The sequence below is a fragment of the Neodiprion fabricii genome, chromosome 6 (genome assembly GCF_021155785.1).
Source record: "Neodiprion fabricii isolate iyNeoFabr1 chromosome 6, iyNeoFabr1.1, whole genome shotgun sequence".
NCBI lineage: Eukaryota > Metazoa > Arthropoda > Insecta > Hymenoptera > Diprionidae > Neodiprion > Neodiprion fabricii.
In genome coordinates, this window is record NC_060244.1 from 18611655 (window position 1) to 18733550 (window position 121896).

Consider the following 121896-nt stretch of genomic DNA (forward strand, 5'->3'; position numbering starts at 1 on the left):
TGCGCGAAGAACGAATTGAAATAATTTATTGTAAAGATGACAAGTTTGAAAAAGATTAGATGAAATATAATTGCAATCGCCATCGAATATTATAAAATTGTTAAAATCACCGAGCAGAAATCCTCGTCCCTCTTCTCCTGAATCACCGCGATTACCCGCAACCACCCCTAACCACCCCCAACGACCACCGCCAACCACCTCGAGTTATACCTCGAATGCTAATAAATATTTTCAGCCTGAGAACAAATCAAAAATACCGTGTAAGGTTTAATATAATTTTCTTATCGACATATTCTAAAAAAAAGATTACGAGAAGATTATAAAGTTATAGAAATTTTATTAGCGCACCGACAGCAACTGAATTTAGGATTGCGCGAAAAACGAATTGAAATAATTTATTGTAAACATGAACGAGGAAGCACGGAGCGCTTATCCTGGAAGTCGAGAAATTTCATCAGCGCTCTAACAGCTACTGAATTCAGGCTTGCGCGAAAAACGAATTGAAATAATTTATTGTAAACATGAACGCGGAACCACGGAGCGCTTATCCTGGAAGTCGAGAAATTTTATTAGCGCACCGACAGCTACTGAATTTGGGATTGCGCGAAAAACGAATTGAAATGATTCATTGTAAAGATGATCCAGGAACCACGGAGCGCTTATCGTGGAAGTCGAGTTTCACCGCGTAGCGAACCCGAAGCGCGAGATCCGGGAGGTTGAGAACCCGGTACTCGAAATACGTAGCGGACCCGAAGCGCAGGATCCGGAAGGTTGAGAACCCGTACTCGAAATTTGCGGAGCGCGACTCTCAACCGTCCGCTCTACTGCGCGGTTGTTACCAGACTGAGCAGCTCGGCTAGCCGATTTTAGATTGGTGACGTCACTTTCCGAACATCCGAAAATTCAAACTTTGGTTTTGAACTGTAATCCTTGGTATGATGATGCATGATGTATGATGTATGATGTGTGATGTATGATGTACGGTGTATGATGTATGATGTATGATGATATGATATGATGTATAATGATGTTGGTTTTCACATTTCATACAAGAAATACACACTTTATCTTACCTGCCGATTCCAGACACAAGCGGCCAGGCCCTTCGATGGTCAGCCGTTGACTGAAGATATATCCTTCGGTTAACGGGTCAGCTGATAACGCTGCCGTTCTGCGACAGTTGGATGATGAAAAATTTTGCTCGTATCTTTCAAATGTGTGTTAAAATACACTCGAAGTGTTAAGAAGCTTCGTTCCATCTCTCCCTATCACCGTTTTAGGTCTTTAAATCACTACGCAGCGTTAAATACTGTCTCATATACGAAGTATCCATTTCGTCTCGTTCAAAATTAGCGCATCCGTGATGTATTACAGTTACTCCGAATTTTTTTCCATCTTAATACTTTTCGAAAAACAATTCTGCTCCTCCACTCAACGCAGATACTTCACTTGCGACCAGCTAAAACAGCGTTTCGATTCTATGCCCATGAAAATTCAAGATCGAGAGAGCAAATGAAAAGTTGTTGGAATAATTACGAATATCAAAGTTATGGAATACATTGAGCGCGAGTCGAATAGAATCCCATTTCAAATGAATAATTCTTCTGTTCTCCTACTATAGACGTATTATTGTAGGTAATCCAGTTTGTCTCCTGGAAAAGCATAAAATTGACAGTATGCATCACGTATTAATCGTCAATGAATCATACTATTAATGTCTTACATGGACCGCATATACATGTGTATCTACGAGGAAAGTGCGGACCTTATGCGCGTGCCTCAAGTTGTTTGAATTTTATTGGTCGACAGTTACCGCCTGATTGAGTAGATGACGCAATACTCATCGCGACTGTCAGAAAATAAGATGTCCCTACGTTGTGTTGTTTCGAAAAACAGTTCGTCGATTCGGAGCTGATCCGAAGTAAAATAAATCAGACACACGTCAATCGAGTTAATCAAATCATTACCAACAAAACACCATACCAAAATTTCACTATACTTTACTTCGCGCTTCCTTTGTGAACTCGGAAGAGGTTATGTTCGCTGCTCGCGAATTGATGCCGCAAAAGTATAAGTGATAGTGACGCGAACCAAATAATTAACAGTGAAGACTCAATTTATCGAGATACATCGGCTCACGGCATCGATTTCATGAAGTTGGAAAGGTGTAAGGCCATTTCTGTAACAAGCGAATTCAGTAAAAAGAAGCAACAAATCGTACTTTTCCCTTAGAACTCGATCTGAATTCCATTAGATGAGTGTAGAACTGTTTTTCGTAACAACACAACGTAGGGACATCTTTTTTTCTGACAGTCTCGACTGGTAGTGCGTCGGCTGCTCAATCAGGCGATAATCGTTGGCTAATAAAATTCAAACGACTTGACGCACGCGCATAAGGTGCGCGCTTTCCTCGTGGACACACAGTATACTCGTTACAACTTATCTCTCTCACTCTGCATTTGATTAATTGATTGTGAGAGGGAACGTATCGGCCACGTAGGTGGAGTGAAAGAAAGAGACAGGCCGTACAAGTATATCTTCTCTCTCTCTCACTCACTCCGCCACTCTTTCTGTACACGCGACTGCGCGAGACTACCTCCAGTGGTGTAAGCATGGAGCCTAGAGTTACTAGGCTCCATGGGTGTAAGGGTGCTATTCCATGAGCAGTAAAAAGCAGCAGCAGCAGCACTTTTCCCCTATCACCTCCAGCACAAGTTTCTGCTGCTCGCAGTTCAGTTTCTCGAGCGACAAGCCACAAAATCACAAGAATGCACGACTTATTTCATGAGCAGCGCTGCCGCTGCGTAAAATTACCAGACTGATGCTAGTTAAACCACTGCTACTTTTTACTGCTCATGAAATAGCACCCTAAATTTCAAGGCCAGATCGTGCTTGCGACAGAATGCTAGGGTATTTACCCTCAAAAAATTATTCTTGTTCGAGCCAGATATTTCGTTCTACAGTGCTGATCAACCTGGTAAGAGATATCGGCTACTCACTTCTGTTGACAAACCACAAAATGTTTATCAAAATAGGTTAACAGGTTATGTCTTGAACTTGTTGGCTTCAGCTTTCGGACTGAGGTCCGTGCTCCAGCTCTACTTGATTACGAAAAGACTTCAAAATTCACTCGTGGTAAGAAGCAGTAAAATATTTTTCTCCGCTATGCACCGAAAATCAGATGAGTCGCATATTACCTAAATGACAATATTACAATGATATTGCAAATACTTATCATGACTGTACATACAAATCTAGGTTAATTGTCGCGGATATAAATGGATGTTTAAATTTAAGGCATGCTCTGCTTCTAATTTTCTTCTAACTTTGCTTCCTTGGTCACGTAATTTACGTTCGTTTTGTAAAACTGACGTTCGAAGCTTACATTATAGAGATACTAAAAGTTCCATCATCATTTTGAGATTTAAGGTTAATTGTAAGTCTTACAATTTTACTTGCATTAATTCTTCAGTTGGCCATCTTACAATCGATCCAATGCCTAGTCTGAAGGATGAGTCTGATGGGGATGGGGAGGAAATGTCTCACGACAGCAATGATAGCAACCAAAGTTCAGCGTCTTGTGACAGCAGTGCCGAACACACAGATAGCGATGATTCCTCGGAGATGGATGAAGATGAATGCGAGAGGCGCAGGACAGAATGCATGGAAAATTTGGTCGATCTTGAAAGGCAGTTCACTCTGCTCAAAGAGCAGTAAGCCCATCTATCTTTCATCATTGATTTTAATGCTTCTGAATTATACTCAAGTTTCCAAAACATCAAATGCAAAATAAAAAATGTCCCAAAATTACGAAATCCCTGATATCAATTTTCAACCTTAAATCCAAATGAAGTAGTTCATTTCACCATAATGTTGTCATATTTCTAAAGTAAACATTCTTATGCTCCTCATGTTTCTTCTCAGATCTATTCAATAATCTATCATACGTACACTTTAATCGTCAAGATTTAGTCTTCGTTATCTCAGCTCTCACCTTTGTAAAAAGAACTAAACTCTGATGTAAAATTTCATTCATCCAACTTTTTAATGTTTTCTTTAACTTGATTACGTGTTCCTGCGAGTAACTGAGTTGATTTGTTTGCAGATTATACAGGGAGCGAATCACTCAGGTGGACACTAAGCTTGGCGAGGTAAAAATTGGAAAATCTGAAGAATATTTAGTACCCTTAGAACGGCTGAAAGAAAATATGAAAACTAAAACCGAAGTCGCTGGCATTTTGAAACAGTATCGGTTGCAAAATATTCAAAATAAATACCTAGCCGAAGAACAAGCAGCGTTGCAAAATTTCCAAAGTGAGAAAGAACTAATTTGGGATTACTTTCACAATGAACTCCAAGAAAAAATACGAAGGCTTGAAGAGGATAGAAATAACGTAGACATCCACGCCGATTTGTGGCTTAACTCTAGCGGCAGAAGACGCAGGGGTCACACTGATCGCAGACGTGCCGTATCTGTCGCCGGTCCCTACATAGTTTATATGCTTAACGATGCAGACATTTTAGAGGACTGGGCTGTAATTAAAAAAAGTTTGGGCAGTCGTAAGGCAGAAATATTGTAGAACCGTCAGTAAGGTTGCTCAAAAACGCCAAATACGATAACAGTAAATAAAGTTATTCGCCTTATACTGTCAAATCTGCAGATTTGAAGTACTGAATATTGCATGAGAAATCTTGTCTTAGAAGTACGCGTGTGAGTAAATCAGCAATACATGCTTCGGAGGTTACAAAGTTATGATTAAATTTACAAAATATTGCTTTTAAACAACTTGTGAAACACAAGTTCTATATTCACACACACAACAGTGTCCTTCGAAAAAACATTTTTTATGGATTTTGATACCAAATTAAAATGCAATGTTCACAATCATGAAACAAATTGGTATTCAATCAACCCTTTAATACTGACAGATTTGAGGATCAACTCGTAATGCAGTGAAACAATAACCACCACGGTGAGAAGTCAGTTACAGATATTTCAAATATTTTATGTCTAATGTTGAAAATGAATCTGTACAGCTCAGTTTTTTCTCAATCCGTAATTAATTATAGATTAGAATAGTATACATCTTAAGACTCGTGGTATAAATATTTTCCAATAACAAAATAAAGAGATGTTTACCGGACGCATTTATTGTAACTCTGACTTGATTTGTTGAACCTCTTCATTTCCATCGGCAGAAAAACCTCAATATGTATCCGGAGTAAGGGAGCAGAGGATTTTCAAGAATTTTCATAATCTGCCTTATTATGCAAAGTTATGGATTTGAATCCAGTCAATTGCCCAAGATTCGTGCTACTACTCAGTAATCAACACATACGTATCTAAAGAGATAACGTGTTTCGTCGCTATTCGAAAGTAAGCAAAATACAAAACAATCTGCCACATATGGATTGTTTGAAATTTCATCAATGCACCGCAGCAATCGATAATTCCCGATTCATCAGGATTATCAAATACATGTAGGAACTTGGAATGAATTATGAAAACAACGATCACAAAACCAGTTTATATGCTGACGTAAATCGCAAGTTAATCTTTAATTTACATTGCGTCGTGCTACATGTAATGGTAATACGTACAACATACTCTATAATATCCGTTTAGACGAGCTTGTTACATCGTCCTAGACTTATTACTCTAGTCACACAAATAGTACTTCCACTTATTTTTTTTTTTTTTCTTTTTAATCTCAATGTTCACCTGATCTATTTTCTTTCTTTATTTTCAATGTGTGGCTCGTCAATGTTGTGGTTTAGATGATAGTTCATGATTACAGAATGATTAAATTTTTTAAAAAATCAGACATTGACGCTAATTTGTTCAATGAGAAACATGATTTATTGCTCAAATTATTGTTAAACATAAGGAACGATAGGTTGTATTAAGATCATAACGTGATCTATTTGTTATTATATATGATCATCCTAAACACACATACTTCGCTACAATATAGTTTGGAATAGAAATTTTACATTCAACAAGCAATGCTATGAGTTTCCGACACGTTAGTTATTTATAAACTTTATATTCTAACGATAATAATGAACCGAATGTATACAGTAGGAGAACATACAGCAACCATATATGCTTATAATAGTAGACAGATTTTTAATCGAATAAAAACAATTTTTCGTCATATTATTCATATATATATATATATTTTTTTTTATTTTTATAATTTTTATTTATATATATATATATATATATATATAAAAATTCCATAATATGGATATAATGTTATTAGACTCCCATGCGTAATCATAGCTGAAACGCCAGTAAAGATTGATTAATATGTACAAGGCAGACGACGCAAAGAAATCAAAGTGTATGTATGTAATTGAAAAAAAGCTTTTCTCTTTGGAAATTGGAAATTTGTGAACTTTTGTAAAACTAATCTAAAGCATTCGTTTGAAAAAATCTAACTTATATCTGCACATCTAAGTCAAGTGTAATTTTGAAATTTTTCAATATCTATTCAACTGAATAACAGATTGAAGAGATTTTTTCTTTGCGCTAATTTCAGTAGAGCAACCTTGTACATACTGCATATAATGTTTAAAGTGTGAGTGCGTGAATATGTATGTGTGTCTATATAGATATTTCAATCTATACAATACTGTAACAAAACGAGTAACACTTGGCTCCTTTGAATATTCGTGTTTCTTTTTGTTTATTTTCGTTGTTTGTTCGTTAAATTCAATTTCAAAAATCGCATTCGTCACAAGCCTTAAAAATATTCAGTCTTTAAGGAAATGATTATATAATATTATATATAGGTATTTCAAAGATCCTCTTAAAATCTGCACTATAACTCAGTGCTGTTTTTGTCCGTATAATAATAACAATAATAATTTTTATTATTATTATTCTTATTGTTGTTATTATTATTTAAAGTAAGTACACGTAACGTACCTCTGACTAACGCTCGAGTAATTAAACAACATTAAAATTATATGAATAACCAATTTATAATGTATAAATTAAGTCAGTTTATGATGTCTATAGATTTATTATACTTATGAGTAAATTACGTAACACATTTACACCGCAGCAATTGTTTTGTAACCGTTTCGATATTCTCTGAAATGTCTTATTATCATTGCGACCCTGTGCTCAGAATTCGGCATCCCAACATTAAATTCTCATCTCATATCTGATTTATATTGAGGAATTCGGATTAACGAACAAAAAACAATACAAAAACACTCGAAACCCTCCAATTTTATCCATAAAACTTGGATCTCTTTAATACTCGTAATGCAATTTAGTAACGTGGACCAATTTTTAGATTTTCACTAGTATTTATTTCGAATGGAAGGGAAATCAAAAATTTAGCTGTACGTTTCAGTAACAAAATTGAACATACGTATCTATATAATTAACAAGAGAACGAACAAAACTTACGAATTTATCATTTATTATAATATTCTGCTACATCGTCCGAACTTTATCAATCATTCGACGTACCAGAAGCTAAACAAACTTTGGGGTATTACAACGAGTATTTTGCACCGAATTTTTTCGCCGCCTTGTATTATTCTATACGTAAAGTTTTCAGACAGTTACCCAATTGAATGTAGCCGCAGAAGGTGATCGTGCGTAACTTTTTTACGATGATTAAACGATGTATAGGTATAATCATACATCATTTCACCAGTATACTTTCAGAGCTGACGGTACATAACACTAACAATAATAGTGACGATAATAGTAATATTCGTTGTCTATTTCAAGGTGGATTTCTTTTTCTCATGAAGAACGGGGGCGGAATTCGGTTTGCCCGACACGGAGTCGCTCCGACATAGAAGAACGTTTTTGTAGGCGCTTCTGTATTCGGAACTCATAACAACGTATATTATCGGGTTGATACACGTTGTCAGATATATGAGAATGTACCCAGCGATGTTGAGGCCCCGCCAATCGACCATGTCCTTGAAAGTCTTGGTAATGGTGATGGGCAAGTAGCATATAAGGAAGGACACGAATATCACCATTATCATCTTAAGCAGCTTCTTGTCCTTCGTGGTGAGCTTTCCCGTCTCAAACTGCCGCGTCCTCACGCTTCGAAATCGGGACTCTCGTCTTATAACGTTCGACTTCTTGCCGGAGCGTTTCTCCGACGGCGAATCCGACCGCGAACTGACAAAGTCCTCGGATATCTCGTCGTATCGCGACATCTGCGAGGTTAGGAGACTCTCCGATGAGTTTTGAATCCCCTGGAATCTCCTCGGCACCTGCAGGCTGTTCACCTCGAATCGCCGCGAGCGCTGATCGTCGCCCACGCTCTCGGCGTTGATGATATTCTGGTTGTCACCGTGCGCCTCGACGTAAACCTCCTCGAACCTGATCTGCGGCCTGGTATCGAAGAGTCTCGGCTTCGGGTTCTTCCCCGTGGGTGTTTCAGGCTCCCCGTTTCTCCCCTGAACGTTGCTGTCCATGAACGGAATCTCGTCGTCCCGTTCCTCGAGACTGGACTTGGACTCCTTGTCTCGGTCGGTAAGGTTGTTGTTGCTCACGCTAAAAACCCCGGTGGTGTTCTTTTTCGTATCGGTAAGGGGGTTTCCCGGAGTCCCGCCGTTCTCTCGATCTCTGTTCTTCGCATCTTCGGCCAAGCCGAAGCTCACCGATTGGCTCTTGCCCGAATCGTTTTTGTACTCGCTTCGCATTCCGGACAAATTCACCGAGGAGTTTCGAAGATTGACAACGAACTTCGCTCCGTTCTCCTTCCTCGATCCTTGCTCGGAGCTGGCCGAGGATCTTCGGTGCCTTCCATCCAGCCTCGGCGAGCACTGAGCGACGTATTCGAACTTCGAGGATTGACGGAAGTTCTGGTAGCTCGAGCTGAGTCTCGGGGATGCGGCGCCGATGAAGCTGAGCTTGTCCTGCCTGGTCGGTGAGCTTCCGTTCTCCGTCGTCATCGTCGCCACGCAGCTCGAGCCGATCGCGGAGTCCTCGAGGTTCTGGCCCTTGGTGTACTTCACCTCGAGGTTCGACTTCGCCTGGTCTTTTCCAAGCTTGTTGCGTCTGCTTCTGAGCGCCGTCTTCCTTACGATGTAAAATATCCTCGCGTAACAGACTATGATCGCCAGACAAGGGGTGAGGAAGGCCAGGATGAAGAGGAACTCCTTAGGGCTCCGCCCGTGGACATCGGGCAGAATGGAACAGGAGCCGATCGCCGGGTCCAGGCCGAAACGACCCCATTGACCGAACCACGTCGCCACCAAAGCTCCGAAACCGCAAATCCATATGGCGACGAGCATCAGGACCAGGTACTTCGGCTTGTAGAGTCTGGAATCAGAACGGGGAAAAACAGTGAGTCATATGTCAGGCGGGGGACCCGCACTCTGATCGGTCTTATCTTGCAAGCGTTGGCGGCCGGAGATTGATTGACTTAGCTTAACATATCGATCCAGGTAAGAAATTACCCAGCGGGTTCAATAAGGTGTATCAATTCCGCTTGTACCAAGATCGAGCGGTTTGTCGAGATTCGTTTTATGTTAGTCAGATATTTCTAGCCGCACCGCAGTGTGATTAACTCGATCAAAGGATGATTGGAAGTATGAGTAAATGAAAATGAACAAAAATAAGATCGAGGTATTCTTTCATATTCCACAAGCTGAAAAATCATTAGTACTACAAGAAAGGGGAATTCAGAAGTTACTAGTCGTTTTTTGGATTTTGGACGTTTATGACACTCATACTCGAGACACTCGACTAATCGTAAATTATACACTTGTGTTTATTCTCTTATAATCTCAAGGAGATTCACACCCCCTGGAACGATATTTGATCGCGTAACTCAAACAAGATTTGAGATGAATCTTCAGTCTAATAACACTGGAAAACTTTTAGTGTTATTGCCTTAGGCTACGTCAGATGAGAGTCTGAACCATCTTAAACTGAAATAAAAACGGATGCCTAATCTCGTTACCAGTGAAAGTACGAATGTATGCACGTACATATAAATACTACAATCTCTTCAAATGGTACGAGATTACCGTAAACACACACGTATAAAGTTCGTTACACCTATTTTTAATCGTTATTCGATGTTATCCAAGTGTGTGGAACCGGACACGTTGCAGAAACAGATGTTCTCGATTGAGAGATGAAAAATAGAATGACCACAAAGTATTTTTCATTGGAGTTAACGCGAGCTATCGAAATCTATTAAAAAAAAAATATGAATAAATCAGTACGGTTTCGAATGTAGCTGTAATAGCTAATAATAACCCTATAGAAGTTTACAAATACTTGAATATCCATCATCCTCTGAAAAGAAAATACTTGTTGTAGCACTACTTCTTTTATTCAGCTGGGAATAATTTTCAGAAGAATCGAAACTGAACAAAGTGCAGACACCGAACCGATAATATGGAGTCAACAATATACAGTTTTTACTTCAGGTATTTATTTACTCGAGCAAACTCATATTTTAGCAATTACCCACTAACTGTATCATGTTTTTTTTTTTTTTTTCTATCGATCAAAATGTTCCTTTAAGCTTAATTTAAAGTTACCCCACAGTTTTCATGCCAACATCAACAACGAGAGGGCAAAAACGTACGAAACATTTTCCAATTATCTCGTAAGCATACCTGGGTACTAAATTCATGAGTCAAGCAGAATGTTCGATATAACGGCGGTGTAAGTAACGATAATAGGGTATAAAAGGATACTCGACAAAGTTCTCCTTTCGTTGTTAGACCAAGTTATCAGTTTGATTAAAGTAACCGATGAGAAAACGGACCGTTTAGTATGGGAACTGATTTAAGGGGGATTTTGAGCTAATTTACATATTACTCGAAGCAGTCCTAGGCTACAACAACAACCAGTTGGAAAAGTTTTACAGAATGAAGTATGCGATGCGTACATACTTGGCTTCTTTTTAATTTGTTTATTTTTTTTTTTTGTATCTCTTTCACTGGGTATGACCGAACAAACGACAGAATATTTTGATGGGTTAAGATTTTCACTGCTGCTGAGACACATTACACGTAAAAATATACTGGTTATTGAAAAAATTTCCTCGACAAACCTCTCAAGTCCTTCGAGAACGACGTTACATCTTGAAATTGCTAAACTTGGACTGTCAAGTTTCTTATAAGATTTTCAGCATAATCACTTCATTTTTCATGCATAAAATCACTCTCGGTTGTGTTACAGAGTTACATATTGGCAAAATTGACGATATGGGATCGTGAAATTCGAAGCACGTTTTCGCGAAATTTAAATATAATCTTGCAATTCATTCTGGTACACGATCATCATTCAAGCTAACTCTGATAAATGTGTGAAATATTAGCATTTTTCAAAGTAAGTCGAAATATCGGTGGCATGAAAAAATAAGGTACAAGCATTTTGAAACTTATTTTCATTCGTTGATCAGTATAAAATCTATCGACGATATGCTCGGAGAATGATAAACGGGTACGCATTCTTCAGACAAATTAGCTAATATTATTCCATCGGAAATACGCGCTCGGACATGAAATCTTAGTTGACCAGAAATTTATTTAAAATCTCGAAAATGACAATGTGTCGGTTTTACAGGATAAATTTTTTTAAATTAGCTTACTACGATTATATAATGTTTCACAAGGCTTTTGAAAACTCTCGATAACAATTTTGTGAAGATATTCTTCCTGGAGATCGCCTAGTAAAAGCTAGATATTTTTTTAAGAATGTAGAATGAAGTTTCGATCCAAATAATTGAAAGAATGTGTTTTAAAAAAATGCTTAATAATTGATTTATCAATCTCATCGCAGAATATAACGATAACGCGAGTAAATCTGTACTCGCTGATAATTTTCGGGAATGCTGATCGTTGTTTTCATGAATTGTTTACACTCATCGTTGATGATTAACCCTGACTAAAAATGCATATTCATTACCTGAATACATCATTGATCAATTTTGATTTTCACGAACCAAAAGATGCAGTCGACTGAATTCAATTTGACAGGAAAAACAAGTCCGATAATAAAAACAGTAAGCGCTGAGATAGTAGGGTTTGTTTTCATAAGGGCTCAAGAATAGTTTTCGGGAAAGCTGAGGAAGGTAGAGCATGTGAGAATTTGTCGAGACATAATAGAGGCTGAGAATATAGAGAGAGATTCTACCGACTTGCTTACCTCGGATAGAGCCGGGGATGTCCAATCATGACGTATCGATTGATGGTGATGGCCAAGACGGTGAAGATACTAACGGCCACCAAGCTGTACCTCAGCAGCGGAAACAAACGGCAAAGAAGCTGTCCATGGAGCCAAGCGCTGTGCCAAAAGGTCGACGTTGCCAGCGGCAAATTAAAGCAACAGAACATCAAGTCCGAGACGGACAAGTTCATTATGAAGACTGCCGTCGCGTTGCGAAGCTGCAACAAAAGGGAAGAAGAAGATGAACGTGTCGTTAATGTTATATCAGAAAATAATTGGAAACGGGACGGAGGTAAAAGGCAAAAGGGGTTAGAAAAATATACCCTTGTCCGTAAAACGGTGTTCAATCAAGCAAGACATCAGGAGGGTAATAAAAAAAAAGACATCATCGAAGGGAAGTGAAAAAAATTAAGATATGTAACAGCCGAAATAAGACATATAACAGAGTTTATTTATTTTTGTTTATAGGTACTTTACTATTTTTCATTTCTCACCGTAACCGAATAATAACGTTCTGAACACGAAGTGAAAATTAATTTTTCAGTTGTAACAAGAACATCTTACAGCAAAGAATACTATTCTTTTTAATCATTGTTACTTGTACTATATTTTCTTGTGATTATTCCGGCAATCCGATGTTGATTATACAAAATTAAATTATTTTTAAGGCCTTATTCAACTATAAAAATATTTTAAACTGATCAAACATATTCAATGTAGCAATGACCAAAAAATGTAGTATTGACACAACTGTAATCACTACGTATAGTCAGTTGTGGCATATTTTCTTATGATTTCAATAATATGTAAACCGTTATTGTAACATCACCCCTTTTACCAGAATTATCTACTACCAATGAAATTTTGATCAGTGTATACATATATATAAAATCTGCAGTAAATAGTTTAATTAAAAACATACAATAAAATGTTTACAAATTGTTTTAACATAGAAATACCACTAGAGAAAAAGAGAGAAAGAGAGAGAGAGAGAGAGAGAGAGACAGACGTGTACTTCCTCTTTCTATATTATAAAATTTTTCACCCCCAGAACCATACGTATAATAATTCCCGCTTACTTCCGCCTATTTAAGCGGCTCATATATCAAAAGCAAGCTGAATGGAATTTCGCGCATAGTTCAACCGCAATAATATTCCAGCTGCGAGGTCAGAATTGAGTAGGGTCCGACCTTAAGGGTCGAAACTTCTCACCGTCTGCACTTAGCAACTTCTCTTTCTCTCTTTCTCTCTCTCTCTCTCTTTTTATCCACGCGGGTCTTCGTTGCAATTAATTATTTGCAAGATCCGCGATAGTATGTCTGCCCCGTTCACACCGCGTGTCTATAGACAGCGTTCTTATATGCGCGTGCAGTAAAAGTCGAGCAAATAGCCTGAGACAAATTGGATCGTCGAAGGGTCTAATTTCATTTCGTATACTCGGATTACAAGTGTACTTCGATAGATCCCCAAGCCTGAAACCCTCTTCTATACAAATTCCGAACAGTGTCGATGGTTTTGTACAGCTCTGTGAAATCATGCAGTGCTATTATAGACTTAGCGGCCCTGTATATTTTATGTACACCATGTTAGACTTTTCTATCGTACAGGCTTTAATGAGTTGAGTTGAAATATTGATTCGGCTGAATTTCATTGAAAACGTCTTTCCTTAAGGTAGAACAATTATTTCTGACAAAACGTTACTTATAATCAACCGAGTATTTGAAAAAAGAAGTAATTTTATGCGATTCGCAAAAAAAAAAAAACGTGCTACAATTGATAAAAATTGCACGGGGGCGGTGAATTTTTGATATTTAAATAAAATAACGAAATGAATAAAGATCTAATATTTGTAGCTGCTAATGATGGGTTTCAAAAATTCTATTTTATAAATATCATTTTAATTAGAATCATCTCGACGGTCAAATTTCCGGTGGCATCTTTCAGACGTGTATTATTTTATTACTGATGTGAATTCTGCATGGTCTAAAAAATACGGTAATATTTAAACAAATTTTTTTTAACTATGCTGCAGAAGGTCAAGTTGCATAAAAGTTTAAAACGAGTTGATTTCACGGGAAGAAATTGAAAGTTAAATTGAATTATACATTAAATTACTACGAGCATATAACATGTTGTCAGTCGATCTGAAAAAAAAAATGAAACGAAAATACAAAAAGAAGAGGAAAAAGAAAATTAATAAACATGTCCTCTGCGACGAAGGAGGCAAAGTAATTAACCGACGAGGTAATTCTCTATCGTGATATTTTCACGCGAGCTTATTATTCCGATATTAATTGCTCCATAACTCTTACGCTGCCCGGTTAATGACGGCCATTTTGTCTTTCGTTAATCTTAACCACCTGCAGCCGAGTTGCCAATCTATCGGACACGTCAGCGACAGAGATGCGAAGCAGCGAAAGCTCGGAGTCCCCATGGCACCGAATTTCCTCCGGTTCTGTTTATTTTTATTTTATATTTTTCTAGTCCTCTTTATACAGGACATTCTCATATACGTATATATATATATAGTATATTATACATCACAAAGCAATTATACGCATCTACGTATATCTATACGTAGTAAAAGACGAGTCGTGGGGTGGAAAGCTTACAGAGTTCCTAGAAAACGTTGGAGTGGCAGGCGGGGGTGCGAAAGGAAGAGGGTTCGGGATCCCCGCCGCAAAACGTTTCGCCTTTGTTATCACGCGACAACTTCACCGCCACAGGAAGCTTTTCCAACCAGGGTATAGTATATACGTTTACGTTTCCTACCCCCGGTAGTTTTGGATCGAGGACAATGTACGAAATATGTGTGTGTGTGTGCGTATATATATATATACACACATAACGCAGGTATACACATATACACCGCAAGGAGTTCTTTATACTAGAGGTAAATTATTATTTTCTATTTCTCGAGCTAGACGGTAAAATTATTATCGTTTAGCGGAAAGTTTTTTTTTACCCCTTCCCCTAAAATAAATCCGGAGCTTCGCAGAGGACGACACCCACCGACTCGTTTTTATAGGGTGAAAGTTTCGACCTGACTGCAATTTTCATATGTTATTCCGTGCCTGTATAAAAATCCTCAAAATTGTAGTAATCCGAGTCTTTCAAGAGGGTGATGTAGTCAGTCTTTACCGACCGAGTAAAATGTTATTGATCACTTTGACCTAGTATCAAAGCCTATGCAGCATTGATGTAAAAGTGCACATACAATTCTGAACAAAACTGCACGGAAACTTTCTTGTTTTATGCAAGAATGGCACGGGGAGATATATTTATGCAAGAATTAAAACAGCACTCTTTTTTTCTTTTTCACATCAGTGATGTGTAGGCTTTGATAATAGTAAGACTAAGTGACATGCTACTCAGTCGGTAAAAACATAACAGAAGATCCTCTTAATATTCGCTACTTCGTGTTCTTGGAAAAAAATATTACGCGATGTGTTTTATGTTTAAGTCTGTAAGAATAGTCTGATTTATCTAAATATTAAATCTGTTCTTAGGTTGATCATCAGGAAAAGTTAAAGCTGAGAGGCCCAAGAATTGGAGGATTTTTTACCTTGTTATAAACTATGGTCAGATCGACATTTTTAGCGTAAAAAGCTGATCGAAAGCTTGTAGATCGGCCCATGCGCAATTTTCGTCATGAAGGTTAAAAAATACTCGTTTTCCTCTTCGTCTTATAATAATGATCTTTCTCCAAATTTTCCCACTTCTCATCGCTCATAAGCAGCCCGCCGCGATATTACAGTCGTCCGTACAAATTTCCAATTTTCACGCTTCGTTTACGACTCCTGTGCTTATCACCGCACGATTGTTCCTTCCGGCTGATGAATTCGTGTGTGTTGGAACGATTGTGCAAGGATGAGGAAGAATGTAATTGATTTTCCCGTAAGGGGAAAAACCATCGCGGTTCGTCTTGGAAATGGAATTGTAGAAATCGTTGTGTATATATATATATTGTGTAAGCTTTGGTATGAAATTATAATTTGCCGATGAAATGAAAATTCGTTGGTGCGTAATGAATGTTCGGGCAAACGATATTTATCTGTATGCAAAAATATTAATTGCAATATAAGTAACATGATTTCTAATCCGAGTAGAAATATTAAAATTCAAACGTTTTGTACTCTATAATATTAGCTTTCAACGTTCAAGCCCCAACTTTCCGTAACAAAGATATAAAGTGAGGAGTTTCGTTTTTTAAAAAGATACATAAGTAAATTCAGCAATATAAACATTCAATTATGGATCACCAAAATGAATCGCTGAAAGCTTGTTATTCGCTATTTGAACCGACAAAAACCATTGAATGGAATAGGTAGAAAATTTGAAGGAAAGCCTTCTGTTGTATTTGAATCGATGTTAAAATTTTTTTAAAACATAAATTAAACGAGTTACACTAGAAAGCTTAAACCAGCTTCTTTCCAACTTAACTGATTCTTTTCGTTGATCGTAAGGAATTCTGTTTCAGATATATTGTTGTACAATATGAAGTGCCAGTTTACATATATTAAATTGTACAATGTCGAAAAGTCAGCTGTAAAAAAAAAAGAAAAAAAAAACAAACCTATGATGCGACAAAAAAAAAAGATTTGAATAATTATCAGGTTCGAATCGAAGCCTACAAACGTGTGCGTTCCGAGAATTAAATTAACCAATTATCACACTGCACGCACGTGTTTTTTTGTCGCCGTTAACGAGGAGCAGTTATAATACAGATGCTAGGTCGAATGAGACGTCGTCATATATAAGCGGGCGGGAATAGCGTCTGTTTAACGCTGCGTTATAAAAAATTTGACGTAGATTCAAGGGAAAATGTGTCGGGAGTGAACGCTAGAATTACTGGAGTTATAAAAATAGCGGTAAAGTGTTACATCCTGAGCTGTTCCCGGCTTTTTATCGCATCGCCAAGCTCCGTGTATAAGTCATATTATACCTGCGCGGAAAATCTATCAAATGAGAGAGATCGAGGGGAAAAGCAAAGGAAACTCTGTTGCTCCGACAGGGTTTGAAAACTTGAAATTAATTCAAGGACAGGGATCATTAGACGATGTTTCGTTCGAGCGGTAGACGGAATGTCAAAGCGTTGTGATAAATGAATTCTAACTCGACGTGGATAAAAAAAAAAATAATAAGAAATATCAGCGAGGCCTATTATTATATCAGAAAATGCCCTATTGTCCCATATTAAAACCAAAATTGCTCGTGGTTTTACGATACATATAAGTAAGCGTTGATAAAACGGGGGGAATTTCATTTGGCAGAGAATAAACGTAAAAGTGAAAATGAAAAAAGAACCCGACGAGATTTTGGCTTCATTCGAAAGCTACAGCGTGAGAAAAATTTTGACGGTTAATTGGAAACTTATAGAATGTAGGTATAGTTAAAACTTTATTTTTTCCTGCACAAGCTTTTATATAACATCTAAAATTCAAGACAATTTTCTTTTAACTGTTTGAATCAAGGATTATTGTGCTGAGTCAACTTTTATAACAAGTATTCTATGGTTCTTTAAGTCGCTAATTACGAATCTGAATTTTCAAAATCTGATTTCAAATTCCTAATCAGCGACCCTAAAAACCCCTGGACAGAGTTTTTTGTCCGGATTCGATAGAATTTCAAATTTTCGTCCGCCATATTGAATGCGCAATCTTGAATTTTTGAAATCCGATTTCAGATTCGTAATTGGCGACCCCAAAAACTTATAATTTATGTAAAACATGTATATGTGCAGCGGGATAACTTTCTTGGAAATGAATTATTCCTTCAATGTTCACGATTATTTCAAACTATTTGTTTCTAACAATAATGATTTACATTGTATCGCAATAAAACCATCGATTATTGAAAACCTATTAGTATACTATCAGAAATGGCAAAAGAGCGCAAATGAATATGTTGAAAAGTTCTCAAAATATACAAAAAATGGATATTTCAGTTGACACATTAAGACATAAAAAATACTGTAAGTGTGTGTAACTATATCTGCCAATAATAAAAATAATCGTAAATTCAGTTCCTTCAATTTGACATAACAAATTTATACATATGTTTAACACGGTGTAAGTTGGCAATTCCGTGAAGTATAGATTCAGATTATCCTCTCGTGATGAATTACATTTTATAGTGCGGTTAGTTAGAATTCTATTTTTAATGCACATTCGCAGGAAGCATTTTCCATTTGGCAAATAATTGTATCGTTTCTATCAAGGAAGTATTTCTTGTAATTGGTTTTTCCTCTTCCTTTGTTTACGTGGAAAAGTAATACGAGAAACAGTATCCGAAGGTTTCCAATTAGATCGTCGGATTCGTTACCTCGGCTTTAAAGAAAACAGAGGAAAAATAAAAGAAACTTGGAGAGACAGATATAGCCGCTTGATAAATGCCTCTTTTGAACACTGACGATGTTATCGATTTCGTTTCATCCGCGATCGGGATTTCTTTATTAATTAGGCCCTTACGTAGAGAATTTCGAATCTAGGGGTGTGGAAACAAACGGGAGACTCGAAGCTGGTAAATATCCTCTGAACAGACCAAAGTAACGAGCTATTTGATCCGGCCGGATACCGATGGTACATGTACTTCCGGTTAAAACGGGCCTAATTATTTTACGCCTCTCAGTTCTACGTATAGTATAAACATTGCCTACTACAGTCGAGCAGGGCAAATTGTGCCGGCGACTATACGCGAGGATGAGCTGTATTTCAGGCAATTAATTTCCAAGGCAAACATTCATGGCTTGTTACCGAATTTCCTCAGCACGGTTTTACAAAGTTTCACACCCCGGTGAAAACTTTCAATTACTAAAATATGCACAATTAAGGGTGGTCCTTACTTGAGATATCGAAAAATTCTTATGAACCCATCCAACAAATAGATGCTGATTGATTTGAAATGAAACACCTTTAAAGTTTCAAATTTCTATCTCAACTCTGATTGTGAGTGAACGTTGGCATTCGAAATACACAAGTTTATTTTTTTTTTACTACATTATTTTATAATATTTCAATACTATATTTTATCGCGAGACTAATTATGACCGAAAATATTGATGTGCCAAAAATTATTAAAAAACGATGTTGCTATTCGGTGAAAAATGTTAAGCGTCGTCTATGATGGGCCATTATCTATTGTGCACTGATTCGAAATTAATTATTTGCAAGAAAAGCTGGTTAACATTTGACGCGATACACTTCAGAGATAAGCTATTTTTGATATTAAACTATTTTTCAAAGTAGTTAATCCCAAAAGTCTGCCAATAGTTTCTCAGTTGTATACGTATAACTTATATACATGGTGAAATTATTTTTTTGCTCTAATCCACGATACATTATTCGAATCAACTTTCTTTTTTTTTTTTTTTTTACCTTTCACGAAAAGATACACAATTTCCGTGAGCGCACCACATTTTATGTTGTCTAGCGAACTTCTTTGTCGCTCTGAATTACTTTCCAGCCCTTAAAGAAGTTTGCTGAATTTTGCAGACGATCATTTCAAAGTATGAATATGAATCATAAAATTTTTTGAAAAGAGAAACATGAAACGAACTTTGAAATGAATTCTAAAACTCTTTGAAACATCACCGCGTTTTTTTTTTTTTTTAATTTATTTATTTATTTTTTTTTTCTCGCAGAGTCTGAATTCACTGCAGAGTTTCGCAATTAGGCACTTTGCAGATTGGCATTGCGTATATTGTGTGTATAATGGAATGCGGTATAGAACAACCAACAATTACCTACAGTGGTGAGTTTTTGGTCGGTGCGGTTGCGGCGGCGAATAATGTTGTACATACCGTCGTCGCCCACGCAACGAACTGCCAACTAGGAGACGCCCTTATAATCTGCCTAATTCTCTTGTTAAAAGTGATTAATGGTTTGAATTTGCAGAGCCCGCGTCTAAAGCCAACGAAAACCCCTTTCGATTTATCTGACGAAATTACATCCCCCCGCCCCAAATTTAAATTCTGCTTCGTTTAATTTTAACCGAAAAGAATCCGCGCTGTCTCACGAGTTGTAGATACATTTATCTCTACGGTCGAATTTTGGTTAACTTTAATACTTTCAGCTCCTAATTAATCATGATTTCAAGGCTTCACACGCGGGAGAATTTTTCAGCTTTATCGAAGATGGCGGTTAAAATCGGCGAAACAGACGCTTCTTTGATTCGAAAAACTTCGTCCGGCTTCATTCGTCTGAACTGGCAAACGATTTCTTTAGCCGCATTTGGTCATATCTAGAAATTTTTATTTAATATACTCGATGTTTATTCATAACCTAAGGGATTTGCTCGTGCATAGTAAATAAACCCTATGTTCTACTTTATTTTATTCCATTGTGTTCTACGTTTCTCTAATCTGCAGGTAATCAATGAGGTAAATCTCCAAAAGTTTCCAAGGCCACGAAAAGGGTGAAAAATTCCTATGAACCAAATTTTTCGATACCCAAGAATTCGAAAGAATAAGAAATGCAATAAATTTGTATTTTTTACTCCGCCCGTGAAAAGTGACGAATCGCGGCTGATATTGCCCATTAATATTTTTGTTTTTTATTTCTCACTTATACCAAGAGGTTTAATCACTGTTGTAATCTGGTATACATACGTCATGTAATCTCACGTAATTTTTTTAATCTCTTGTAATATTTGCCGTCTCTGAAATCTTTGTAATTTCTGCATAAATTCTTCTACTCTCTTCGTAATCTTTGTAATCTTTTCGCAACCCGTGTAATCTTCGTGTAGTCTTTTGCTAATCTCTGTAATCTTTGCTATATCTGTAATTTCTGTAATTCTTGTAATCTCATTGCAGTCCTTGCGGTCTCTTTGCGACCCGTATAATCTTCGTGTAATCCTTGCAGCCTTTTGCTAATCATTGTAATCTTTTTTTGTCTCTGAAATATCCGTACTTTTTCTAAACTCTTTCTAATCCGTGTAATCGCCTTGTAGTAATTTCAGTCTTGGTAATCTTTGTAATATTTGTAATCGCGTGTAATCGTATACACTGTGCGCCAAATTTACACAGTAATCGACGAAATTTCTCAAAATTTAAACATTTATCGTGCTTCTTTTTCAGCGAAAACAAAAATTTGGCTGACCAAAGAGAATTCTGACGAATCACAACCTAACCGTCAGCGTTAGACAACGTCGGTACTTTCCTTCAACCTTGTCACAGATACCTGACACACAACACCCATGCGGTAAGTTATTTCACACGAGGATTCATGACTGGAAATGCGTAATATCAAGGCATAAGATCGACGTGACATCCGAAGCATCATTGGCATAATGCATAATGCATGTTACAGAGGCGTATAACATGAGGTAAATCTGTAATCTCATACGTGGGAGATCGATTTCCGGCGTGTATTGGAAGAACCCTCCTCAAGCGTGACAGAAAAACGCGGGCTTCCCTTTTCACCTGTTTCTGGCAGCGTGTTGAGGAGGGTGTTGAAAAATGTATGTATAATGTTTGGATAAAAATTTTGGCTCGTCGTCGATCGCCGTGATATATGTATGGATCTACACGCGTGTAACACGCGTGTAACACGCACACAGATCTAGTACGGGCGGATTTTCGGTGGCGGGATAGCGACGGTTCGCTAACCTTTAACAAACTCTGTGCGTTTGCATAGGATATACCCCTCTTCGTCCACAAATCATCGATTAGGCTCTCTAACAATCAATAGCATAACGCCACGCCTGGATTTACTTCGCGGCAAGGCTCATCCATTAATACATTACAATGTTTACGTTACCGTACCGCAAAGCTGCTGTGTAAATTCTTACCGCAAACTCATTAAACTTAAAATTTTATTCATCCCGTTTAGTAAGTGAGAGAATTAATATTCCCGACCACTCTTACGATTTTCTCATCGCCCAAGTATCTTTGTCAACCTTGACTAGTTTCATTCTCGAACCAATTTTTTTTCAATCGCTCAATTCACGAGGAAAGAAAACATTGATCGGCGAAAATATTTACACTATTCAAAATTCGTTCCAGACGATTTTTATGAAAAACAAAGTTAATCGTCAATAAAATGAGTCATCAGTCGTTGGGATAATAGGACGATTGAAATATTTGTGAAATCATTCGTAAAACAATTAGTTTCAGAAGCCGCAGAGATTCGCTTATATGTTATCGATTTTTCAGAAAATCTAATTAACGACGATAGGTTTTCGACTCGCAATTGAATGTTCAAATTTTCTTGCGAACAGTCGGGATAAAAAAAAATTGAAAAAAAAATATACACATAAAAGCAGCCGCAGGCATTCACGAGCGTTCGAGAAAATCGCCCTGCGGTCGGTGAAAGAGTTTGTTCAAGTTTAGGTTCAAACGCCGTCTGGCATCGTGCAGCGTACAATTTCACCCGATTATCTGTCAAAACTTTTTCATTCCTTGACCGTGCGGTTTAGCCCTTCATTTTTCTTGCTTGACTTATTTCAACAGACCCCGAGGGGAAAATAGGGAGCGAATGCAGTCTGCTGAAAGTACAAACTAAGGGAAAGTGGATTTGACAGAAGCGCGCGAGTGCGTCGTCTAAAATATTTTTCCAAAGGTGCAAAGACCGCGTCTCCGGAAACTTTTCTCATACGTCCTGCAGTTTCATTCAAACTACTAACACGGCTTGTAGACTGATTTTATAAAATGAACAACCGACGTGGATTTACTGCTCGATTTAAAATTCGTCAGCTGCAACGAGAAAAACTTTATTTGTTATGGTAACTAGAAAATTGAGTAAGTAAAACGGGTAACATTTATACATAATAAAGGTTCAATCCTAGTTGGAATCGGAAGAAAATAATTGATACCATCTATATCTATTTCGTGTGATTTTAGTTGTCGACCCTACATTTTCTGGCTACCGTAAAATTAAATCCGATTGTTTAAGTTGACTACTTTTTTTCTGTTCACTAAGGCCTTAATTTCAATTTATTCTCACGCAAACATCAAATTATCGCAATAGTTGGAAAAAATATTATGGTAATAGTAGTAACACATGATAGATTTGTCCTTCTGTACCACAAGTTCGAAGAATATCATTTTATACAGCGCGAGCATGTTTTATGCGTTTTTCCATTCGTGTTTTCCGTGCACAAAGTACCCGTTTCTATGACGGTAAAGTAAGTATCTTGAAGGGGATATCGCTTCATATTTTTGCCGGTTTTCTTGTTCATTCATTTTTGAGTTTATGCAGGTTTTACGGCAGCTGATTGGCGAAGAATCGATACCTTTCATCCATCGAGTTACGAGATTGTCGTGCATTGAGTGTTTGTCGAATCGTTATACTCGTAAGCTGCGAAAATCTCTTTTACGCATTTTTCTGTGCGGGTTTTCCGTACACAAAGTACTCGTTTCTATGACGGTCGAGTGAGTCTGCGAATGCGCATGCGCGGAGTACGGAAAAGACAGTTTCTAAGCCATAGGAGTTGAAAGCTGTATTTTCTGTACTGCGCGCATGCGCCGTCGCGAACAAATTTGACATTACGCGACCTTAACCTCAATTTCGTGCTTAGTTAAAAAACGCGTAAAATACCCTTGTTATATAAAGAATCGCGCGCAACAAGGAGGCGACGGTCTTTTCGCCTCGCGTATTTGCGATATTCGTCTTGGTCTCAGCTACGACTGACATTGCAAACTTACGCTCGGCCCGAAAAAACCGAGTTTGCCCCCTCGTTACGCAATATACTATTATTATTCAAAATTCAGCTCCACATTTTCGTGTGTGATTTTCTTAGATATGTACGGGAAATTATTTGCCCTGTTATAGTGGTAGCCTACGTATGGTGTACAAAAACGCTCTACAGGAAGAAAGCTGTCGAGCTTGCACGGGGCAGTGAAATATGATGTACGAGTAATACCGATCTCTGCAGTTCCCTGCATGAGGAATCGAATAAATCGCGTTTATTATGAGGTGTTACTCGGCTCAAAGGAGGATAATAAAAATCCGAAAAAAGAGAAAGGAAGGAAATGAAAACGTTTACGTGCGCGTGTATAACTCACGCCCCAATCAGCGCGCTCCGTATAACTTGAAGAGACTGTTTACGCATCTGTTACCGCCGTTCCCCTTTCCTTCCCCCCCTCTTCCTTCGAGCTGTTTTTATTTATTTTCCTTTACTGCTTCGAAAGTGGCGTTTCTGGCAATCTATACCCACCCTGCCATCAATAATTACAACCGCGTTGATACCCCGCCCGTTTATAGTCCCCGACGTTAAACATGAATGATGGCCGCAATAAAACTGAATTGTAATGCAACAAAAGATGAAGGAAAAGGAGGAGGAAAAACACCGATTTGAAAAGAACGAAAATACAGTGAATAAAATAAAATTAAACGGACGTAGGTAAGATACGAGTCGAACTACCGTAAACGCCGCACCGGTCGCATAAAGACGCAAAACCCGGCGAACCTTTTCCTGTCTGTCGAAATCAATGATTTTTTTAAAAATCATTTTTATTAATACGATACAAGTTGATTTTCATTTTCTACCGAGCTCTGTTTAGTTTCCTACAAAACTATGTCCCTGAATTTCCCGTGCGACGCATCGTTAGCTTAGTTATTAAAAACAGACGGAGCAAAAACCATTTTTCCCATGTTATTCTCATGGAAAATAGAAAAGTGCGATGCGTAACCTCTTGATGCTAATATTAAGAGCTCAAATTTGGGGTCAGAAGATTTTCATTGGGACGCCCTCCAGATCTGTTCTAATTCATTAAAAAAATCTGTGTAAATTCTTAAGCTTCTACGTCAACTGGAACAAGTGTCTCTAACAATAAGCTCCGAAAGTTTTCAATGCAAAATACATGTAGTTTTTATAACTAGTTATTTTATTTATTTATTTATTTATTTAACTGGTTTACATGTATAAGATCGGCCTTTGTATGACTTTGGTATAAATTAAGGGACCGCTTTGAAACTTGGCAGAGTTGCTACTTATAATGATTGGAACAAACCGTGAACATTTCAAAATTTTATAATTATTGTTCCCTCGTACAGAAGTCTACTAAAAGTGATACTGTTAAGCTTATATAAAAAAAGAAATATACTATAAAATTACGATAAAATTGTGAAATTTTCAGGATTTGTTCCTACCATTGTAAGCAACAACTCTGCCAAGTTATAAATCGATCCCTTAATTTATACCAAAGTCATACCCAACGACACAACTGGTTATAAAAATTATACGTATCTTACAGTTAAAACTTTCAGAGCTTAGAGGTACGCTTAAAACTTTACACAGATATTTTTTTAATGATTTGAAAAAGATCTGGAGGGCGGGGACGATGAAAATTTTTCCGACCTCCAAATAAGGAACACCCTGAATTGTATATATAATACATACAGTATACACGTGAACGAAGTTTCAGAGATAAAAATATGTGTAAAAACAAAAAGGATCTCATGGATGCGTTACATTCCTCGAAAAGCTTTTCGACCGCGGCTGCAAGCTCAGGTTTTATTTTATACGTGTATGTGTTGGCATTAACTATCACGTTATTCACGCTAGATTTAACAGAGCCGTGAAAATTTCAACCCTCTTTCTCTCACGCATCCGTAGACACGCGGCCTTACAGAAGGTAAAGGTGCTTTCACACCGGAGCTGTCTGCGGCTCGGGGTTGTTGAAACAAAATACGTTTCTCACTTCGACGTTGTTCGATGTCGCGGCAGAATCTCAGCGAAAAAAAATTCACGTTCAATATTAAAATATGCGAGCTTTCGCGTTTTTAGAGTAAATTATTGCGCCGGGTCAAGGGTTTGTGAAAAATCGAATTGGCTCGTAGTTCCGAAGAAAATTTAGAGGAAATGAAAACGTCCGACAACGTTACGTTCGAAATGAATCATGGTCCTGTTACATTGCCTTTTAAATGCCGTATATATATTATATATGTATAATATATATATATATTATTGCCCCACAGTTTCCACATTTTATCACATTGTCTTTACCTCGGAGAAATTTGCGGAGCGAATAATTGGGCCAGATTTCGTTTGACCCCTATAATTTCTGCGAAGATCCTTTCTTTTCTCTTCGTCCATTTCAATTAAGCAAACGGTCCCGAGTGTATATAAACGACGTCGTAGTATCTACGCAAAACGTATTAAAAGCGCTTCGAGACCCGGGAGTAAATAAGAACTTAATTCGAATAAAAATGTTTAAAACGCTTAACTGCTTTTTTTCTCTTCTCAATTGATGTTATCGAAGAGATTGAAAAAATCTCTTCCAAAGATACGGACGGTAATGAAAAATCCTGGAGTCGAATCGATTCGGGTATGTAATGTCTTATACACAATGAAGAACTTTACAACTTTGTGCGTGTGTGTTTTTTTTTTTTTATCACTGTTAAATAATTCTCTTTTCTCTACTAAGCTATTTCAGGTAAAAAATAACTTGAGATATTTTAAATATTATCTCAGAGTTTCCAATATAAGTTGTCTTGAAAAATACCGAACTCTACTTTAATCCGAAATTTTCACCTCTGTATTTTATGTTCTTATACGGTTCTATGAATTCACAATCCATAAACAGAGAATCGTTCAGACGTATAGAAATTCAAAGAAATATTTCCATCAGTGACGGTCAGTCCTCATAAATTTTCACATCTAATCGTACAAACGATCACGGACATGATTTCGGCTATTTATATTCTTCAGAGAGACGGGAAACAAGCAGCGTACGGATTAACAAGGGTGGCGAAGGAAAATTTGTCGAGAAGATTAAAACCGATCGGTTCTCACTCCGAGAATTGTACGCTGTATATATATGATGTATAATATATATATAATGTATATAACATTTTATATATATATATATATATAAAACGGGAGTAAGTTGTATTTGTACAAGGTCCAGCGGACTGGTTCGATGACCTAAATCAGGGGGCTGAAAGGTGGCGAGACTTGAGCGAGATGATAGGTACAAGGAAGACCAGATATTTATGAGCCTCCACATTTTCCGTGCAGTATCAGTATCTATGTATGAGCAACAGAGAAATGCGACAAGAGACGATGTGGCGCAGGGGTAAATAACAGCGAGAAATAAGTATAATATACACAATAACGCGAGCCTAAGTCCTTAAGCTGATTCTATACGCTCAATTCCCGAACTCGAAGTGTATTATTGAAGTTTGACCACGAAGCGCCAAGTCGGCGTCGGGATTAGGCCTTCCATATTTCGCTGCTTCCGATATTTCACACCGACAATACAACACACATAAATTTCACTATTTGATACACCATGCATCCGGGGAATTCCATGCGAACCCAACCAACGTCTGATACTCACCATTTTTGATTTTGTTTAAAAAATTTTCTGCAATTGTCCCAACTCTGAAACAGTACCCTGAATTTTTGCAGACTTTTTATTCGACTGGTTGATTATTTATAAACATTGAGAGTGATTTTGAAAAGGACATTCTTAAAAATTCTCAACTAATTCTCGAAAGCTGTATTTTCTTTTTAAAACATTTCAAGATCGGACCCACCATGGAAAGATTTATTTAAATTTTGTTTTTTTAGCACTTCTAATTTTTTTGTTCAACTAAAACAGTGTTCGAACGATCTGGAAATTGCCGAAAAAATTCGGAAAACTTTTACTTTTCACTTAGAACATTGCTAGACCGGTTTCATTATGAGATCGACAAAAAAAGTTGAATGTGCTAAAAAAAATAGACTAAAATCGTACCGTGATGGAACAGGTGTAGAAATGTTCTAAGTAAAAAATAGAAATTTTGAGGAGGTTTTGGTAATTTTCATTCTTCGTTTAAATAATGTGCTAATTGATGGAAAGAAATTGAATGTACCGAAGAAAGCTAGACACAAAAATCGGCCCAGTCTTACAATGTTTGGAACAGAAATTATAGTTTTTGAGAAGTTTAGAAAAGGTTCTATTCAAAATTACTCATAATATTAATAAATAATTAGCAAATTGAATAATAAATCTAAAAAAAATTCAGGGTACTGCTTCAGAGTCGGAAAAATTGCAGGAAAAATGTGAACCAAATCAAAAATTGTAAGGGTCAAACGTTGGTTGGATTCGCATGGAATTCCCCATCTATAAGGTATGGTGTACGTTGGCGGATAATGGGCGAGGAATTTAAGTGATTAGGATTTATGGGAAGAGCGGAGAATTTTTGTCGGTAAATTTATTGTTTCGATGAGATTTGTCGCACGTCGAAATACTGAAAAATTCGATCATATCGGGGTCAACTAGAAGCAACTATCGGCTGCAGAGTCGTAAAGATTTATTTTACAGTCTGTCAAAGCTTTGGCTTTTTGACTTTACCGGATTTTATTGCACTTCAGTATCGCGTAAAAGAACAATTTTTAAATCGAAATGAATTTACGGGGAAAGAAATTCAACGGAATGGCTTGAAACTATTTTGAGAACTCATCAATAAGGTGTGAATAATTATTATTCAAAAGATGAAAATTGTAAATTGTATAATATTTCAACAAATGATCTAAATGATATCATTAATTATATCTTTGGCGAAATATGTAAGCTTCGAATCATCCGGAACAAAAGATTAATAATTTTTTGTCGGTATACCACGACGTCTTCCATTTTTTCAACGTGGGAATGAATCGATATTTACCTCTTTTCGTGCTACAATGAAGCGATAGTTCCAAATCTTGAAAACTACAGTAACGATTCACCATGCAGTACAACCTATGATAGTGAAAGAGATTTGCATCGAGCTGTAAAACAGTTAAAAAAAAAAAATAAGCAGCAACACAGAATCAATTATTATAAAATTAAGAAACACAGGTTGTAATCAATTTTTCTCGCATGAATTTTCATAAAAAAATTTGCACATCCGTGGAACTAAATTAGTTTTAAAAAAAAATACAACTTCTTTTCGTTACGATTTTCCATTGAAATATCCGCTTTGTCGAATGTTTTTTTTTTCTTGTTTGCTTCTTGTTTTATCTCACTTGAAGTGTGTCATTACATAGCCGTACAATTTTTTATAGACGGAAGAGCGTCATGATAACCGACTTGTCGAGTTTTCACCGCAACCGTGGATTTACGACTCGGTGAATAATCACGGATCTGGAAGAAACCACGAAAGCTCCTACATAGCATGACGAGTCGCATATTTGCCATGAATTTTTGCACAAATACACACGTACATTCACGAACAGCGATGAAAACACGAGGATCGGATATATTTTTCGAGGGTTTTGGTAGTGAAAGGCGAGTTATTTAAGCTACGCATGACTGCTCGCATCGGGCGACGCTTCGGAAAGTCCCCGAGAACGTGCGGAACGTGATATTTTTTATTTGACTTTGTTTTCCGGCTTTCCTTTTTTTCCATTCTAGACCCTAAACGACTCACTTATTTCTGACCAATCCGAAGGGAACTTTGATAAATGACGAACCTTTTATATGCTCGAACGGAGGAATGTTCCCGAGGAAAGTGGAAAGGTTTTCAAGAATAAATGAAAACATTTTTCTTTGTCAAAGGAGCTTCGATAGCCTAATAATTCACAATATTTTCCTTCGTACTGTTTTTCTTATATTCTTTTACCGTAGACGCACAGGTATGGCCTTTTGTTTTTCCGATCATTTTTCAGACGCTTCGTATTTTGAATACTACGCTTTTAGTGAAAACAGAGAGATGTGTGACGAGTAGACGGTTTAATTTCAGGTTTTTTTACCCTCTGACAAAAATCAACAGAATGGTAGATGCGGATTTAAAACTTCCTTTTTTCAAGGAACAAACAATAAAATGATCAATGCTAAAAATACAATAATTATCCCAAACTGCATCGAGTGTTAGAAAAATGTACAGCGTAGATTATAATTGAACAAGTTTCATGTTTCTATGCGATACTTATGCTGGTCGAATATAATCATTTAACGATAAAATCGTTACGTAAATTTAACGACAGAGATGAAAGTTCTTTTTCAGCACCTTTCTTACGTACGTAACGTATAAGCGTACGTACTTTGAAAATAAAATTGAAAAAATTCACAACTTTTCTTTCATTCGAAAAATGCATTTGTAATAATAAAAAATATTCTTGGTAAGGTTCACTTTGCAGAAGAAATTTTCAATTACCCCGAGAACAAAATCTATTCACGCAAACCAAGAATGGGAAGAATTTTAAATTCGAACGAGACAAATTGGAGCAAAAATACATATGATAGTAAAAAGTTGCTTAATAGCAAGATAATTCACGCAAGGATAACTCGAGGAATTCCTTAAGAGGAGCAAAAGCGTACAGAAAAATCATACGTCCATTGGAATTTCGAAAGCGTTTCGAGGCCGCAGTTAGATCGTCAATCTCGGGTGTGAAAACGGTCGAGATCGCCTTTCGCGAATCCAAAAAATAAAGAAAGGTTTTCTCCGGGACGTTTGATGCTGAAATACGAGTCCCGGAAGCAGGGACGCCGAGAGTCCGGGGACCAGGTGTATATACCGCGCACCCTGACCTAGGATAATAAAGTTTAGTGGGCCACCTCGAGACGTTGCTCCCTCTTCCCTTGTTCCGCGCTCGGTGTATATTGCCAGGAGCCGAGAGGAATTTCCGCATCCATCCGCGCTCATTTTTCCATCTCTCATTCCCTCCTCTCGCGTATGTATCCTGCAGTCTGCCACACAGTTATAGTTCTCGGCGATGAGTTGAGAGACGCCCCCGTACCTTTTGCATCTGCTCAACATCGTCTCCTCGAAACGACGCAGATGCTGTTTCGAAGCTTTAAAACTGCAAGCTCCCGATCCACGGATGGCAAAAAATCTCTGGGAACGTTCGAAATTTTTTACGGATATTCGAGTTCGGAATTCAAATTGTTTTCGCATTTTTCGGTGAGAGAGTTAGTCCAGATTTTTTTTGTCTTATTAGTCGACTTTCTTTACCGTACACAAAAAGAAAATTCCATTAATTATTAACCTTTACAAAAGTCGTTGCGTAGAAGCGGGGATTCAAATAACTTGAAAAAATCAAGTTATATTTCAAGAAAAGATAGTTTATCTTTGGCAAAATGAAATTTTGGTTATGAAAAAAATTCATAAAACAAGAAAAAAAAAAACAAAAAATGGTCATTCTACATGGGAAATCATAACTGACTGAATTTTCAATATTTTGAGCTGAAAATTGACTGAACAACTCTCAAAAGAAACAAAGAAAGGTATTTGTTTGAGTGAGTGAGGTTGAATTTTTGGCAAAAGAATGTATTAACGATTTTGACGGGATTTCGTTACTTATCTTGAATCAAATCAGATTATTTTGGATCTTTTCGGTATGAAATTTACGGTGAACATGCAAAAATTCTAGTAAAATTAGTATCCTTGAAATAGCGGTTTAAATATCGTTGGACTTACAAGAAAACTTGGTAGAAAATAACAATTCGGTGCGATTACAACTGTCGATACGTGCAAATATGTTCCACCAGCATCACATCCTTGCAATAATTACAAGAAAATGTAGTATAGATTTTCTTCTTGAAGCTACAAAATTAATTTTCATCTTGTATCCAAAACCATGCACTGTTCGGTTATGATGATAAAAAACAGAGTTGCTAACAACTATGCGGTATCCATAGCTAGAAATATTTGAAGAAATCGCCACGGAAAACAGACCGTTTCATTCTTATTCCTTCAGTCATTTCTTTGTATGTACCATGATCAGGGAACTTCCTGCGCATGATTACACGTCATTTCTGGGGGTAATTTATTTCTGCGACAAAGAACCGCGATTTTTCAATAACCGTGGCTGCCGGAGTCACTTGAAGGCCTTGGCGAAAAAGTTGGACAATATTTTCCACCTACCAACTGATCCTCGGAGAGTCTGTAGTCTTTATGGCTACGAGGGTGTGTAGCACGCGTTATCCATAAACCATGGGGATATATGTATGTACGTGGGTTGCGTGGATCGAGAGGAGCTCACGCGATCGAGGCACGAAGATAAAGAGCTGAATAGATCGCGAGGCGTGAAAAGAAGGAGCTATAGGCAAAATAGATGGTCCAACCGGGGGTGGAAAACGTCGATGATGGAAGGAGAAAGAGCGGGAGGGAGAAGCCAAGTTTTCGATAATCACTCACGGGTGTGTTTTGATAAACGTAAATTTCAATTGGATAAATCGGGCAAAAGTGTCCTGAACTTACTGTATAAATTTAGACTGAGAGAAAGCTTATTTGCTGCTTTTTTTTCAAATCAATCAGTAGGCGCATGTTGTAAATAATTTTCTTCCGGGAACACAATATTTTGTTTTAAATACTAAATAATGAGATAACTGTTTACAAATTACTAAAAAAAATTACTTGAATAAAATATACCTACTTATAAGTATGAAACCTCAATTTTAATTTCGTCAATTTCAGGAAATAATTATTTAAATATTAAATACCGTCTGCTAGATTCTACTATTAATTGCTTTACACAGCCCACTAAATCTATTCGGTGGATAAGAATTAGTGAAATTTACGAAATCATGAGAGCTACTAATTGATTACCACATCAAATAATACGTTGCATCGTAAATCTACGACACATTTTGTTGAAGCAGCAAAATATTATATTATTAATAACATGAGCAGTTATTAGAAGGGATTCCAGATATCTGTCAAGTAAAATCAGCAGAACTAAATGATCAGCGGTCCAATACCGTTGAATCATCCATTCAATTCATACTGGCTTATTTCTTTGTCGTTGTTTGATGCAGCACTTAATTCACGTAGCATGAATTACAATCAAACGATGATTTTCCCAGTTACAGAGATTACACGATCATTTTTCAATCGTTACGAAATAATTTCACTGTGTAGATCTTATTTCGCAATCGCGACAGAATCTATGAAGTTCTCGTGCCGAACCTTTCTTCAAGACATAACTAAGACATTTTAAAATCAACAAAACGTTTCGGTTGTGTGAAAATAATATTCATCGGGTGTATATTAACCCTGAAATTTCGTTGGCGGTAGCAAAATTATTCCGAGTATACAGGCATTATACAACCCTGAAGAATGATTTCCAGAGTTTTTGAGAAAAATCTTTACGGAAATGGGAAAAAATACACAAGAAGAAACTTTGTCCAAGTAAATCCATCATTCGCTTATAATACGTCCATCGCGATACAAAGAGGATATATGTATAAAAAAGAGCCGAGGGTGGGTAAAGAGGAGAGAGAATGAGGCGGATGTATAGGGGAATAAGAAACAGTTACGGGGATAAGAGTAAACGTCAATAAGTCGTTTCTATACCTTGCGTATAGGTATGTAACAACATGCAGAGTATGGTGCCCATCAGTCAACGATACCTCACACATATTCGCTGGACATACGTAAAACCGATATAACGCGGATCCGTAAACACGTCGAGAACATGAGCCAAAGTCTAAACGCGAAAAATGAAACGAAGAGAAATTCTCCGCTTTTCAACGCGATGCGACAGTTTTCAAAGTTTTTGGAGAATTTTTTTTTAACTCTCAATTGTCGGAAGTTTCCAGAGAATTTTCAATCGCTTTTTTACTTGAGTTAATATTCGCAACACGGGTTTTTTTTTAAATTTGTTTTTAACTATAAATTATATACACTGAATATTTGATACCGATGGAATGAACTGAGAATACGATTCACATGAAAACGAACGAACATTTAAACATTTACTTATGAAAAGTGATCCTTTGACTCTTCTCAATTACTGTATTACACACTTTGTGGGACAAAGTGAAAATTCGAAGATAATGAGATAATTTAAAGTGATTGGTTATCCGAAGTAATTTGAAAATATTGAGCAAAAAATTTTGCCAAGTTTCAAGCATCCGGATCAACAGAAACGCGTGCGCAAACAAGCCGACTGAATACTTTCCAATTTGGATAAAAACATTTTTAAGCCGGAGGGGATTAATTTTCAGATGGCGAGACTTTACTCTGCGATGAACGAAACAAATATTCCCTTTTTTTTTGTATATATTGCTACGTATATTCTTTTTAATACATGTATGATATTTTCATTCGTCATAAGTAAAACAAATTTGTTCCAAATTAATTCCCCGAGTAATTCGTATTCAAATAAATCTCACTGATTAAAACCGTCCGGAGGGGAGAATTTTATTTACAGTCCGGTTTCATTTTTCTAGAAGGTGAATTGTTTTTTTGTTTTTATTTATTTTTATTTTATTTTTTTTTTTTTGTGAGTTTTCTTTCGAGACTTTCATTCAGCAATGTTTATCAATTTCATACGAAAGTCCGTTTTCATCTTTCAAGTACAAGAAATGTAATGAACTCCGTTTGTTAATGAACGGCTTTACATTTGTTTCATTCTCTTTTGACCTTTCGTTTTTAACGTACCGCGACAAGATTGCAAACAAACTGCGAGGATGCAATCTCCCTCCTCCGCTTTCGCACTTGATACACAAATTGTGCCGAAACGCGTAGCCCGAATGTACGGGTATAAACTTCTTACGGCTCGATATGTGAAAAAGCTGTTTTACGAGGGACTGCAATTAACTCAGCACTGCGCGTTGTTTGCCGCCCTAAACAATCAGAGCTCGCAAGGCGAAAACGAACCCTCCTATCAAGTTCGTGGGTTGTATTCATGCGCGACTAGACAACGACTAACAGAATAAATTCCCTTAGGGTTTATCCCGCCAACATATCAAAGACGATTAACAGTGAACAATTCGTGCATTACGAGAAGTTTGGTTGAAAATAAATGGATATTTTCAATTAATCGTTATTACAAGATCGCTTCGAAAATGACGATAAATCCGTTAGATTCCTTCGATTATACTCCGAGATTACAAATTTTAACGAAAAATGATATTTTCCACAGTAATACAATATCATTGCGTAATGCAGTTATGGCGAAAGTTCTGACGACGTGATTAAACATCCTTCAAAATTAATCCGAAAGACAAATTTACCTCACACTAATACGACGGAGTTTTTTGTAGCTACTCAGCCGATGATTGAGTCAGCAATTATTCTGTCGAATATTTCAAAAATACCGTCAACACGTGTCTCAACTTTTGAAAAATAAGAAAACTAGCATTTTATCCTTGGGTGCAATATTACATTTCACAAATTACCGTCACTCGCGCGTCAAATTCAAAGCCGTCTCGCGAGTTTCCGCGTGTGACTGTTTTCGCAATAAATTTGGAACAGGTATACAAACCTTACGTATGTACACACACGCAGACGCAACATAAATACATGCTCCTAGGTATACGAAAGCATCGTTCAGAGGTGTATATATATAGAGATCGTAATGGAACCGCAGGGACGACTAATGTTCGAAAATGGCGTGTCGTAAATTCGACAAGTTCAAAGGTCACGTCAGGTGGGATTAATTCAGAATGGAACAAACGGAACATGAAGAAAAAAAAAAAAGAAAAAAGAAAAAAGAAAACACCGCAGAGACAAAAGGCAGAGAGAATGGGGAGAGGATGGAAAGAAAGGGGGTAAAAAAAAAAAAAAAAAAAATCGCGAAACAGGTACCATTATTTTACCCGGGGTGGAAAAACCGGAGGATGATGCGCCAACGGCTCGAGTCCTGGTGGCGATCAATTCTCAAGTACACATCATATATAAAGAAAAATTCGACATTTAGAGGAGCGACGAGAGGAGAAAAATATATAAAAAAAAAAAAGTGGAAATAGATATATCTGTGCGTGTGAGTGCGAGTGTTTGCAGTTTTTATCCAACGTCACAAATCAAACGAAATTTTACGAGGCACGAGCAACCGATGCGCTATGTATGTATGTGTATAGGTATACACACGGATGTTTAATACATATATGTATGGGAGGGGGAAAACCGAAAACTCGTAAACATATACATCACGTGTTACACAGCGCGCGTCTTAACACTGAATTATATTACCTAATGCACGTAGGCTTAAAATGTCGTCGTTAATTTTGAACGTATGGAGTGATTACGACTCTGCCGGGAAGGTTTCTGTGTAACGGACCGGTGAGCTGCGTCTTTTTCTAAAATATTCCCCCCTACCACGGAAAGAATATAGACGACTGGACCGAAGGTTACACTGTAATAGAAAAAACGATTTGAAGAGGGAGTGTCGATAGTCGGAAATATTTGATCAATTTTTTTTTTTCAAGCGGCATGATTTTTCAACTATGAACCAAAAGGGAGTAGAATAAACGTAGGTGTGTTATATTGTTGACGGATCATATATAAATCACTTGGATTTATTTCCCGTATTAGGTTAAATTGCGATACAAGTTTCAAAATTTTTCAAGAGAAATTCATTTTTCTTTCATCCCTTAAACAGATCTCGAAAAATTTTCTTTTTGCTCCCGAAATCGATTTTATCGACTGTTATCCCTGTCCGTATGACGATTTATTAACTAATTAACATGTATTACGATTTCTTAAAATCTACGAAATTAAATTATCTCCATTATCCAAAATCGCTGAAAATTGTCGTTATAATAACGCACATGGAACATCCGAAACTCTTTCAAAGTGTTCGAAATCAACGCGTCTTTCACATTTGAACAAAACCACGAACACGAAATATTTCCGAGAAAAATTCTGTGTTGAAAAATGTGAATGCGCGTCACATCATTACGACAATAATTTTTTGCCAAAGCGTAGAAAAGCAGAGAAAAAAACGGCGAACGGATCATTTGACGGTAAAATGAATTTCACTCGGAATTTTACCAACGAAAATCACACCCAAGAGACAAAAATTACAAGTTTAAAAATGTATCGATACAAAAACACGAGAAAGCAAAGATTTAAAAACTGCAACTGAATCTATGTTGAATCAAATTCGAAAACAGATTCTGCGAAGTAGAAAAAAATATTTTGAAGGACCAAAAAATGCCCCCCTAAGTACAATTAACCCACAATTTCTCATTTCTTACCTAATTCTGTATTTTCAGTATTGATTTCCTATTTTTGCAATGAAATTATGGACTTGGCAGCAAGTATTTTGATTTCACTATTTTCTTTTTGTAGGAAGGGTACTTTTTCTGATACTTATCTGACTGTATATTGTTATTTTGATGGTTTTTAAGTTGGAAAATGAATTTTTGTTGGCAGTTGCCACTTTAATGTACTTGGGGCAAGGTTTTTGCACCAGAGGTGGTTTTGCGAGTTAAATGAATTCTCTGCAAATTGTCTGAGACAAAGATTTTTTCTTGCACTCATTAGTTGATAAAAAAAAATTCCGGTATTCACAATCGTTACAATTTACAGATCAACTTATCATTCGATAAGAAATAGATTTTTGCGAAGAATCCGTCCACGAATCGAACGTGCTGTTTTTCACCAGAATCCGACGTTTTGGTGAAAAAATAAGTAAAAGTAATTTTGAGGTGTCTGGAGTTGAAACAAAAATTTCCGATATTGTGGTTACTTCTATTTTACGTTAGTAATAATAGCAATATGTAAGTAAATTAGCTTCAGCGACGATTTATGCTCCAGAATCGGCGCAAGAAAAAAAATTTCCTCCAGACATAATTTTTTGTATCTTTAAAACGCTTTACCGGCGACTGACAGACGAATGAATCGAGCTTGGGAACCTTCAGCTGCTACAAGGCGTTTTTTCACCTTTCGTATTCTCAGCAAATCCATATTATAGCTGCAAGTTTTATCGCTGTTGTCAAAACTCGTTCGCGGTGGAAAATCGATAAATCTAGAGAGGCGTTGGCGATATTTCGAATCGACACTTCGCAAGCTGGCTGCTCGACCAATTTTTCTCAAAACTAACACCAATTTTTTTCACCTAAAACGGGGCTCGCATTTTGTCGATAAATTTTCATCTTCCGCAAACGGACGACGAGAAAAATTTCTACTTGTTCGTTACTATAAATAAAAATATACAGTTCCGGATAGAAAATGAAAATTACAGTTTTTTAGCCGTGAAAATTTTTCAGGGATAATTTTTAACAGCTGGCAATTTTTGTTCGTATCACGTCAGAGCAACGACGAATACAACGTACCTGCTTCAGTTTTTCAATTATTTCATTTTCCTGAAATTTATTTCGTTGAGGATCTCTCTTTAGGTGAAATCAGTGAGATTGGTCTTTATTCGAAGTGGCTCGCGCAAGACGGAGTTGCAACTATATACGTACATCCCGTTAATTCAATACCATAAAATGCAAGGGTGGGAAAAAAGTGCGGCAGGGCTTTGCGTGCTGTGCTTACCTATCAGATTCCGTTCTCTAGCCGGTGAAACGAAATCTGAATTTCAAGCTCACCCGACTGGTGGACTAGGCGAGAGAATATCGCAAGCACAGAAGCACCGAGAAAAATCCCGCAGATCGACGGTAAGACGCCGTTCACATAAATTGGACGTTTTATCCATCTTCCGGCCAGAGATCTAGGATAGAAAATCGAGGAAAAGAGATAGAGAGAGAGAGAGAGAGAGAGAAAGAGAGAGAGAGAGAGAGAGAGAGAGAAAGGGAGAAAAAGCACCAGGAGATGATGTCATCGGTGAAAACGCCCCTCTACCTTCGCTAACTCGATTCGCCGGACAAAAAAATGATGAAAAGATGGCTTGCGGAGGAATTTCGGAGATGATTGCATCGGGAGCGTATTTAAGGATCAAAAAAAAAAAGTTAATAAAAATTGATAAAGATTGGGACAATAGTGGTCACGACAGAATCGGGATAAAAGCTCCGCGAGTTTTCAACTCTGAATGGATATAATCGTGAGTAGGTACACTGAGTAAAATTTTATTTGTTACAGTAACTAGAAAAATTCCGTAAAACAGGTATCGTTAAAAAACTGTTTGAATATTGCTGGAATTAAGAAAAACGAGGTACGCCTAACCATTTTGCGATATCGTCGTTCCTTTTTTGGTAATCACAACGCAAAATCAGTTTTCGAGGTTTACTCTACTTTTTTAGTTAAACAAGGCTTCAACGTCAATTTATCGTTGCACAAGCATTAAATTTACGCAACAGTTACAGGAAAATATAGTAACAGCGATCGTAATGAGTAAGAATAGTAACAGAAATTAGACTCTTCTCGTAACAGCTAGAAAACTAATTATCATTTTTTGCCTAGAAGTATATTTTTCGATCGTGGTAAAAAATGAAAATAGTCAAGGACTGAGCGGTAACCGGAACTAAAAACTTCTCTCGGTGTATGTAGACGTATATTTCGATATTTGCTCCACCGTGTAATTAGATCTACTTGTCGAAGAAGGTTTAATTCAGATGTTGAGCTCAGGATTTTACGGTGATTCGACGTTCTTGATTACTTTCAGTAATAAGATGCAGGTAATTAAGAATTTTGTCAAAGTTCTGAATTTATTCATTTTTCTTTGCTTCTCCTCTACTTGTATAAATCTCCTAGTCGAAAAGATAATTGCGTAAAGAACGTAATTTTACTTTAAAAGAAGGTCATCATTCATTCGATACAGATGAAAAACTAACGCCACAGAATCAAATTCGAACTATTCGCTTTTGATCCTGATCAAATTTGCAACTTGATTTCTGTTCAATTTACCATCCAGATTGCATACAACCATAGAACACATCGAATACAGATGACTGAGAAGTATAAAATGAAGTTTACAAGGGTCTGAATTTCGACACTAAAGTTTTAAATGTACTCGGCTCCATTTTTGACAGTGTTTTTGAAGACCCACGTCACCGTCAGCACCACTGCTCGTCATCAAAGATACATGATCGATATTAGGCTCGTCGGTAAATTGAACAAAGCTAATCTCTGTTGTGCGATAAGGATCGCCCTGCAGACGGGACGAATTAGCGAGTTATCCGATCCTCCGTGTCCCCGTAGCGGGTGAAAATTTGATTACGGAATGGATGAAGCTAATCTCGAGGGTCTTTCATGGTTTCCGAAACTATTTTCAACGCGTCGGGTGGGAATATTTTTCGAAACTGGGACTTCGCAGGTGATGACGCGGCTTCAACCCCACCGAGAAGCCTGCAGCTCTCTGTGCAAACTTTGATCAACTTGAAGAGGAGTTTTTAACTCGTTTCCTTATCGGGACACATCGCTGGGCAATAATTAGCTTCGCCGTAAACTTGAGCACGACGGCAAGCGGAAGTAACGATTGCCCCTGGTTTAAGGGGTTGGATCGTCGTTTCACGCTTGATTTTTAAACGAACTTTCGATGACTGTACTAACAATAAAAAAAAGGGTTTCGCTAGGACAACGGTTTAAATATTATTTGAGTTACAAGAAAATATCGCACAAGTAACTATTCGGTGTAATTATAATTCTCGATACTGCATTGTCTGATTATTGTAACATCAAGTCCGTTTGTTTGGCTTTACATTTATTCGCGGAGTTTCGAAATTTGAAAATTGATCCGAGTTACGAAGCCTTCAGCTACAGATGAAACAATTCTCCACGAAATATGTCTGTTTCGGAACATTATGACGTTGTTTGTTGATTGCAACTAAAAACTCTTATAATTCCGTCACGGTGCTTGCTTTTTTCTATCAATAATTCGTAATATTACAGAATTTTAAGACGTCTTTAATTTATAAACTCGCGGAGTATATTTCGAACCTGAACCATTCTGGTATCCTGCGAAAAGTATACCAATAATTAGAATACAACCTGTATCAAATTTCATAAAAATCGTACGAACAGTTTCGAAGTTATTCTATGAAAAAAAGTGTTGAAAAACATCGTTTCGCTTAAAATGTGTACAAAGTTTAACAATTGCGGGCTATTCTGAAACTTTCAGAGCTTGAAGATGAAACCAGCATCTTTCAGCCGTGTAATCGTTGGCAGTTTCCTTTGAACCTTCCGTATCCATACATCGGTTGTTAGAAAATATCTTGAGAATCAACGGCTCAAATTGGTGGGCGATCAACTTTTAAGAATTTTAAGCCTTCCGACGATTAACGCGGCGAGTTATCGATGAGATGAAAAGTTTATGCCTATGTATACATGTTACGTAGACATTTATTGTTATTATATGTATAATGTATATAGATATGTAGGCCTCGTTTTGCAGTATCGTTAAAGGGTACAGTGACTAGGCTGAAGAGGGAACCGAATACGACGCAAAGCACAATGGAATACGATATTCGGTTTTATTCCATTTTCCCAGAAACTCAAGCCCCGTGACCTAGCTGTAAGTCAGACCTTTCAAAGTGGAGAACAAACGAGGCCAGCTTGCGGAAAATTAGGGGAACGAAACTGAACGGAATACTTAATTGTTACTTCGGAATTTTGCCATTTATCAACTCATCAGTCGATCCCTTTCCACTTTGTGAAGGAATCCGGCGTACAGTACGAACTAAAAGGTAAACGAATTAACGAAAGAGAATCTTAAGAGATTCGAAAGCTGATGACTGAAGTCGATGGGCGTTGTTTCGAACGTAACAATTCGTAAAGAATATTTCAAGCTCACAAATTTAGAGTACAACAATCGAATTATTTACAATAATTTATTTTATACCGATCGCATTATTCCCTAATTTTTTTAATGCTATAAACACACCGTTTCTTCGATTTTTGTAAATTTTAGTTCGTTATTTTCGAAAATAAATTCTCTGCAAATCACTTGAGGCGATTTTTTCTTCAGCTACTGAGTCGATTAGAAGATCGTTTTATATGAAATTATTACAAGTTAAAATTAGCAGCTTATGCTTGGTTATAAAAAAAACTTATCGAAGTCGTTAGGTATTCTTCGCAGGTTTTTTTCGGGTAATCCATTTACAAACAGAATTAGTCATGATCCATTCAAACTAAACAACAGTCCGTCTTTAGAAATCCGTTAGCAGCTCCAATTTTTTTTTTTTTTTTTCATGCTTATCAATCTTCAATTCGTATCCATGTTACGGAGATTTAAATCAAAATCTCGCTTCGAGGAGCCTCGCATTTTTACTTTTCAACCCTTGACCCTAAATCACTCCACTGTATTGTTAATATTTTCACCAAACCGTACGCGATTTCATCTGGAGTCGTTTAATATTCATGCACCGTCTCTGGGATGTATAGAATATTTTCCTCCATAAGACGATGAAATTTTATGTAAAATGAGAAAATCGTTTCTCAATTGAAGAGAAAACAAATCAAGTGACCTAATTTCAGGAAACGGATAAACCGTTTCTCCTTTTCGACATGATTTCGGTTTTTTCCTGCTTATTTTTAGCACCGCGTTTATACACCAACCAAGTTCAAAAGACTTTCCTTAAAAATATTCTCGCGAGTCGGTTACTCATCGAAAGCTGTTTTTATTTTTTTAAATTCGTTTCGACTTTTCTCTTTCGAACGTATTTCTATTCCGACACAAGTAGATATGTTTCCACCAGGACTGTATACTCCTTTGGCACGAGCATGTGGCCAATAAAGTTGAGCCTAAGCAGACTTAACATTTGCACCGCGTGTCGCGGCATCGACCGATTAGCGATGTTTGGCGTTAGAAAATATGTCCTGAAAGATGTAGCCAGATAAAATTAACCGTCAGTATTTACGGGCAAAAGACTGTGACGCGACGTTTTTGGCGATTGCAAATCAATCCTTCGCAAATAAAACGATTTTTTTTTTTTCTTTTTCTTTTTTACCGATTTAAGGGCGAAGAGAGTGGAAAAAGTTGTCTAAAATCGTTCTCTTTTTTTCATCTCTCTCCCGTTACTTATCGCAATCTTATTCCTTCGGATAAAATTTCATTTTCTATCTCTTCCGTCGAACGCAGGACTCTCCTTACATACTCGTACTTTGTGACAAAATATAGTTTTTCAGCTTACAAGGGTCGACGGAGTAAACGAAATGGATTATTAACAGATGGCACGTTGTTTCAAAGATGGGTTCAGAACTCAAAGCTCAATTTTGTTATTTTCTTGCCTTCTTCACTAACGTTAGTGATCCGAAAATATTTGGACTGCTGTGAAAAGCCGTATCGGGTTTCTTATTTTCGTCTCTGTTCGTCTGTGGATGAAATTTTGTCACAACAGTTTACAGTAGATATATCGTACAACTCTGCAAATGTAATTAAAGCAGAACATGTCACGACGGGAAAACCGTCAAAACTTAATATAATTATTTCAACGCATGTACTTCTGGTACAAATTGACGAACGTGAGACAAATTCCACCGTATTAATCGTATAATATGTATAACAGACACGCTGAACAAGAATTTGATGATTCTATCACAGATGACAGATTTACTCAAGAATATATCAACTGTAACATAAACTCTCTATAAACTTTATAAACTGGAACTTTTCAGAGTTATTGAAACGATTGTACAAGAAAAAGAGTACCACATGTTTTACGGAAAATAAATATCAGCAAAACCGTGAGAGGATTTTTTTTTTTTTGCAAAGATCAATGTTCAATATATTTGACGAAATGGTACGAAAATATTTTAAACACCAATTATAATTTAATAACAAGTTATTTCTGTTGTGATTTTTCCCGTCGGCAATTTTTGACAATATTCCGCGAGATTTTTTTACGTCAAGAATTTTTGCGAGTAGATCAGAAAATCGAATTTGTCTGTTAATCAAGCGGTATTTTTGAAGCGAGAATATACGTAGCGGTATTTCTTACGTTTGTTCGACATATTTGGCGAAGTCAAGTGAACTTTTTTGGTTCTGTCAACAAGTCTGCTCACACAATGTGTGCATTTTCCTAATTTAGTGGGACGGAATTACATCGTTACGCAAAGCCTTTTATCTATATCGAGAAAATTCCGAGGGTGCAGTCTTGTCGGAGTTACGAGAGCCGCTTTTACTTTGACTGCAGCACCCAACTTTCACGGATCTTTAAACTTTGACAAGCTATGCTTGGAAAGACTGCCGGTAACTACCGTAATAAAACAAGCCGGTTATCAAAGGGTTCCCTCGAGATACGCCGATGTCGCCCTCAAGTATGCGCTTGGCGTACAGTCTGGTTAAGAAAAAAAAAAAAAAACGTGTCGACTGAAATGAGGTCAAAAGAAATGCAAATTTGATTTGAAAAATGCAGTAACATTATACTCGAAATAAATTTTTAAACCTACAAATTTCGATTAGAATATCCTTTTATTAATCATTTCAGAGAAATTGCATCACGACATCGTTTTATAAATGAATATTGAAATCAAAAGACACCGTCATAATTGATACGCGTTTATACTTTGCATATTAACAAAACGCGAATTTTATCAAACTTTTAAGAGAAAAAGCCAACATAAAACAAATCTTTGAAAAATCGGAAGAGTAAATCTAGTTTAACGTAATTTTCAGAGAAGGAAAACTCGGAAATTTCCAATACAAAAATACGAATTAATAACAATCAAACCTCTTGCCAATTTTCAATCTTCATATAGATCATTCGGTCCTTAAACGAATCAGGGCCTAATAATAAGAGCATAAAATGATAGTTTGATGTGGCACGACGACGTGCGAGGGAAGCAAGTATCTAATTAACTAGGAGGAATACACGCGTGGTTTCAAGGGGCGGCTGTCTACGCACAGATGTTATGGAAGTTGACGAAGGCTCGTATCGTTTACCCCGAACCCGAGCTAGGGGCTAATTACTAGCAACTATTAAGGAATTGCGGTTCTCGAACGGTGCCCGAATATATACACCCGTAAATTAGCCGCTGGTATAAATCTGCACTGATTCAACATAATATTGTTGGTGCAGAGCCAAGTTAGGGAAGCGTAGCGTATTCGGTGAAACGCCCCCGTGACACGTATAGCCGCACGGTTAAGCGAGTGGATGGAAAGAGGGTAGAAAAAAAAACGAAGTAAAGAGAGAGAGTACGAAAAGACAACGATAAGTAGGGGGATATAAAATAAATAAAGGGCAAGAAACTCCGCGGGCGAAGAGCGAGAACGTGATGCTACGACTCGTGCTGCAGTTACGGTTAGATGGATAGATAGATACATAGATAGACGGACAGGAAGTTAGACAGAAGTATAGATGGAAAGACAAATAGATAAGACGGATAGGTAGATGGAAAGATGGACAGAAGTATAGTTTAAAAGACAAATAGATAGACAGATGTCTTATACATAGGAAGATAGACGGAAGTATAGTTAGACGGGCGAATAGATAGATAAAGGTACTTGGATAGTTAATTTTTCTATTGTTTGAGGAACTTCGCTTGACAAACAAAAATGTGCAGAATACGAGCTTCGTTCGCTCACGGACAATTCGAAATGATAATGAAAAATCTTTCACGATCGGACGTTCGCTGAAGGAGAACATTAATTACGAACTAGCATAAAATCGCAGCTGCGTCATTAGAAAATCAAATTGTTAATCAAAGAAACTTAAATGACCTGAATGTGGTTTGAAATCGTTAAGGAATAAATTGAGTTACCTGAAATCCTTGAAAATCATTGCGAAAAATTTGAAATGATAAGTTTAATGATTTCTTGCGTTTCTGTCTAATCTGGAATTCATTGGCACACGTGGTGATACATTCATTTGATTTCCAAGCGAATGATCCTTCGATCTTTCTTGTACAGAATTCTGACCCCCTGTGTCTTCCCGCTATAAGTTCGACTTAGTTTCACGAGCTGTTGAGCTTTCCACTATACTGGACAAACTGGGATGAAACAGTCTTCCGGAGTCTATTGTGCTACTTTTACTGGGAAAGGTTTCGGAAAAAAAAAACAAGTCTCTACGTAGTCGAGCGATTCTTAAAAGATCCGAACCCCGTCATTAATTAATACTTCTGATTGTATGACATAGACGTTACATCCCAAATATCTGAATGTATAAACGCACCTTATCAATTCTTTCACGCGGATCCACAACCGATGATAAAATCTTTTAGCTAGACTAGTTTGTTAACATAAATCGAAGTCAAAGTAATGAAAAAAAAAATATGTCTTACTTAGGCAGAAGTCGGTATAATTTGGTGCCGGACCAGGTTGAGACGATCGCACGAAGTTGAACAAATACCAGGTTATATTTATACAGTTTTCATCACATCTGAAACCTGCAACGATTCCTCGTAATATCGCCGGCATTGATCGGCTAGAAATTTTGAATTCTTCGCCTCATACATTCGAGATTGAAGCAACAAGTCGAAAGTATCTAAAACCTCGAATACGAGTAAAAGGAAAGCAGGGTCAAAGTAAAACTACCACACCACGCCAATGACAAACTCGGAGAAGATCGAAGCGACGAGGGGCGTTTTATTTCCGCGTGACAATAAATGCCCGGTTAAGCTAGTCGAGTGGGAAGGACTTTGGAGGAACGATATATATATATATATATGTATGTATATACACTCGTATATACGTATACACATATATACCGAGGGGGAGTTGAGTCGCTTTTATTTACGACAACTCTGCAGTTAAGTGCGTCCGCAAACTTCGGCAAAATTGTACCTACCTGTGTTATATTAAAAAGGTTCAAGAGTTGGGATAGTCGGAGCTCAGAGCTCAAGGTTCAGGAGTATTTCGCTTCGGCAAGGTTTTCCTACTTAGGGCGTCTCAAAGAACCTCTTTCGCCTCTTTCGCCTCTTTCTCTCAGCGAGAAGTTCAATTAAAATTGCGAAAAAATTTCAACTCGATTAAAGGATGTAAGTGGAGACTCGTTAAGGGGATATCCGCACCTCGTAAACAGTTCGGAAGTTGGCTGCCAAGAGGATAGGCTGCAGAAAACCCGCGTCGCAGTCTCGTTAAGCCAGATCGACGATGAGCCTTTGAAGTCTAATAATGTTAAGTTGGCACAGCCGTGTTCAATCCACGAGACTCGACTGATGCACAGCCGAAAGCAGTGAAAGCTGTTGATGTATCGAATCGGATATGGGGGACGGTGATTCCATTCGGGTTTCTTTGGTCGCTCTGAAAGGCTTCTTATCCCCCGTATCAGCAAACCAGAATCTCTTTGACGCTGGGGAAGAATTCAGAGGCCAACGATCAATCTCGTTCCAAAAAAATTCACAATCGGTTAAATTTCACTGTTTCGGTTACGTTGGCCAAAGGTTGGTGAACCGAAATAACAAAATTCCCCGTGCTCGTTCCATCCAGAATTCGAAAGCAAAAGGAGTGATCGTCTGAAGCCTTTACGTGAATAAACAGAGTGTTCGACCATCAGGAACGACGCAGCTCCACTCGAATGATGATGGACAACACGTGTTTCGGATACTTCAGAAACGCATTACGCCCAATGGACAGATATTTGATCAATGGTCAATCCGGCTGGAATTCAAGCTCCTTATCATCGCCTGAAGAGTTTATTATGGTTCGAGAGAACCGTTGTTATTGGTAGCACTTTGTTCAAACTATGCAATAAGTCACGGCGGATGTCTCGATATAGGCATAAATGATACGACTCAAGATATTTGGGTGTTGCAAATGTGTTATTGCATATGCAATGAACGATTCGTTGCGATGGAGCGAAAACTGTTTAGGTGTGCTGGCTTCTAACTAATCAGGAACTGTAACAGTTTTATCATGCTTCCCGTAAATAATATTTTAGAATTTGACGATGTACTATTTCGACGGAAAAGCTAAAAGGTGGAAAACACGCTTGCCTGGGACTCTTCATCGCTAGTTTGCTAAAAATTGTTTACCGTAAAATAAATAACCGGAAGTCGAATCAGGCCAAAATGGGAGGCTCCTATCTTGTCTAGTGATCGAGTGACCCTGAAAATAGATATTTCAATCCACGGTAGTTTTGGAAATAGTCGAGATCTACTAACTGGTAATAGGATGGTAAAAGGAGTCTAACGAAAAAAAGTTTACTGTGTTTTACAGTACACAAAGTGTAAAGATGCGTCGAAATTAGGAGCGAAAGTGATTTTTTGACCAAAACCAATAGTTTTTCTGCCACCGAGATGACGGGAGTTAAAAATAGATCCATAGGAAAACATGTACGAACTGTTATCGGCCAAAAATCAATACGCTATGATAATCTCGGTACAAGATACGTTATAGAGTGTGTGTTTATCAAATTGTTATATTCAGAAGCTAAGAGATCCTCTTTAAATATACACAAATAGAAAATACTCGAACTCATAAACAAAACCTTGGATATCGATGCTCCGTTTAATATCGCACGAAAATGATTAAAAATCTAGTATATTCGTTTAATTTCACTCAACAACAAATTCACTGAAAAACAATAATCTTGAATGAGTAAAATCAACCATCGTACAGTGATATTGAACGAATTTGTTAGATTGTTACCAATTTTGAAGTGATCTGATCCGAAGTCTCGTTATCCAACTCTTCGTTTATAATACCAGTATTTTCTATTCAACTATTTTAATAGTATATTTCGTAACAAGGAGACAAACTCGGAAGTTTGCAATACGAATCGTAGCTGAGCCGAAGACGAATATCGCAAATACGCAAGGCGAAAAGACCGTCACCTTCTTGTTGCACACGATTCGTTGTATAACAAGAGTATGTTACGCGTTTTTTCACTAAGCACGAAACTGAGGTTGGGGTCGCGTAATGTCAGATTTGGTCGCGACGGCACATGCGCGCAGTGCAGAAAATACCGCTTTCAACTCCTATGACTTAGAAACGGTCTTTTCCGTACTCCGCGCATGCGCATTCGCAGACTCACTCGACCGTCATAGAAACGAGTACTTTGTGTACGGAAAACCCGCATAGAAAAATGCGTAAAGAAGATTTTCGCAGCTTACGAGTATAACGATTCGACAAACACTCAATGCACGACAATCTCGTAACTCGATGGATGAAAGGTATCGATTCTTCGCCGATCAGCTGCCTTAAAACCTGCATAAACTCAAAAATGAATGAACAAGAAAACCGGCAAAAATATGAAGCGATATCCCCTTAAAGATACGACTCTATCGTTCATCATGTCTGCTGCACGACCCCCGCAAAGGGAAGCGTCCGTAGATGTGTCAATGCGTATGCGCCGTGTCATATCTGCAGCGTCGGAAACGGGATAAACGCGTCTAAATAATTGTCCCTTCTGTGCCGTTGGACCTGCTCACATTATCTACTCCGTATGTGTGTATAAATTTACGGTGTATATAAGTGCATTGTCCGAGGTCTGCAGAGCGTGCATCATCGGTCTTATCTGTCCGCTGATTCAGTCCCACCGGAAATGCTTTTATAGTGCGAATATTGAGAAGGAGGGAAAGAAAAAGTTACTCGTGGGCGGCGGAGCTCGTTTGACGATAAAAACTGATATAAGAAAGGAGGGAGGGATGGATATATATATATATTATATGTATATGTATCATACGAACACGGCTGTCTCGAAACTCTCTTCGAACAGTACAATTTGAAGCTATAAACGAAGGGTGAGCGGTTGAGCTTTTTTTCGCGACTTAAATTGCTGGAAGACTCGATATTGCTGTGTCACGTTACACTTTTACGGGTAAGGTATAAGGTTGAGACTGAAAAACGGAGAGTTTGCGGTTAGTAACTCGAGCCCTAAATTCCTCCTGGGGTGAAATTTTTATCTGAATATCTATCCGCGTTGTATGTTACACGTATAATGCAAAAACAAACTGACTGATACGGAGAAACAGATAAATTGGTAAAAAATTTTCGAGATCAGATGAGATCTGATATATTTAAATGTTCACGATGTAAACGACTGATTGTGAATTAAATATGTCCATGAATAATCTATCAATTCTTATGGAACAAAATTTCACGACAATTCGTTTCGACGAGTTTATTAAAAAGACAAGCAAGACTAAGGTTTTTACACGTTGTATTTAAATAATGTTTCGTATTCCGAAGACGTAAACACGTCGCGTCAGTTAAATTCCAGAGTAATGCATAGATTATACAGTATAAACATTGGCTTATTCGTCAGGATTGTATAGAAGGAAGAGGAAATTGAAATGAATGGGAATGCGAATGTTGGTTGGAAGGGTGGGGAAATAAGTTTAACCAACGAAACGAAAAGGGCGAAAGAAAGCAAGGACGTAAAAACAGAGAGACAAATGCCAGCTCCTATGATACAACTTTGCGTGAAAGATGAGCCGCCCTTCGTAATAAATTACAGTTAATTTCATTTATTATTTCTTTGTACTTTGTATTTTTTTTTACTCTCTCTCTTTCTCTTCGTTTCGTTTTTTCCTTACTTCTCTCTCCCTCTCTCTCTGTTGTTCGGTTGGCCGGGGTTCGTTTTTACACCATTTTTCAGGGAAACGCTGCTGTTATCATCAGCTCCCCAGCAGGAAGCTATAATTCTCGCAAAATATCGAAATGATGATTATACGCGTTTAGTACGATATAATAAAACGCAAGGTAGCTGGTGTAATGGATTCCCATGTCGTGGGTATCCCTAATTCTCTTTTTAGGGATTCTTGCTTTATTCTTCACCTTCCCTTTCCTTGTTACCTCTTAAAACCTAAAATAATATCACCCCACCGCTTGCCAACGCGCTATTCACGCAAAAAAGATCAGCACCGAAGCGATAAACACGCGCCAAACGCTCCCAGTGAATACCAATAGAAACACCCACTCGTAGCCTAAACATCGACGGGATGTTCTTGCGAGGTGTAACGTTACGTCGTATTATAAATTCGTTTTAAACCAAGTTGATTATTTCACACGATTAATTCGCGTGTTTGCAATTTTTTATTACAGCCCTTACATGCTAGTGCTGTGCGATTGATCGAATTTGCGTCATGATAATTTTGCAAGTCGATCGGTATGTGAAGCAAAAGAGTCGATTAATCGATTAATCGAAGGAAGGATTACATCGAAATCGTCGAATAACGGATTAATTGGAATAAAGATTAGTCGAAGCTGCCGATTAATCGATTAATCGCACAGCACTGTTATATACATTTATATTTAGCTGACGCGATCGATAAAACCGTTAAACTTCCTTGGCCAAAATTTTCCACACGTTTCGATTATCATATGGAAAAAGATTCGAGTCCTTACTTGTTGTTCTTTGTTACGTTTGAGTTATATGAAGGCGGCCAAAGAATTCCTACATACAGCACATTTGGCCAGCAGAACTTTTATTATTCGGGTTAATCATCCACCCGGTTACCCCGGGAATTTTCGCACCCGCTGACGTCAAGGAAATTTTCCAGATTCCTGCACTGAGAGAAATTATTAGTTCCGGTTACCGCTCTGTCCTTAACTATTTTCATTTTTTACCACAATCGAAAAATATAGTTCTAGGTACAAAATGAAAATTGGTTTTCTAGCTGTTAACTGAAAGTCCAGTATCCGTTACTATTCTTTCTCACTACGATCACTGTTGCTAGATTTTCTTGTAACTGTTGCGAAAATTTAATGCTTGTGCAACGATAAATTGACGTTGAAGCCTTGTTTAACTAAAAAAGTAGAGTAAACCAAACAAACTGATTTCGCGTTGCAATTACCAAAAAAGGATCGACGATAGCGCAAAATGGTTAGGCGTACCTCGTTTTTCGTAATTACAACAATATTCAAACAGTTTTTTTTAACGATACCTGTTTTGCGGAATTTTTCTAGTTACTGTAACAAATGCAATTTGTCTCAGTGTGGAACCCCGTCCAGGCCATCTAATTCTTCATAATATGCCAATAAAAAACGGCAACGGTATAATTCACGTTGAGTCAAACTAATTAGTCGTATTCAATTGGCTGGTTAAGGAAGACCAATCACCGTTGTTCATGCATTGCGAGTTTTGCAAAATTTTCGCCGCATCCAAAAAGTGGCCCGCATTTAACTTGTCGTTACTGTTTTAACATCTTTTCAATCATTCTCCAAGTATATCATAGTTATCGCTCTGTTAATGATATTAAACAGTTTTCAAAAAATGGCTTTCGTCATTTCACTCATACGAAATAGGCTGCACTCTATCAAGTTGAAGTTCAGCGCGTCCGCAAGTGCCGTTCGATGTCAGACTTACAACCTCACAATACTGTGCTTGTAAAAAAGGTCACGTTGCTCGCAATCGCAAGATCTTACTCCAAGTAAGTATCTTCATATCAAAAAAATATGCCATGCTTTTGTTGAATTTAACTATTCTACTATTTTTATTCGTTTTTTTTTTTTGCCAACCCAGCCTTTTAGCGCAACTTAAAGTAATCGATTAGTTTTTAGCACTTTACATAAAGGCGATCGAAATGCTTTTTCATCGGAATAGTTTTCGTTTGGTTCACGAAATTTGGAAAATTGTTTGCTGTAAATGAAACTGAATTGTATTTCACGATGCAGTGGCAAAGGTCATTTTCTTTTTTCATAAATTGTTGAAAAGTTTGTCGTTGATTCGAAGATATCAGACGTTTGGAAAAATATGCAACGAGTATAAAAGAGGAGAAAAGAAATTCGTTATAAATATAGATGCAAAACCTTGAGCTACTTTGTCGCAAAAAGCCAGCAAATTATTCGCTACATATTCAAGCGGCATTTTCGATCGGTGTTAATCCGTTCACTTTAAAGCGAAAACGTTAATTCAAAATGCCCTTATTTAAGTAAAGAAGCACTCTTTGGACGATTTTGAGATGTTTCGGACATGTTACAGAATTGAATTTTTTTTTCAAAATCAAATCTTAATTAATCAAAAATTATTAACATTTGCTGGTTATTGCAACATTAAATCTTTAGCTCACTTACACACATATTTTTTCAGTCAAATAAATCTTTAACATTAATTTATTCTTACACCCCCATCAAATTATTAGTAATAGTCACGTAAAATAAAGTACGAGTGACCATTGTAAAAAAGAATATTATCACCAGCACACTAAATTTTTCGGTTAATTAGAGAATCGAAACGAATTTTTATTTCGTATGAAGACAGGGCAGGGTTGAAGTTCCGAATTGGAAAAGTTCCGAAACCACCTAATTCCGAATTATTTGGTGGTGAAGCTTGAAGTAAAGAAATCAAACTTTTATGAAACAACAAAGTTTCGAATGGTCGGAAAACCAACGGCTCCAGTTTCAAAATGCAAGATAGATTTCGATACAGCAAAGTTCCCAAAAGTAAAGTTCCAATAGAACAAAATTTCGAAAAATAAAGTTTCGATGGAGTAAAATTCCGAAAATTAAAATATGCTCAGTCAGCGTAGTTTACTCAACGAGTGGGTGTGAAAAATCAGAATGACCAGGCTTCGGAACGTAAAAATATCAAAACTCCAAAACAAAGAAAAATCAAAGTGGAGAAATTTCTCCAAGCTAGAAATCCACAGAATTGAAAATCTTCGATCATTTACGATTTCGATATTTCAGATGTTTAAATTTCGCACTCAGTTTCGCACTTTCGGAACTTTGAGCGCCGGGTTTCAAAGACCATTCGAAACTTTGATGTTTCGTCAAAGTTTGATTTCCTCACTTTAAGTTTCGCCACCAAAAAATTCGACGTATGGCGCTTTCGGAACTTTTCAAATTTGGAATTTCAATCCCGCCCCTTCTTGAAGACAGTACAATAACCACAACTGCAAGAAATTTCTCTCTCGGTGCCGGGATTGAATTTTTGAAAGATCCAAGAATAATGTATCCCAACTCGTGCTCGCGCTTGACGGTAAAAAACGCGTATTATTGGTACCCGCACCGAATGTATGTATGTAGAGGAAAGTACAGCCTGAGCCAGAGAGTCGAGTGATATATTACACTCCGCAAGCTCGCGGAGGCGTCGCGACGCGACGCGGGGGGCGAGTTAAGCATGTGAGAGATGAAAAAACTCATCGAGCGGAGGAGTATGGCCCCGTTTTTTTATTTTTTATTTTTCACTTCTGTTACCCGAAAAGTTGAAAATTAATTCGGTTGATCCAAGCGCGTCTAGATCTTCATCTTTTCCATTTTCTTTACATAAATACAACCCGACGTCTTTCTGTCTCTCCGACGTCATAACTCCAGAACTACCGAACCGATTTTGATTCGTTTTTTTTTCCCTCTCGATAGCTGTAACGTCTGAATAGATTTTATACACTATTTTGTTACAACAAGATCGATGGTTTTTCGGATACAACGATATCTGTTGGTCAAATATATTTTCAGTGGAGACTTCAGTCTAGATAATTAAAAAAGTTGATTTTATGGAATTGATGGTAAAAAATTAAATAACAAAGGATGGAGGTAAAAGTTTTGAAAACAAAAAATCTTAGGTAAAGGTAACAGGTTCTTTGGCTGCCGAGGCACAACGAGTTTCGTGTTTGAAATACTGACAAAAAATTTCCCCCGCAAGATTCAAGATGTTGAAACGATAACTTTTTGTTATTAAAACTGATGAACGAGTTTTTTTTTTTTTTTTCTTTTTTTCTTTTTAATCACGATATCGTCTAGATTAAAGAGGCCAACTAACAGTCCGGAAGGCGCATCTTGATTCTAATTTTGATCAAGGTAGAGGGAAAGATCAAATATTTTCGTATAATCTATTATGAAATACGATGTGAGTGAGCTGTGGTGTCTGACGAGGGAAAGTGTTAGACGTTATTGAAAACCTCCTAACCCAATATTTGAATGACCTTTTATTCATGGGCCCGAGTGTATACATGGTCGATGATGAAGTGTATAAAACAACCCAGCGGCTTGATCGAGTTTGAGCATCCGATCATATCACGCCTACATAGATATTTTTATATTTCTAAGCGAATCTCTGAACCGAAGACATGGATATACGTATCAAAGACGGGGGAAATTGAAATGAAATTTAAATGCAAATAAATGCGATGCAGTTTGTCAGCGAAAATCGTCTGCATCTCCTGTTAGATATACCTATACTATAATCGGAACGACGAACGATACGTAGGATACCTAGACGTAATAATATGGGCTGCACTAGAATTGGGTGAATCGATACGTGGCCATAAACTATTAGGGCATAGCTGCAGCTGCCTGTGCGTATGGGGCATTCCATGCGAAATCGATCTGCAATTATTTGACCCTCAATGTTTTGGTTTTTGATAATACATTTTTAAGTCATGATTATGGAACATCCAAGACCCCCGATTGATTTTATCTTCAATTTGATTTTTATGGAATCATTTTTCAGTTAAAAATATTCAAACCTTCTCAGAGGTTCGCATTACTTTCAAAATCTTGACAAAATTCTCAAGGAATTTTATATCCTATTATTTTGAAGTTGGTACAAAATGGAACAATTTTATTTTTATTTTTGCCAGTTTCTCAAAAGCTTTGAAAATTTTCATCGATCCGAATCTGTGTGACTTTGTATAAGTACGTGTCTTAAAGATTTTGGAAAAATCTCGAACTATTAATTTTACCTTTCAACGCATTTTAAAATAATCTCAACAAAAAAAATAAATTCTTGAAAATATGTGGTAAATTGACTTGTATTTTAAACTCAAAACGAATGTCATTTCAAGTAAATTAGACGGAAGAAAATAGGTACAAAGATTCTGCTGCTACGCGTAAAGAGTTTGACAAGAATTAAAAAACCAATGTGGGTCAAAATAGAATTATTTCGTATGGAATGCCCCCTATGTACACACACACCCTTACACGTGCGAGTATAAAGTCGTAAAGCGACGAGTGAAAATCTGTGTGAATAAGATCGTGGAAAAGCTCGAGATCCGCGAGCTCAAGACGTCTCGAATCGCTTATCGGTAAGGAAACGATAAGCGGAAAATGGCCAACGCTAAGGAAGGAGTAAAACGAGGAGGGTGAGGAGGGAAATAAGAAGGGAAGTTACTGGTCCAACTAGACATGGGGAGGCGGAATCGTTGGCTATGCTGGGGTGTATCAACTAGTCGGCCGAAAGGCGTGGTCAGAGGAAAACCCGAGAAATGACAATACATACATGTTTACATACCCGACTCTGCTGTGTGTGTCTTTCACTTCGGGGTGTTTTTCGGACCCCAAACCATCTCGACCTCTCTCGACCCGATCATCACTCGCGACCCGACCGAGTCGAAACGAATTGAAACGCTTAATGCGGCCTGAAAAGACGGAGCGAAAATCCACGATGCTTTCACCGTTAATGAAACATCGATGAGACGAGGAAATACAGTTTCGATAACTATTGTTCTACCCCGTCATTTCCCGTTTCGCGGAGAGTCTCAAGGGAATAAATAACGTTTCCTAGCTGAGTGCCTGCCAAAATGATCCCGCTGAATAGTACATTCCCGCACTAGTGCGGAAATCAAATCGAAATATCTACACACGCTACGGCAAAAGATGTTTCGATTCAATTCCCGGAATTGCAGATTACGCAACACAAGTTGCGCATACCATTTTTCCTGAGCGCGCAAAATTCGAGTCTTCGTGCTCTGATCAGTGCGCAAAATAGTACATTACCGCACTAGTGCGGGAGTCACTTTTCCGCCAGCTGCTCCGTCCCGGTTTTTAGGTAGAAAAAAAGCGAAAACTGTACGTGTGTTACAAAAAAGATATTTCGATTCAGTTTCTGCAATAACAGATTGCGCAATTCGTGGCTTTTTTTTCTAACACTTTTTTCCCCAACTGAGTGCGCAAAATAGTACATTCCCGCTCTGGTATTAGGAAGAATAGTATGTGCAACACGAGTTGCGAAATCTACTATTTCCTTCACCGAGAAAAATCTATTATGGTTACATCGCAGTTCACTAATATATTTTCATTCCGAAATATTGAAAGTATAACGATTCCTGTTTTACTGTAATTTTCTAATCACTTTTAACGAACAAAATCTTTCTCACTGTTGAGTATACCGTGCTGTAAAGATCCACGGTACGGTATCAAGTTATTTTAATAATCGTGAAAATTTAGTCGCTATTTCTGCTCGGTATAAAGCGTATATGGTAAGGAGATTACAGTGAGAGCTTTTGAGTGTAGTAACTAGTAATAACAATTTTCCGAACGGTCTCATATCCTCTTCTCAAACGAATTGGTTATATCATTTCGAAATGCCGATAGCAACCGTTTTATGCCAATGCAACGCTTCATTCCCTGCGGAAATATCACTGCACGTTTCCTTGAATATAATGCTTATTCAAGTTAGAAATCTCAAAAATCAATCAGAAATACATCTGAGAGGATTACAAGGAAGGCTGTTACAAGTTAAAATAATACGAATATTCGGTGAAATGATTATGATTTTCCGAGATAAAGCATCGTGATTTTGAAAATTCAGTTAACTTTTCTTCAAGCCATTGAAGATTCGTTGTCGTTTCATAGAAATGTACAAATCAAGATTTTCAACGTCTTGGACCAAAATCTAAACTGAACCAAAGCAAAATGCTTGACTTTCCAGCAACTTGAGAGTTTTGCACTGTTCAAAATATGAACGCATAAGGTATTTATCGTCGCTTGCCGATGAAAAGATTCTTGTGAAACTGTATAAAAAAATCGGCAGTATGCTACAAATTTCAAGTAAAATAATAACTCGACTAAAATTGTTCCAATAAAAATTTTCCCTCTTCCTCGCTAATCTTAAACAGTTTTCCTTACACCGGCTGGGGGTCAAAGAACTGGCAATGAGAGAAATAAAGTTAAGCCAGCTAAATTCTGGGATCTTGAACAATGCACTTGGCATTCGGTGCAGCGGATAGTGAAATGCATTTAAACCGCGGGATACTCGGAAAGCAAGGCGGCACCGTGAGGATGAAAAATTTAAGAACCGCACCTCGAACGCTGCAAAGGGCTCTTCGAGTTAATTGAGTTTTTCCACTTCCAGCTTCCAACTTCTCCTCGTGCGCGGATGTTGTCATGTCCCGTACACCTTCGGGTTTGGTTTTAGAACCCGAATGTCATGAATACAATTAACTTCGAAAACGGGCGTCATTACGCCCCCGATACCCCTAAGCGTCAGCACTTTCCTTGATTTCTTTAACAAAATTACACCAGAGCAGACTTTTATAATCGCCCGGATCATTCCGAACAGCCGTGCTTAATTCCCGCGGACAATTTAGTTTCGAAAACGCAAACGACCCACTTTATAATAATACAGTATATAAAATTTAATTACTTGGAATAACGTGTTGGACCGAATCCCCAAATTATTTCGAATATAATCCGTTTCATCATTTTTTCTGAAATTCATAATCCTTTCAAATTCAAACAATAAAAATCGCTCGTCGTGAATATTTTTAAGAACGTAGCTCAAAAGTTTGTGTTATTCGTAAAGATAATTTTTAGACATTTTCAAAAGTGAAATTTATAGATTCCACACGGTTTGTTTAACCATTTTGGCGAAAATTTGTTTACATACTTTACACAAGTATACAAGTTTAGCGTAATACTGAAGATTTTCACAATTTCAATTAAATATATAAGAATACATAAGCGAATTCGTAATAAACGGACATTTTTATTACGTAAATTAGTCTGATGATCAATTTTCCGTTTTCGATATTCAATTCCTTTGACCATTTTCTTGAAAAACAAAGTTTATCAACAATTCATCCAAGTTATCACATATTTGAAGTGATCGTAGGATTCGTTGAAAACAAAATTTCTCAAACCCTAATCTAACCTAATCCAATCAATTTGATTTACATAAGGCATTTATATCATAAAATATAAACGTAGAAGAATAGAAAATTTTACTTTCAACCTGCATAAAACTGCATGATCATTTTTCTGCCCAGATATGCATGTATTTAAAAAAAAAAACATTAATTCCAGGGTTAAAAACATTAATTGATACGTTGAAGTTAATCATCAGATCGCGGTTAAAATTTTATTCGTGAAATTAAATTTGGGGTAGAAAAAAACGAGGATAATCGAGTGTAATGTAAGATGACCAGAAGCCGAAAGCCGCGGAAGGTCGAGTCGAATTTAGCGAGAGGAATTCGTTCCTCGATGAGTCAATTACGGGGAGGTGTTAAATTAGCCGGAAGTAGCGGGTGAAAAACTAAACGAGGATAAGCACAGTGGGAGGAAAACCGTTGAAATCTGGAGTCGCCGTTTCGGTGTTTATTACGGGGTGAAGGGGGCTAAATTAGGCCGGATAAATCCAGGCGAATACTGTCCTCAAGCGTAGCGTAGCAGACGCTAAGAGGCTCGTTTGGCGATAAAAAGATATGGGGAGAAGAAAAAGTGGGTATAAAATGGGGGCGGGAAATGCTGAGGAGAAATAAACTGGGGAGTGTGATTAATTCGTTCTGGAATCGTCGTGTGAGGTAAAAAGTACAAATTTCTTGGCAAACACTTGCGACTTGCGAGAGGAACTCGTAAACGATAGACTGAATTACATTCTGTACTCTCTCGTTAATTGCCTGTTACACCGTGCAGGGGGCGAACGTTGCATCCCCTGCAGAACTTTGCTGACACGCAAACTTGAGTTTTAGAAAGTTTCGACAATTCCGAGGGAGATTTATTGCGCTATTCAACGTGAAACAATACGAAAGTTTTTGTGGGAACCGGATAAGCCGAGACTTTGACAGATTGGTAAGGTTCAGATTTTGCTGAAAACGAAGATTCTATAGCCTTTTTTTTTTTTTTTTTTTTCAATCTCAAAGACCGTTCACCTGGCATTGTGTTTATAACGCGACACTTGGCGAAAAATTACTCCACTCTAAAATGCGAAGATAAATAACACTGTGATAGTAAAAAATTATCATAATTATCTTAAAAAAGACTGCTTTACGAGATTAACTCTCTATCTCTCTCGAAATGTTTATATTTATTATTTTACATTAAAGTGGTAAATTATTCTTATTCTTTACGAGTTCTCATTTGCATGCACTTGTAATGCAAGAGTTCAGGTTTCAGCGCAAATATTTCTAGTTCATTTTTGGCTGCTCTCAGGCTCGACACTTCAAAAGTTGTAATTTATTAATTGCCATTGAAAATTGGTAAAATCAATTGTCTTCGATACCGTCAACTTTTGGCATCCGTACATATCGGCTTGCAAAATTGCCGTCTAATTCGATTTCTCAAATATCACATACAGTTTTGAAAACACCGATTCAGATTATTTCAAAAGTGTTGTATGATATATTATGTAGCGTTGAAAGTCTCGACACTCGTACCGTATTAATTTTCAATCGATTACCGAATCGTCCGTGGAAACCAAACGGCGCAAATCGAACGACATTCGTAGATTATTCACGAGTCAGCACTGGCATCAACTTTTAATGCCATCGAATTCGCGGGAAAAACGAGCATAGAAAACTTGCTTGAATAAATATGTCATTCTTATTCGCTTTTGAATAATGCAGTAGAATTCAAATGTATAAAGTACGTTATATGTGTCATTATTATCCATTTTTGGAGTAAATATAACGAGACGGTGAAAGAGATGAGAAATTTTGAGACAACCGAGTGAAAAGTTTTTCAAATTCGTTTTGAAATATCAACACCGAGTGTTAAAGATTTGGTTTTTCGACTGTCTTTTGAGCGTGGGCAAAACTTTATTAATCTCGTTTTATCAATCGATCCTTCTACATACTGTAGAGAAAAAAAATCAATGCCAAGTACGGGATTGTTTTTGTAATCCGTTTCTCTTTTCCCGCCCGAAAATTTATCCCGCAGATATTATTCGGAGTCGATATATTTATGCGCATGAATAATAAACATGACAGTAAAACAAATATATTGGTAAGGTGTCACCGAAGCTAGTCTAAAAAAAAGTCTCCGTGACAACGGTAAAAAAAAAATGTATATGGTAAATTGTTAACGTAAAATTTCATCATACGAACATCTCTCAACCATCAAAGAAATAACATTGTACCCAGACTAGAAACTATTCTTCGTCGATGATATTCTTTTTTTTTCAACAATGTTCAAATCGACGTCACCTTTCATTGGCAACAATTAGCATCGGCGCTGCGTTGTAAGAAAGAATAATTAAGCGCTCGTGATTTCATCAAGTATTCAATATTATTAATTTCCAAAAAATCTCCGAGTACAATAATCGTAAAAAAGTCGACGCGCTACTATCTCGTTACAAAATGAATAAAAAGTATCGATTCTCGGGCAGCCAACCTGCGTAATACACATTCCTCCAATTAACCATGGGTTGGTTGTCCCATAATTTCGCATTCAGAGGACGCATCGAGCCGCATTAATATCCAGTCGGCAGACAGTTGGGCATTAATTAATTGCCTGACAAATAAACAGACTCGCAGGGTGTATGACGTTAATTGTTAACAATTGCCGCATCGGTGTTCAGGATTCAACCCCTTCGGCTTGCATTGGGGGAGGGGGTCCGGTCCGATAACGCGGGTTCTTTCGATTCGGTGTAAACACCGATTTACGTAATTCACGCACGTTTCCACCCGCTGGGGGTTGGTGAAATTTGAGGCGGGGGGAGGGGGGGGGCGGGATTTCGGCGCGTGCCGAAATTCTACCTCATATCACAAAACTCGCCCTTGTTATACCTCCGTTTCTCACAATCCCTTTCTACCGGGGTGAATAGCCGAGCTTCCTCCTGCGATAAGACGCCCCCGGCTATATCAGATTTCACTTAGGATGCTAACAATCGACCTCTTAACTTATCTACACCGGTGTAATAACCTCGGCCCAACTATAATGGGACTCCTCTTTCCCGAATTGCCCATTTTTTACAACAAGACTTCACATGCTATACTTTTATCGCAATATGCCGGGTTTTCGTAGGATTTTCTTTAAACAAAACGTAATTGTTTTTTTTTTTTTTTTCTTCACCGTCAACCGTGTAACCCAATATTGTATATTATGGTTCTAATTATATTACAAATGTCTCCGATCAACGATCAATCGGAAAAGTTTCAAAAGTATATAAAAGAACGTTAACGTATTTCTCGGAAAAGCGTCAAATCAAATTTCTCTGATTAATCCACGATACGTTCAGGAAATACTTTGAAATTTCGTACTTTGAAATGTACGTGAGGGTTTTTGAATATATTTCGAACGATGTTTTGACAAAATCAATGATAAATTTTCTCATTCAACTCGTTGAATAAATCTGCGAAATTTAGACTAAAAAAAAAAAAAACAATTAGTCATCAATATAATTACAGCGCGACGAAATTACCAACACCTGACGAACAGGTTAATCAAATTTTAATGAGCAAAACAAATTGATCTGGAAAAAAAAAATCGCTTATAACGAGCAAAATTAAAACTGTGTATATAGATTTAAGATTGAGTGACTGACGTAAAAATCTGTCACCTATAATAATGCGAATCTTGTTAATTTCTCAAGACTAAATATCACACGATTTTCGTTATTACGCAAAATTGTGCCAGCTAAATTTCACTGTGCGGTAATCCCGTGATGGTAATAAAGTTTCGCGCGCAGGTGAATGTAATTAAACGTCACCGAGGCTAAATATTAGCTGCGTGTTTTGGCGGAAAATGAAGAAATTTAATCTGTCAATACGTCGCTGAATTTTCGCGCCTCGACAATTTTGCAACGAATTTCGCAGCTAACCTTAATCGCGAATCTCTCTAATCGTAAACCTGCCCGAGAAAGTTTCTCGCGGCGCGTTTGTAGCGCGTCAGACAATTTTTTCGCGCGTCAGCCCGCGATCCATGGATCTATGGATCCGTTTTACGCAACAATGATAATTGTCCAACCAACCTTCTTCGTTCGGAATAGAGCGGCGACGGTGATTAGATTCCCCGGGATCCCGATGAGCATGAATAGCACGCAGCATCCGGCGGCGAAGTAGAGCAAGGAACGAGGATAGTCGGCGAACAGTTCCGCCAATCCCGGATCCTCCAAGACGTCTTCGAGCTGATAGTCAGAGTTATTTGCCCACGAGACATTGCTGGCCATCCAGTACTCCAGCATCTGGAAAATCGTTCGATAATGGTTGGATTTTAAAGATCCGACAAGAGGGAAAAGAAGAAGAAAAAGAAAGAGGACGAAGAGGGTGTGGAAAACGGTTAACCCTTTCAATCGTGGCGGTAAGTGTTCTTACCATCTATTTTAGGGGAAGGGGGGGGGGGGGGGCAAAATGGGGTAAAAATTTTTTTTTTCGAAAATTTCGTAAATGGTCAAAAATGTCAACTAGCATCATTTTACACCATTAAAAGCTTAAAAAAAAAAACATTTGTACACTTTTTGCGAATAAATACAAATAAAATAAATGGAAATAACAAGAAAAAACTTTTTTAAAATTATGTTGAGAGTAAATTTTATTACTAACGTTAATTTAAAGAGTAATTAATACACGTATTTTAGATAAACTTTAATATTGATATTATAAATCCCCTGTTGCAAAAATCATTTTCTTCGGGCGTAATTAAGTGTCAGAAATATTTGTTAAATTCCAATGTCAATGTTTTTTTCGCACTAAAGTACGAAACGTTCAGATAAAATTCCAACGAATCCAGAAATCTCTATTTCTGTAAACTCTTTCATTTCTCAGGCATTAGCTAACAATCAGCATTTTCACCAGGCAAAAAATAAGAATCCTAGTTTCTCTCACTCGTGTAGAAGTTGGTTGAAATTCAAGTGAACGCGAATCAACAAAACTTCTTAAAATCAAAGTACCTACCTAACGTTAACAATCACCCCAACGCGGTAGATATAATCGAGAAACAAAAAAAACTGATTTAATTTTCCAGTCTATTGAAGAAGAATTTCGTTAGCAATCATTCCGTAGGTATATTCACGTTATAAGTTTTGCAGATTGATAAAAAAGAAATATATAAAAAAAAAATTATAAATCGAATCCAGTTTAATTTTAATTGAATTTCCGTCGCCTGAGATATACGTCAAACCTCGGATCTAATCAAACATGCCAAATTCATCCTCGATTCCAATGACATCTCAGCCTACCGACCCCACATACTTATCTGATATCATATCGTCATCATCCCTATCCGTCGAATTGAGAATAGAGAGAGGAAAAAAAAAAATAAATAAAGAGAAAAATAAAAAAAAAAAATGGCAAGAGAGGTAAGGGAGGGCGAAAAAAAATTCAATTAGACGAAACTGGCAGCTATATACCGCGTAATTGTCCAATTCGAATGATAATTAACTCGTTTGACTCTACGGTACACACAACACCGCGTATCGTGTTTGATTACGTGCTTTCCTACAGTGGTTCGTGTCTAGCAGAACGTATAATTATTATCACGACACGGCGAGCGCAGGCGGGCATTAATTCCGGTAGAGATAATGAAAATTTTACGTTCACCTGCAGCACCTATCACCGGTTGCATTGTCCCTTCATCGTTGTAGAGATAGGTCCTATCTACTGTTTGTATGAATGTACACACACGGGGCGAATCGGGGTTTCATGCGAGGAAATAATTTTCGGGCTACGTGTTACGCGGTGAGACGATCCGAAATTCATTAGAAATATTCAGCGATTATTCTTCGTACACAACTGAATTAGCTGATGTGAAAAGAATGGGAGGCGTGAACAAAATTATGAATTTTAACTTGTTGCGGGAAATTTTTTTTTTTTTTCATCCACTACGAGTATTCTTAACTATCACGTCATCTGGAATCGTTGCATATTCGAATTTCGGGTTCATTGAAAAACAATTTTCGAGATGAAACGGTGAAAGTAAAATTCTGGTACGAAGTATTGGAAATTCGAATTTCTTCTATGCACTTCTAATTTTCTTGATGAACTACAACATTGTTCGAACGGTCTGAAAATTCCCCGGAAGAATCTGAAAACTTTTACTTTTCACTTAGAACATTTCTATACGGCTTTCAAAGTTACAAAGTTGATTAGAAAAAAAAGTTAAATGTTCCAAAAAACAAAAAAATGGACTCCAATCGCTATGTAGTGTAAACGGTCAAGAAATGTTCCGAGTCAAGAATAGAAGTTTTTGAGAATTTTTCGAAGATTTTCGGACCGTTCACAAATTGAAATTGCTGAAAACAAATGTCTAGAAGAGAAAAAACAATTTCAAAAATTTTTTTTAGAGTTTCAGAAAAGGTCCTTTTCGAAATCACTTTGAATATTTGTAAATAATTAAACAATTGAATAATACATTTGAATAAATCCAGGGCACTGCTTCAGAGTTGGGACAATTACTGGAAAAAAGTTTTAACAAAATCACAAAATGTGAGGGTCAGAAGTTGGGTCAGATTCGCATGGAATTCCCCACATACGCATTGTCCTAAAATATCAACAAGTCTAATTTTTGTTAATGTGAGTCGAAAACTGCGAGTCGGAATACCTGGAAATTAAATAACAATGAGTCGGCGGATTTCGGTAATATTTTTTAGACTTCGAAGCAATGTATAAACGGAATTTTGTACGCGTCGTTGATGACACAGGTAACCGAATGAGGTGAAAGGATAAAGTACATATCATATATATGTATACGTATGTATGCATGGTTGAACGAGATGGAAAAAAGATCGCTGGTTACGTTATGGGCGCGCTATTATCGCTCAGCCTTTAAGTTTGGTATCGAAAACAATTTTTTTTTTGTTTTTTCTCTCCTTCTACCATGTAGGCGGGCAAAGGTTGTTTTCTTGACGTGTATTAGGTGCCTGCGAGCTGAAAGTTTACACAAAAATTGCCACTCGGGTCTCGAATTCTTTGGCGTGGGAGGCACTTGTGCGTGCGAATAGCATTCCAGGAACCTACTTGATACTTTTGACGAACGCGTGTCGTGAAAACGATCCGGCACTTATTGGCGATTTATCGCTGTTATCACTGGTGAAAAGAAAGCGGGGGGAAAAAAAAAAGAAGAAGCAAAAAAGCGATAATAAAATAGGAAAAAAACAGATACTGCACCGGCTTAAAACCATCGATTGGATAAACAAATACGTTTGCGGAATTTCAATTTCTGACGAATATAATTCTGTGGCTTAATGGCGACGCGTGCGTGTGTTTGGGAGGTGAATACTTCGCGATAAGTCATCGGTTGCGAAAAAAGATTCGAGGGGGGAGAAAGAAAACGACGACAAGAAAAAAAAAGACAAGAGAAAAAGTTTTTACCAATCTCGCAAGGATCGGACATTTTTCTCTTGTACAGAAAAAAAAAAAAAAAAAAAAAACAGATTCTTTCTATTACATTCCGTATAATAACATAAAAATGATCGGCTAAATTTCTTTAGAATTATTTATTTAGAAATTCATTTTTCAATTACGTTTTTTTTTTTTTTTTCTTCCCCTTCTTCATTTAAACATTATACAACAGCACTGCAATTCGAGGTTCAACTCTCACAGGTTGCGAATTAATTCATCAAACTCTTGATCTCGAGACTTTTCTGTTACATGTGCGAAAGTTATAAGATCGATGTAAAGGTTTAACAACAATATAATAAAATATAACAAGACTTGAGGGTTTTTTTTTTTTTATCGACAAAAATGAAAAACAAATTCCTCCCTATAAAATTGAATGGCAAAAAGGAGGAACAAAAATTTAAAAATTGAACCGATCCGTTGCGCGGAAAATTTAACCCGTACAATTTTTACCGCAGGGCTGTGATGGAGCGATATGCACATACCTTAGACACGAACCCGGAGTCTGGATAAAGTCCGTTTATTTTAACGCAGCACGCGTTCGCCTTCGCTCCGGCGATATTCGCGTTTCTCTTTTTTTTTTAAACGTCTATCTGTATTTCACACTGTCGACATCGCTCCAACAAAACCCACGTGGCCAAAAGGTAGATTTGCGAATTTCTGGAATAACGAGGCAGCCTCTCCTTCGGGCGTCAAGATTCATGCCTTGCGGTCCATCTTACGATGCAGGCTCAACTATTCGCATTCCCTGAATTTTCCCGCGATACTTTAGCACGGGCTATAGTGATTCAAGGGTCGGGGTTTAAGTTCCGAATTTGAAAAGTTCCGAATTTTTTCGCGACGAAACTTAAAGTAAAGAGATCAAACTTTGACGAAACATCAAAGTTTCCAATGGTCTGAAATCCGACAAGTCAAAATTCCGAAAGTGCGAAAATGTAAAGATTGAAAAATTTCAAGCATCGAATTTCTGAATGATCGAAGGTTTTCAGTTGTGCGAATTTCTAGCTCGGTGAAATTTCACTAATTTTCTTTGTCTTGTATTTTCGATATTTTTGTATTCGAAGTCCTGATCATTCCGATTTTCGGTTTTTCTGACGTTTCACCGAAACTTGATTTTTCGAAATTTTGCTCCGTCGGAACTTGAATTTTCGGAACTTTGAGCCATCGTGTTTCTGACCATTCGAAGTTTTGTTGTTACGTAAAAGTTTGATTTCTTCACTCCAAGTTTCGCCAGCAAATAATTCGGAATTAAGACGGTTTCGAAACTTTTCAAATTCGGAACTTCAACCCCGGCCCTAATTCAAATCGCGAGATAAACCTCAACCGTAATGCAGATTTTTCACACGAGTACAATCAGTTCGCAAATATTGATAAAATCACGTAACTTCGATCCGTTTTTCGGAATCCTTGTTTACATATTTTAACCAAATATGGTGATTATTATTTTTGGAATTTGACAGCAAAATCTCATTTTACTCAACAAAAAAGTATTCAGTACAATAATGTTTACGTTTAATCAGACAAGGGTGAATTTGTTTCAATTATGAAAACATTTCTTTCAAGCCATATTTGGTGAATTCGACAATTTTTTTTTTTTTGATGGAATCAGAAACATACGTATCGCAATTTTTAATTCTCGTCCCGTCATTTTATACAAGGCTCGAGTGAAGTAATCCTTCAGTATTGTAGGTCTGAAATATAAAAAACCCCTGAAATAATTACATTACGCTTGTCTCTCTACTAACCGCAATTTTATAACATCCATTTTCTGTTAATTTGAGCAAATAATGTCGGTATTTTAGAATTTTCCGATGGGTGGAGAGGCTTGATAAATGCCGTTGTATTCCACGTAACTTACCTACGTAGTTACGCATTGGTATTATGTATACGCATGAAACACTAACAACGATAAATAATTCGCGTATTACGTACGGTGAAACGATTTCGGACGTTCACGCTTTCCGTTTCGAGTTTTGCATACAACCCACCTGATCATTCCGGATCAGATTCATGTTCAACCATCGTAGACCGATCGACGTTGAATTTGAAGCGCGTGTTTTTTATTTTTTTGGTCTCAAATAAAATTATTGGCAAACATAATACATACTTGCAAAGAAGTCGGTAAAAAATTAAATTTTACGGAGTAAAACGAATTTTTTAAGCATTTTCATTGATTCCTTTGCAATAATATTATATTCATAATTTATCCAGCTGTCGTAATTCATATTTCGAGAATCTAGCTGTATTTTTCAAGAGAAAAAAAACCCAAACCAAACGCAGTTTTACAGTCGAGGATAAACGATGTCGGGAATAACGATAATTTTCTATCACGAGCTTATGGGATACCCCATAAGTGTACACCAAATAACGAACGATTCCAAATCACGAATCACTTAATGACCAGAAATTTTTATTCACTTTCGTTAGCTTCGAATTCAAATCGGAATTGGTCAAAATAATTGTCACCATTTGCATCAAATTTTCGAAAGCTCTTCCTTACGTACGATCGCAATACATGACGCACCTTCCAAATCATATAATTTCGAATCCCATCACGTGTGCAATTCGAACAATAGTTTCTACAAATCAAAATAAACCACCAAGAGGTACGTTTCATTCCGGTCGCATCCTGCACGACATATATTTTTCCTTGAATCGTTTCAATTTCAGCCGTTCCACGAGTCGATGCAGCAGCTATATTGCGTTATTATAGAGTTACCTCGATACGTGACTTTATTCCGGAAAAGCGTTTATATCCACCTGCATTATTTCAATCTCAGCGATTGGATAAAAACTTTTAGAGAGAAAACAAACGCGGATATACACCTGAAAGAAAATACCGGAATGAGGGCTCAGAGGTAAAGATCCGGAGAAAAAATGTTAAAAAATACAACGTTTTCCGAGATTGTATGCGCAAAGCTTTGCTAACTCTGTCGATACGATAGGATTACGTATTATTGCACGTTATTCTACCAATGGTATATACATATACATATAAGCAATGGATTTCTTAACGATATTATAGTATATACGACCAAGTAAGAATTAATTTTGAGGCCATAACGCGGAATCGAGTAAACTTCGATATTCTCGTAAACCATGCATATGTTTGACTGTATGTATTGTATATATATACATATATATACGGGTAAATATTGGGTAAAAATACCTCAAACAATATACGATTCCACAACAAATTTTCACGTTTCTCGGTATCGCCGGTCTTTAAATACGCAATACGCATCGCATGTACAACAGAGAAATCTGAAGAATTTATTAATTATGAAAAACGTTGAGGGATGAAGAATATCAGGTGATTTTTATTGGATTCATTAATGAACAGACGGAGACTCTAATTCATTGCAATCAGAGGAAACGGTTACACAATAACGTGATCCCTGTAAAATAACCAATAATCGATGTTTTATAATTAAATTTCATGGGTTTCGAGTTTCTTTTGTTACACATAGAATAAAGGGGGACATTTTTTTTTAAATAAAATTCAACTCAGCTGTAGTAATTTGCTAATTTTGAAGAATCAAGGTGACAATATTTTATGTTCGTTTCAACGAATTTATCAGATTATAAAACTTATATTTACGTCGGTCAAAGAATATCGTTCATTTAAATTACAGCCGAAAAAGTGAAGCGATTTTACACTAATTATTATTTTACCGGTCTAACAAAAGATCCGAAAATCTTCCAAGAGTTGTACGTGCGGCAAAAAAATCCTACCAAAATTTGACGCATTGATTTTGTCGTAACGTGCAACGAATATTTCTCTCGATTTCGCGACTCGACGCGTTCGATGAAACGAAATGGCGTTGCGGTAGAACCATAGAAATTACACATGCATTGTATATCACCTGAAGCTGCTGTGGCGCGGCATTCTCGTTACGAAATCAAGTGCACGCATGCATTACGCGAACGCTGTATGCATAAAGGTGCAATTACGTACATATCGCTGAACAACGCCAACGAGGTTAACAAGAGCCAGGCATGTCAACGTTCTATGCCCATAAATATTTTTGCATTCTTTCTCTTTGTCGTGTAAGCATCGCAACGATCCATGCTGAGGAAAAACGGTTATTTCGGGATTTCGGAATTTCCTGAAATTCGGTAAACCGTAATAAAACGAAATCTTAGTCAGTTCTTTCAAAATCGTTATAAAATTAAGAAAATAAGAACATTGTTCCCAACGTTTCGTTACGATAACGTTAATAACTTGAATCTCGATTATAAACTTCGCTTCATGCGATCGAATGTGTTGGCGGACTTGAAGAAATGAAAACTAAAAGGCATAGATCATTTGACTGCCAAATGAAAATTCTATCGTTACATTAATCCGTATACTGTATATAGAAAATTTACGAATTTCATTTTCAGTATATTTGCAATTTTTTCATTTATTTCGACACGTGCTGTACGTACACAAGTAATAGTCCTGACGGATAATAAAGGCATTAAGCACAGGCAAGCCGAGTAACGTAGAGGAGCGAAAAACAAGATCGAAACAAAACAAAAAAAAAAGAAAAAAAAACGGGACGGCGAAAAGATGCGTGAGAACGTGAAAAAAAATATATGTAGAAAACAAGGGATATTTTTTCATAGATGACATATATATATATATATATACATACGTGTGGTATAGGCGCATGACATCGAAACATATTTATATTATTTATGCATAACATTCTACAGGCACATTATACATACAATATGTATATACGCATGAATTACATACGCGCGAAAAATACCGCGCGACTAACCGTTTTCATTTTCACTCTAGGTAACTTTTTCACACACGCATATATACATATGTAAGTAACCTCACATCCTGATTTTTTTATGCATACGTATAAGATACTTTTGCTTTGTCTTTTTCTCGTCGTGATTTTTGTTACTCGCAGATACGTATCGAATCTTGTTTTCGTTTTGTTTTTTTTTTTTTTTTTTTTTCGCTTCGTTTCGCTATGTTTTCCTTTCTACATACAACACGTGTAATATATTGTATTATATGGATGCGCGTACCGAAGGAGCAAAGGAAACGCAACCATTGCGTAATTGTACCTCACCACTCACAAAACCTATTTTTGACCAGAAAAAATAAACTTTTTCTTCGCTTGAGAGTAAATGTTTAAAAAAATTTTCCCGAGCGTATCACTGGTCAAACAAATACACCGGAGAGATACAGGATGAGATCTTATTGGTCTGACGCACGTGTGAAAGTATACGCGTGTGTGTGTTAATTCCGAAAAACTATTTCTCGTCGTATAAATTTTTTTATTTTTTTATTTTTTTTTTTTTTGGTTTTTTGTTTTTCCTTCCTCAATAATCATTTCTCTCTCTCTCTCTCTCTCTCTCGCTCTCTTTTCACTCAATTTGTTTCTCTTCTTCGATCCTCGATTTCTCCTCGATCAAACGATACTCTCGTTTTATTTCAGACTCCCGTTGTACATATTCAACCGCCTACACGCGGACATGGATTCACAGGTGTGATGTAAAGTCTGTGAAAACCCACCGCGGGCGGCGGGCGTCTTGTATGAAAGGGGAAAAAAAAAGAATAGGCGGTAAAAGAAGAAGGAGAAAAATAAAAAGGAAAAGAAACGGAACAAGCAGAAGGTAAACAAGAAAAAGAAAGCTCTTGTAACCAGATTCGAGACCCTTGTCAGCCCTTGTAAAACGGGGGATCGGGCGTATCAATCGGGAGAACCTTTTGCGAGTGTTATATATGTATAAACAATTCCGTACACTATTCTCGACGTGTATCGAAAGTGGACGGAGAGGCGTTCCCGAAAGAAAACCTTGATAAGCAAATACACCGAGGTGGTGTGTAAACGCGTAAAGGATGTGCGTCAAAACTCGCGACGCTGCGTGTATATGGATCGGAGCTTTTTTTTTAATAAAAAAACATGAAAAAAAATAAAATAAAATAAAAAACATACGGTCACGCGACGCCGCGCTGTCATCGGGTGCTTGCATAAAGAGCTCTGGGAGCTGCATCGGGCACCTCGTTAGAGAAGCTTCTTGAAAAAATTCTTTTCGAAATTGGGGGCAAGGAAAAAAAAAAGTCATAAAAATTCATCGAGAGAGGCGCGCGCCTGTGCAAAGCTCGGATCACCGAAAAACCAAATATAGACGCTGCTCTGTGTGCCGGTATGTTGTAGGTATCTAAGATCAGTGGCAATAACCGCAAGCTTCCGTTTGAGATTAAGAAGGAAGAGAAGAAAAAGATGGGAAGAGGGTAAAAGTGAAAATGGGGAAACAAGGGGGGCGAGAAGCGGAAAGTCGCTTTGAATTACCTTGGATTTCTCTGTGTATTTTGTCAATCACCAGTAACGGCTGCAGCAACACATTTTTGAACGCCTCCCGCGAATTTGAAAGTTCAAACTTGAGAACCGTATTTTTAACGCTAAACATTCGTACTGTTGCAAGTCCGATTCTTCGTCATCTCCTCCGGTGTTATAACTCTTGTTATAATTTTATATCCGCTGCTCCTCGCCGCGGTTTCACTGCTTCTCGATTACCGCAATTAGGGTGAAATTATTCCGCGTTGCACAATTCTCGCGAATTCTCGCTAATCCGGTTTATTTTCGTGGATTTATGCAGGGATAGGCGTAACGCGAACGCTCTGTCAAAACATCAAAACAGTCGGACAGATTCGCGGAGCTTGCGGAGAGCTTGCGGAAACTCCAGTGGCAAGCCCGAAATACGTGTATCCGGGTTATTTCACAAGCTGATTGATAAACATTCGACCCGGAGAAGTTAATTTTCTAACAACTGTAGCCGGCAATGACTTCGTTTAGTTTTTCCACGGATCGCCGGTAACGTTTTGTTCGAAATGATAAATTTTATCACCCGGTTCCCTGCCACGCGGTGTAATGTAAATCCTCCTTTTTATCCGCTTTCGCATCGTCCACGTTTAAGTACATCGTTGGATAATATACGGAAGAAAAACATGTCTGTAAAAGAAATTATCATTTATACAGTTGCAAAAACGGCGAATGTATAATTAATCGCGTTTTAATCTGACAATACTGCGAAAATTAATTAGACAGATTTTTCTTTTGCAGGTGGTTTGAATGAGTCAATCAAAGCTTGTATACGGACAAGCGAATGAACAAATTGAATCACAATCGGTTCTGAATGATTACTGCGAACTGAATTAAATTTCGATTTTTTTTTATTTCTCTCTCTGAAAATGAAAAGGAAATGGAAAACCGATTTTATCTCAACTTATTTCTGCCGATTTTTTGTATTAGCGTCGTGTTCGAAAGCGTTGAGAACTTTACTTTACAAGCGCACGTGATTTGGCGAGATATTCGGGGAGAATCACTGTCACCGATCTCGTTTCGTCAAGCTCTCGGAGCCAACTGATACTCGCGTCGAGTTCGCGGAGTTTCAGAGATGCGCTTCGAGCAGCCGAGAAACTGAGAAAGAGATCCGCGCATGCGTGTGTATTTGTGTTATAAGTATATAGGTGTTGTATGTATACAAGTGTATGTGCCTAGCCAAGGTATACGGAAGGCAAGGAAGATCGGAAGAAGGGTTGGTGGTTAAAGCTGCGGGGAAAAAGCGCAGGAAATGAATCTACGAAAAACAATTTACTCCGGCAGAAAACTTCCGACAGAGTACATAAATTTTTCCCCGAGGAATTGGAGATGAAATAAAAAAAGAAATTGAGAAGGGATGAAAACAAAATGCGGTAAATAGGAAAATCGATTAATTAACCTGATGATAAACGAATTTGGAACGAAAACGAAAAACATTTCGTTGAAATTTTAGAATTTTAATTTATTTACGCTAAATCTTGTTAGGCTAGAAACATGATCGAATTGTTTGGACAAAAGTTGGGATAGGAAAATTTTCAGGAGAAAAAAATCTGAGGATTTATAAAAAGATAAATTTCAACTGGACGTCCGAACTTTATTGCAATTTTTTGCAACGCACCTTTTTTCAAACCCCAAGCGCATCTTGTTCGTTCAATTTCAACGAATCCCGGCTAGATTTTCTTCGTAAATGAGTTATTTCCGAATAAACAAACCGTTCGAAATAGATTTCTCATAAAAAAAAAATAATCTATTTTTAAATAGAACATGAGTTTTCTGTTAACAGCCTACAATGTTATCGTGTGTGAAAACTTTTCTTCGTCAGGAAGAAAATGAACTATGATTAATTGAAATTAAACAAACGATTGGTACTTTATAAACACGTGCAATTTTTTCCTGCATTAACTGGGCTTGCCTCGTTGTCGGTTAAAAATTGTTATCGTTGAACGGCCGATGGTTCCTTCGATAAAATTCGGGCACGGATAATTTTTCAATTCTTAAATTGACTCCCGATGCATCCTTAAGAAAGATTTTCACAATCCGTGAATCATTGTTTCATTCGGTGCGGACAAAGAGGTTCATAAAATTTATTGCCCCGTTTGTTTGTCGTGAAAGAGAGACTAACCTTGTAGTTTTTTTCACGGGTGTGACTCGTAGGCAATAGCGGTAAAAGCGAGCCTAGCCGGTTTGATATCCCCCGTCTTAATTTTATTATTTTCCACGAGCATTAACAACAGCTCGCACAAACATCCGTGCAGCTTCATTTCTGCAAGTTTAAATAAACGATTCGTAGTATCGGTGCCAGATATTCCCGTTGTTTGTCGCCGCTTTTTTCACCCCTCATTCTTCCTCATTTTAATTTAATTTCGACGAAGCGACGCTGATTTTTGCGCCAACTGACAGACGCGCCCGTCAGAATCACGCGAATACCGTACGTGATAAATATATGCGAGTAAACTTTAGATGTAGGCGAAAAAAATTTGAAATTCATAGCGAGTGTCTGTGAGCCGAAAAAATCAGCCGCATGAAAATATAACCCTAAAAGAAATCCGCCCTCCGCACAACCTTTGACGAATTAATTACAGAGTCAGACGGGACGTCCGATTCTGAGCTTGCGGAAATTACATATTATTATTATTAGTTACTCGTCTGTCGGAAAGGCGTAGAAATTTTGCCATGCAAATTTCTTCAACTCCGTAGAATATATGATTGGAGACATCTGCGAATCCGTCGTATTCTGAAAAGGGAAATTCTTTGACAAATATTCAGCACAATCGTCGGTTGCTTCGGTTTCGCAGAGTAAAAATTACAGCCGGAAATGCCTTCGTGAAGATGTGAAAATATTGGAAAAATCATCTGACGAAATCCTGGTGAAGAATTTTCACAAATCCGTAGAAAGTTATAGGTGACAAAAATCACCCGAACAACAGTGTTTTTTTTTTTTTTTAATATTGAAAATTTCGTCGAAGACTTGTTTTGTTCGCTCAGAAAAAATCTCTGTCTTATTATTTCCTTTTTATCAATGAGGCGTCCGAGAAAAAAAGTCAAAAATATGACGGGATTTCAGGTTGAAATCCTTGATAAGTTCTGCTCGGATTGATGATCCAGCGTCTCTGTTGTACCGGAAATATTTCTGTTAAAGCTCAGTTTAACGGGTTTTCACAGGTGGTTCAAAACACTGATCTGAGTACGGGCAGCAGGAATCTAAATCTTTCAGGAATCAATCTCTCTGACAGCCTTGCGAACAACTGTTGGCACTGACGATCTGTTGCAACAGCAAAGCACCGGCTGCAAGCTGAGCTTGTCTGTAATCCGCCAATTTGACGCCTGCACAGCAAACACTCGGAAATTTTTTCTCCCATAGTATGGAAATAATCTCTGTCGGAGCAACATTGTGATGAAATTTGTTGACTTTTACGAAAACAAGTTCTTTAAAAACATATTAAAACAGTACCGTGGATTCGGCGTTGTAGGTTTTTTTTTTTTTTTACAAGTTATTTTTAGGATGCAGCTTCTATAGAATTCGTCTGTGGGGAATTCGATTCATCCGGCACTCATTGATCTCGATCCATGTATAACCGGAATAATATTGTTCCTCGTGACTCGTGAACTTGAGAATGTGTCAGGCCTTGAACAACACATGGCAAAAGGAAAACATGAGAAGATTAAAGTTTGAATAATGAAACCGAAGTTTTGATTGTACTTCACAGAAATACGGAAATAAATTCCAGCCCGCAAAGTCAAAGGAAGTAAGTTCAATTGTTTAAACTTCATAAAGATTATTCAATTATCTTTCCGTATTTTTAATGTCAAAGTCGTACTGTTTAACCAACTTTAACGACTTGACCAAATTTGCTGATTTCGTTCAGTCAAACGATTCTTCGTAAATCAGAAGAAGAAAAAAAATTTCAATCAGGTTATTACTTCGTTTAATTAGGCAAAAGATTATTAATTATACCTTCTAGCGATTTTGCATACAAAATTTTAGTAGATCAACTGAAATGGTAAGAAAAAATGTATCTCCCTTTACTGCGTATTTGTGGTGAATTAATTCACCGACAATACGAGCGACGAATTTTTACATGACATTCGTGAATACAGAACTATTTTACATATTATTAAAATAGTAATACGTGCTAAAAAAAAAAAAGTTCGATACGAATGATTTTAGCATTCAGCAGATTTCGAATCTCTGAATCTTCATTATTTTTTCATTCAGTCACCGTTTCAATATATTCAATATCGCGAAAAAACAATTACGAGTTTTCAACGCTTGCTTACATCTGCGCGAAATTTCATTTCCTCTTAACGCTTCACTGCAATGAATATTTCAGATGAGTAATATTTTTGTTAAAAATCGAAAAACAATTTTTCTTCACCTTCTTTGTAAAATTACGAGTCCATCGTGTGCCACTGGAGTCACGTGACTTGCGGAAACAAGCTTCGCGGTGTTTTTTCATTCACCGCAGAGCTTTGTGCGCCTGCCGGCGAGCAACCGGAATGTCAAAACGTTGTACAAAAAGTTCTAAAATTAGGCGCACGCGTGTCTGCGAGAGCTTTCCGAAGCGTTTTAATGGTACGTAAACAAGCGATTGGTGAGTGAGTATTTGCGTTAAAGAAAGCGTCGATGAGTATCTAATTAGGAAACAAATATCATTGACAGGTTGTTGCGCAATGCGTCAAACTTTATTGCAGCTTTGCTGATCGATTTCAATACCTATTTACTTATACGATTTTTATCTCGCCGGTTTTACGCACGCCTCATAACGTATACTGTACGTTTTTAACGTTTCGGACTGGGATAAAGTGATATCAAAGTTACAACCGTGAAATGCGAGCGAATTCGAAGCGTAGGCGTTACTCGCAATCACCTTTAAATTTTTTACACAACAGTCCGTAGTAATTTTTTGTTATTGTTTTCCGTTTCTTTTTTCTTTCTTTTCTACTTCTTACGAGTCCGTAATTTTTACAAGAAAATTCAGATTCGTGCTGATTAGAAATATTGCGGTGACGTTTTTTTGTTTTCTGTTTGTTATCGAGAAACCAAGTGACGAGTTGTCATTTTTTACCAAAAATTTCTGCACTTCGTTGAAATCTGTTTTCACGTCCTTCTTGGAAACTAAATGAAATCTACGTAATTTTGTTAATTTTCTTTTTTTTTTTTTTGTTGGTGGTGATTGTTTTCTAAATTCTCTGTGATTCCGCGTATAATTTTTTTCAAACTGTTTTTGAAGAATCATTTTATATCGATTTTCTCGTTTCCCATTTTTATTTCTAATACCTATGTATCAAAACCTATACAATCAAATTAAAGTCCATTCAAACAGAAATTGTTTTTCTGTGACATTTTTCCGTGAAAAAATATCCTCAAAAAGAGTTATCCTATAATTTGGATGCAAGGAAAACAAGCTTTTCATTAAATATCGTTCATTTACTTGTACGAAATAATTATCGATACAGCTAAATTACTTGAACCAAGGTTACATGTAAGTTATTCTGCACGTGAAAAACAAAAAAGGAAATTAAGAAATTCCGGGTTTAAGAAGTTACAATTTTGCACCATTTTCAAAGAAACATTTGTGAAAAAAAATGATACAATTCAAGTCAAAACGATTCAAAGATGTACCGTCATTTTTTTTTTTTTTTTTTTAATATCCCTGCAGCTTTATCAGCGAATAATATGTATACATATAAAATTGAAAAAATTTGCAAACGTCAGCTAATCGACAAATTGCTGTCAGGCAAGTTGAAATACTATAATTATGTTTATTTTTAGACACAGTTTAGAAAAAAGAAACACTCGTATGTAATTGTTTGTGACAAGATCTCATTCCGTCAGAAGTTACCGGTGTTTGCGAAACCGTATACATGTATATATATATATATCTGAAATTTTTTGGTATAACAGATATTAATGGGCTAATTTCGAACGTCAGCCGTTCCTCGAGCTCGAAGCAATCCGAGTAACTGTCAAGGCGCAAGTTGAGCGGAGGAAATTGATGGCTTCATTGCAGGTTACACGTATACCAACCCGCAATTCCGAAAGCCATCGACTCGAAGTCCCCCGAACTTTCAGGATCTCCGGTTCAGCCGCATAGCGTTCAAGTTTCGCGTCTCGAATTGCCGGATTTTAGTCCAAGGATCCCCAAATCTTACACATCGCAACCTGAAAGAATTTAAAAGCTTTCCGATGTTGGAAATGAATATTAAACTGGATTAAAATTTCGTGAAATTTCGCGACTTCCGATCATCATTTATTCATTGTCAAGCATTTCATCAGAGTCGAAGTAAATCGAAAAATTCGAAGCGTATTTCGACGCGAGGATCAAGAATTTCGAAATAAGAAATCAGCTTCGCTCCGCGGACTTGTTTGATGATTTTCAAATTTCTCCGCGGAATCTTCGCGCGGGCGAAAGCATCGATGATCACCGAAGCAGACCATCCAAAGTTGCTTGTGAGAATTAACCGAGTAACCGCGATAGGTTTTTCATTGCTAAAAGAAGCTGGAGGATAATTAATTATCGTATTCATCGATCGGAAGCGCGGTAAGCTCGAATAAACAGGACCCCGAATACCCTGCAATTTTTCACCGTTAAATTTTTTCCACCCTTACTTACATATCCACCCTATTTTTCATGCAAAAGCAGCTCTCCGTGAGCGCGGCATGGATATACGTATGAAGGGAGGTAGGGATGAAAACGGGGAAAACAAATTTTGCTCAAATGCTGGCCAGCGTGTACGTGAACAAGACGAGGATACGAATCCGATTTTTTTCCAAACAGCTTGATGTCCAAGTCGATCGTTGAAGAAGAACCGACATCACTATTACCGGAGCTAAATAAAAGTGCAGTTTTTTTTTACGTATTTCAGCGTCCTTCCTGAATTTTTATCGTGAAAAGGGAAAACGGGAACGGAAATTTCGACACGGGGAAAATCCATCGCGATTCCATCACATCCGTCGCGGCTTGGCTCTCGATTCCTTTTCATTAGTTGGAATCGTTATGTGACCGAGGAGTCTGATCAGGTTTCTCAATTTTATAAAATGCGAATTAATGCACCGCGAGTTAATAATCGAGAGTCGGGTGAAGAGAAAAAAGTGTTCGAAAAATACGAAGCAGTGTTATTTGGAACAATAATTTCGAACACGAATCAGACAACACATCCGTAATTCCGTACTATGTATAAATAGAAATGTACATGAGCAATTTCGAATAACACAAGCTAAGACATCGACGATTTGAGAAGCAAGGAAATAAACGATTAAACTCTGGTGTTTTTAATCCGATTCGAATATACTTTCCAACCATCTATTTTTAACCACTATCGACATGACTATAATTTGGAAAAAAAATTGCAATCGGTCTCTGGAGAGCTTTATGGTGAAAAAATTAGCCCAAAAACGTTAGAATTGTATAAAAAATAACAGAGTACAGGCGTGTTGAACATTCTTATCGTAAAAACTTTTCTGAATTTGTCGATATCTTTGCTTGAGTTATTCGAATTTTTGCAAATTCAGTACTGTCACATAGATAGGAATATCGGTTCATCGAATTCGCTATCGTTGACACTAATGACAGTAAACTGCAGATTTTTGAAACGTTTTTTTTTTTCTTCACCGTTTATTCGGACATTACGGGCCCCCCTCATCCTTAATTGCTTTTAACATCTGTGAAATGTGATAAATATATTACGAAGCGATAAGAACTTTGCCTCAGCCACGGTATTGAATTTAAAGTTGCAAGAAAAAAGTCACTGTAAATTCCATAGCCAACGGATACTGTGAGTGTGCAATTTCCTTTTAAGAATATTTCAAAATTATTATAGTCGGTCGTCGTTTCTTCAGATTTCACAAAAGATAAATATATCCTGTAATACTTTAGATTACTTTCTTCCTGGAGAAATTATTATAAATTTGATTAATATGATATAATTACACCATCATGAATAACAACAGGATGGAAGAAGTTATTGCCAAGAGCAAAATACATTCGTTCTCGGTTTCTAAAGCGTGACGAAATTTCGCAGAGGAAAATTTAATGTATATATACATATATACAACAATCACTTTGCGGAATAATATTTCCTCATAGACAGTGGTAATTTGAATGAAAAAATCTTTCTTCACTGTTTCGACGAGTTTCTTTCTTATACCAGAATCATTTCATTACAATGAAAATAATATCTTAAACCAGGAAACATTTCTTGAAACAGTAGCGAAATCATTGTTGGTTACCCAATAATTATAAGCATCATAGAATTTTCACGCTTCTGTAAAAGGTTGCATTAATCTTATATGATTAGAAAATGATTACGACGTGACAGCAATATCGGAATTTTTCCTCCATTTTTCAAAGTTGACGCTACCCGTAATTTCGAATTATGAATATCGTACACTATACATATTACACATACACAGAGTGTAAAAATTCCGCACAACGATATTACTGCTCAGTAATTAATCTCGTATCATTTGCACAAGTCACACAACGACCATACATAATGACTCCTCAAAATTCAGGAAAAAAAAATAATGACTCACGTAATATACACAATATCTTGGAAGGGTAGACCTTTGACTCACAGATGCGAATGTAATCACGGCTAGGCATTCGAGACCGTTTGTATAATTAACGACAGTCATCAAGGCACCGCTATGACATGCGTAATTACCGAACGGATGACACGAGAATCCAGCTTGACGAGATTTCACTGAAAATGTGAAAAATCCCCATCTGACAATGCTTGATTTGAAAAGGATCTAGTCATAGAAGCGATTTGTAACCGGACACTTAGAGTCAGGCGAAAAGATGAAACTGATTATTAGTCGAAGCGATATTTTCTTACGAGACACAGAGGAATTTTATTACGCCAACGATTTTCCCGCCGTAACGGTCATTCCATAATTCCCATCAAGAAATGAATCCATTGTATACGGTGTTTGCGATCCGTTATCGAACGTGAGCTGTATAAGCGAGTACCGCAGTCGAGACAGCGAGCGCAGTAAAGTTACTTCCGTTCGTAAACAGTAAAGTAACGAGTATCTAGAAATATAACCACCCCAGCTTACCGCAGCAAAAGAAAGAAGCTAAAAGAGGAAATTAAATACACGAGACAAAGAGAAAGGAAATTGGAAAGAGAGTGAAAAAAAAAACCATAAGAAAGAACCAAAGGAAAATTATACAAGACAGAGAAATATTAACACGTGACGCATGTGCAACGGTGGGGAATTTACGTAGGTATACACACGTGCATATGGAGGGAAATCTTTCTAATCATACATTCGTTCTGGGACCCTTGCGGGCTTGAAGAAATATACAAATGTGCATATGGCCGCACCCGAGGGACTCGAACAATTAGATCCAGCCGTGCTCTGGACCGATGCGCAAACAGGAAAAGCCGACTCAAAAGTATGAAGGGGAAGGAGCGAAAGCAAAAGGAGGAGTAAGAATAATGGATAAACGCGATGCGTCTTCCTCCCCCGAAGATCGAGCAAACGCGTCACTCCTTTATACCAAAAATATATACCGAAATAGATTCAACGTTGCCAGTATGTAACTGTTTTGGTCACCTTGATACGTGTTTGTACCTACCAATTGTGGCCATATTCATAACATGTAACCTGAGACCGTGGCCACAAATGTTACAGAGATGGTTTGACATTTTATCCGTAGAAAATAACCTTCGAACGACAAAGCGTATTAATTGTAGGTATTAAGACCGTATGGCTGAAACTTGCCGAAAATGATCATGAATCGAGTAATTGAAGAGACTGAAAGTCAAGTTGATGAATAGAGAATTTTACCAAGGTGGAGAACACGGACGGTACAGTGAACGAAAACGGTGCATCTACCTTGATTACAATTCACACCACATTTTTGTACATCCATACGAATGTGGTACCAAAGAATGCGGTTAGATTCTACAGAAATTTTTTTTTACGGAAAGGAATCCGAGATTCGTATAAAAAATAATACTACATGAATTATTCTACAAAACATTTCTCTACGGAACATTTTATCTACAAAATATTGTTCCACGGAAAAATTGTTCTACAGAATATTTTTCTACACGAATTTTTGTACGCATTATTTTTCTACAGATTGTGTTTGACAAAACACACACTCAGAGCAATTACCGGATCGTCAAAATCACACAAAATCAATTTCTGTAGAAAAGTCATGCAGGATTATCTCTGATGCGAATTTCGAATTCCTTTCTGTAGAAAAATATTCTGTAGGAAAATATTTCTGTGGAACATATTCTGCTGAATGTTTGCCGTGTAGAATTGATTTCTGTAGAATCGATCCTCGTCCGAACCAAATCCACAAAATGCATTTCAACCCGTCGACCTGATACTCTCCGGAACATATGACCATGCACCAGGTTGCCCCTCAAGCGGCAAGAGAAAAGAAAAAACGAACCATTTATGGAAGTGAAATTTTCGTCTTCGAATGGCCGGTGAAGGTGATCTTTTTTGCAAATGAGAGGTGCTATGTAGCTCCGTCTTGTCAAATCCATTCGACCCTGGGTGTAGAATCGATAAGGAGAGCGTGAATAATGTTCAGATTCGTATGTGGTACTCGAAAATGTGAAAAGACCGAATGAAAATGGTGGTTACGATGTGCGAAATCCTTCGATATTGACTAATTCTGGTGAGAACGGGTACGACTGATAGTTCAAATCGAGGTTCAAATTATTGGTAACCTTTCAGTTTTTTTCGCTTATCGAATGGCAAATTTTTGCAGTTTTTTAAGTACAATTTAAGAATCTACGTAGTATAATATTAACTACTCGCAATATTTACTGTGTCAGGAAAACTTCCTATAACGAGTAAAACTCTGTTTCCTTTCGAGTACATTTTCAGTTTTTATCATACCATATCAATCGAGGTTAGCTGCTTTAAACGAAAATTCTTCTTTTCACGAGTGAAAAATAATTCCGAATCAGGCCCCAGTATCGTTATACTGGCACTTATTTCGTAATATCACTTACGAATTTCATACTAAAAAACAAAAGAAGAAGAACAATTGTACAAAAAATGAACCGTGCCTTTTTTCAACGCCTGTGTTTCAAAGAGGAAATGTCAACGATCAGACAATAGATCGTCAACCCTCGGAAATCTCGGTAAACCGAAAAGAAATCTGAAGAAGCGTGCGTAAGCGTATAAACGGTATAACAAGAAGACGTAAACGGATGCAGAAATAAAACAATGAGCGGAGCGGTTACACTCATAGTTAAGTAAAATGAGAGTATATCCGGAGATAAGATTTCATCGCAGAGTGCGTATAATAAAGGAATGAGAACGAGAAAGAAAATCCGGGTTAAAAGAATCACTGCATCGTGCACAACCTGCGCATAAAGCAATAAGCCAATCACGTAAGAGACTAGTTTACGCGATGATTCTGGAGAATAGTTAAACTCCGTGTTACAAGCGCTGGCACATCAGCCGTCTAGCTATCATACCCACGTTGTTTTTAAATGGTTTACCGAGTCCCTGCTGAGTCTCGATTTCAGCCCGGCTTGGATGTGGGTTGACGTGTCCCTACATCCTTTTTAAAAATAATTACATTTCGTTAGGTACGAAAGCGAGGGGCGAAGCTATACGTGCAATGGAAAAATATGAGATTTCACCGGAGGTTCGCTGAAAAACACGTGCGATTCTTATTGCAGTTTCGTCACTTTGGAACAGATCATCGTCGTTATGATCGAGAAAGAATAAAGTAACATTTTTTACCGACACTCATGACTGAGCAATTACACGTATGATCGGGAAATAAAAAAACTAGTCGTATTTAATTGCAGGCCCTGAACCTTAAAATTTGATAATTGCAGAGGTTCATTTAGCAATTAGCCAATTACTGCGTGAAAAACCGTCAGTCATAGGTGCTGTGTGTATAGTATAACGAAATTACCAATTAATAATACGCCTTCTAATTCGATGTACAAAAAGCAAAATATCAATTGAGTGAAATGTTCGCGTTTCGATGAATACGAAACGACGAATATTCCAGGTTTCAGGAATGTATAATTAGACTAATTGAGTAATTGAATGAAATTTTTTTTTTCCATTTTTACGGGTGCATAACGCAGTGCAAGCCAAAATAATGAGGACGTATTTTTTGTTTTTCGTTAAAAATGACAATTTTTCATGTTATAGGTGATTGAATTTTACTGAGTTTAACATATATAGATATATCTTGACATGGGTGACGTCGCAATGTTATAGTTTTCAATCTGTTATATCAATGGCAGTTTTGATACGGTCGAAAAAATAAAAAATGCGTCCAAAATATTTTTTTCCAATCTGCAAGAATATGAAATAAAAAAAATTTCATTCAAATACTCAATTACATAAAATTATGGCTGATTTTCCCCAGACACAAAACGCGTGAGGATCCATTCGTTACATGACTGTGTTTAATAAACGCGGTGACAGGATAACGAGGCGTGGAAAATTCCACCTGTTACATTAAAATTAATCCCAGGTATTATAACCCGAAATCCTCCATCCTGATGCTGCAGCTTTGTCCAGTTTCATAAAGCAGAGGCACTGTTTAATCATAAAACTGTCAAAGCGTTGCGCAGTTATATACCGGGAGAAGACCACGGATTACGCCTGACGTACGAACGAACAAAACCCATACACCGAACCCATGGTGGACATGGACGTAGATACGATTGAACAACACAGAGGTGGGAGCATTTGTCATCAGGGGACTCCCACTCCTGCGTCCTCCGTAGTAACTCCTAGTTGACAGAATGCACGGTAAGCACTAAGCAGTCTTTTCGTGACATTTGAAGCAGTCGGTCGGGCATTATTGGCGTGCAAAAATGCACTGGGAATTTTTCACAAATTACAACTGATCGCGGAGTAGGACAGAGTTGCGTAAATCGTGTCGCCGCGCGTACTCTGACATTCAAATAATAATTTATTTGAAGAGGTCAAAAGGTGTTCGGCAAAGTGATATATATTCTACCAGCCCAGACACGATAAGGAACGAAACGAGCTTGCTTAATCGCAAATCCGCGAGTCACTTGCTTGCAGAGTGTATCGCGTGATAGGATCTAGAATTGTATTTGAGTAAGAGAATTAATCGAGAGTGAAAATAAATCGGGAATTAAATCGAGATCAGTTCTTCTTTTACTAAATTTTCATTCGCCTCCACTTGACTCTAACGGCTGATTATCGGTCAATAAACGACTATACTGTAAACCTTGTCTTTTGATAGTTTCAAGAGTGATGTGTATCTTTTAAAACTCTCACCGATCGTCGAAAGTGCGGCCTACTGCTACTGCTCAAACAGCGTGAGTGCCCGACAATCGAAACAAAAGAGTCGATTTGAATTTCATATACGAGTCGCGTTGTACGCCTGATCCACGCACGCCCACGCACACTTGGAAGTATAAGTTTGATTGCGAGCGAATGAAGAGTGAAATTAGAAAACAGGAACGAGATAATGATGACAAACTGTTAGTCACGCTACACCGACTCTCTCTGCAGCTGAGGACCACATTACAAACCGGAGAAAGAACAAAAAGACGGTTCCGAGGGGTTCAACACCGTGTCACATTCATGTGGTAACAAAAAAAAAGGTGAGACCGACACACTTGTTAAACTCCCCCGCTGCACTTGTGCAGTCGCATCAAAATCCAACGAGAAAGATATTAAAACAAAAACTTACGATCATCGAAATTCAGTGTCGGGACAAACTATGGCTGGCTCATCACAGATCGCGGAAAAATTATCATCGTACGATTAATAACCGTGCATTCGTTGCTCCATTTATTAAAGTTCGTGATTACTTTTGTCGCGGGAGCGCCGAACGCTAGCGACATCTAGGGAATGTTTTTCGTACCAGTCGGCGTTCAATGGAATAAAAAGTGAAGGATAGTTGTTTACTGCCCTCGAGACGTGTTTCAGTTCTAGCAAACGTAGACTGGAAGTTAAATTATTGTTACAATTGGTCGGCAAAAAGCCTCGCGTATTATCTGAACTAATAAACAAGCAGTCGAATTCGACAAGACAAGAATAAAGCGAAATATGACTGTCGTCGTATATGTAAAAAAAAATAAATAAAAGAATAACTAGATCTTTCCGACATGCAACCCAAACGAAATATACTAAAAGTTACTAAAAAAAAACTCTACATCATTTTTCAGCTACAATGTAACCGCAGATTGAGAAAACCCTTATAACGATACAACAATTCTACTTGCGAAACGTAAAAGAATCGCGTATGTGGTTTTGAATACCGCTGAGGTGTGCTAAACAGACGTTATAAGCTATAGAAGAGTATAACGTGCCGTAGGTATTCAAAGTGACTCGTGAATTGTTTATACGAAATTATGAAAAAAAAAAACTCTACATCCGCGACGAAGAATTGCAGGACGTTTAAAGATGAGTCAGAGCCGGTTCGAATGAAAAAATAATTCGGAACACGTTGCATCGTGAGCAACACGTTTTTTATCGTGTATGTACAGGCAGTGTACAGGTATGCGATACGCGGTGTACAGGCATCACCATCACCGTCCGAGAAACTTGAACACCGTGGTCGAGTCCTTTCTCTCTCACAAGAAGTGAGTCAGGTTGAGTCACTCATTGACATTCGTGTGATTAACTCGGAAATCATTCGGTGACGTCAATACCATACAACTAGAAATACCGCAGGCGCGATTAACGCGAACCTACTGTAAAGGTACAACAACAATTGCTGGGTCTTAAGACTTCCCATGAGACGTACATATCGGATACGCGATTTAAGTACAAGGTATTTTTTCTTCCAATAATTAAACACTCGCACGCGATATTTTTTGGTATTTTTGTATTAAATCAGTCGTAGGTGTAAGGATATTAATCGCAACTTTCATACGATACAATATATAAGGTCTCTCACATTTTATTCCCATGGATCGCCTTTCACGCAGTTGTTGCTCCTGTTTTTCTCCACCTCTCTTTCTCTCTCTTTTTCTCCTCGTTTGTAAGTGTGTGCGAGTTTTTTTTTTTTTTTTTTTTTTTATCCGCGTTACAGCGAAGGGACACATACCGGGTGTTCGTTAATTTCTTCTAATTAAACTCAATCGAGGTTAATGCGCCGCAGTTTAACCCTAGTTTACTAAATCCAGCACCCCCATAGTCAGGCCAGCATGTTGTCACACATTGTGCATCCTTATATACCGTATACATTGTTCGACGTACTAAACCAACCGACGCTCTCCCAGGTTTCGTCAATTTTATTCTCGTCATGCATCATCCGGAGCATACATAGGAGGAGGGGGATACGAAAAGTTAACAGAATCGAGGAAAATCAATCGGACTGAGCAAACAAAAAGTATAACGTTATTCGCACACTTAACGTTATTGACGTCTGAAACTTACCTCGTAGTTTGTTCCTATTTTCGGGTTCTCGCACTCTCTCGTTCCGTCACGTCGCGCACCTTATGCTGAATTTAAAAAACAGAGAACGGAACGCATCGACACGTTGGTTGTGCGATTAATTTTAAATACGGGACGGAACTAGGTACGCGACGTAAACCTAATTAACACTCTGACTTCCTGTTCTAACAAGCCTTAACGAGCATAATTTTCTGCGCCAAGTGGCTCCGAAAGCTTTTCGCCGCGATCTGGAAGCTGGGACGAAGACTGAGGAGAATTTACTCGGAATTTGCGAGAGCAAACCGCAAAGTTTTCACCACATTACTTCAGACGCCGAGTAGTTGTTGGCCGTGCTGCGACGATTGCTCGAACTATCGCAGTAAACGTATTTACGAACTTATCACGCCCGCAATGAGAGTATAACTATATACATATTGTGTTACACGTACCACGCCTCAATGAATTACTGTCACGGACAGCTGTACGTAGGTACGTACCTACCGGTGAATTAACGGGCATTGATAAACCAGCGTTTATAAATTTGACAATGAATGAGCAGCCGGAAGACAGAGATGGTGCGTGTAGGACGGATGTGTATAAGGTATGTGGGTAAAATTGTACTACGCATGTAGTTCGGATGTATGTAGATGTAGATTCGTCGCGTAGCCGGAGCTGGAGCTGGAAAGGAAGCAAGTGAACCGGTTTTTCACATCAATTTTCAACATCGAAGGGAAACATATAGTAAACAAACATTCAATCTCACACTTGACAGCTTACGCATAATAAGCACGTTCGTAGGTGAAGAAAGGGTTGTTCGAACGAAAGTAACTTTCCACGTTTATCACCAACTTCGATCGTAATCGAATGAAGGGAAAGCGGGGTGTTGAAATTTTGAAAAATCGTATCTTTTCAGCCGGTTAGTAGGAAATACGCAGTACCGACTAAGTTTCGAACGAGTTGGCTGTAACGCGAAAGAAATTTACCTATGCATATATGTCCAACACTCAAGAGGTATCTAATCGTTAAATAAACAAGAGGAGGGCAAACGGGCTGAGCGCGTGTGGAGGCGAGTTGGAGGAAAAATGTTAGTGATCGTTGAGTGAGTGTCGCTAGAGCTGGCCAAATTACGCAATAATTGTTTGGCAACAATGTAAAAAATTTTCAAAGTGGGTGTAGCTATGCGACCAAAGCTGGGTTCATCCAGTTATTCATAGCTGTAATATTGTGCGTATTATCCTAATTGTCAGGCCGAGCAGTTATGATGCTTATCGGGTGTTCCGGGCCTCCCGGAAATCCTGTACCACGATTAATTTTTCGCGATAGAAAAGACGAGGAAAAAACCTAGGACTGGCGTAAGACCGTAACAAGACGCCTTATCTCTAATCTCTACCTCATTCATCCTGCAACATTTTTATCGCGACTTAATAGGAGGGAGACAAGGCGCGCCGGAAGGTGACAAACAGTTTTTCTACCTCGACGTCGGGAAGCACGTTCACTGCTTTTAGTCACACATTCGTGCATATTTTTGGGACAAAACGGAGAATGCACGCTAGCCTCCCGATATCCGCCCGCTACGGGGACTGCTCGAAACGAATTCGAAACGGAATCGAAGGAATCCGATGACTGTGTACGTCGTGCTTAGCAACTTTTCACAACACCCGATATTAACGTAGCCACATCTTTCGATAAGCTCATCGCTCCTACTGCTTCGGTGATACGTTAAGTGTATCAAGTGATCGAGTCATCTCGCTCTAATGGCTATTCCGCGTATTTCCACTTCGCGTGATTCACCATTCATTGGCAAACGACTCGACGAGACATTGATAATCGCTATTCAAACTATGGCACGTAACGAGGCGCGGTGTTATTACAAGCTGTTCTTGCTGAATGGACATACATGGAACAGGTTGTACACAAAGAGATACATGAGTCGAAAAAAAAACCCAGCGGGATCCGCCAATTTGTACGAAAATTATTCGAGTATTTGATTTCGAATAGGGACAGTCGGGGCAGAATTTCGAATATTAAAGCTGTTATCAGGTTCGTGGTCATCGTACCGATTTTTAGACTTGAAACCAAGCGTTGTAGATTTCAACCGAAGAGCATCAAGTCCGCAGTCTCAAGTGTACATAATTGATTTTCAAGAAAAATTTCTGACGCGTCGTTTCTCGCTCTTTCATTATTTTACTTAAATTACACAAAGTAAAAGAAGTGCCTACGGAGAATTTTTTCTGTGGTTCGGTTGCCTTTTGTAAAATTAGTTCGTCAACTTGAAACCATCAGGAAACCGAGTAAGTTTCTGAAAAAAAATGTTATTGCTGCAACTTCCGGGTAACCATGAAGAAATGAACCACCGAATGTCCGGTTCAGTAATATAAATATTCAAGGAAAATGATAACGTTAGTGGGAAACTTGTCTTTCCCCATATTTCAAAGCTGACTCATGCAAGTCCCTCTAATTGTCACATCGAACCCGTATGTGTGTTGAACACAAATGACGACGGGCGAGAACGTTGAAATTTTCATTTTAAAGGTCATTCTCATGCTCCTACCGAACTAATCCGTTAATTTGACGTTGACGAATTAACGTGTATACGGTAGATTAAACACGGTTCCAGACACGGGTGTACGGGTCGAGTTACGAGTGCGCCCCCATCATTCGTCGAAGAGTGGGTAAAATTGACGCGAATAAATCGATTATTAAATGTTACAGATGACCGGAGCCGATCATTTCTTCAAAATGGAACCCGAAGCTACTTGGCTATCGCAGATCACCCAAGAAGCCAATCGCAGCATGCCGATCATCGATAGCGAGCATTCAAGGTAAATGAGAATCCATTGCCGTGTATGTCGGAGATAACTCGAAGCCAAATCTACTCGTGACATCGTCGTTTTCAAAAGTATGTGCGATGCGTCGGTTCGCGTAAACTGCATTTCTTTCTTTCTTATTTCCTCGAGAATTCTTCGATGATCCATCCTGGCCTCTCTCGCTCTCTATAAATCTTTCAACTCATCCCCCGTTTTCTTCCTTGGCGTTTCAAGAATTCATTCCGTACCCGATTGGTTTCGGTACATGGTTTAGAGGACGTCAAAACACCGACGATAAGGTGTATACTGTGCATAGGATGTAGTGTGAAATAGACAATTTGGCGGAGAACGAGGAAAGTTTTGCATCCATATGAGAGGGAGTCAGATTATGCAGTTTGCCAAAGTAGTTTCCCATTTCGCGACGTTATTAGGTGGCAGTAGCTGCAAGTGGAAGCTATAAGTTTTACAGCATACCTAGAACTTGTTGAAAAAAGCACACGCATTTATATAGCCAATCAGCGTCGCTGCTGCTATTCCGTCTTTATGGCTTATTGCATACCCGCTCCAGATTCAGAACAATATTATAAGCTGGATTACGACAGGGACAATATTTGTTCCGCTGCAAATTTTTCGTGCAGTATTCAGAGCTCGCTTGTTTCATCGGAAAAAGGAGGGGCGACATTTTTCACACACGATTGTTAACTACGACAAGAAGGACATTTTTTATTTATTTTTTTTCAAATAATGCATTTTAACCAAACCACAAGCACCGAGTATAACGACTACGCGAATATAATTCAGACATTCTCAATTTTCTTTCCCTGTCTTGGTTTTGATTTAACGTGTTGTTGTTTTTTTTTTATTTTGTTGCAGGTTTTCCAGACCGCTGAGAAATTTTGCCGCAACCGCGGCAATTTTGATATTGGTAACCGGGGTGCTTGGAAATCTTTTGACAATCATAGCACTCTGCAGGTACCCGAAAGTCCGGAACGTAGCCGCTGCTTTCATAATTAGGTAGGTTAATGTGGTGCCTCGGATGTTAGAATCACCACTATATAAAATGAATAAATATGTTCGGAGTAGAAACAGATATCGCGTAAATAATTGAATCATCTGGCACGGTAAGAAATCAATTGAATTTAAAACTTTGTCGCGCCGCGCAGGCTGCGAACGATGAAAACTTTTTACAATTGGAAGTAATTACATCTCTTTTATCGGTTTCTTTGTCCGACGTTTCTTCTCTTCCTCGGCTACTCGGGAGGCGCCCTGTTCAATTTATCTTCACAAAACCTAGCAGCAGCATACTGTAGCCTGTAGAGGAAACGCTTGGCAAAGAGTTGTAATGTATAAATTGCGTCGTTGTACTATATTTGCAAGCGAGCTTTCCCAGGGTTTTGAATCGAACGAAGAATACGTCTGTCTATGTGTATGAACGAGCCGCGGCGAGGGATGCTTTTCGTCAAATTTAATAAAACAAATTCCAAAAATGTGTCAAGTGAGCAAAGAGTATAATAAAATTGGTCGCACCTTTCTCGACCCTCTGGCTATATTTCCGACGACCCACCCTCGGGAGTAAATTAAATTTCGAAACCCAAATCAAATTCAATTCCCAAGTCTTTTCTGGCTTCCACAGAGCTACGATACCGCATTTTTCGCTATTCGTCGTCGTCGTTTCGTACTGCGAATTTCTATCGACGTTCACCTTAAATTGTAGCTTTCTGGAACCTTGAAACGTGGGGAAAAAGTCGGACTCTCTCACATCTGTATCTTTTGTTGGGGTTATTTTGTTTTTCTCATCGCGTTGACACGAATCTTCACTAAATTTTCAACTCGAAAAATTTCTTTTGTTATTTTCATAGAATTTCGTGACCAGAAGTGCGAAAATTGTGAAGTTGAAAAAGTTCACAATTGCAAAAATCTCTCGTACTTCATTAGCGTGACAATGATCGCTTATTCTTACGTCTGAATTCCAGTTTATGCGTGGCGGATTTCATCTTCTGCCTGCTTGTGCTGCCCTTTGACTCTATACGTTTCATCGACGGTGGATGGGCTGAGAACAATTTCCTCTGTCACCTGGTGCCGTTCTTGAGATACGGCAACGTCGGCGTCAGCTTGCTCTCCGTGGCTGCTATCACGGTCAACAGGTAAAACAAATATTCATACGTGATACGTATTATATCAAAGTGTCGGATATGGTGACGTCGGTTTAATCTCCTGCGAGAAAAAGTTACACGAGACATGTACAAAAACCGAAAACTGTGAATCTTTACTGTTGCGATCGACAAAAACATCGTCATCGGCTGGTAAAGAGTACCTGACTTTTCAAATTCATGAATTTCCTCCCAAAAATCGTGTAATAAAGTTTTTTAAATAATCAGAGTTTTCCTTGCGAATATAGGTACATCATGATAGCTCATCACGAGATATACAACAAGGTTTATAAAAAGCATTGGATCGCGTTAATGATCCTGTTCTGCTGGTGCTTTTCTTACGGTATGCAAGTCCCGACGCTGTTAGGAATTTGGGGTGAGTAAAAGTGCCAAGCTTATTGACAAGTACATATTCCTGGAGACACACACACACACACGAGGCCGAGTTACTACTTAGTGCGTACCGTGTATTTAATTGTTTAATTGAAGTTGAGAAATCATGTCGGCCGATCTGTCAATCAGTCAGAGGTGGCAATGACGCGTGCTTGCAGTTGGCCGGCAAGTTGGCGATTCACGGGCTGTAGATCTCTGATCCTAAACCTCGTTCCAGGCAAATTCGATTACGACCCCAATCTCGAGACCTGCTCCATCGTCAAGGACGCCCAGGGTCACAGCTCCAAGACCTTCCTGTTCGTCATGGGATTCTTAATACCATGCATCATGATCGTGGGATGTTATGCGAAGATATTTTGGGTTGTTCACAGGTGAGATTTACCGATCGCCGAATCGATGAAAATTTCAAGGCTATTGAAAAAATGCGCGACTCCATTTGTGTAACACGCCCTGTTCCGACTGTTCACTAGATCCGAATCACGAATGAGAAAACACGCTGCACCGACTATCAAGTCACCGCACTCACCCAGGAAGGATGTCAGGGAGATAAAACAGCGGAGAAGCGAGTGGCGCATCACCAAAATGGTCCTTGCTATTTTCCTCAGTTTCCTAGCTTGCTATTTGCCCATCACGATCGTCAAGGTCGCCGATTCTTCCGTCCAGCATCCTGGTGAGCATTCCATTTCCCGACAGTCATTTATATTCTTAATCATTAGTCAATATTCTGTCTGCAATATTCGAAAGAAAACGTATATTTTTATTTTTTTAATCGTTCATAATCCATTACATTCCCTGATTCCATCCAACATACTTCAAGGTGTTCCACATGTTTCCGCATCATTTTGTTACTCATTTCTACAAGGTTGTGTTTTATTCTTTGCTCGAATGCTGGACCTGCAATGTTAATCATTACATGACTTAACTCCTAAATTCATTCATTAATTCGATTCGAATAGCTCTGACTTGAATCACTCATTCGGACTCATGTGTTTTTCTAATCGACTCAAAAGTAATAACAATAACAATAACCACCGGCTTGTCGCAACCAATTTAAATTTTTCGAACGATAAGAATACAAGGAATATGTACATACCTACGTGTAATATAGTAGCAAGTAAAATCGTGAAGTAAGAATTCAATAGAAAACAGGAATTGTGTTGAGAAATGAAGAGAAATTGGAAAGTTTTCAAGGTGATACAATGCATATCCTATCAGGGAATGTGAAGAATTGAGGCTGCAGTGAATTTCACTGCGAATATTTCTCACACGATTTTTCTTTTCAACTTACACCTGACATACAAAATTCACTGGCTTCTTCGAAGATATTTTACAAAGTTATGCAGGCCTGCAAAAATTCCAGCAGGAAATTTTCCATAGACATTCTATACATACGTATACTTTCTCCTGTATAATGCTTTGTATTCAACATTATAGACGTACACTTGTCCGCATTAATTCTGAGACAGGTAATTTTTTCCACCAATCGGTTAAGTTGGCAATGCAGAATCAACCCGCAGCGCCACTGCCGGCCAGCCGCGAAACAGACACAATCTTTGTTAACATAACATAACCCATGACCGTCGAATCTAACCTTAGAATACGTGTCAATCCAACAAATCATTATTCCCGCGGTATTCTAAGGTTAGATTCGACGGTCATGGGTCATGTTATGTTTATCAAGATTGAGTTTGTTTCGCGTTTGGCCGACTACGGCGCTGTAGGTTTCTCTGTGTTGCCAACATAACCTACTGGTGTAAAAAATTAGCCGATTCAGATTCATTGTCCCCAAGTGTACATGACACAATATTTGGAGAAGTGCAGAAAATCGGTTAGGGTATTTTTTTTTTTTTTTCCTATCAAGTGACCGTGACGTTGATTATAATTATCGAATAATTACCCTTCCAGGACTCCACGTTGCCGGCTACCTTTTGCTTTACTTCGCCTCCTGCGTGAATCCAATAATCTACGTGATAATGAACAAGCAATACAGGCAGGCTTACGCCGGGGTTATAAGCTGCTCGAGTATCCGGGCATCGCTAACTCCTCACGGGAGCAGCGCGCCAGCACAGAACAATTTACACCAAGGTAACCATCACCACCATCAACATCACAACATCCACACGCCAAACCAAGTCCACCACAACCACGTCCATGACATCGTCGTCGCGACGGTAGCTACGGTCACGAAACTCTGACCGAACCACCGTGTAACCAAATTACAATTGCAGTTTACACAGTTTCGTAAGTGAAGGGACTAAAATGCTTCTAAGATTGGTGGCATCGGCATGTCTCGGCGCAACTCGGGCCGGTTGATTAATTAACTTCTCTCTTCTCTGTGTGATCATGCCTGTGTGTTTATAACAATATCCCGCATTGAAAACAGAAAAAAACAAAAGAAACGAAAATTGAGGATGTTTCAGGCAAAACAACAATTCTGACGTGCCAAAGCTTTAGAAGAAAGTTTCAACAATTAACCGAATTCAATTTGCTTTGAATAGTAATTCGACGCTTATAAACCATCTGAGAATTCCAATATAAAGAGAGCTAATTACTTGAACAACTTTATACAGCTAATCACGTTGTAGGCATGGTACTACTTCTCAAGTGTCAAAAGCATATCGTTCATTCAATTTTCATTAATTATAGCTCGTTTTGTTCTGAAATGAAGTCTTTACAAATATTTGGTGCTGCAGACTTTTGACAAGAGGAGTTCGCAATCTACATCGACAGACTTGTTGATACGACGTATATTACGAACTTGACGAACTTAAAGTAAATTCACATTTTTTCAATGTTTTTTTTTTCTCACGGCAAAGGTTTTTTCATTAATTTACTTTACTACTTTAATCAAATTTACCTCGATGGAATTCGATCATAGATTTTCAACCTTTGTCTTGCCTCGACGTTTTTTCGACTAGACTATACGTATTATGCGTCTGATACATCCTTGAGCAGAAATCCTCGCACGTCATTCTGAATATCCAATCGCATCTACACATCCTATTACACAATATATTTACACCAGACGTAGGTATACGATACCTGTTAGTATTAAATTACAAATCGTACCTAAATTTATTGCACGTAACAAGCAAACGATACATCTTATCATATCTTCTTTCTATCTATAATCTACCTGTGAGCGGTAATTGGTAAACGACGATTTCTAAACGTTCGTGGTTCTGCTAACCGAACCAAAACAATGGACAGAGACGAAAAACCTCTGTTAGCTCGTTGAATCCATTATTTGGCCTTTTCACTAATTTCACAATTTATCTTCAATGTGCAACCAATATCACCTATCTATATCATCAACACAATTCTCTTTCAATGTAGCTAGAGCTATTCTTTTCTTCCAAGGACTTGACGATTGTTTTCCTTTTGACAGTTTCAGGTGTAGCTGATTCGAACTACCCAAATATTTTTTTACTTAAAACCATTCCATGAAAACCACAGTCGGACGTTTGCATGTTCGGTGGCAGTGAATATAGGTACCTACTAATGCACTACAGTAATAGTAGTAGTAACAATATTGGATTATAATTAACAAACTAATCTACCTCGAATTTAATCGAAAACTGTATTTCTATACGGCATAAAAAAATAAACATATATATTTTAAAACACACTTACAACAAACTAACACCGAACTAACAATGAAGGTCGGACTGTAATTTTGTAACCCGAGTTTTAACAACTAACAACCGTTTCGTTGATTAAGTTTTTATCTCAATTATCGTGTTGAATATTTATTTCATCTTTTAATTGTCAATTAATTTTACTTAACGATGACCTTCGCGTTATACCTGTATATCAAATGAATACCGTTGACATTAGTTTCCTCAAATTTCAGACTCTTCAAGAGATAGCTACAGCAGAACTATGGTGTCCAACGTATCCGTGGCTATGAACCCGATGAGTCCTACGAGAGATTCGCACTCCAAGGATATATTGTGATTTTCCAAAGGACCAAAAAACGATTCGCTCTGAAATAGCCCCGTTGTAACAGTCTGCAATATTTTAGGAGATGTAAGACTCGGCGAAGTGGACGATAAAATGTCAAGATTGCTTTGATACAGTTACCGTACGTGAGCCTTGTCGAATCGTTGCGAGCCAAAGCTGTCTTTTACGTGGACTTTGTTCATATTCTCAGACTTTAAACCTGAACTTTTTTCACGGTAGAGGCGATTTAAATGAAACGCAGTAATCGCGATTATACAAGAATCTCGTTAATTATACCAAGAATCGTTAATACACTGATTAAGAATCGCGCGTTCCTCGAGTCAGAAAACGATCAAGTATAATTAAAAAATTTATATTAAAACCCGTGTTAAGTTTATTGTATATTTAAACCGTAGTTTTATATCAATACTAAAGCAAAATTCGAGTGTATCCATACGCGTACATACCTATACATATGTATTTAGGCATTTTTATTTATAATAAAAATAAGCTCTATACTTGACCGAAGCCTAATCGTAGCATGTATAGGAATAACGTATGTATATATAATATGTTACGTAACACGCATACATACATATAAGTATTCCTTGCAGACATATCATATTTTTACTAAAATAATATTATAGAAAAATATCATATGCCGAGCGGGATCATGTAACAATTTATTATAACCAAAGATGATAACGATACAAAACAAGAAAAACATATATATGTATATACACATACGCACCCTTGTAAATATATCGCTGTTATAGGTATATGCAGGTAATTAAAGTATTGTATTAAAGATCAGTCGATGTACGAATGATAAAATCAAAGACTATATTTTATATGATTCGAAACAAAGATGTATATATATATATATACATATATGCACGGAAATTCATATCAATATTACCACATATTTTTATGTACAATTATTAAAATGTCTGTAAAAAACCAAATATATATACACACACACGATTATACATGCGCCTATCACTAATTCACGTACATGCAATATGATTTTTTCGATAATTTTCAATGCAAGATCGGTAACCCGTATTCGTAGATTCGTTCAATAGGTGTTATTATACATCTGCTGAACAAACCTGTATAACAATTAACATCATGTACGTACATAAATCGATATGAGATAATATTATTTATATATATACGTCATAATTACGCATCTCGTGAAACGATATATCGTGTCAATTTCGCGTTAATGACGTAATTTTGGCAATGATGTTGAATATTGTAGCTAAATACGTATGCGAAATAGATATCTGAAATTCACGGAAGCGTTTGTTCATCAGATTTTACAACACGTATTTTTCTCCTGAAACACCGGTCCGTCTCGAAGTTTTATGGAGTCGCGTATCTGGTCCTCTACTCTGGTCTTTATAACATTTTCCACCAGGTATCGGATCGCTTCGTCTGCGAAAATAAATACGTCATAATTTTCCGCATGAATGCATTATACGCTTGGAATTCCGGTAATTTTCACCAATTTAGCATAGAGAAAATAAATTAATTCTCGTTAAATCGATGCGAAAATAGTCGCTTCATAAATTTGATATCAATAATCATACTGTTCAGAATCTAGATTTGATTTACGCAATCGTGTCTGTGATACCTACTAAATCCTGGTGGAAAAATTTCTCTGCAAACTTTTCAAATAAGCTCGATGAAATTCCGTTGGAAATTAGAAAAAGTTGCCGAGATTTTCACGTCGCATCGGAAAAGTTTCGAATATACTTGCACGCATATTTGCGAAACGATTTGATACTTCTGTGTACGCTTTATACATTTTTCACCGAGCGAAACAACGTTGCATAAAAATCCCCGAGGGTTTTCAAAAACAAAACGTGGCTAAACTTTCTCCAAGTTCTTTCAGAGAAATTTTTCCTGCACCGGATTTAATTTTGTTTAAATAATTGCGTGTACGAAGCTGGAGAGTACGAACCGATATTAACGTTTTCCTTAGCCGATGTAATGTACCAGGAACCGATGGAGTTTTCTTTGCAAAACTTGACGATCTGCTCGTTGGGAATTGCGGAATGTTCAATGTCGCATTTATTCGCGAGCAGTACGACGGGTATGTTGGATCCATCTGGGAGGGTGATTTTTTCGCGTAAATCGACGAGCCATTTCTTGACAGATTGAAAAGTCGCTATCCTCGAGATATCGAATACCAGAGCAGCGGCAAGCCTGGGAAATCATCGTGTGCTGTAATTTTTGGCTCTTGGGATTTGACATTTTCTTTTTTTTTTCTTTTTTTTTTTTTTTTGACATCACACCACAGCCTCGGAATATTTACGCGCGTAACGTATATGAAGAATTTCAAATGGAAAAGAGGAAAGAAAGAGAGATGACTGCAACGACCAACTTTGAATGATTTCGCTTCTCGGTGTGACAGGCGAGTTTGCTGTTTATAACGAAATCCTGATTTGTAAACAATTGTATGGGTTTAAAAAAAGTGCAGTGACGACGCCGAGGCTCGATCTCGTTCACACATTTCCAAGAAAATTTCTGGCATAAGCTTTTCTCTCTTTCTTTCTTTCTCTCTGTTTTTTTCTTGTTTTTTTTTTTTTTTTTTTTTTTTGCATTGATTCTTCTCTTTTTTCACGCACGTTCAGATAAGGGAGAACATGAGACGCGATAAGAGACGGAAATTTGTAAACAACGTATCTGAAAATGCTGACAAGAAAAGCTATATTTAAAGCTAAAGGCAAACAGTTTGGTATATTCGTAGCGGAGGAAGTAAAGTCGGAACAACGTTACTGCACAGAACGGAACGAAACCAGGTCACGTAAGACTTTCGATGCACGTAGGTACGAGTATACTACAATGTAGTATACAACAACGTTGAAATTTCATTTTTTCAATCATAAAAACCAACATTAAATACCACAACGAGAACTATTTACACACTGTGAATTATTATAAGTATAAACTCTTGATACTGATAGATAAGTAAGATATAATAAAATAAAAAAACATTTACGCGTATTTGTAGTAAACTCTCGTCATGTAACCAAATCTCTCGTGTCCCGCAATGTCCCTAAAAAGGTAAACGGAAAAAAATTAGGTCGTTAAAAAATAAATAAGCATTAGAAAATTTGTACCAAAGCAGTGATTAACCGATAAATTAACACAGAGTGTCACTATTTAACGATTTAATCTTTAGTTCAGAAATTTTGCTTTCTACTCGGATGTCATTGAACTCAATTTTCGCAACGACCGTGACGGAAATTTGAGTTTATTTAATCATTTGAAATGACTAAAATACAATTGAAACCTCGACACAGTTTATCGTATATTGTGAACTTATTTTTGATTAAATTAGATACGATCAAATAAGGATTAGCAGAATTTTTCGGTTTACTTCAATATTATTGCGAATAAAGCTAAAAATAGTGCCACCCTGATACTGTGCGTAGGTATGTAGATTTTTACATATTTTCGAACGCATGCGAGAATATATCCCTTGTTAATTTTAGCTGATGAAACTCATCATTCGAAGAATAAAAGTATAGATAGAGACCTTCGAGTAAAGATGTGTTACAAGCTTGGAGTAAAGGCGATATGTATACATGAAAAAATTTATTCATCTCAAACGCGTTTTCAAATATTTTCCCTTCGAATTATAATCAGGCTTATTTGTTTTTCAAAGAATTTATTATGTTCAGTCCCTTCGGCGAATAATTAATCTCGATAAAAGCGGTATTTATACGCGTGATCCGAGCTTCGTGTATACAAGCTCGTTTGGTTCCGCAAAAGTTACGCCGCCAATTCCGTGTAACTTAATCAACTTGTATAGATAAGATTCGGTTTTAATTTTGGAGAAAAATATACTCGTCACGTAATGATGCAAATTGACAATTACCATAATTGCAGATTTATTTTTGTATGGGGATCCCAGTCGAGAGTTTTTATCGCAAAATCAGCGCCTATGGTAATCTTGTAATTCGATGAGAATTTCCCTGGAAGAATAAGGAGAAGATGAGAAAAAAAAATATGTGAAATAGGATGAGAGAGAAAAAAAAAATGGTGAAGATAATAAATAAATTTATGAGTGACTCGTAAATCGTGAGAATGAGAATATTTATTCAAATCCATGCAAATCTCGCACAAAGATGCGGGCGCATTCATGCCGACATATAACCCTTACATTACAGGTTCAGAAGTTACACCCGCTCACCATAGGGCAGCTTTTTCCTACTAGTTCATGCATTATAAGCCACTTTAGAGCCGCGGATCGTCTCGAGAAGACGCCAGATTATCACTCACGATTTTTATAAGCCGGTAATTGTAAACCAAATCTTATATATATACGAGTATATATATATATATATATATATACTTATATAAGGGTACAAAAAAAGTAAGGAAAAAGCGAAAAGTCTAGCGTTAAAAGTGAAGAAATTTATAAATAAAATCAGAAAGCTTTGGTGGAGAATTACATAAAAAATTGCACTGGATGATTTGAGAGCGTCGTGGGGAAAATTTTAAAAAGAAAATATAAATAATGCCAAAATTTGTGTGCGCAAGAAAGAAACAAAAAATTACAAGGTTTTTCATGACGGTCAGGAGCTTGAAAATTTATAATGATTTTCAGAAAAATATAAAAAGCAAAATGTGAACAAAAAATGATCAAAGACGTAACCAAAATCGTACGTAATGTGAATCATCCGTGTGATTCAGTTTCCATTGTGATTATCCCCAAAACTCTGTCTAATACACCCACGTAAGTATACAGTGTAACTCTTAAACCAGCTACACTTCAGTAGGCTAAAGAAACGGAACTTTCTCAGTCGAAACTCGAGCTATAAATGGTCTTTGGTGAAGAGACGGATTTTATTCCACCGCGAAGCATCGTTTCTCCTCGAAAGTTACGTACATTTAATGTATACGTATAAGGGATTATTTATATGTAGCGGTTTGTCACCATGTAAAGAAAATATACATATATCTACAAACGTCATACATATACATAGGACATTTAATGACGACTCGACTTGCAGCTACACAACTCTGTCAATCAATTATTCAATATATACAGTTTGCATGCATATATTTATACATTGATGCAAATTTTTTCTCCAGATCGAATCGTCATTCGAAAATCTTTAAATTCGTCTAAAATTCTGTTCAAGAGAACAATAATTTTGAGATGCCTACCTTTTTAAATGGTTCTAATTGTTATTGTGCTTTACTTTTCGTACATATTTATCTTATACCTGATGTTGAGAAATTTTGTATCCGTGTCTTAATATTTTCTCAATACGACAAATGTACTGTGAATACACGGTAAATGTAGTATTATACAGTTGTATATTATAACATGTACAATTAAAAGAAACGGAACATATCTGTTGCTTTCAAAAAATGTATTTACTCAAAGTTTGACGTAAAAAATACGTATGGATCATGCTATTGGTACATTTACCAAATGAAATATCTTACACTGCGGTATTAATTTCTATAAGCCATCGAGAATACTTTGCGGAAATATTGTAAGAGTTTGAGTAGTAAAAATAGAAACATCATGCGACTGAATTCAAGAGCTCGAAAACTGATTAATAAAAATAGATCAAACCCGCGATACGTAGGAAGAAATAAGTTTCGCTCTCTTTCCTAATTCCCTCTTTCTTTTCATTTTATCAAGAAGTAATGACGCGTACGTGCGGACATCTGAACACACAATAAAGCATGCATTATTTTCATTCATGCAAGACTGTAATTATCGAAGTGGCTAAAGAAGAATATTACCTTCGGTATATCTCCGGACGATGGCTGTTTTACCTAAAAGTAATCGAAAACCGATACCTGATATGAATTATGTTTCAAAGTAAAATAACTAATTACGGGTTCGAAATTAGTAAATCTAGCATAACGATACAATAACAACTAGCCACTGTTTTACAACTTTAGAATTAGTTTGTAAAAATATTGGTTAGAAAATAAATTAACCTTTCTTTATTGAAGCTTTAATTACCGCATACTGCGTTTCTGTAATTTCGGAGACTATGGAATAGCGCGATTAATCGTAAAAGGGACGTTTCGTTACACTAGCGTTACGAACTTCAACCTTCTTATGTATTTACATGTATATCAGTTATTGCGACTCAGTACACAGCAACTAATTATCGCCCGTTACCGAGATTATTGAAAAACACATACCAGCTTCATGGTGTAGAGAAAATAATAATACGAGTAAAACAGAAAGGGACAAACAGTCAGTAATTGGAATACGGTTACAGTAATTGGAGTAATTGAAATCTCCCGTTACCGTAAGCGTGTGAACAATTACCGCTGAAAGCGGATTATAATATGTTTAGTTCGAATGAGACGAATTAAAGAAAGTAGCCAGCTTCCGGCAGTATAAAAGTAAGTATAAATAACCGTATTTCGATGGTTGCATCAGCCACAGAAATTAGATCGAAATTGAGGCTTTCAAGAGTTTTCACTTATCCAGTTGCTCGACAGAAAAGTTAAGGTAAAGAATCGGTAAAAAGTGTAAGTTAGAAGCTTGCAAAAGTGATCTTCAAATCACAAACGACAATCGATTTCTCACCAATCGTGTAACAGATCCAATGGTAACAGAATTGGGTGAAAATTCATTGTCAAATTTTTCAAGAATTCGGCCCTCTGACTTTGAAGGGTGTGAATACAGTGGATCAACGTTTTTTTCTCCTCAAGATTCGAGTACGAACGATTGACGGAAAAAAGAACTGATCAAATTGTCGACATAATTGGTTAAAAACACCGGTTACACTTTGAAGAATTTATTTTACAAGCGTCCGACGCAGGCAACAAGTACTGGGGAAAACATTTGAACGTCGGCGGTAAGAGAAATGCAAAACAGCTGACGATCGGGTAGAAATGACAAACGTTAAAACCGTTGATGATTCGAAATTTGAAAGCGTGGCGAAGATTAAGTGGAAAATAATAAAGACGTTACGGTTCTTTCTCGAGATATAACTAAACTCAATCAGATGTTTACAAGTGTTTATTCCTTGAAACCGGCACGAGAGGCATTTTGTATCGTAATATTGAAGATGCTTATCGCAATATTGCTGGAAACTTTTCTCAACTCACCAACGCCGTAATCACCGATGATCAGAAACTTGAAAAGTAACTCTTTTTGACCGAGGTTCGAAAGAGGAACGTCCGAGTCTCTTCTAATCGTTCTCTGGCTGCTCATTTTCCCAATTTTCGTTTCCCGATTTATTTCCCTCCGCGATTTATCAACCCGGTTCTGTGTTTTAGGTTAGAAATCTGTCCACACTCTCGACACTCTGGATCATTTCGCTTCGAATATTGTGATAAGCTCTGCTCTGGCTATCTCCTGGCATGCAGCTGTATGCGAGCGCATTTATACACACATTTACGTGAAAAGTAAACGTGTCAATTCTCTGTCTCGCCTTCAGTTTCATCGATAACAATTCGTTTCGAGTGTACGGGATATTTTCAACACTTGGAAACAGGTTGTATTTCGATTCAGATCGCGTCACAAGTTGTATCCAACTTTTTCCAACAGTACAATGCACCTCGGCAGTTAAAACGGAATTCGGATTCCGTCGTGTATTTTCAAAGTATGATAAACACTAATTGTTGAGGTTCATTATGCCAGATTTGAGAACCTCTCTAGCTCGAAGCTGACACGATCTGGTGTCGAATTGAGACACTAGGATTCAAAGATGAATAATTAATAGTCTTATAATGCCGCGAAATGTTTGCACGGAATAAGCCGATGTTTAATCTGCGGCCACGTATTATTGAACCAGTTGAATAATCTATCGCTTATCCTTTGTCATATTGTTAGAAGAAAAAACCCACTTAAGAATCTTCTACAATGTACTGTATAAACAAATTGTTATAGATTATAATTACAATCTAAAGTAACGATTTTACACATGCGCAGACAACGACAATTGACACTAAAATTTATAAGTCGATTTTCATCGAAAGGAGAACGGAGAAAAAGAAATGATTTATTTAAATACGTATTACCCATTTAAGATAATAGATAGACGGAAGAGAAAAAGGGAGCGGATCGTGTCTTAAACCTTTCTTTCGGAAATTGATAACGAAATTCTCATTTAAATAAATTTCGTGAACATTATCATTAAGTAAATCGACATGTTTCCCTAGTTGAAAAACATTTAAAATATGAATTCAGCCTATTATGCGGAAAATAACGGCGGTGAATTCATCCGTTGAAGAGCAAAAGCATAAAAATTTCCGGATATAGAACAAAGTTGTTGAACTTGTACTTATTTCTTTGTTTTCAAAATATTTAAGAATCTATCAAATTTAGTTTCTCCTGAAGTTAACATACACCTTGTGCAATAATACATTTAATATTCAGGAAACAGAACAGGCATCAAAATTTAATTTCTCTTCCATGTTCTTTATAATTGCGATTATGCGACGAATAACACATTATTAACGTACTGTTTTCTCAATCAGATTGTGAGAAGAAAATAATTTGGCCTCGATGCATATATAAGTTTGCACCCTTCAAAAATTCGTTACTCGGTAGCTTCACATCAAAACACCTAAATCATTTTTCCGCAAAGCTTTCTTCACAAACTGAACATTAATTCTCATCAATTTTATAAAGACACGTTGAATCATATTCACTAATCTTCAGAGTTAAAAGAATTCGATGGAAAACTTCACAACTAACAGTTGTTTACAGATTTTTTGCGAAACCTCGATATGTTCTAGATTATTTACTGGTAAAACAAAAATTCAAGATTAACAACGGGAATTCACGGCGATGTAATTCGTAACTCAATAAACAAACTTCGATGTTAGTTGTTTATTATTTTCACACAAATAATCAATTCGAATCCTGTGGAATTTCGTACGTATACATAATATTTATATACTTTAACACTGAATGCTCATGTATTGAATTTAAGTATAATATTTTGAACAAGACTGTTTATTATAATATAATACGGCACTTTTATGTAAGTATCAATCGGATGAACAACGAGAAAATATAGTTTTGAACGGACATAGTATTTTACATATCAGAGTATATATGTATAATGTACATGTATCTATACGTGTTATGTATATATGCATAATAAATAATTATTAATGAACAGCGCGATAGTTTTGTTAATGAATAGGAGATTCAAATTCTCTCTGTTCAAGTACACATCTTTCGAAAATAGACATCCGTTATCAATAGCTTCTATTTCTGACGCGCTATTGCTCTTCGAGTATTTGTTACATATAATATATAAACAATACAACGTATGTGTATATATATATATACATATGTATGTATATAATATATTTATATCTATACATATCTGCATATTTGTATTCACACATGCAATATATGTATAAATATTTTTTTATTCTCACATTAGAGGTGTATTTATATTCATACTATAGTCGACTCGTCAAATAAAACTTTTGTGTATATTTACTGTATATTTCATACTTATAATTCATTTTTTATTATACAAGAGTTGTCAATGTCACGTGTTGTTGTCAAATATTTCAGTGATCTTGGAAACTGTAACAACATATTCGATAAAAGCAAACGATAAATAAATAAACAAATCAGAAGTAATTGCGGAAAATAAATAGGAAATTGAACTGTTCAAACGAGATTAATCCTCTCTTACAAAACCCGTACATTTATTTGTTTTTTGTGTATTTTGTCATTTTTTTCTGACATGATGAACCAGAAGTGAAATAGTGAAAAAAAAAGAACGTTGACGAACGCGAGTTGCAGTTATCGCAAAAAATAGACAAAAGGCATTGATTGTACCAAGTGCTCTCAAAGACAAGTATCATAGGCGTAATCATATGTGCAAAAATATATCTAAGCTTTGATCCACTGCTCCACATAATCCAGGGCACCGTGTAAAATTTGTTTCTCCGTTATTCTCAGTTGCAAGGCTAACTTTTTATGATGTGATAACGACGAGTTCATTATTTCCAGATCCTCCTGAAATGAAATCAATTAGCCTCGATTACGCGGTGATGCTTTCACTTCTTAGGAGATGGATGCTGTTCTATACGTAATTATCTCAAACGTCACACTCACTTGTAATTTGAAATAGTAATTATAAGACTTGCTTGAACAGTTAAAAAATCGTGAACGTATCATCGTGAAGCTGGATTGTTTTCGAATTGAATTCTAAAAACACCCCAAATGTTTCGTAACCCGAGTCCAAATTCTCTTGATATTCCTAAATTCTTCAAACTACAAGTAGTTTCATAAAGGATTCCAGGCTGTCCAATTATTTATAGTATTTCAATAGCTCGAAATACTACAATTTCATATGTATTGATGGTGACAGAAATTAGTGAAATATTTCTTTACCGTAAATAGGGTAAAAACAAAATGTGAAACGCAGTGATATTTATTTTTCGAATAGAGCGGCCACTTTCAGTAACTATTTGCAAGTAAAAGTATCCTAAATCACTTTTAGTGAGTTGAGCGGAAGGCCTGTATTTACTTTGCACGGATGTGAAATTATACGTTTTCAGTTGGTCTTGACACGCATGTAGGATTCAATCTTATGGTCAGTATACATATGGTACAGTATAGTGCATATAGTTATAATACATAACTAGCTCGTGATGATATTGAAAAAAAATTTCGCGAATTTCAAATCAGTTATCCAAATAACAAAAAACTTGCTACCCGTATGAACAACCGACCCATCAAAGGAGTGCAGCAAAAATGTTAATTATTAGGCGAGGAAATGATTTCATTGAGTACATGGTAATTTTTGACGCACTGTGTATTTACACGATGTAAGATGAGATTGACGCTAGTTTTTTTCTTTTTTACGAAACAATAACATACGTTTTCTCTCCTTCTCACCTTCTTCAATCAAAACTTTTCCTCGAACAAACTGAAACTCAACAGCTCATCAATTCTCGACCAATATAGAATACGAGAATTTGAACGTACATTCATAACTTTCATAATTTCGATCAATCTGCTAAAAAAAAGATTAAATTCCGGCGGTGAAAACAACGTTAAGAAAAAAAAAAGAAGATGTACAACTCGTTGATTGAAAGTCTAGAAAAATTCCGGGTCTCAATGCTAACCGGACAGTTTCGCATAAACGTGTTCCGTATTTTTCCTTTATTGCGCAATTAATTATGCGCGTGAGTGGGCAAATCGAGAGAGGCTTTCTATCTCCTGAACATGAAAATAAAATAAACGCGAGGAACTGAACTCACACACGGACTAATTGTCGTTGTTATATTTACCTCCAGAGTCGTCGGATAATTAGCGATCAGTAATTTTAATCTCGTTAGCATGAACCTTCGGACATTTTCTTCGATAACAGTTTCGAGGGCGCAATCGACATGCTTAAGGTCGAGAACCTTGTCGGACTGTAGCCAATGTTCGAGTTCCGGTTTCCGCATACTGAAAACTCTCAGAAAGGCCAACAGGTCGTCGGAAATTGGTTCCATGCCTGGTTTCAACAGAAACTCATCGTTCGACGGAAGTGCCAACTTAGCGAGAAGCTCGACTCGTTCCTTTTGCAACGCGTCAGCCTTACTTATACCAAGACGCAGCTTAAATCCATCCTGAAATAGGGTTTGATCGATCAGAATTTAACTTTTCATCAATTTTCGCCTCGGCATTCGAATTATAAATAAGAAATATCGACGCGCGTAGAAGAAAGGAAAGTTACCGCACCTGCTTGTTGTCGATACTGACAAATCCCGAATGAACGAAAAAGTCGGAATTAGTTCTCGCCCCGTATGCGATGAATATTTGTTCTCCAGCTTCGAAGTTTCTCATCGCGAAGCATTCACATTTATCCGAAATCCTGTTGAAGTCGGTTGTTATCTATAAAAGGAAAATAAGCGGTTGAAATGGTCGATTTTGTTTCTCGATTTTTATACTGATTTCCCAACGATTTCAGGAAATTCAATTTTCGTTTCACAAAACATGAAAGGAGACGAAAATTCAGACTTCGAAATTCTATATCTTAGACTGTATATGACTGAATTTGTACAGTGAAAATGAATAAAATAATGTTTGTATTTCTCTGAGGTATACAATGAATGTATTACCTTTCCTTCCTCGTGATTGCACATATCCCACATCGGTATCAGTCCGTAAATCATTTTTGATCCATCTTCATTGGGTATGCGATTTTGTCTTGTCATAACGGTAGAAACTGCCCAGCTAAGAAAATAGCGTGTAACATTCAGGAATGATAAAATCTCCAAATAAATTCCCGTACAGGGAAATACATTTTTTTTTTTTTTTTTGGTACGCGTTGCCCGAGTAACGTATTAAGAGACATAAGATAGTCTGGTATACGTACAATATACATATGTATATTTACAAAATGTAAACAATAAGACTATAATATAATACGAATCGGACACGCTGAACGCGATGGCAATTTTGTTATTTATTTGTTCAACAAGTGGAACAAACTCGTTTATAAACTGAGAATAGGTTACGACGCGCATATCGTTGTATATACACATATTATACGTGAATATATAACATATACACGTATGCATAGGTATACGTTATTTACCATATGTCCGCAGACTTTCTATTCATTTCTCTATTTGTCCGCGAACCGACCAAAAAAAATCGGTCAATTTATGAATTGCCGGAGGCGAGAGCCGCGCGATGCAGATACAGAATGAACCTGACCCAGAAATACCGGCGCGGACGTTAAGCCGAAAAAACGATACTTGTAAAAACCTCAGTCATTGTTCGTAACGACGCACTGCACTTCATTTTTCTATTGCGTGGCGTAGGAAAAAGAAAAATGGTAATGGAAAATTTTAAAAAGATAAAAAGTATGAACTTCTTATTGCATATATATATAAATATTTTAAAAAAATGCATTTATTCGCGTGAGCCATTGATTCAAAATAGTGGGCTATTTTAACGACTCGTAATAATTTAACCGCAAATTTTCTGCGTTAATTCAACGATTCGTATTTCATCGTCAAACGACGTAATCGCGCTTAATAATAATTGAAATGTATTATTGTGGGATAATTTTGTTAATGTAAAAAAAATTACCGGATGACTCGAGTATAATTCTACAGTACCTAGACAAGACGTTTAAAAAGTATAACGATGCTGTCGTTAGTCAAGTTAAATTTGATGCAACGTTTATTCTTTTACGGTTTTTTCCGTTCCGGGTTCAAACACACTTCCCTAATTCGTATATTTTTTTAAATTCAAACACGCATCACGATATTGAAGAGAAAATGTGTTTCTAATGTCTTCTATATACCTAGATTTGAAAGTTTACTTTTGCAGTGTACCTATGGTTTTGAACAATGACGAGGATGATTAGTACCCCGGATAAACGAGTTTTGAATCATCCTCTACATTGCCAAGAGCTGGTACGCAAGAAAGTTTCAAGTGTGAAAGTACACATCTTTCAATCGCAAGCCAACCCGCGAATGAAACTTTCTGCCTACACGAAGCTTGGGAATTTATAAAGCTAGAGCTTAGTATAATCGCAAACTCAGGCAAGTATGTACTACCAAATGTACTAATCGAGAGTTGGGCAAACTCCCCGAGGCAATTCTAAATGCAAGTCGGGCGTTTAATCGTAAGAAGAAGATCAGCCAAATTATCATGGAAAGATCACCTTAGCAGAAAGTCTTATTTACGGTGTATATAGTTGAGTATAATTTACTGTATACATATGAAGTGTTTACTTGGATAATTAATTCCAGAAACTACATAGCGGCGTGGATAACTCGAGTGAAGATAGCCGCACTACGCTCGTTTAAAAGGCAGTATATTATTGAAGATATCCGCTCGATCACATATTTTAATATACGTATATAGGTATACGGGTATTATAATACGGATGCGACTGATGCACTTTCTACGAACGAGATGCGGAAGCTGGTTTTGCACCGATGGTGCAGCTGTCTCTTTCGACATCTGGTTTCGCGCTCACGATCAGCCGGCACTGATGCGTGTATTCGTTGCGCACTGAGAAAAATTTCATTATACTTATCGTTGATAAAAAATCCTTGTAAAACGGGTATTGTTTTGAATACAATAAAGTACAGAATTACAACAAGATCTGACACAATTCGACGCTACGTTTTCTGGTTATTGCTAGATTCAATCTCTTTGTATAAAGTTTACCAAAGATTTTATGTTAATTAATATGTCAGCATCGGTATATATTCTTGCACCAGCATCAAACTGTACATTTTTTACGCACGATTGTATTTTTCAGTCAGGAGTTAAAGATTATAATTGCTAAGGACTTTACATACTAACCATAGTTAGAAATTTCTCGTGGTGTATGTGAAATAAAATAACCTCAACAATTTACCCTCGCGAAATAGGGTGGAAAAAAAAAAATAAAAATAAAAAAAATGATCTATCGATCCGATCACGGATTAGAAAAAGGTGGGATCGTATATCGAGTCACTACTTACTAGAGATAGACGAATTAAAAAACAAATACTATTACATTGCCTTGATTGTAGGAATATCTTCTTCCACTCCTGACTCTATATTTGCAGAAAAAACTTGTACAAAAATTATAAAATACGTTGACAAGAAACGTAGAAACTCGAACGTGATTGGCGGGGATTTGTATACGTATAATCCTGTTTATACGAGTGAATTACATATAACAGAATCATCGCGTAAGTTTCTGAAAAAAGTTTCAGCAAAAAAATGTTGAATAACACATAAAGATGTATACAGGAATTCCGTGATTATCCGAATATATATAATATACGTATAAATTCAGCACTCAAGTTTCGTTCCTTAAACACCAACGTTTGTTTTTTATTCTATCATTTATATTTGTTCAACTTTATTTTTAATACTTCTATAGCCCTATAAGATGAAGGACACGACGCGTCGCGTCACGAGACGCGAGGGAACGTACGAGAGAGCGAAAAATATTCTCTAGGAACTTATAGAAGACGAATTAAGTTTCACCGACTTACTTACGCCAGGTGTAAGAGAAAACAGCTTCAGTCTTCGCCAAGACTTTACACGGTGAGCAATCGATGGGATAAATTTTTTTTTTATATGTATTTTATTACAAGTGTATACGCGCTGAATAAAGTTTACTAACTAATAATTACATCGGATAAATCGTCAAGGCAATCAAACGATTGACGAAAATAATCAACACAATTATAAAACAAAAAGACTGATTAAAAGGTGTAATCTCGGTACGTAGTAAATTTTATTATTTCGGCAGCGTAAAATTTTTTAAATATCAATTTTCGTATATTATCGAATGGTGATTTTGGAAAAGATAAACGTTGCAACGGTTAACAATAAAATTTTACGAGCTGTCGTTGCTTAGAATATTTTTATTCAAATTCAGCGTGAAAGGTGAATAAATTGAAGTAAAAGAAAACTTAATCATGACGCGACGAAACGTCGTCCGCATCCAAATGTGTCGTTGTAAAGATGTTTGTATATAAACTGCGTATCGAGGAAACGAATTTCAGCGAGAATTGAACAACTAAAAGTAAACTTCAATGAAACTTGACGATTTTTTAGCTGTGTTAAACAGAAAAAATGTAATATTCGTAATTTTACTTTTGTTTGTCGTCTATATTCACGTGTTTCTAAAACCGGTGAGAGGAAACAGCGATAAACAATATTACAACGAATTTCGCGTGTTATATTAAAAAAAAAAAAACACGAAGAAGGTTCGAGAAAAATAAGAAAAGAAACTTGTTCGACGCATCTGCAAGAAAATTGCGCCTCATCGAATAGAAAATCACAAATAAAAAGTAAAATATGCAAAACTGTGCGTTATAACAACTTTCGTCAATAATGTGGAGATCATTCGTTGTTCTGTTCATCGTTACAACAAACTTGTGCAATTTACTGGATACCTACAAAATTACCACCGACGAAACTTCGAGAACGGCGATAGAGGCTTACGAACGACAGGTAATGGAGCAAAAAAAAAAATAAAATAAAATAAAAAATAAGAAAATAAACCTTGTAATTGAAATTCGATCGTGTCGTGGGTAAAATTCCACTATACACGATACATTTGTATTGCTTGTCGATTCACTCGTTGTGTCTTATTTTTCCGCGTTGGAATTAAACCGCGACATAACAAAACGTACTTGTTATTAGGACGTGTATAATAAGCACCGATTTTGCACCAACTTTCATACCCATTGTGTAACTCTAAACAATAGTACGTATAATTATGCAGGTACTTTCTTTCTAATTGTCTTAACACACGAATACGCCGTGAACAAACAGACGCGCAGCATGAAATTCTGAAGCATGACAATGGGTAGATGGTATCGTTGTTACCTCTTTGATAAAAATATGCATGTACGACGATCTTGGTTTAATTATATTTTATTTATTTTTTTCTCACCACCGATTGATTTCCAATTACTTGTACAATTATCTTTAACGTTATTACACTTTGGTTTTTACTTCGAATTTAATATTATGCGTTGAACCAGTTACGGTTAGTCGTCTGACTCGAAGGTAATTTCTAATCTTGCAAATTATACCTTGCTGTACAAAACACTGACGACGGCCAATATTTTCCTCTGTCCGATATCCACGATTGTATATGTGTATGTAATTATGTATGTATGTATATTTACGAGTTCATCTTGAATAGCTTCACGCTGTAATTCACGTCATTCTAGTTTTCAAATAATAATATCTATGTCAGGAATTCAAAAAAGTATATGAGCCGAAGGAATTACATATGGTATATCGTATATATGTATATATATGTAACGATGCTAAGAAATATGTTCTATATGCACACACATAATGTATACAGTAATCCTTCTTGGATCGTAACTCGACAAGTAACATTTTTTATAATACATTGTGTCTATGCATGCATATGAACGGATATTTCTTTGCCAACTGGCCAACTTTTCATCACTTTTTATCATTATGAATACTCTAGTGCTGTAATTTGAGTTAAAAACTGCTTGTGAATTTTTAATTAATATACTAATAATTGCACTGGATTTTCCAGAAGGTCTTTGAAAGTTAGAAAAAAAAAATGAACAGAGCGATAGCTTCAGTACATCTATTGGAATGAACAAAAAAAATTAACGACAAATCGCAGAACAATTATAAATTAACTAGAAACAGATTTCAGTAAAAAAACCGTGAATAAAATCTGGCAAATCAGTATTTAAAATAGTCTCATAATCAATTTATATAATAAATGCGAAATGTATTTTTAGTCGACGCAAATTTTCTGCAATTCGTTGTATCAATTGGTTTTTGTTTTTTGTCTTTTTTCATCGCAGAGTCAATTTGAAATTGGTACTTTATAACATTATCCTTTGCAAAATCAGTCAATATTAGAGAGCAATCGAAAGTATATAATGGAACGAGGTCATTGCTAAAGAAAGAAAATTAAAATTAAAATTTCATTAAACACGATAATTTTTTTGATGCACGCAAATTCAAAAAAAGTGCATCTCTGAAACAGTCGACTCTAAAAATATGACTAAGTCACCGGTCTTTTCCTCACGAACTATAATTATTTTGACGGGAGGATTGTATAATTACGAAAAATATCGAAGCGAAAGAATCTAGGTGACTGAATACATGTATTATTTTCTTCCAGGGCTCTGACCTGCAGGACGAATACCTGGATGAGAATTATTCGAGTGAAGATTCGGGTCGGGTGGTAATTGGAAAGTGGCGGAATAATGGTGAAGCATTGGAGCCAAAATGGCGAGATGGAGATTCTGTGCCGCTGGCACCGTTTTCAACGATATCGTTTGCAAGCGGCTGGCGAGAAGAACCCGACAGCGTAATTAAATACGAAGAAAACGAACCGGTGTCTGTGAGTTTTGACTCAAGAGGTGGAATAAAAGATATCGACAACGCCGGAGAAGGATCATCGCGAGAGGAGAAAACTTACATCGGTATCAGGGGCGCGTACAGGAAGCCAAAGTCGCGTGAACACAGAAATTACCATCGCACCAAACTGAATTTAGGAGATGCGATTACCACTACCGAGATTTACTCAGCCGTGCGTAGAGACGGGGGTGAAAAATTATCGGAGACGTTCGGAAGCCGCGAAGATACGAGGAAACATCCGGACACCGTCGACGATGTCGATAATGTAGGAAACGCTAAAAAGGCGGAAAAGACCTTGCAAAATCGCGAGACCTTGCAAAATTACACCAACCAATACGAGCTCTTCGATGACGGCGAAAACGACGATCCCAGACCCAGGAAACGAAGGCCGCCCGGAAGCCACGAGTTTCCGGGATCCTGGAACGCGATGGACAGAAAAAGAGAAGCGTCAGAGCTCGCCGAAAGGGGCGGAGAAAGTGAAAGGGAATCATCGCGGGAAAGTGTGGATTTGAAGGCGTTTTTGAAAATGCAAGGGAACAATCTGAGCCTCTCCGAAATTTTACAGGAGAAGAATTTAACTCTTTCTGATATCTTAACAGGCAAGCCGGACGCCATTAGAATTTTGAAGTCAAATGAGAGGCGGGAAGGACCCGGAAACAAAGAAGACGAAAACTCCGGGGAACAATCGACTTCTACCCAATTACCGTTCAGGAATTTGCTTGTATTTCGCAATTCGTCGAATTATGAAAATGGGGGACGATGGTCACCCAGTCGAAAAATTATACCGACGACGAAGAGCGACGAGAGTTCAAATTTCGAGGATCTGAACGTCGGTTTAACGAGCGTAAAACTCGAGTCGAGGGTTCCTCCGGCATTGAATACCAGTGAATCGTACTCGGACTGGTTTTCACCGGAAACTGCTAAGAACGCGAGCAAGGTATCTTCCGACAATGACAGGAGACTGTCGAATTTAACACTTGTAGAAAATGAGGCCGGGAACTTGAAAGAGCAGTTCATCGATTCCGATAACAAGAGTTTGTCGGTCGAGACAACAACTGTTTTCGAAGATGGTATCGAGGCTGATCGACAACTCGTTGTGAACTCCGAAGACAAAAGATTTCTACCGGAAACTGACGACGAGGATGAAATTATGGAATTTTCTGATTACCCTTCAAAGATGCCCAAGTTTATTCCAACCGTTTATGATACCGCGGTGCGAAATTCCAAAAGAAAACATATTCTCCATGGTGCCATACAAATGAACAACCCTCGGACAAAAGCGGAAGCAAAACTGAGTGCTGAACAAGTTGTGCCTCTGGAGACAACCGTGCCAACGATTATCAGCGAAACTGGAATAAAAATTGTGAATAGCACCGAAACGGAAGATAGTGGTATTACAAAGAAGCCACCGAACGAAGTATTGGAACACCTCAGAAATCAGACTGGACAGATAGAATTGGGTGAAAAAGTTTTAAACACGAATTCAAACTCATCGGAAGGCAGAATTCTACTCAACATGAGTGTCGAGGGGTCTTATCTACGTAATGACGAGAAAAATTTCACCTTCAATCAAAAATTGCACGAGGTTGTTATACCCAGAGTAGACCCCCAATCTCGTGCAGAGATATTGGAGCTTTTCAGTTCTGGATCTAGCGCCGAGCGATTAGAACGGTTGCTAGCTTCCAGAAACATGAGCGTAGAAGAATTGATTGCTCTGAGACAGAGGGGATCGAGCCAAGTGCATTTTGCTGAAGTATTCAGAGCGAAAGAACAGAGTTCAATGTCGTCGTCTCATAATCACAAAATCAATCATAATCTCAAAGCCAATCGTGAAAACCGAGAGGAGGTGGAAAAGATTCGACCGACTAATGAACAGAAAATGAAAGAAAAGGTGAACAAGAGCGCCGATGAAGTTCTGGAAGCATCTAAAGATAGTAACGTCCTATCGGACGGCCAGAGTATAAATGTGAAATTGGAAAGTACAGAGAAATTAACAATGCCGCAAGATAAATCAGAGGATCGAGATAAGGCTGAAGAAAATTTTGGTATTGAGACCGAATATTTGGCCACAGATTTGATCAACTTATTTTCTCAAAGCAAAAATATTAAGAAGAATATTTCAGATTTTGATAAAGACGTCGCTGACTCCGATAACACTGTGAAAAGTCCTAGTGTAAGATCGGAAGAGGTTGGGATAAGGATGGGACCCAGAACAGGAGGAGATTTCAAAGGGGTTACGACGAATTTGGATTCGACAGCGACGGTTAATTCGATGATGGCGAATAAAAATGTTCAGAGAGACTCGGAAGGATCATCATACTATACAAGTATCGAAGCAGTAAAAGTGCCGGTTCTGGATGGAGGGGTACAAGAAGTGGAAACTGTGTTCGAGGGAGAGAAAAAACCGCCAATGAATTTGGTAGATTTGGAAGAGATTGGACGTGTCGAAGAAATACTGAAAAATGATATAGATTCGTTGAAAAATTTGTATGGAATCAGCGATTACGAGTATCCAGAAAAGAAATCGGTTTCAAAAGTAAAGCCGAGCATAATAGCAAGCGGCGGTATACTGGGGGTGACCATCGTCGTATTTTTATCAATATTTATCGCGTGCAGAATTCAACAAAAAAAGAAATTCACCTATAGAAACTCGTTCGCGAAGGCTGTATTCCACAACCAAGGAGTAACCGCTAGAAAACTGTCAAACACCAGCAGCATTAATACGATAATGGTTGACGTTGTTGCAACATCAACGGCAAAGAGACCCCAAAAACCGTATAGCGATTTTGAGAACAATAGTTTCGAACCAAAAACAGATATCGATAATGACTCACTCGATGCCAATGACAGCTGGGAAACAATACCTGATTTCATGAAGTAATAAAACGGCATAGTTCCCAGGATTTCATTAATACACTATCGGTGTGCCAAGAAACATATCAAGTGGTTTCACGTTCACCTGAAAGACATGATAATTTTGAAGGACTGGTTTGTCAAACAAGGTTTCCGGCATTGTCGTTCGAATATAGCAATCTTGAGAATTATTTCAAGTATATTTAGTTGAAGGCAGTTCCACTAGCGCATAGTCCTAATGTTGAAGTCAAAGTTTTGATATTTCATTAAAATGTTTTAAAATGATACCATTGTTCAGTTGAATCGATGGTATCGATATGATATATTTTGATTATAATCTTAAATATAATAACTGTTTATTAAATAAATGAACAAGAAGCATCGTACTGTTCGTGCCATTGGTTTGGCCTTGAGATACATTATTGTAAAATATTCATATGAAATACTTGGAAGGTTTCTAGCGAACCCTGTGACTGAAATCTCACATAATATACTTTTACTTTGCGCATTTGATGTAACGCATCATCGACTTTCAGTGTGGCTTAATTATAGGCAATATTAATAAAAAACACTAGTGAACTGCCATAATAAGACTGCAAGAAGACAAGAGATTTCCGAGAAAAACCAGTTCTCAAAAAATATCCTGTTTCAAGATGCATCTACTGCCTTAACCCTCCATTGGCCATTATCATTAAGATATTTTATTATTCTGACTGTCAGAATATCAAAAAGAAATCTCAATTTAGTAACCTACATTTTTTTAGAATTTTTACTCATCCCTAAGTGGGTAAAAAACAGCCTCGAACGAATTGTTCTTAGATGGCCAACGACGTAAGTGTAAATATAGGTGAGCAACGAAGGGTTAAAGTGAAGTATTCTCCTAGTAGCTATTATGAGAGTAATAAATGATTATTAATAATTTTACACTATTCATATCTTGGTCGATATTCTACCCATTTTCGTTCAATTCCTAAACATAATTCAGTCTTTTATTGGACCCCCCCAGCCCCAGGAAAAAAAATGATAAATCTGGTTATAGATTTAAAAGAACAAAGTGGTAGAACAAAGTTCAGAATGTCTTTGTGTTTCAATGCCATGTATGACTATCACCATGTCCGTCACATACGTTAACAATAACAAAAATTTTTTATTAAATTATGATGATTTTGACTATTTGTAATATTTTTTAAATATACGCGCATATCAATGTATACCTACTACACCAACTACACCTACTATATTATATATATATAATCTCTAAGTACCTTAAATACCTGTAAAAATACTCTTTGTCATTGTATAGTTAGTTGTTGTATATTTATTCTTAAAGTTTTAATATAATAAGAAGTAATTTTGCAAGTGACATCTATATGTGTTTAGATAATCTTTTGACAAGGTTTGTTTTCAGATAAAGAGAGGTTCTTATCAAGACACTTCAGTCCTGACTCAAGGCTCAAAGTATGTGCAATGAGACTTCAGAACTAAAATATTCTAGTATCGTTAAGGTGTTGTTTTTTATACCCAATTTATCTACTCACCAATATTCCTCGTAAGTAAAGACCTCCCTCAGTAATTCGGACACTGAATTCTGATTATTTTGGAAAAATCTATTGAAGTATGAGTATTGTCTCGCAATGTTCCTGCACTGCTTCAAAGCAGCTTCTGCAATCAAGCATGAAACACATTTTCATTTTACAAGGGAACCCAAGAATTCAGATTTCAGCACAAAAATTTAGTAATTCCAAAATAATATTTCATAACTTTATAACAGTTGCACGAAATCTGAGACATCGTGAGATAAAAATAATTTTGGAATTTAGCCAAGTTATACCGAATTCAATGATTATAAAGTTTTCAGACAGACCGCCCACTGTGTTGAAATTAAATAAACAGGAAGTACAAACCTAATGTTGGGCTTCCCTTCAACTCAATCATGTCGTTGGTGCTCATATATAAAACAGTGCTGTACTGGTTGGGCAACACATCTAAATAATGTTTCCACTGAGAGTTTTCCTTGTGTCGCTCAATGAGAAGAGCAATGGCCAATGCAACGTGAGGCATATGCTGTACAAGAGGATCATTTTGGAGTATGCTTAACTCAGGTGCCGCTGTTTGTGTACAGAATATCAGTTTTCTTGGAATATCTAGAATCATATGGCCTTCGGTGAAATTTCTCTCCGCTTTAAGGCCAAAGTCATATCCAGGAAACTCTGCGATGCTAACACCGTCGATGTTAGCACCGTTCTCTCGTAACCACTTGACAAAGTTGCCAATAGCTTCGCACCTCTTCGACGATTCTATCTTCATCTCCTCCAGTCGTTTAACCTTCTCCAAAATAGATGATATCTGCACGTAGTTTTCCCATAGCTGTGTTTCATATGCCGGATTACTGCTCACTGCAAAAAGTTTTACCATCATAGTTGGTAATCGTCAGTCAACTGCTTATTTCTACGATTTAACTCTAAGATAGTGGTTAAAAATAATTCGGAACATAATCCGCTATCACTCACCAGTCAGCAAAGATTCAATTGTTTACAATAAGAACGCCATTCCTTAATGAAATCACAAAGGTTGATAATGTATTCTACGTGACTTTGCAATCACCTTAGTTAGCTTACTAAATTATGGTGTATGAAAAATCAAACATTTGCTGAGATGGTGACTGAATTGAAAAAGAGTAAGGGTAGAGAATTTGTATTTGATAAAAGAGTTTCACGTATCAAATATCGAATGTAATGCAAAATTTGGCGCTGGATCTGAGTTTCTTGAGCAATTGTAAAATTGAATAGGGAAAAACGGAGTTCGAATAGTCCGGAAAGAAAAGTGATGTGAAATTTTATACTTACGGTGAAAGAGTTTCTCGCACTGAACGTTGATTTCGTTTCTTTTAGACGGAGATATCCTTTTCGTTTGATGAGGTATCTTTTTGTTTAACGATGCGTTATGCTGTTTACATTTCGCGGAGGGATGCAACTTTTTTCTCCCCATATTTAATTCAGAGTTTTTCTCAATTTACCACGAAGATTCAAACGCATTATAACACGACTCGATGATCAGAGGTGCTCGAGAATAACTTAAGTGTATATTCGCGTTTTAACCTTCTAAAAATAGACAGCAAACGAATGTTCTTATTCTCCGCTTTCGCGATTCGAACGACATAACCTACAATCAGTTGTGCTAAACAGAACAATGGATGCGATCATACGGTTTATTGATTTGAATTCTAGAAACGTATTCACAATCTTAGCGTAGGCATCAAAACTGTCACAAACTCTAGCCTAATTATTCGGTTGCTAACCTTTACTTCTCGGACGAAACTAATTCAAAATTGTTGGTACAATTACCTAGATAGGCTACCGGTTAACAATTTGATTACACGGACTCCTCAAGACTGCAACCGTAATCCTAAACCTATCTTGACTATCAAATTACCACTAGGTACATACATCTCTTACCTACAACCTTATTGACAGTCGTTTGTCAAAATTAAAGACTAGACAAAATTTAGCAATTATCAAATTGAAAATAATGAATAGATTGAGCTATGGAATGAACAGTTCACTGCCGACATTGGAAAGTTTTCTATAAGAATTACCAAAAATTCCATTTGACGGAGTTCTCTGTACAATTATACAGCCAGATTTAGTAATATACTGTTTGATAGGAATTTTAGAGAAACACCATCTTGGGGCACTTTCAATTGAAAAAAATATTCTGAATCGATTTTTATTTCACCATTCCCGAGTTACCCCGAAATATATTGCATTTTATAACTAAAAACTTTTTTACACGTGAAATGAAATTTTATCTCACCGTTTTTGAGTGCGTATCGAATTGACGCAATTTTCCAAGTACAAAATCATACGAATATTGATGTAAAATCCTAGAACTTACAAGTTTTTCAAAAATTTCCGTAGTCACGATTCTGTGGGTGTCAAGAATTTGCAAGAGTTTGGAAATTAAATGACATTACTTCACAGAATATTGGGTTACAGAAAATTTTTTTTTGATGCCATATTTTCCACAATTTCAAACCTAAACGGCACTCATTTTTGCGGATCATGCGTAAAAATTCAAACTGCAAACTTTGTGCATAGATGTTTTATTTAGTTTTTTTTTTCACTTTTCTTTTGTTTTTCAATAAAAATTATTCACTTGCAACAATTAAAATTAGAATATCAAGAATTATAAAATAATTCTTGTTCTAAGCGATTTGAAAATATTCTTCAAAGTGCGGTTCTAGTTACTAATTATTATAATCCGAATGTAACTACATATATGTATTTCTTTTTATTTTTTGTAAACCTATTGAAATGTTATACAGCGTAGATACATGTGCACATAGTATATTAATACCAGTTGTACATACTGTATATCCTTTTCGTTTTTATATAGCTTTTTC

General features: G+C 37.2%; 6 protein-coding genes across 16 annotated transcripts; 3 read left to right on the forward strand and 3 right to left on the reverse strand.

Annotated features, from left to right (window-relative positions):
- The first annotated feature begins 2612 nt into the window (after positions 1 to 2612).
- Positions 2613 to 5144, forward strand: LOC124184359 (breast cancer metastasis-suppressor 1-like protein). Its single transcript, XM_046573969.1, has 3 exons — positions 2613 to 3135; positions 3473 to 3713; positions 4106 to 5144. Exons 2-3 carry the CDS (start codon positions 3496 to 3498, stop codon positions 4578 to 4580), a joined length of 693 nt encoding a protein of 230 aa, XP_046429925.1. The 5' UTR covers positions 2613 to 3135; positions 3473 to 3495; the 3' UTR covers positions 4581 to 5144.
- Positions 5145 to 6216: 1072 nt separating this feature from the next.
- Positions 6217 to 92378, reverse strand: LOC124184354 (G-protein coupled receptor moody). 8 transcript variants are annotated; one of them, XM_046573958.1, is made up of 5 exons: positions 85802 to 85867; positions 78151 to 78285; positions 62427 to 62639; positions 12158 to 12396; positions 6217 to 9310 (listed from the first exon to the last, which is right to left on the reverse strand). In XM_046573958.1, exons 3-5 carry the CDS (start codon positions 62637 to 62639, stop codon positions 7747 to 7749), a joined length of 2016 nt encoding a protein of 671 aa, XP_046429914.1. In that variant the 5' UTR covers positions 78151 to 78285; positions 85802 to 85867; the 3' UTR covers positions 6217 to 7746. The 8 variants fall into 8 exon arrangements, with proteins under 8 accessions (XP_046429914.1, XP_046429908.1, XP_046429910.1 ...); XM_046573952.1 differs by lacking the exons at positions 78151 to 78285; positions 85802 to 85867 and adding exons at positions 72093 to 72752; positions 73027 to 73156; XM_046573954.1 differs by lacking the exons at positions 78151 to 78285; positions 85802 to 85867 and adding exons at positions 72093 to 72752; positions 73088 to 73104.
- On the forward strand, positions 84901 to 96831 carry LOC124184358 (G-protein coupled receptor moody). 3 transcript variants are annotated; one of them, XM_046573966.1, is made up of 9 exons: positions 84901 to 85712; positions 90205 to 90314; positions 91173 to 91313; positions 92273 to 92443; positions 92698 to 92825; positions 93060 to 93213; positions 93313 to 93512; positions 94748 to 94927; positions 96231 to 96333. In XM_046573966.1, the coding sequence occupies exons 2-9, from the start codon at positions 90205 to 90207 to the stop codon at positions 96287 to 96289; spliced, it is 1143 nt and encodes a 380-aa protein (XP_046429922.1). In that variant the 5' UTR covers positions 84901 to 85712; the 3' UTR covers positions 96290 to 96333. The 3 variants fall into 3 exon arrangements, with proteins under 3 accessions (XP_046429922.1, XP_046429923.1, XP_046429924.1); XM_046573967.1 differs by lacking the exon at positions 96231 to 96333 and adding an exon at positions 96696 to 96831 and having other exon boundaries at positions 85595 to 85712; XM_046573968.1 differs by lacking the exons at positions 84901 to 85712; positions 96231 to 96333 and adding exons at positions 86807 to 86887; positions 96696 to 96831.
- Positions 96832 to 97027: 196 nt separating this feature from the next.
- LOC124184360 (ras-related protein Rab-32-like) lies at positions 97028 to 105476 on the reverse strand. Of its 2 annotated transcripts, XM_046573970.1 has the most exons (6): positions 103892 to 105476; positions 102563 to 102595; positions 100677 to 100773; positions 99795 to 99851; positions 98754 to 98998; positions 97028 to 98224 (listed from the first exon to the last, which is right to left on the reverse strand). In XM_046573970.1, the coding sequence occupies exons 1-6, from the start codon at positions 103995 to 103997 to the stop codon at positions 98100 to 98102; spliced, it is 663 nt and encodes a 220-aa protein (XP_046429926.1). In that variant the 5' UTR covers positions 103998 to 105476; the 3' UTR covers positions 97028 to 98099. The 2 variants fall into 2 exon arrangements, with proteins under 2 accessions (XP_046429926.1, XP_046429927.1); XM_046573971.1 differs by lacking the exon at positions 102563 to 102595.
- A 129-nt stretch (positions 105477 to 105605) lies between these two features.
- Positions 105606 to 120990, reverse strand: LOC124184356 (actin-histidine N-methyltransferase). Its single transcript, XM_046573960.1, has 7 exons — positions 120341 to 120990; positions 119399 to 119890; positions 119033 to 119156; positions 108869 to 108983; positions 108489 to 108641; positions 108053 to 108376; positions 105606 to 106772 (listed from the first exon to the last, which is right to left on the reverse strand). Exons 1-7 carry the CDS (start codon positions 120480 to 120482, stop codon positions 106647 to 106649), a joined length of 1476 nt encoding a protein of 491 aa, XP_046429916.1. The 5' UTR covers positions 120483 to 120990; the 3' UTR covers positions 105606 to 106646.
- LOC124184353 lies at positions 111805 to 118966 on the forward strand. The gene is made up of 3 exons (XM_046573949.1): positions 111805 to 112727; positions 114403 to 114761; positions 114792 to 118966. The coding sequence occupies exons 1-3, from the start codon at positions 112608 to 112610 to the stop codon at positions 117520 to 117522; spliced, it is 3210 nt and encodes a 1069-aa protein (XP_046429905.1). The 5' UTR covers positions 111805 to 112607; the 3' UTR covers positions 117523 to 118966.
- Positions 120991 to 121896: the final 906 nt, after the last annotated feature.

Coding starts and splice junctions, on each gene's coding strand:
- LOC124184359 (XM_046573969.1), top strand. CDS start 3,496: ATGCCTAGTCTGAAGGATGAGTCTGATGGGGATGGGGAGGAAATGTCT. Junction 3,714..4,105: donor TTCACTCTGCTCAAAGAGCA/GTAAGCCCATCT, acceptor ATTTGTTTGCAG/ATTATACAGGGAGCGAATCA.
- LOC124184354 (XM_046573950.1), bottom strand. Junction 12,397..62,426: donor CTCTATTCCGAACGAAGAAG/GTTGGTTGGACA, acceptor CTTTTGTTGCAG/CTTCGCAACGCGACGGCAGT. Junction 9,311..12,157: donor CATCCCCGGCTCTATCCGAG/GTAAGCAAGTCG, acceptor TTCTGATTCCAG/ACTCTACAAGCCGAAGTACC.
- LOC124184358 (XM_046573967.1), top strand. CDS start 90,205: ATGACCGGAGCCGATCATTTCTTCAAAATGGAACCCGAAGCTACTTGG. Junction 93,214..93,312: donor ATATTTTGGGTTGTTCACAG/GTGAGATTTACC, acceptor ACTGTTCACTAG/ATCCGAATCACGAATGAGAA. Junction 94,928..96,695: donor ACAGAACAATTTACACCAAG/GTAACCATCACC, acceptor CTCAAATTTCAG/ACTCTTCAAGAGATAGCTAC.
- LOC124184360 (XM_046573970.1), bottom strand. CDS start 103,997: ATGAGCAGCCAGAGAACGATTAGAAGAGACTCGGACGTTCCTCTTTCG. Junction 102,596..103,891: donor CATCGGTGATTACGGCGTTG/GTGAGTTGAGAA, acceptor GATTACTTTTAG/GTAAAACAGCCATCGTCCGG. Junction 99,852..100,676: donor AAAATAAATCTGCAATTATG/GTAATTGTCAAT, acceptor TTACCTTTTTAG/GGACATTGCGGGACACGAGA.
- LOC124184353 (XM_046573949.1), top strand. CDS start 112,608: ATGTGGAGATCATTCGTTGTTCTGTTCATCGTTACAACAAACTTGTGC. Junction 112,728..114,402: donor TAGAGGCTTACGAACGACAG/GTAATGGAGCAA, acceptor ATTTTCTTCCAG/GGCTCTGACCTGCAGGACGA. Junction 114,762..114,791: donor GAACACAGAAATTACCATCG/CACCAAACTGAA, acceptor AGATGCGATTAC/CACTACCGAGATTTACTCAG.
- LOC124184356 (XM_046573960.1), bottom strand. CDS start 120,482: ATGGGGAGAAAAAAGTTGCATCCCTCCGCGAAATGTAAACAGCATAAC. Junction 119,891..120,340: donor GTGCGAGAAACTCTTTCACC/GTAAGTATAAAA, acceptor AACTTTTTGCAG/TGAGCAGTAATCCGGCATAT. Junction 108,984..119,032: donor TTTACTTACGAGGAATATTG/GTGAGTAGATAA, acceptor CTATTTTCTTAG/CTGGGCAGTTTCTACCGTTA.